We start from the raw sequence: 144,179 nt of genomic DNA on the forward strand, positions 1-144,179 counted from the left end.
CCCAAAAGGAAATAAAATAAACAAACAAAATGTTTGCTTTATTTTTAAAATATTTTTTTAAATACCAAAATTAAAATCAAGTGTTTATAATGTGAACCATGTACTAAAGTTTTTATTTTTGGCTGTTTATAGAGGCTTATAAAGTTTTTTTTTTCTTTTTAAGATAAAATAAACCAAAAGCAAGCAAGAAATACATGGCCATGGCAAAAAGCTATCTAAAATGTTAAATGTGATAAAATAGTCTTGAAAAATTGACAGATCATGTGGAGAGGCATCTTCTCTACTGGGATAGACAGCTTGGACTTGAAAATAGCTACCTATTAATTCTCTTGTATGAAGGATAATCTTTTACTCAAAACTTGACCTACTCCTAGAAACAGAGAATAAGCTCCTGGAATATGGTGACAGAAAATAATTATAAACAGCAACAAGAGAGGCAGACCTTTAAAACTCTTGTCTTTTTAAACATGTATATATACTTTATTAAATTCACATTCTTAAGATAGACACTAGGTCAACATTTCACAAAACTTTCTATTATTCCAAAAGCAGTTATCATAAAACAGTGGTTTATAAGTCGGTCAAGCAAAACCAGGATCTATAGGATTTTATTATGGTTTCATTTCTTGTACTAGTTTTCAAATAGAAGCTTAAAATATATGATATAATATGAGAATAGGAAGAAAGAAATTTAGTTTATAACAACAACTACATTTCAAATATTAGACTTTATATAAAAATAAATGGGTACTGTCAACAAAGCTGCTCTGTGGATTAGCATTTTACCTATCTTTTATTTCAAAACAATCCCTGCCCAAACTTAGCTTTCTAGTCCATTTAAACAATATGTGGGGCAACAATAACAAAAGGATAGTTTACAAAGGAAAAGACAATAATGTGGCAAAGAAAAAAAATCATAGGAAGAAGTGGGGATTGACAGAGGTGGGAGAGATATGTGAGAGGGTGAAGAATGAGAATAATCAGAATGAATTATATACATGTGTAAAATCTGCAAAAGAACAAATTTAAAACATTAAATTCGTTGATAAAAGTTGGCTTAAAACTGTAAAGTGAATCTTCCTGACCCTTTGATCTCATCACACCATTTCAATTTGCTGCTCTGGTTTTACACTGCCACTGAATTTTTAATATAACTTTAAATATCACATTTCAAAGGTTACTTCTTAAAAGCCCTAAATTTGGACACAAAATTTGAACTGAAAAGAGTTCCTTTAAGGCAAATAAGACAGAAGAATGAAGGCAAACCAGTTTCTTGAAAGACAAACTCATCTCTTATTATTTTGAAAGCAAAAGCTGTTGAATGTTTTTCATTAACAGAGTGGATATACCAAGTGCTATCAAAGAAATGTTTCTTTAAAACAGCACACAAGTGGGCGATTCTTATAACAGTACATTTACATTAGGTTTGAAGGATTATGAGCTTTTCACAGCTAAAGCAACATGGGAACTAAAGCCAGTAATAGCTGTTGTGACAGTGATTACAATGTTAACTTGAGAACAGGCCTAATTCTATAATCACTGCTGCAAGCTAAGTGATGCTCTCTAATGATTAGAAGAGAGGTTTTGCTTCAAGCTCACCAACTTCTAGCCTGAAGATTCCTTCAAACCACCTCCAAGGATTTTAGATTTCAAAAGACTTAAGTTTAATCATTTTCTGCTTGTTCCTTACATCCACTTAAATGTGAATATAAAAACAAATAGTCCATCTACCATGTTGAACATTAAAAGGAAGATAACAACACAGACAGTCTACGTAGTGTAATAAATAATAAATAATGTAACAATGCATCATTCTTGGATTTCTTAAATATCTTAGTCAGGAGTTTCCACTTGTAAAAATGACAGCATATTTTACGTCTCACTGCATATACACTGCATAGAGTTCAGAAGACTTCTGGAAGCAGAGGGCACAGTAGCATTGAACTTTTCAGCTCCTCAAAGCTTCCTTACGGATATTACACTGCCCTCTATAAGGCAACAAGAACAAGAACTGGGTTCTGACTCTAGCACAACACAATAATCAAAAATACCAGGTCACTACATGACAAAACAAACTCAATGACAAAAAGGAATCAGAAAAAAAATCCAACAAAATAGCACTCACATACAGAAAGCATCCACTTCCAAAAGACCCTATGATACATATCCCCTATAGGACAGCAATGTACGCCAAGGCATCTAAGGCCTCATAATACTATCCGAGACATTGACAGCTTCATGAACGCTTGCTTTTGTACAGTGGTTTGTGTAAATAAGTATTCGTTCATTTGCAGATGTTCCACATATCTGGTCAAGGCAAGAATTTCTTCTCCTTGATAACACCACCTAGAAATATCAACAATATTTTATATATTCCTTAGGGCACCAAGTTTGGGGAGGGAAACAGCAACTGTGGTAGCTAAGTCCTAAGAACCTGAGGTGATTAATGTAGGCATTCTCTAAGTCCATTGACATTCTCCACTCTAAAAGCAGTCTTCACTGCATACATCCCAACAGCAAAGAAGCAATAACAGTGGTGATGGAAGCGACTATGGGTTTCTTCCTATCTGTGAGAAATGGCAAGGAAGCAGCTCAAACAGGCAAGGGAAACAAAACAATGTACTTTAAAGCTGATGCAGGAAAAAAAAATGAAAATTTGATGTAATCAAAAGCAATTTGAATATTACTGTGAAATAAAGAGATGGGAAAGTATGTAGTCACCGAAAATTTTTATAAATCTCTCAAGCAACAGAATTTCTGATCAATTGTTATGTTACTGCTAGGGAAAAGAACAATCATAGAAAATATGCTTTAGTGCTCCCCTTAAGTGCGTGAAGATAGGTGCTCTTTGAGGCACTATGGAAAAAATCCACCAAACAATCAAAAATGTGTATTTGAGATTTAGACATTTAGTCATCAAACACAAAATGAGGTCAGCCCAAACAAATGTTAGTAAGGTAACTATGCTTGCAAAATTGAACTTTAGAGGCGAGGTGCCCAGAAATGAGCATCAGAACGGTTGCAATTTGCCAGACTTTAATCCCCATTATGGAACAAAGTTCTCCACATTCCTCACTGAATGGTTTGTGTGGGAAATAGTTAGAACACTGAATCAGAAATGGGTAAGTCACTTGGGTGAGAAATCATCCATCAAGATGAACGAAGAGCATGAAGTGGAGCATGCTACTGGAGACTCTGCGGGAACGCTGCCTGTGGCCAATGAGTCTGAGGACAAGCGACTGCTGACACTACTGCCATCCAAAATATCAGAACTGAGGACAAAGCAAAAACAATTATAAGCGAATGCATGTATTAGGATACACATAGCATGCAATGACGTGATTTCAAGGACGCACACATCAATACAGCATTGGTAAATACTAAGAAGCATAAAGGCCACAGCAATGAAATGCATAAGGTACTGTGCTGAGAAGCCTGTGAAATTCACAAAACCACAGAAACCCCAAAGTAAGACCTGCAATGTCCTGTATACTTCCATTATCCCTCTGGAGGTGCCTGACTATCTAACATCTGATATGTACTCCTCTTGACATGCCACGCTTATTGTATGTGTGTGGGAAGGGGAGGGGTTCCTGACCTTCCATCTTCATATTTATCTTCTTACCTGTGCAGAGACTTAAAGCAAGAATAACTGATGTTTACTAAGGTACCTATTCTCAAGCTAGCTGAAGTGTGCCTTCACACATATTACTTCTATTCTTTCCACTGCCCTAAAACTGACCATTTTGTTTGCCTACTCCCTAAAGGCTTCAATGCAAATATTTTTAATGATTTCCTCCCATTAATCTTTCCCATTCTTCTCATCTTAGGAATTTGTTATATTGTTTCCTTTCAGACCCAAAGATCTTCTTGCTATCTAAAAGAGACTCCTTTTCTTACCCTTCTCAGTTACTATACAGTTAAGCTTCTAAAATGCTCTCTCTCCTCATGGTCCTCATCACATCTCTTTAATCTAAACAACTGGCCTCTGTTCTCATCTTCCCTCCAAAACTGATTTGGACAGCAAGTGCCTCCATAAGCCATCCCAGGAATATGCTTCCCATCCAGCCCAGATGCTCAGTGTTCCCAGAAATCAACTTTGGCCTGCCTTGAAAACATGGCTTCTTTGCACTTTACGCAGAACCTAGAACTTTTGCTTGACGTCAAGTTGTCTTTCTTACTTCAATTCCCAGGGATCTTAGATCTGGGCCTTGTACTTGCCTTGACTTTACTCATTCACTTATTCTAATATTTACTAAGTGCCTGCCAAATGTAGAAGGTATATAGACACTTAAAGGACAATGGTGTGAAGGACAGACAAGGTCCCCAGGCACACTGAATTTACAGGAGAGTGGAGGAGACAGAGACTTAAATAATCAGGCTCATGCAAAAAATAATTACACTTTGTGATGTGAGTAAAAAAGGGCAGAAGGAACAGGGGGCTATGAGTTTGACCTATGGGGAACCTGATCTAACCTGGAGGAACTGTGAAAGGATGCTCAGAGATGAGACTTGCATTCTGGTGGAAAAGACGAGTAGGTATTACCTCTGGAAGGTGTAGGAAGAAGCAAAGATAGTTCTAGGAATTAAAAGCAGGTGAGTACAGAGGCAGTACAGAGTCAAGAGAACACAGTGAGAGCCAAACTGGAGGAGTCGTCCAGCAGTTTAAGTTTACACAGACACTCTTTTTATATTTTGAAATGGAAGAAAAACAGAATTATAGGAATTGTGACTCAAGGAAATACATGATCTAGTCTGTCACTAGCTCCGTGGCAAAACCCCTCTGTTCTAATACATGAAATAAAAATATTACACCTCTAATATTATTTTTGTAAGTTTCCAAGCTGATGTATTTTCATTATAAAGAAGCTCAGAGTACATTTGTAAGTCTCAGGCCTACGCCATCCTCCTAAAAGGCAACTTTTCCTTTCCCGCCTTTCTACTTGATACTTTTGAAATGTCATTTCTTTCTTTCATGATTTTACCTGCAGTGCTAAGGGTGGGACTCAGGCCCTCATGTATGCTAGGCAAGCACATTACCACTGAAGCTACACCACAGCCCCCTCTGCCATCTCTTTCTATTGTCTGTGGGTTGTTTTTAGGTGGAGACAGATTACAAATAGGTTTTGGAAAAGTAAAAATAAAAAATGGAAACAGTATACTCCACATTGCTCCTACACTATACACACTGCTATCAAATGCATCATTAATAATACCACTTTAAGTAAGATGTCTGGAAAAGTTAGTTGCCTCTGATATTTGTTCTACCACATAGCAAAATGGTCCAAAATATGAATTATTCAACAACTGAAAAAAAAGTTGCACAGATAATTCAAGACACTAGAAAATCAAAAGAACCTTTTTATTTGCCTTTCTATTTGGAACATATGTGAATTTTTCCCTGAAGCTTTTTGCCTAGACTAATATTAAAATCAATTTACTTTCCTAAGGCACATACTGGCTGAGCAGCACAAGGGCATGCTCTATTCCATTGGCAGGAAGAAAAAAACTTAGATTAAAATTTGCCACCATGCAGATAATCTGAAGATAAAGAAAGAATTCCTTATTGCAAACAGCAGAATGACAGTGAGCCCAGGATTAGAAGATTTCATTTGTAACAAGACCTGCTCGCTTAGGTGACTCTAGTATTCATTTCCAAAACACAAAATAAGAGTGTGCAGGAAATGTTTTTTTTAACATTATTGATTACTTACTAGAAAAAAAAACTAACAGAGACATTACCAATTATAAAAAACAAACAAACAAACAAAAATGAACTTTTCAAAATGTCTCTCTACCATTACACATAAAAGTCTCTAATTTTTCTCACTGTTGGAAAATGGCAAAGCTACATTTTTGTTTCTGCTGCAATTAACTTCAAAACTTAGTAGTGCTTAAAAAGTAGATATTGCCAGATCCAGATTCTGTTCTAGTTAGCGTGGCAGGACATGGAAGAAAAGGTCAGAGGCCATGTTACCCCATTAATTAGATCCATGTAGAGCAGGACTTGTGTAACCATGTACTCCACAGGAATCACTGTGTGCATATTACTTTTATTGATCACCATTACATCTTATACCAGAGCTTCTAAAAACAATAGAGTCTGGTCCAAATTGAGTTTCTTACTTTCTCACATGTCTAATCAGAGTGCTAATGATAATGAGCCTTACTTCGAAAAGCCAGACAATCATGAGAGAGCAAAGATAATTCAGACTAGACAGGACTATCTGAATGCAAAGTGAACTATCTGAATTCAAAGTGAACTAATTCACACCAGCCAGGACTGGTGTGGAAATATGGCTCAGTGGGTAAGGGTACTTCCTGCCAAGCCTGATGACCTGAGTTCAAAGGACAGAACCAACTCCTGAAAGTTTTCTTCTGATATTTCCACATTGTGCATACCCATACACAAATAAAGAATTGTAGAAAATCACCTAGGCATGGTGACACATGCCTGTAGTCCTAGCATTTTAGAGGTAGAAGTAGGAGCATCAGGAGTTCAAGGTCATCATCCTTGGCTACATAGTAAGTTTAAGGCTAGCTTTAGATAAAGAGTAAGAATTCTATCTAAAAAAAAAAAAAAAAAAAACATTAAAAATAATAGCATGATAGCACATGCCTGTAGACCCAGAACACTTGAGACTGAGGCAGGGGGATCTGAAGTTCAATACTCAACTGAGCTACATAATGACTAGACTATATAATGAGAAGACTCAAACTATAAATCTAACCCAAAATGTTAAAATTAACTATCACATTAACCACTGATGCACTAGGCAAGAAAACTCAAGAATTTTCTTTCTTACAGGCAAAAGATGGTACCACTTAATCTCACCACAGTGATAGAGACCCTGAAAATATGACACATACTGTCATATTCCCAGCTCAATGAGGAACAGAAGAGAAAATCCATTTAGAGGATAGCATTCTATTTTAAACATGAGTGCCCCTATGAGTTTTAAAAAGGATTCTGAGCTATAAAACCCAGGGAACAAAAAGTTCTAAAAGGTGTTACACAATTGTGTATAGAACATGAGTACCCAGCAAGTTGACTGGAATATCCTGAAAGACTTCAAAATATTACCTAGGAATTACTACTATGCTTTTCTCTTAGATATCTGTAGGCAACCAATTGCTCAACCTCAAAATAGGAAAAGAAGTCAATTCTCTCATAAAATTCTGGAAACCCTTACATTACAGGCCTAACCTAGAATAAGAAAGACTATCGACCTGGACTATAACTTAGTAATTGTTACTTTAAACCTTCACATTTAAGCTGAGGTTGATGGTACATGGCCATGGTCCCAGTACTCAGGAGACTAAAGCAGGAGGGGTGTGAATTCTGAGCCAGCCTTGATTACATAGTAAGCTTGAGGTGAGCCTGGACTATATAGTAAGATTCTGTTTCAAGATGCAAAGAGAAACTGCAGTCTTAATTAGCATTGTGACTGTTCACTATAAATTCTCTAAAAAGATTTTTATCACAATAGATCACATTACTTAGCAAATACCAGGGCATAATGTTTTGAATATGAAATGTACCCCCACAAGCTCATGTATTGAATGCTTGGTTACCTGGATAGTGGTACTATTTTGGGTGGCAGAAAATTTAGGAGGAGGAACCTGTCTGCAGCAAGGAAGCTACTGAGGGCATGAGCATAAAAGTCATACCTTGTCCCTAGTCCCTTCTTTTTTCTATGCTTCCTGGCATCCATGAGGGCAGCAAACCCTGGCAGATGTTCCTACTGCCATGATGACCTGCATCACCACAGGTCCAGAATCAAGAGAGCCCGAGAACTACACTGAAACCAAGATCTGAAATAAATCCTTTTTCCCTTGTTTATGCCAAGGACTTTGTCACAGTGGTCAAAAGCTCAACTAGTACACATAGTTAAGAGAATACAGCCATTTTTTAAAGTCAAAAGCATGAAACATAAAATACCAGCAGTGATAATCAATATCCATTTTCTCCACAGCAACCTAGGGGCTCTTTCTCACACCAGTCACTACATGACACTATTTTATGATGGTGATGACACTACATCACACTATCCTATCCACTGAGGCAGGCTGACCTACCAGAGGCTAGGAACAAAAGCAAAGGTGCAAAAAGGATACAAATACTTCCAAAGTAGTATAAGTGACTTTCAGAAGCCCTGGTCATTCAAAATCCCTTAGACCTCTGTGGAGAATCCTCCTCTGTCAACATGGATTATATTTTACATTATCTCAATATTCTTTCAATGTGTTTTTTTTAATGTGAATCATACCCTAAAAGTTTTTAATTTTATTTTTACCATGAACTGAGATCAGACAATTGGGCAGCATCTGTAGACAGCATGTTGGTGGAGCCTTGGAAGAGTCTCTTAGGCTGGCTTTCTGTCTCCATTTCCACTATAACAAAAGAAATGTAGCTACCATAAAACAATTTTAAAAACCCAGGACTGGTGCTAAAATGAGGGTGATATTTGCTTAACCAAAGCTCAGAATGGCTCAAAACTATTATGTAAAAGCTCCTGCATGTGCCAGGAGTCCAGAGTTCCGGAGCCTAAGGCAAGAAAATCAAGAGTTCAAGCCTAGGCTACATAGCTACTTCCCGGTCAGCCTATACTGTATAAGATCTTTTCTCAAAACACCTCCCCCTCAAAACAATGACTTTCCCACGTGCTTTAACATAAAAGAAATGTTTCTATATACCTTAGTAAAAGGGAATAGTTTTAATTTTTTTCATACATTATGCAATAGCATCTTTCTCTCTCTCTCTCTCCCTCCCTCTCTCTCTTTCTCACACACTCTTTTTAACTTGAATCACAGCTAACTGATGGGAGAAATAAAATAAGTATTCCCAAATGGTTAAAGCTCAGAGTAAATATTTTATGACTAGCAAAGAGCACTTATTTTAAATATTTTGATGTTTTAACATTTCTTCAGACAGCAAAAAAAACACATTTTCTGATAATGTGGAAATAGAAGGTTAAGTGAGATGATATACTAAAAATAAATACATAGTTGAAAGAACACCTGTGTGAAAGCAATAATAATAATTCAATTCACACATTTGGAACTAAACTGGTTTACTCAACCCTGTAGATTTTCACAGAACCTGTAATCATAAAACATGGTGTCAATGGAAATAGTGCTTAACATTTTACTGCTAACTATTAAGGGTAGGTTGCCTCATCTCCCTACCCCAACCTCTGTTTTCATTTCAAATGTGCATAGTCATTGGATTTGATGGTCTTTACCTGAGATTAAAAATAGAACAGAAGACGCCAAAACCATACAATGGAAAAAAGACAGCATATTCAACAAATTGTGCTGGTCAAACTGGATATCTACATGTAGAAAAATGTAAATAGATCCATATTTCTTACCCTGTACAAAACTAAAGTCCAAGTGGATCAAAGACCTCAACATAAAACCAGATACACTAAACCTGTTAGCAGAAAAATTGGGGAAGAGCCTCAAAATCATTGGTAAAAGATACAATTTCCTGACAGAACAACAGCACAGGCTCTAAGGTAAACAATCAATAAATGGGACCTCATTAAAATGGAAAACTTCTCTAAAGCAAAGGACACTGTCATCAGAAAAAAACGACAGCCTAGAGACTGGGAAAGGATCTTCACCAACCCTATATCTGACAAAGGGCTAATATCTAGAATATATAAAGAACTCAAGAAGTTAAACAGGAACAAATCAAGTAATCCAATTAAAAACTGGGGTACAGAGCTAAACAGAGAATTCTCAATAGAAGAATATCAAATGAGAAACACTTGAAGAAATGCTCAACATCCTTAGTCGTCAGAGAAATGCAAATCAAAACAACCCTGAGATTTCACCTTACACCCATCAGAATGGCTAAAATCAAAAATTCAAGTGACAACACATGCTAGAGAGGATGTAGAGAAAGGGGAACCCTCCTCCATTGCTGGTGAGAATGTAAATTTGTACAACCACTTTGGAAATTAATCTGGCACTTCCTCAAAAAATCAGGAATAGTGTTACCTCAAGATCCAGGTATACCACTCCTAGGCATATATCCAAAATATGCTCAAGTATAGAACAAAGACATTTGCTTAACCATGTTCTTAGCAGCTTTATTCATGATGGCCAGAATCTGGAAACAACCCAGATATCCCTCAACGGAGGAATGGCTGCAGAAATTGTTCACATATGCAATGGAATACTACTCAGCAATTAAAAACAAGGAAACAATGGAATTTGCAGGCAAATAGTTGGAACTAGAAAAGATCATCCTGAGTGAAGTACCCCAGAAGCATAAGGACACACATGGTATATGCTCACTTTTAAGTGGATATTAGAAATATAAGATAAACATACTAAACTCTAAAGAAGCTAAGCAAGAAGAAGGAACCTGAGTAAGTTGATCATTCCTCATTCAGAAAGGCAAAGAGGATGGACATCAGAAGAGGGAGAAAACAGGGAACAGGCAGAAGCCTACCACAGAGGGCCTTTCAAAGACTCTACCCAGCAGGGTATTAAAGCAGATACTGAGACTCATAGCTAAACTTTGGGCAGAGTACAGGGAATCTTATGAAAGAAGGGGGAGATGAAAGACTTGGAGGGGAGAGGAGCTCCACAAGGAGAGCAACAGAACCAAAAAATCTGGGCACAGAGGTCTTTTCTAAGACTGATATTCCAACTAAGGTCCATGCATAGAGATAACCTAGAACCCCTATACAGATGTAGCCAATGGCAGCTCAGTGTCCATGTGAGTTTCCTAGTAAGGGGCATAGGGGCTGTGTCTAACATGAACTCAGTGACTGGCTCTTTGATCACCTTCTCCTGAGGGGTGAGCAGCCTTACCAGGCTACAAAAGAAGACAGTAGAGCCAGTCCTGATGGAACGTGATAGCCCATGGTCAGATGGAAGGGGAGGACCTCCCCTATCAGTGGACTGAGGGAGGGGCATGGGAGGAGAAGAGGGAGGAAGGGTGGGATTGGGAGGGAAGGTGGAAGGGGGCTACAGCTGGGATACAAAATGAATAAATTTTAATTAATAAAAAATAATTAATTAAAAAATAGAACACAAAAGCCAATTTAAGATACATATGGGGAATATATCTGTAATCCCAGCATTTCTGAAGTAGAGGCAGGAACATAGCCACCAAGTCTGAGAGCAACTAGGCTACACAAGTGCCATAACAGTCTGTACTACAGAGGAAAACCATCTCTCAACACAATCAAGGAAGTAAGCAAAAACTAAACCTATTGGATTCTATACCTGTCTATTCCTCAGCAGGACCATGGAACTGAACTTAAAACTGTAGTATGAACTACTTATGGCAGAAAAAGACCAAACAAATATACCTGTAACCTTCATTTCCCCTATTATGAATTACATCATATTAATATTCTTCTGGAGCTTTTGTGAAAATAACTGAAATTAATAAAAGTTGTGTTTCTTATTTGCTTTGTTTGGTGCTTAAATTTGCAACTTTAAAACTATATGGTTTTTAATTCTGGCAAAGAATCCCTCCACCTACTGGTAGATATTGGAAGAGCTACTAAACAAAATAATTCCATAAACTTTCTGGGCAGATTTTACTTTAATAATAACAACAACAATAGCTTTCATTTAAAGTGTGCTTTCACGTAATACTCCTGAGAACATTCCTAAAGTTATAAAAAATTCTTAGCAAGATTAAATAAAGGAGCTTGGTTCACTAAGTACAAATATTATCACTATTAGGATCTACTCTCCAAAGCACATCATCTTTAATATTGTTTTGAGAATTTCACACATGTATAAAATTAAATGACCATATACCCCAAATTCCCGTCTCTTTCTCTCCATGTGTCCTCTCTTCATATCCCATTCCAATTTCATACTGTCCTATTTTTTAAAATAACCTTCTAAGTCCAATCAGTATTGTCCATGTGTGCATAAGTTTGAGGCCATCCACTAGAGTATGGGCACCATGCAAGTGGCTACAACTTTGTATAGTCCTTGGTAGTCTAGACCTTACTATGTAATCTAGCCTGGCTTCAAACTTACAGAGATCCTAATGCCTCTTACTTCTAACTACATGGAACAAAATGCTATGTATATCCCCCTTTGCTCAACATCTCTGTGCCTCTGTGTCTCTCCTCTCTTCTTTCTTTCGTAAACAAAGTTTCATGTATCCATCCTAGGCGGGTTTTAAACTTCTCAGGTAGCAGAAAATGACCTTGACCTTCTGACCAGCCCTATTTGATTTTTTTGAGACTGAGCCTCATGAAGCTGAGTTGACCTTGAATGTCACTATGTAGAAGAAGAATGATCTTGAACTCTTTTTGTTTTGTTTTTTGTTTCTTCTCTGTGTAGCCTTGGCTGTCCTGGACTCACTTTGTAGACCAGGCTGGCCTCAAACTTACAGCAATCCACCTGCCTCTGAGTCCCTTCATGCTGGGATTACAGATCTTGAACTTAGTCCTCTTGTCTCCACTACCCAAGTGCTGTGATTACACAGTTGTGTGCCACCATACCTAACTATCCTTAATTCTAAGTTGCCTCAAATACAATACTTCTTAATTTGTGTGTGAGTCTAGGACTAAAAAGATTTCACCAAAGCCATTTTCCTAGTATTAATTTATTTGTCCTAAAAGTGATCTGGATTGCTTATTTTTGAGGGTTTAAAAAAAAAACAATGTGTTTATTTTTATGTGTACGAGTGTTTTACCTCCACATGTGCATGTGTACCATGTGTGTCTGGTGCCTGCAGAGGCCAGAGGAGAGAAGGGACCAGATCTTGTGGAACTAGAATGGTGCTTGGAACTGAATCCAGTTCTTAAAGGAGCAGTATGTGGTCCCAACCATTGAGCCATCTTTTTAGCCTGCCCCACCATACTTTTTGGTTTCTGGAGGCAGTTTTACTCTATATCCCAAGCTGGCCTAGAACTGGCTATGGCCAGGATAGCCCCAAGCCCTGGCAATTCTATTGTCTTAGCTTTCCAGTAACTGGATTATAGGCATGAACTACCACACTAAGCTAAACTACTGTTTTAAATGTTTATAAATTTATTTTTATTATTTTAATAATGTATGTGTCCATATTCATGTTGACATGTGCATGAGGATCCTTTGGAGTACAGAGGTATCATATTCCCCCTGGAGTTACAGGTGTCTATAAGCCACCTAATGGAGATTCTGGGAACAGAACTCAGGTCCTTTATAAGAGCAGTATGCTCCCGTAACCACTGAACCATATGTCCAGGCCCTGAATTGTATTTTTTAAGGCAACTATTAAAACTCTTCTTTAAAATGGCATTTGCTAAAAAAAAAAAAAAAAAAAAAAAAAAAAAAAAAAAAAAAAAAAATGGCATTTGCTTATGCCTGGATCTTGAAGCATTTTCCTTTGGTAATTCTAGTATTTCAGGTTTTACATTAAGGTCTTTGATCAATTTTGAATTGGTTGTGTGTGTGTGTTGCATGTGCGTGTGCTGGATAAAAGATATGGATCTAGTTTCATTCTTCTAAATGTGGCCATCCAGTTTTCCCAGTATCACTTGCTAAAGAGGCTGTTATTTTTTACACCTTTCCAACATTAGGTAGATGGGTGCTGGAGATATGCTCTGCGATTAAGAGCATCTGCGGCACTAGCAAAGGACCCAGTTCAGTTCTCAGCATCCTATGGTGGCTCACGCAAACCCCATCTATCCACTCAAACCCCAGTTCCAGGGGATTCCATACTCTCTTTTGCTCTCTACAGGCACTGTATGTATGTGATGCATACATATGCAGGCAAAACACTCATCCACACAAAATAAAAACAAATCTTTTAAAAATTATGCATAAGTAACTCTGTAGGTCTATAAAATGTACAGATCCCAGATTAAATTTTTAAATGTACATTTATCTGGATGTGAGTGTGGGTGTGAGTATAGAACATAAAACTAGAAAGGGTATAAGGGAAAAAGAAGTCTCAAGTACACAGAAAAAAGGGAGGTTAAAAAAATACAAATAACAAAAGCATTGAAGGAGGGCAAAAGGAGAAGAAAGGGATGGAGTAGGATAGTAAAAGAGGATCAACATAAACTAAGCATGCATGTATAAAATGCCATAAAGAAACACATTACTTTTGATGCTGATCCAAAAAAGAAAACTATAGACAGGTGATAGCACCTACTTATAATCACAACACTTGGCTGGTAGAAGCAAAGTGACCAAGAGTTCAAGTCTAGTCTTGGCTAGGTAGTGAGTTTTTTGCCAGCCCATGTAACATAAGACTCTGTATCAAAAACAAAACAAAACACTAATAATAAAAAGCAAAATAAAATGGCACCTGCCACTTCTAATCATACAGTCAAATTGCCAGTAATAATGACTAAACCAGTATCAAATATCTTGGCCATGTTTAAACAAACACATGCTATCAAGGGCCTTACATAAACATCTACAACTACTACTGACTGAGAAAACTTTATTGCGTTGTGCTTCAAAATAAGCTATTGAGAGCACCAACACACATCAAAAACATTACAGACTTGACCATTTGACAACTTTACTTTGCTGAGGCATGATTTGCTGATGGGAAAGTGAATGCCACCTGAGCAAACTCCATTTTTACAGATCTATATTCTATGCCAGTATAGATTTCTGCACACAAGTCAGGTTGTACATCCCTTTTTTGTAAGAAGGGAATTAGTTTTTGGAATATATATCAGTAATATGAATATGATAATATAATTCACATATGAATTATAAATATATAGACAATAAAAAACAGTTAATGTATATAACTTAGAATCCATAGCGCATGCTGAAAATATTTAACATTTCTTCAGAAAAAAAAAAAAAAAAAGGAATTCTGTGAATTCACATCAGACAAGAATTCTAGTTTCTAATTCAAGCTTGGCTAAGTTCGATACCAGAAGTGTGATGAATCCTTTCTTCCAATATTACTAAAATGAATGTATACATATTAGTAAGGTATACAATGTCATGATCTGGCATATATACAAACACATCTATTACCACATCTACTTACCCTTTTTCATGGTGTGTGATAAGAACATTTAAAATCTATAGTCATAGCTGGTTTAGAGTAACACAATACCATCAATCATGTTGCCACATACCTTTTCTCTTAAGAGGACCAAGAACACTGGGCCTAATGCACTTGACTAGACTCTGACTCCTCCTGCTTTGACAAATAAACAAACATGATGATATGAAGTGCTTCCAAGATGAAAAAGACTAAAATACAGCATTTCATCCCACCAAGTAAGTAACATGGATAGTTATATAGACAGAAACAGAAAGTACTTGTATCGTAGGGTGATTTGAGTCAGCATATGATATGAACAAAACATGGCATTTTAGCCATTTTGAATATTCTTATATTAAGAATATTAAGTCATTTAAAAATACCCATAATTGCTCAAAGAAGAGTCTTACTATAAAGTTATTTGCATTTTTATCTATAATCTCTAAATAGTATTAGGGTATGCAAGAGTGGGTGTGTATTGGGGGGAGTAGCTTAATGGTGAAGTGTTCGCCTAGGACTCATGAGGCTCTTGGTTCAAGCCTCACAATCAATCCATCAGCATTAAGTCTCAAACACAGAATCTTGTAAAATGTTAATGCCTCAACACAATCAGTAAGCATATGGTTGTTCACTATGAAGTCCTAACAATTTTGATGTCTGAAAAATTCCATAACAAAATTAATTTGATGAAAAAAGTAATGAATGATACTCTAGCCACATTTAGCTCTGTGTGGTTTATGTGTGTGTGTGTGTGTGTGTGTGTGTTATACATGCATGTACACGTGCATGAGCAAGTTCATGTGCTTGTGTGGGAAAGCTCTTGCAGGCCAGAGAAGGATGGTCTGTCACTCTCTCTAGCTTATTCCTGTGAGATAAGGTCTCTCATTAAATCTGCAGCTAGGCTAAGCAGCTAGCATACCTGAGCTATCTTCCTAGACTCACCTCCCCAGGTGCTGGGGCTATAGAGGCAAATGGCCACAGTGAGCTTTTCATGTGGGCTCTGGGATCTAATTTCATCATGCTTACAGAGCAAGCAGTATTATCCACTGAATCATCTTTGCAGTTAAATTTGAATTTAACATTCAAATTCACTTACCTTGAAAAGTGTCTCGGATCCGGAACAGGACTTGATGGCATACCACTGCTACTCACAAACATTTGCAAAGAGGGCAAAAGGCACTGCTAAAGAAAGCACATGTACCATTAAAACAGTTAGAGCATTCCAGTTTTCCAAGGGTGCTTTTCTTTCATTCTGTTGTTTTTCAAAAGGTTCTTTTGAAATATGACAGCAACAGTATAGCTATCCAAGTGCTTTATACATATGACATTTTCCCAATTTACTACCATAGGTTTTCATTGCTTCTTCTAGTCTATGGAGACTTTGAAAGTGAGTTGGATTGTGCCTATATAAACAGCTTGCTGAGAAAAAGGACAGTTAATATCTTGTCGACATCCTACCTTTCCAAATCCTCTGGTTGGCGAAGGTGCTGGACAAACTGGAATGGAGCCAATCCTCTTTGGAGAATATAGTATCTCTGGCTTGTCAAAATCACTGTCACTCTGTAAATACAAAATGTTATCCTCACTCAGCATATCACAGCTCTTATTCACTACTACAATAACATCCCCACACTCTGAAGAGTACATATGGGTACATTCAAACGTTTTACTGATAGAGCAGAGATCAAAACTGAGAATCATTCTAGAAGCAAGAAGGACATTGGTCTATGAAAGAATCAACCAAGTCAGTTGAACAACACAAAGATTTCTGGAAAGTTACAGAACAAGCACACATCAGAATACTTTACCAGGCTTAAGCTTTCATCCCAAAACTGGCTTATCTGCATCCCTGATGGTGCTTCCCTAAAAAGAGAAAAGATCATCAGGACTTACAAACGAGGCACATTAGGGGCTAGGCCTGCCCTTGCTAACCACTAACCTTTCATCTGAAGTTTCTCTGTTCATCATATCCAGGCCTTCTTCCTATAAGGATAAGCATAGGTGCTAAATCATAATTTTCCTCTATGTGTCTATTTCAAATAAAACTGGAATAATCCCAGGTGATCAGAACTCTCATCCTCAGATTGTCAGCCATGCCAGTATTTTAAAGTACACTCAGAAGTGCAATGCTTCCAGCTAACTACAGATGCACCCTTGATAATTTGTAAGATTTTAGTTTTAAATTTCTGACCTGGGCTAGTAAGATAAAATGACCCTTTATATTTGGCATAGTCTGCTACTAGGAATAGGATTAGGTGAAGGTGACAGCAGCTAGGAAGAAAACATTTACTATTTTGTGCATCACAAAGCATCAGTCACTGTCAGTGTTACAACCTCTTCCTACAGAATTCTTCATATTCTTAGAAACTTAGCTCTGTAACCCCGTAAACATTAATACACTAGAGGCAATGCATGCATTTTCTTTAGAAAGCACACCAGGTGTCCAACCTCGAGGTACCATCTGCTGCTAGAGCAGCACTGACTTTAGCACGTTTCCCAAACGAATGGAAAGTTGTGCAAACTTAAGGGGAAAAGGACTGGGCCTTAGAAGTATTCATTATCCCACTAATCTGAAATAAGGAGCTATGTGAAATGGGAAAGAAAGACACCAGTGCGATCAATTTTTATTACTGATGCACTAATGAGTAAAGATAGGCCCAAAACCCAACACCACATTTTGTATATTATTAATGTTCTCGGAAGTACTTTAAAATGGCAACAAGGACATTTTGCTTCCAACTCTAAGGTTTGATTTCTAATCATCTCTAAGGTTTGATTTCTAATACCATCACCACAAGCCATAATAGTTAAAGGAAGATCAGCATTAGAGGGAGAGCGTTTGCTTCACATGCACAGTGCCCTAGGATCAATGAAAGAAGGCAAGGTTAAACTTCAAAAGAATTGCTGCTTTCCCTTACTTCATGTTTTTCTTCTCTTTCAGACATGATTTCATGCAGCCCAGGCTGGCTTTGAGCACGTTGTTTAGCTGAGGATGACCTTGCATTTCTGATCCTCCAGTCTCTACGTTTTGAATATCTGATGTATAGAGTACTGGGGATGAACTAGGGCTTCATACATGCCCGGTAAGGACTCTATCAATGGCCTCAAGCCCTCATTTTTTAACAACACAAAACTGAAATGATTTGGAGGCTAAATTATGTTCCTTCAAAATAATTACAATCCTATAACAAAATGTAAGATATAAATTCAAACCAGTGGATCTTTCAAGATTGTTACAGTTGTAATGTAAATAATTACTATTTTCTCCTAAGAAATACAAATGAACTTATAAGAGTATAAAATCAAACAAGACAATTATTCTGATTAAGATGCCTTATGCTATTACAACTTAGAAAAAACAATTATAATGTAGTGAGCTATTTAACAATGGGCTTTTTAGGCAAAAGCTAATTCAAGTAAAATTATCTACTAAGACATGATTTTACCTTAAAAGACATGTTCCCATTACCCATCCCTTTTAGTAAAATCTTTTACAAAGTCCTTTTCTTTGCATTATGAAAGCAACACATGCTTACCACTGAACTTTTAATGAGTTCACTGAAAAATAATACACTACCAGGTAAGGAAATAAGTCAGGGTTGCTCTAACAGGCTGATGACAGGCTTGGTGGTAAAGTACACATATGTGTGTCAGTTAGAAAAGGTAGTGAAATTATTAGCAAAGCCAAAGTGAGGAAGAAGTCAGAAATTTAAATGCAATATTGATAAAATATACAATTTCTCAACCTTAGACAAGACTACAAAGTGGCTCAGAAACAGGGAGAGATAGGAACAGAACTATGTCTAGAACCAGAAACAAGAATAATTTATCAGCTGAAAAAAGAATCTTCTAAGACCTTCAGGGAGATGATGGCTAATAGTGTTAAGGAAAGCAAAGAGCTCAAGTGGGATAAGAAACGAGGCCCCTGACACTGACAATTAAGTGGGCAGTAGTGACATTTTCAAGGACAGCCTTTGATGGAGCCTTTAAAGAAGCAGTAAGATTCCCAGCTAGCTGGAAATTAGGAGACAAGAAGCTAGAGGCTAGATTATTCTTTGAAAAAGATAAGGGAAAGGAAAGGAAGAACAAACCTAACATGAAAAGGGGCCATTATCCCTTTCAATATGTGAGAAAAGGAAGTGGGAGCCAAAGACTTAGAAAGGAAGACACTGAAGAGACTGAGACTCCTAGTTTAAGATAGAGACAATAGCTACACAAAGTGACAAGGGCATCAGGAAAATAGATTAACCACCAGGGAGACGTGCCAGATATGAAGAAGACAAGGCCTGTTTTAAGGAGAAAAAAAAAAAACTGGTATCATAAAAGACAGGTGTCAAGCCTGGAGAGCTGGCTCAGCGGTGAAGAGCTACTGCTCTTGCAGAGGGGCTAGGTTCAATTCTCAGAACTCATATGGCAGCTCACAACTGCCAGTAACTCCAATTCCAGGGCATCTGACACTGTCTTCCGTCCCCCTTGAGCTCCTGAATGCATATGGTACAAATATATTGATGCAGGCTCAAACACACATTAAAAAATATATGTATTTAACCAGACATGGTGGCACACACCTGTAATTCCAGCACTAAGAGAAGCAGAGATAGGCGGATAGATCACTGTGAGTTTGAAGCCAGCCTGGTCTACAAAGTGAGTCCAGAAAAGCCAAGGCTACACAGAGAAATGCTGTCTTAAAAAAACTAAATAATAATAATAAATAGTAATAATTTTAAAAACTAATAAATAGGTGTTTGCTTTATCTGTGAAATAAGAAGCATCTTTGGCTGCAAGTGAACAGTGATAAAACAGGAAGGTAGCAGAGACTAAACAACAACAAAAGACATAGAATATAGCTTTGGAGAACATGGAATCAGTGGTGCCTTAGCCCCTGGAAAGGATTAATCTTCCCTTTCAGACTACCCATCTTTTTAACTTCTCTCCTTGTACTCAAGGCAACACCACTCACTCTCCTGATCACAATGAAACACAATTTCAGTCAGTTGGAGTCCTCCTTCTCCCATAATTGTTATTTTAAAAAGTTGTAATAGTGAAAGGCTGTGTAAACAGAATAATTACCTTGTTTGGTAATTATACCATTACACATTCATTTGTATTTTCTTATAGAAAATAGTAATTATTTACTTTATGACCGTTACAATCCTGTAAAATCCACTGGTTTGAATCATATCTTACACTTTGTGACTGGACTATGATTATTTTGAAGGGATGTAATTTGGCCTCCAAATCAACTGCTAGCAACTATTTAGCAGACCTTTAACCCAAAACTACCCTTCTGATTTGCTGCCTCTTACACAACACTGAGTTGCAAGCTTAATATAATTGTATATAAATTTTTAGATGATTCACAAATATATAAGCAGTTGGCAAATTACAGAGATCCTAACTCTGCTTGTCTTTTTACCATCTCATCCTTTCCATTTCATCTACTAACATTTTACTCTTTGCTTGTTACTATGGGACAAGAATGAGCACATTAAGATTTCTACAGGATGCTGTAATATTAGTAGAGAGTGTCATTAATATGATGGTGTGGGAACATGTACAAAGGAGATATAAGGATTAAAGTAGGTTTCAACGAAGCAAAAAAAGCTAGAAAGGAGGAAGATGGGGTTGATGGGTAGCATAAGGATCAGGGAATTTCCGTGACCCTTTAGAAAATGAGACAGCCAGAGCAAAGGATGGCAAGGAATGACAGATGAGCCTAGACCAGAGCGGATAAGAATCTTCACCTCTTATAAAAGAAATAAGTGAAGTGTAGAGAGGCAAATTCGCTTTTCTTGTCTTTGCTATGCTTCTCTTATCAGGAGCACAGCTGTAAAACACATAAGAACATTTTCATAAACCCAACAAAAATAAATAGTTGTATTTTCAAGTATTGTCAGGGAAGTAGGTGAAACGAATCAAACCTCTAGATAGCTAACATCCCCAGTATTTTTAGCCAGTTCAATGCAAATCTTTCTAAAATGTGCTCTACTATCCCCCTTCTCAGACAGGTTATACCAAACAGAATGGCACTAGAGGATCTCTATTCTAGTGCCAGCTCTAACACTTACTACTGTGTGATCCTAAGCAAGTCACTTAAGTCATCTGAGTCGCTTGCTGCTGTTTCTAATTGGGAAAAGAAATACCTTTTGCCTCGTCTCTTTTCTGCTTCATGGAGACTGCTACATGAACTAAATAAGTGAAAGTACTTTGTAACATGTAAAATACCATCAAAGTGTAGATGTTAGTGGAAATTAAGAAAAGGTTAATGACCTGAGATGTTTAAGAATATTACCATATGCTTCTATACTAGTGACACTCTCGGGACTAGCAACAGGCTCTTAGCCCTTATGTCAAACCACAAACTTATTGGGAAGGGGGAAAAAAACTGTCTGCTTTTCTGCTTCTCCCTCTCCTCTCTTGCTAGCAAGTATAAGCAGACCTTTAACCCAAATGTACCCCTTCTGATTGGCTGCCCTAACACATCACTGAGTTGGAAGCTTATTATAATTGTGTATAAATGTTAAATGATTCAGAGGTCAGAGAAGCTGTCCTATAAATAAATGGGTAAACTTTTGTGCACAGACTATGGAAATCTAGTACAGCCATTTAGAGATCTGTGTGCTTACATCTCAGATGTCTAAAGCTGCCAGGTGAGTGAGCTCTGCATGTGAAATGCTACTATATAAAAACCTCTTCATAGGGCTGGAGAGATGGCTCAGCGGTTAAGAGCACTGTCTGCTCTTCCTAAAGAACCCAGGTTCAATTCCCAGCACCCACATGGCAGCTCACAACTGTCTATAACTCCTATTCTAGGGGATCTGATCCCCCTCACACATGCAGACAGAACTCCAGTGTACATAAAATAAAAATAAGTATTAAAATGTTTTTTTTTAAAAAAAAACCTCTTCATAATATTCCCCAATACAGCTATCTAATCTAGTGATTTCCAACAGCTCTGGCTACAGAGAAAAATATACACTCATCCACTCTTCTGGGAATATAAGTACATATTTCACAGAGGTCTTTGTTTTAGACAGCCAGTGTTATCTGACAGATGAGTGTTGTAAACACTCTGTCACTATTTGATTTTTTTATATCCTAGGAAAAATAAAGACCACTGTTCTCAGCTATATTTGAAGGTTATTACTGATTTACCTCACAACTGTGACGCAAGTAGAAATAAATAACAATGAATATTTTTTTTTTTTTTTACAAATACAGTTCTACAGCAATGAAAGCAATTTTAAGCCTCCCTCCAAATCACTCCTAAAAGCTGAATGGCCCTAGCAAAACTAGTAAGCAAGATGGGTAAAGAAAATCTTTTTCAAAAAACAAATTGTGCATCACACATAATTTCCCAGAAAGTGTTATATTTGAAAGTATTTTCTCCAATCTAAATCACTCCACACACTTACTTTGATACTTACCAAGCTATGATGGTTCATAAATGTTGTACTGTTCCAAGTTCTAAGTGGATATGGCTCAAAAACCTGTGAAAGGTCACTGAAAAGTAAATAAAATAAAATAAAATGGATTAGCATCTTCAAAAGAAAGCTGTCTTTCAACTGAACTCAACACCCTCCAATTTGTAGCTAATAATGGAATCTTCAATGGTTCCTCATTTCCTACTGACAAGGAAGTCCTTACTGTCCTCTTAGTAGGGCCAGGCTGGTGTATAACGATTCTGCTTTTGTTAGATACTTATCTCCTCAGTAGTTGGGGGACACCTCTGAGAGGTATTGGGTGGAGCTCCAGACTGATTCATTCCAGTTGCTTCGGGTCAGAAGTGCACCCCCAAACCAGTTCTTAGTAGATGTGAACAGCTCATCTCTTTACCCCAGAGAAACATGACAGTTACTTACTGTTCTGCCTGTGCTACCACCTGAGAAGAACTGGTGAGCCCCGTTCTTAAGACTGAAGTCTCACCAACATGAGAAATACTCTCCTGCCTCTGAATACCCATGTCCAACTGAATAGATATAAATGAAGAGGTTTGCAATTTTTTCTTTCTCCTCATGTTTGACTCACATGCCATCCCTGTCCTTCCACACTTACCCCAAAAGCCTTGCCTCCATGAAGGCATAGCACAAACCTCTCCTCATTCTGCAAATTAATGCAATAATTTCCCACTTTGAACTCAAAGAAACTAGGAGATGCCACGCTTCTTGAGACAGCTCCTTGCTTTTTAAAGACATGATTTTGCTATGTTGTCCAGGCTGGTTTTGAACTCCTGGGTTCAAGCATACACCATGACAGCTGGGTAAATATTCTTTTTATTTTTGATTGTAGAAATAGAGATAGAATCAAGAACCTTGCATATCCTCATCAAAAGCTGTACTCTGAGCTACATCACCATACCCATATGGTACAGATGTCTGTATGTTCCAGCTGATGAAGCCATGGCCTTCCACATGCTATGCAGAAAAGCACTACCACACAGCTACATACTGAGCTCACCTTCTATTTAAAAAAAAAAAAAAAGAGGGGCTCCCTAGCACCACAACAAAAGTAGAAAAAGGGAAAGAAATAAAAAAGTGTAAATATGTATTAAATCTCCAGAAAGGTGCTTTATTCATCTTTGTATAATATCCCTAAAGTGCCAAGCAGCCTGATCTGCCCATGAATTCAAGGAAGCCAATCATGGTGGCACACTCCTTTAATCCCTGAAGAGGCAGGTGGATCTCTATGAGTTGGAGGCCAGACTGGTGTACAAATCCAGTCCAGGACAGCCAAGGTTACACAGAGAAACCCTCTCTCTGAAAAAAAACAAGAAAAAAAAAAAAGAATTCAAGGATTTTCAAAACTGGGCTCTAAGAGACCAGTGACAATACCTGCTTCAGCTATCCTCACTTTAAAATGAGAAAACAGATTCGAAAAGCTTAAATAACTTACTCATGAGCACAGTTAAGTGATGACAACTGAAACCAAATGGTCTCTTCTCTCCTTTTCTGTCAATTCATGCTATCTTTCAAGTAATTACTTAAATTGTGGCTCACAAAAGTGTTTTTTTTCCCTTAATTGTCTAAATGCAGGTCAGTGGGACAGCCCAAGGCCTTAGCAGTTGCTTGCTTACCAGAATCTCATAAAACAAGAAAGGAGGTGAGGTATCAATGAGACAAAAATAGACAGTTTCCTCTTAATATCCAAAAATTACTTGGTGATGCCAAGAACCACACCAGAAATGCAACTGTCACTTCATCATTGCCTCAGTTTCAAAATCATATTTAAATCTAGAAAAAAAAAAGTACTTGCCCCCTCTGTAAAAAACTGATTTTATAATCAGTTCAATCGGTGGCAAAGCATTATCAAGCCTTCGACTGTGCTTGAAAAAAATGTTTGGTGCTAATATTACTCCCATCCTCTGCTCTGTACTAATGCCTTCTCTGGAGTCTCCAATTCTACCTCAGATGAATTGTCTACTTACAAAAGTGAAATGCGATAGTTTCACTAGGAGAGCAACCAGCCTTCACTATCACAAGCTTTTACTTAAAAACTCCTTGGTGTCTTGTTCACAAGAAAAGAGAACATCCGGTCACTAAAATTAAAGCAGTGATTTTTTTTCCCATTATTTTCTCAAACCTGTGTTTCACTGACCTAACTACAAACCATCTCTTTTTTTCTTTTTATTCACTGCAGCTTTAAAAACTGAAAGCACTGTAACTAATCCAAATCACTTAATAGGATATGCCCACACCATGTAATCCCAAGTTATTAGATAAACTGTGATTTATTAAATCAAATCTGTTAATACCAGGGTTCCTAAACTCAGCTTAGAAACAGCAATTCTTAGAGACAGGTATCAAGTTACAAGCCTAAATAAGGGGGTTCAGCTTGATTTACTATGACGGAAATTAGCCAGGGCAAGCAACCTGTCAGCAGAGCCAGAAGGTTTCTATATTCTCTTTTAGAACTGAACAACATGGGCCCCAGGTAGAGGAAGGACCCCTTTCCCGACATGGCCAGAGTGTGAGGTCAAACTTTCCCTTCATCTAGAGAACCAAGTCACTGTAAAGAAAATAAAACCTCAACCCCTCAGTTTGGAGTTCAAATGAACTCGAACTGGTACTTTTGGGAAGGAAGCCTTCTAACCCAGGACAAACCTCTGAATCCCACAGTCTTCCCCAATTCAACTCACCTGAACACATGGTCCAGGGGAGCACTGTTGGACCGTCTCAGGGTGCCCCCATCTGATGTTTCACCCTCAAAATCCAGTTCCATTTTTTCCTGAGCCATTTGGAGACCTGTTAGACCACACAGTTAGTAGTGCTCAGCTCTGAGTGCTTTTACTACGGACTCACTACAGGACTGAGCGGCTGAGGTCTGGCAGCTGGGGGCGGGGTCTAATGGCCAGAGGCTTGATTTCGAGGGTGGAGAAAAGTAGGAGAGGAGGACGCAGATGAGGAACGATGTGGCGGGGAAATTTGGGGGACAGAGTAGTATGCAGTTTGTGTTGGGTGGGTGACAGGATGAAAAAGATGATGGAGGAAAGACAAAGGCGAGAGAACGAAAATGAGTCACAATGGTTGATAAAGGATAGATGAAAATGCAGGGCATAGGATAAATGGAAGAGGACCGAAGTGGGAAAGGAAGACAAAGGTTAGCGGAAAGAGGAGCGCAGGGACGGGAAAAGAGGAGGACGGAGTTTGTGGAAGAGGAAGACAGAGTAGAAAAGGGAGTAAACTAGGCAGCCGCGGAACCCACGCTGTCATTTTTCCCGCCTAGGACCGCACGCGCGGCTCGGCTAGTTACTGTGGCTGCCTTTACAGCGCTAGTAATAACTTAACAGCGGGACAGGAGGCCTCAGCAGTTCCAACTCCACATACTCAGAGTCTCGGTCTCGTCCGCCATGCTCCAGGACCCCCCCCCACCCCTCGGGGCCCCTCAGCGGAGGGATGGCGGTTTTCGCTCCCTGGTCCCCGCCCTCCTTCAGAACTCGGAAAAGGGATTGACCCTCTACGCCACTGAGGCGCTGTTTCTTTCTCTTGTTGGCTCTAACGACAGGCTGAACCCGACGGAGCTCAAACTGAATTCTATAACCTGCTGCTTCTTTCGCCTCCCACGCTTCACAGACGGGAGCCTCCACAGGTCCGGTTCTTCCGCATCTTGTAGCCCTTTGGCCGTTGCGCATGCGCCTGGCAGCTGCTCCAATGGCCTGCGGGCACAGCGCATGCGTAAGAGCCTCGCTCATAAACCACCCTTCAAAGGGGCGGGGCGTTACCAGGGGGGCCCAAAATCTTCCTGCGTGGCATTGGTCCAGGAGCCCTGGCGCTTTATTTCGAAAAGAGCCAATAGTTTGGAGACTGAAGCATCACTTTTTAGTAGTTTGGACTATTATTCAAGTGAAAAGGATTTTCACATTGTTTCACTCCGAATTTGTACTTTTACCGCAGTCATTTCTTTACAAAAAAAATGTTATGTTCATTTGTATAGGGGATGGTATGTGCGTGTGTGCGTCACCTGTGTGGAGGTCAAAGAGGTCACTGGATCTCTTCGAGCTGCAGTTGAAGGCAGTTGTAAGCTGCCCAGCATAGGTGCTGGGACTGGAACTCGGGTCCCCGGCAACAGCAGCAAGCACCCTTAAACTCTGAGCCATGTCTTCAGCCTCCCTTACTCATTTATTAAATTCCTTGCTTGTGGTGGTTTTCTGTCTACCAAGGTCTGATTTATTTTCAGATTATCTGTTTTAGCTGCACTAGACAAAAATAAGAGTTTCAGTTTCTTCCCAAGGCTTATGGAGATTCTAACAACCATAGTTATGATGCATTGTAAAAGCTGGAATTGTTTTAAATAACCACATACATGGTGCTTACTACATGTGGGGCGGTATTATAACAACTGCAAAAATAACAATCATCTAATCTTTACCTCCTGAATATCCCTTCCAAGATATTACTACATCCTTTCAATCATCCAACTCTACAAAGTATGGGAAATATACTAGTTATGAAATTGGTTTGAAAATATAGCAAAACGAGGCTAGAGAGATGGCTGAATGGTTTAGAGCACTTGCGGCTCTTCCAGAATTCCTGAGTTGAGTTCTCAGCACCCACATCAAGCACCTTCACAACCTCCTGGAGCTCCAGCCCCAGCCAGAGAACTCCACACCTTCCTCTGGTCTCACTGGGCATCCACAGGCATGAAGCATAGTCTCACACACAATATAATATGTATACAATAAAAGTATAATATTATATATGCTAAGTATAGTTTATTATATATACTATAGTTTTATATACATATAATATACACATATATGGTGCACATACACACATGTACATATATAATGTATGTAATAATTTTAAGAAAAATAGAGGCTGAAGAAATTGCTCATTGGTTAAGAACATTTGCTGCTCTTGCAAAGAACAAGGGTTCAGTTTCCACTACCTACATCTGGTGGCTCACAACCACCAGTAACTTCAGCTCCAATGGGTCCAACGTTCTCTTTTTGCACACACACACACACACACACACACACAAATTAAATCATTTTTCTATTTAGCAAAAATCATTTTCTTATCTCCTCAATTCAGTTGTTCCAAATTAAAGTTACTCCACACAACTGTCATTTAACACCTCAGCATTTAGGCTTTCAAAGATTATAAAATGAGAGTTCATGTATATATTCATTTGTTTTGTATATATGTGTCTATAGCCCACATTTGAAGCTAAGAAGACAACTAGAGGGAGTCAGTCTAGTCTTTTCACCATGTGGGTCCCAAAGGTTAAACTCAAGTTGTCAGGCTTCACAGCAAGCTCCCTTACCCTCATGATATATTTTGTTGGTCCTATTATGAAGACTTGCAAATAACTTTTGGATAGTGTCTTTATTGTTTTTGTTGTTGTGGTTAAAAATCATTTAATAGTGTTTATTCTTTAGTCAAGCTTGTTGAAATTTTAAAGACATTAGACAAATTAAATTTAGAGGAATTTATTTAACCAAAGAAATGACTCATTGGTTGTTCAAAGCTCTTCAGAAAGCCCCCCCAGCCCAAACATTTCCTTTAATCTGCCAGCTACATTAAAAATATGACCGCAATGAAGACCAAGACAGGAGGGTTGTGAATTCAGGTCTGCTTGAGTTACATAGAAAAAAAAATCTGAAACTCTCTTAAATAAAACAAACAAAGATCAATAATATCTCCAACATTACATGGTATTGCCAATTCTCCTTTTTACTCTTTTTTACTCCTTGATGGTTTAGATGCCAGGTACTAGACTCAGACGCTGAAGATGCCAGGTACTAGAATCGTGGAACATGGAACAAATTTTGTATCTATATATTCAATTGTTATCTCAACATCTCAACACTGTCCATTCTTCTTGCTAACTATATAAACAGTTTTTCCCCAGTACCCACCAAGACATCTTTTGCTGTGTACATATACTATTTCTAGCTGTGACAAGTTAAACAGTTTAGTTGACTCTTGAACTGTTAAAATGGTCTCTGAAAGGATTGTCTTTTTTTTTTTGGCCATCAATAAGAAATTTACTTATTTAAAAAAAAATCCAAATGCTGGCATTATCCAGATCATTTTAACAGGTTTATTTATAATTGTTATAAAGTTGAACTGTTGAAATGTGTTCACTGAAACATTTTGCTTGCATTAATGCTTTACATCTTGCATTTATATTAAAAATTCACACACAAATGAAAATGGAAAAACTGCCAATTTCAGTCCCTTATTTTTCCACTCGCAATCATATACATAGGTACCTTTTGACCTCATGGAAAAAATATCTAACATTCAGAACTACTGATAACTGGAAGAAGAGGAAAAAAAAAAAAAAAAACCTTTTTTTTTTGAGAATGAAATGTTTCCCCTCATAGTGGACTCTTAAGCACGCTCTCCGCGTATGTGGCGTGCTAGCTGGATATCTTTTGGCATAACAGTTACACGTTTGGCATGGATAGCACACAGGTTGGTATCTTCAAAAAGGCCAGCCAGATAGGCCTCACTTGCCTCCTGCAAAGCTGCACTCTGGAAGCGCAGATCTTATTTTGAAGTCCTGAGCAATTTCTCGCACCAGACGCTGGAAGGGGAGCTTGCGAATGAGAAGTTCAGTGGACTTCTGATAGCGTCTGATTTCACGCAGTGCCACAGTACCAGGCCTGTAACGATGAGGTTTCTTCACCCCTCCAGTAGAGTGCGCACTCTTGCCAGAGGCTTTTGTAGCCAGTTTTTTTCCTGGGCCCTTTACCACCGGTGGATTTGCTGGCCGGCTGCTTTGTACGAGCCATGGTAAGGGCACCTCCTTACTTAGCCCCCTTCTCCTTCAGCTGGAGCAAGGCAAGCGAGAGGCGGCGCTGGCGTTAGAGAGAGAGCAGCCGCGGTGGCGCTGGCGCGGTGGCGCTGGCGTTAGAGAGAGAGCAGCCGCGGTGGCGCTGGCGCGGCTGCGCTGGCTGGCCGCGGCGCAGCGATAGCTGCAAACACAATTCAAGGATAGTCTTAATTTAGTTGAGTCTCTAACTTTTAAGAGCTTAACAATTTAAGAAAAGTTTAAGTATGTGTGAAAAAAAGAGTACTATGTTGGACATCATTTCCAGGTTTACTTTTTTTCGTTTTGTTTGTTTGTTTTACAATTATTTGTTTATTTGTTGTCTTTCTGTGACCATGCACGTGGTATAGAGCACATGTGAAGGTCAAAGAACAACTTGTGTGGTTTGGTACTCTCTTTTCACCATGTGTGTTCCAGGGATTGAACTCAGATTGTCAAGTTAGGCAGTGCCTTTACCCACTGAGCCACCCATTTCTAGATTTTATTTATTAATAAATAAGAATTTCATACATGCATGGGTAACCTGTCAGGACCCACACCCCTGAAGAAATATGATTCTCATTCTTCCAATAGCATCAATTGCCTCAGTTAAGGGAGGGACTTCCTGACCTCTTTCCCCTAGGGTTTTGTCTGCCTTGATCTTGTGCAGGTCTTGTTCATGAAGTCACTGCCAATGTCAGTTCACGTGGGCAATTACCATGTTGTGTCCAAAAAACATTTTTGCTTTAGTCATCCACAGCCTTGTGTCTTATAATATTTCCTCTTCCTCTTCTGAAATGATCCCTGAGCTTTGAGACACAGAAGTGTGGCATAACTGTCCCATTTAGGGATGACTATTCTGCAATCTCGAATTTTCTGTACATTGTCCACTTGTGGGTCTCTGGACACCATCCTTTACTACAAGAAAAAGCTTCTCTAATAAGGGTTCAGAGATGCACTTATCTCTATGGGTATAAAGTTTTAATAAGTTGGTTTAATACTATGCCCATTTGGCAGTAGATTCTCCACTAGGGCCTACTATGACCTAGATAGCCTCTATGTTCTTCTGTTAATGGTAGCAGACATGAATTTTGTCTTTTGGAGTAGGCTTTAACTAGAATCAGAAAGTTGTTGCTTACTGTCTTAGTTTTCTATGGCTGTGAAGAAACACTGTGACCTAACAACTTATTAAAAAATGGTTTAATTGTGATTACAGTTCCAAAGGGTTAGAATCCATGATGGTGGAACAAGGTCATGGCTAGCCCAATATTGACTCTGTCAAATGGTTATTAGTAATCACTTGTATGTAGGCCTACAATGAAAACGAGAGAAAGTCAGGAAAGGAGGATAAAAAAATGTGCAGCTTGAAGAGAAAAAGAGTACTGGGAAATCTGATATTGGATTCAAGGCTTGTGCAGAAAGAGATAAGGAGATCAAGGTGAGGCCTAGTCTGTATTGGGATGAAGTGAGAGGTGACCTCTGGGCAAGATCCAACCCAGATGATCCCACAATTTATGAAAAGAAAAGGCCTATGAAAATTTGTTTCTAAAAACAACAACAAATCAAAGCTGTTGCAAATATGGTTCAAGGAATTCAAGGGATTCAGGGTTCATCTTGGCAGTATTGTCACATGGTTCTGACCTTAGAGTCCTGAAGGATACATGAGTAAAGGATTTATGGAATCATCCTCAATGGTTAAGGAGAACTTCTGAGGATAGGCATGGGGCAGGTAATTCTTTGCATGGAGGCATCAGGCTCTTAAACTGAAGAGTGGATTATGTTGCAGACCCCAAAATGCTATAGATGCCCGAGCGTTGTAATAAGTAAAAAATAAGTGTTGGGCTATATAAAGTTTATTATTAGCCCTAAGATTATCATATTATTTAACCTGCTATCACAAATAATAAGACACAGACACCTGTTAGATTTATAATTGCCTTATTTACATTGGGCCAGGCAGATATTTCACCTACACTGTCTCAATATCCTCACCATCCATCTCCCAGCCCCTATCCAATGCCATCTACCTTAATCCTCCTCATCTGGTCTAACTTCCATACATAATCATATGGTACTTGCTTTTGTTCTTCATATTGGCCTTTCCACGACATTATTGGAGTCCTTTCTTTTGGCCCACGTGGTTTCTTCTCTACGCTAACCCATCGTGGTATCCTTCTTCCTCCTCTCTTCTGTTTCCTGTGATTTTCTCTTGAGCAAAGCTTGGGAAACCTAGTCATGCCTATCCCATTTTGTCCTGCCTAGGTATACACTGTTTAATCACCGGATCAGGTATGTTTTAGGCAGGTTTACAAAACAAGGATAGGTGTAACCAGATCTTGAGGGCCAGTAACACACATCAGACCAACCTTAAACACCTGAGCCATAGAATGTCTGCCAAGGAGAGCTCCACATGAGGAGCTGAACCAGCCCCAAGAAAGAAAACCATGTTGACTAGCAAAGCCAGAAGTGTGGAGCGTTTAAGGATTTAGAGTTTGCACTGCAGACTTCAATCTTGCTTTAGTCCAGTATTTCCTTACCATGCCCCCAATTCCTTGCATGGGGAATGGTAATGTATATTCTGTGCCACTGTATGTTGAAAGTTAAAGTATATAATCTGCTTTTTTATTGTACAGGGGTTACAATTAAGAGATTGCCTTGAGTTTCAGAGAGACTTTGAACTTTCTACTATTAAACAGTCTCGAGAGAGAAAGACTATTGGGACTTTTGAAGTTAGACTAAATGCATTTTGCATTAAGTTATGGCCAGGTGAGCCAGGCACAGTGGTACACGCTTATAATTCCAGCACTCGGGGAGGCAGAGGCAGGTGGATCTCTGTGAGTTCAAGGTCAGCCTGATCTACAAAGTGGGTCCAGAACAGCCAGGACTGTTACACAGAGAAACCCTGTCTTGAAAAACAAAAATAAATAAATAATAATTATGGCCATGAGCTTATGAAAGCAAGTGAGTGGAATGTGGTAATTTGATTGAGAATGCCTTTGTGTTTTCAAAATACCATAGTCATTCCCTGTGTGCCCTTTGTCTCTTCCTTGCAGATCAGTATGTGAGCTCTCAGCTGTTCCTTTTCCCACGTTTTTGTTCCACCATCACGGATTCTAACTGTCTGAAATTATAAGCTCAAGTATATGCTTTCTATTATACGTTGCCTTGATGATGGAGTTTTGTCCCAACAATAGTGTAGTAACTAAGACAGTGCAACTCTTTTGAAACCTCAAAGCCTTCCTACAGTGACACACCTCTTTCAGCAAGGCCATAGTGTGTAATCTTTCCCAAACACTTCCACCAACTGAAGACCAAGTATTCGACATATGCACCTGTGGAGGCCATTCTCATTCAAACCACCACAGTTACTCCTGTAATATTTTTGCTTCTATTGTACCAGTGGAATAAGCCTATCATTACTGTAGTTCACAGGGTACTACAGTACCCTTCTGGGTAGGAATGATGATTACATTCCTCCCTGGTAATATGCATAGTTCCTTCCAGCACTATGAAAGCTAGCCACTAAAGATGAAGTCAGTACCAGCTTGATTTTCCCATGTTCTGTGATTCTAGTATGTGCTATTTTCAACAATAGGATCTTTCCATCAAGTTCTGGATAATAACCAGGAGCCATGGCAATAGCTTGTAATGTTTGAGATTTATTTTATTTCTGTGTGTGTGTGTGTGTGTGTGTGTGTGTGTGTGTGTTTTCATGTGCATTAGCAGGCTAGAGATATCTGATCTGTCTCCTCAGGTCTGGAGTTACACATACCTGTGAGTTGCCTGATATGAGTGTTGGGAGCCGAACATGGAGCAGTACACACTTTTAACTACTAACACTTCTTCTAACCCGTACATCCAGTTTTAGCCATATCCTTTGTTGTCTACCTAGTTTTTGTTGCCTTTCATGGAATCTTTTAAATCTTTTATTTGTGGTTTATGGCCAGAGATTTAACTTTTCTTTGACTTGCTCTTGTGGGAGCTAAAGGTTGAAATGTAACTTTAAGGTTGTTGTGACTACCCACCAAATAAAGAGCTGATTGTAATATGTCTGTAGAACACCTTTAGCAGACTGGGACATACAAAGCAAAAATGATAGTGTAAGTTTTAAGCTAAAGGTCCAAGCAAACCATTGATCTAAGACGATGGCCTGTTGTGGAAGAGAAAACACTAATGGTAAGTATACTAACTAGCTTGTAGGTAGAGGTAAAAAGAAGTATTTGCCATTTGTAAGGTACAGAGTTCCTCTGGCTTTGTAGTACTTGGCACTTTTGATATTTTCACCTGTGGTTGTACTGAGACCTGTGTATGTCTTTACAAGGTTTCAGTTTCTGACATGTAAATCTTCTCTTGTGAAAGAGAATTTCTCCCAGTGAGTAATAGATTTAATGTCAGCTCATATAGTTAGTCATTTCATATTTCTCTGCCACCACTTTATTTTTCTATTTTTAAGTATATTTTTAATTGTTTGAGAATTTCATACATATATACATTGTATTTTTATTATACTCATACGCTACTCCTCCCCCTAACTCTTCCCAGGTCTGCCACATCTTTCAACCTCTTCCAACTTCACAACTTCTTATTCTTCATAACCAGCTGAGTCCAGTTTGTACTACCTCTATTCATATGGGTGTGGGGCCAAGCACTAAAGTATGGTCAATCTAACAGGGACCGCACTGCTAAAGAAAATGAACTCTCCTTCAATCGCTAGCCATCAACTGTCAGTAACTTTTCAGTTAGGGATAGGGGGTTGTGAGCCCCTCCCTCCTCCATGCTGGAATGTTGTCTGGCTGGATCTTACGTAGGCAACCACAGCTTCTGTGAGTTCATAAGTGCATCAATCCTGACATGTCCCAGAAAAACTTTCACTCAAGCCCTGCCCAGTCTCTGGCTCTCACAACCTTCCCCACACCTCTTTCACAATGGTCTCTGAGACTTGGGTTGAAGGGTGGGATATAGATGTCCCATTTATGACTTAAATCTCAGCATTTTGACCAGTGGCAAGTTTCTTCTTTAATCACTGTTCACTGTACAAGGAAGAGTCTCTAAGGAGAAAGGACAGCTGCAGTAATCACATACTAAAATATGTATCTAGAGGTTAGTTTGGTGCTGTGCTCGTTTCATAAAATATAGTAAGTTTACCCTACGGTCTATGAGCTCCACAGCCATAGGTTTTGGTCAGAATTGTAACCAGTAGGTGTACATTTCCTCTTGTGGAATGGGCCTTAAGCCCAACTAGGAAGTAGTTGGTTATGCCCACAACATTCATGCTACTATTGTACCCATGGTCATATCTGGACAGCTATTTAACAGTGCTCAAGACATTTTCTCCATAGCAAGCTATAGAGCACTTTCCAGTACTGTGAAAACTAACTAGTGGGAAGGAAGTTTCCAGTCAGGACCAGCTTGATTTGCCCATGTACTGTGAGCAAGGGGTGTGCTGTTTTCATCAATAGGGTCTTAACATCAATTCTGGTAGGACACCAGAAGCAATGTGTACTGCCCTTTTTCTAAAAAACGTAGTCCCTGATTCTGCTTCCTTGGCATTACATTATGCTTATTTCTTAGTGTTACTGCATTTAGATTTTTAAAAACTATCTGAAATACTCAGGTATATGAAACTTTGTCTATTTGTTCAAAATGCAGTCATTAAAACATATTACCTCTAAGAGTATTAATACACTACAAGAAAATCAAGATGGAGGCAAGAGCTTTTGTTCATGTGTATATGCCATAGTTTTTTCTTAGGTGGTTTTATCTTGACCCTCTCTTCAGTCTTTAAGCACTTCCCCTTTCGTGCACTCACTCATTACTCAGCTTTAAGAATTTTTTTACAAACTTTCTGAGTACCCAGGGAATTTTAGCAATGTCTTTCAGATTGTGAGTGGTAAACTGGATTTTACTGGTACCAAGTTATATATAATAACTCACATAATCTTCTGAGATCTGTATGAACTTAAAATGGTATGTAATGTATATATTTTACAAGACAACCATGAAGTACAGATTATTTAAATTTCCATGTATTCTTATTGCAATTTAATAAGTATGTATTGTGTGTTTACTATAGAAATAGAATATATTTCTATAGAATATATAGAATCTATATACGTATAGAATTACTGTTCAAACAAAAGCTCAGAGATGCTTCATCTATGTATTTACCTGACCAGAAAGGCCAGAGGAATCTTGTCTTTGCCACTTAGTTGTTAGATTTGAAGAACCTTTCTGGGCTTTGGCTTCCCCCTTCGAAATATGAGCATTGTGATAGTGCCTATCTCACAGAAGTATTGTAAGCTTTAAATGTGATCACATATTTAAAGTGATTAGGATAGTACCAGACACATAAGTGCCCAATAAATGGTAGCTATTATTAACCTGTCTTACATCAGGAATAGAGACTCCAGATCATCCTCATGTCTTGGATTCAGATAATTTAATTCTAACATAATCAAATTTTTCTTCTTCTATTCCCAGTATGAATGAAAAATAAGTGATTATGATCTTATATGTCATAACTTTTCACACACTATCTCAAAACAATTCCATTAGTTTAAGCTCACCACTGATTAGCTGAACAAGGTTGATAACTGAACCAAACTGATACATGTGAAAACATTTTGTAAACTCTAAAGTGATATTTGAATACTATGACCATTTTAATTTTTTTAAATCCCATTTCACTAGGTTCATTTACTTTTTTTCTGCCAAATGTGTCTGTTTCCTAAACTGTGTAGCTTTACAATATTATTAATATGCTGAAGTTATAGCTCAGCAGAGCAGCATTTCCCTACCATCCTGCTGTAGGTTCAGTCCCCAGTACTCCCTTGCCACCCACATACTCAAACACAAAATCAAATCTGGCCATGGCTGCTCATGCTGCTAAACACTCAAAAGTCTAAGGTAGGAGGACGGCTACAAGTTCAGGGCCAACCTGTGCTCCTTGGGCTATAGTGTGAGAGCATGTCTCAAAAAGCCAATACTAATAAACAAAACAAAACACCCTGATATTATTAACATGAAGTTAAGATTTTAGCACTGAGTAGGGTTCATTAAGTGGTGCTGAAAGATTCTAACTGAGAAGGTAAGTGTTGCAAGCTGCAGAAGCAATGTTAAAACTGTTGAAATGAGTACAGCATCAATACTACCTAAAATGAAAACACTGATTTGGATGTATTCTGAGATATTTGTTTTAAGAAAACACACTTCTCTATGTTATATCTGTAAATCAGCTGAGGACTTGGGCTAACAGCCAAATTTAATACACTGTACAAATTCATATCAGGTTATCATAAAAAATAGTTAAAAACGATTTATGTACACATTTGGTTCAGTCAGGAAAGCAATTTATCAAAGCTGTAAACACTTAGCATTTTGCTCTTTTTTTTTTTTTTCTTTTTGGACATTAGTTGTGTTTTTTAATTACAGAGCTGTAGTTTGTCTGCTGTTATAAGAAACATATATACCATTAAGCACGCTTGCTGATTTCAAGCATGAAAGATGACAGACCAGGCCTGGGAAAATGGAAACATAGGGCAGAAAGTAAAGTATTCTTATATAACTGACTCCTCTCAACTCTTTCTTGTATGCCATAGTCAGCATGGGGGCAGATAAATGACCTTTAGCACAGCAGCATGAAGAACACAGGGGAAAGGGGCCATGGAGAGGCTGTTCCTAGACTCTGCTGCTCCAAAATCTGTCTGGAGTCATAAAGGATGCTAATTGCTTGAGTAGTCTGAATGGACAAGAGATGCTGTGGGAGGCTTAACTGGCCTTGTTTCCTCAGGACAGTTAATCTGTAGAGTTTTGTTTCCTCCCCCCCCCCTTTTTTTCTTTCTTTCTTTCTTTCTTTCTTTCTTTCTTTCTTTCTTTCTTTCTTTCTTTCTTTCTGTCTGTCTGTCTGTCTGTCTTTCTTTCTTTCTTTCTTTCTTTCTTTCTTTCTTTCTTTCTTTCTTTTGACAGTTACTTGTTGTCATGGATTAGAAAATGGAGAAGAATTCACTTACTCATTTGTATTGGTGACTTAGACTTTTTCTGCAATCAGGTATCCAGGTCAGAACTAGAAGGTTTTAAGCTAGCTCTGCCCAGGCTTATGTCCACAAATATTAGGGACACTAGGGTTGCAAAGGTGAGTGCCCTTACTCACCTGAGGGCTCTGCCATGCTTTTATCCCCCTCTCCCATTTGCATTTCTCCTTACAGCATCTCCCCACCAAGACAACATATCTATAAATGAAGAAGAGCCGGATACCCTTCAAATTTTTCAACTAAGCAGATGGTTTGTCCTCAACACTGACAAAGCAAAGGAGAAAATGGAAGCAGCAAATTTAGGCCTGTCACCAGCTTCCACCTTGGTAGAACCCTTCCTCTTTAGAAGATCCATCAGCATCTGTTTGATCAATGGATTTGGGTGAGCAGAGTGGATGTACCTGAGGGCAAAGGGAAGGGGTGTTAGATAAAATGACATCTGATAGACTCTCCCTGTACTTATATATCAAGGTCTTATGAGCGTATTCCATATCCCTGTTTTCTAAAGATCCCACCTCAGCCTAGTAGCGGAGAGGGAGTGGATGGGCCAAACTGAGGGACTGCATTCACTCCACCCTCAGGTTAACACATCTTGAACATTCTCCTCTAAGGGATCTTCATGGATACCACTATAGCCACCAGTTGGTGTGGAACATGACATTTCACTTTATCTCTTAGCCACTCCATTGAAGAAGCTGAGCATCCCTCCACCCAGGCCTCCAGATTTGTTATGACTATTGCCTTTTCATTTTCTCAGCTGACTTTGTCACCTTTGCTTGACCTTCACCTCCTGCACACTCAAGATGGAAATGGTTGTCAAGCAAATAAAAGTGGACCTTTTTTTAATAACTAGTTTTTTTCTGAAAACAAAAATTTAGGTCCTGAAGAAAGTTGATCTCTTGAATCATGCACTCTCAGTGGGTTATATCCCCAGCCACAAAAAGAAGAAATAATTGGTTCAGAACTATATTTTACTCTTTTGTCCTGCAAAGTACAGATAGACATATGGTATATGATCAGTTAGGTGGTACATAGGTAGTTGTCTTCGTAATTTCTTATTGCTGTGATAAAGCACCACAACTACAGCAACTTAAAAAAGAAATATTTAATTTGGGGCTGGTGGTTTCAGAGGGTTAGAGTCCATGAGCATCCTGTCAGGGCATGGCAGCAGGCAGGCAAGCATGGCACTGGAGCAGAGCTGAGAGCTCACATCTTGAGAAACAACCACAAAGCAGAATGAAAGAGACATACTGGAGGTGGCTTCAGTCTTGAAACCTCAAAACTGTTCTCCAGTAACACCACCTTTCTGGTGTTCTAGTAACACCAGAAAGCTGCATTTCTTTTTTGTTTATGTTTTTGTTGTTGTTGTTGTTGTTCAAGGCAGGGTTTCCCTGTATATCTCTGGCTGTGCTGGACTCACTTTGTAGACCAGGCTGACCTAGAACTCACAAAGATCCACCTGTCTCTGCCACTCTGAGTGCTGGTATTAAAGTTGTGTGCCACCACCTCTCGGCAAAGCTTAATCCTCCCCAAACAATTCCACCAACTGGTACCAAGTATTAAAACATATGAGCCCATGGGGAGATGCTCATTCAAACCACCAGAGTTGCATTACATTTTGCTGCTGGGGCTAAAAAGATAATTAACTGGGTAAATCGCTTGATACACAAGCATGAAGATCTGAGTTCAGATCCCCAGAGGCTGCAATAAAAGCCAAGCATGGCAGTAAGGACCTGCAATGCTAGCACTTGGGGTCCATAGACAGATAGATTCCAAGGACTTGCTAGCCAGACAGACTAGCTTAAATGATGAGCTTTGTATCTTTAATGTCTACCAGATAAATTACTATTAACTCAGTTTTCTGTACAAATATTACTTTATGCAATAAGACCTAGAGCTATGGAATTTATCTGTAATTGCACGTTAATATTAAATAAAATTCTCTAGTCCTGAGCACAACAGAGAAGCCTACGGAAGAATAACATCTCTCTGTGTAATTCACTCTGTGTGTCAGTGTTGGAGATCTTCCTCTATTGTTCTCCGCCTTACTTTTTGAAACAGGGCCTCTCACTGAACCAGGAACTTACCATTTCATCTAGTCAAAGCTTTTGATATCATGGGTACTTTTACGAACAAATAACATGGAAAAAGCACAGCAGAATATTTGACCTGTTTGTTTTTGTTTTGAGAGTCCCAGGAATTGAACCTAGAGCCTCAAGCCTTCAAGGTAAGCTCAATACACTGAACGATATCCTCAGCCCAGGAACTTCTTATAAACAGTAGTACTGTCTTGCAAACTTCACATCTAGGAAATTCACTCTTCAGGAAAGACAGACATTTTTATATATGGAATTTGATATATAATTTAAAAATTGCTTGGAAAACTGACTGTTTAGCAAACTGCAGGTAGGATACATCTACTACTGCTAGACATAGTTGGGAGAGTAGTGAGACACTAAGACTTTGAGGCATGAGTAAGGGAGTATGTTGCATGTGCAACTGGATCTCCAGGAGGGGAAAAGGAATTTGACTAAGGCTCAGTACAATCCTGCTTTACCCAATTCTTCCTTCGGAGTAAGTCTGACCGCACCCTAACTCGGAAATATATTATAAACCACAAAAGCAGTTCTCACATAGGCAAGTCTCTAACTTCAGGCATGGAAGACACAACTCCCATGTTATGTCAAATGTTTTGACAGCTGAGTGTAGTGGCTCATACTTGTAATCCCAGCACCTGGAAGGCTGGGGCATAAGGGTCTTTATACTATCAATCTACGCTTAGCTTAACTGCTATGGTCAAAACTTTTGACAGAGTCTTACAGAACAGGCTGGTGATCTCTTGCCTCCACCTCTGAAGTTTTGGGATTAGAGAACACCACACCTGGATTCAATAATTTATATAAGATAGTTTTCCAATACTACATTTATGGTAATTTTTCAATCCTACATTTAAAAGTAAAGTTTTTTTAAGCCTTTTCTCTGCTCCTTATTTAAAAGATTAGAAGCTGAGATAGGGTTGTGACACTCTGACAGAGCCTACCATGTATGAGACCCTGGGATTGATTCCCAGCATCACACACAGGCAAACATATCTACAAACCTACTTGAGCTGAATGTGAGTTCAAACGAGCCTATGCAGCTCAGTGAGTAAAAGGAGGGCTGAGAGTATATCTCAAAAGTAGAGCCTTGGCTACCATGTTTAATCTTCACTATCAAAGTAAAATAATAAATAAAATATTAATAATGGTGGTCAGTGGTATTTAAAAGAATTAATTACTATTAATTGTGCATATTTGTGGGTACAGTAAGATTATTCAGCACATGTGTATGATATGTAATAATCAAATCAAGGGAGTTGCTATTCCTATTTCCTTAAAAACTTTTAGTTCAGATTAACACAAAAAATTGCACTTTCAGATTATGTATGGTCCAATATATATACATTAATGTGTGCTGGTCAAAGAAGAGTAACTAACATTTCTCACTCTTAGCTCCTTTGTGTCTGTCATCACTAAGTTTCTCTCTAGTGGTTAGCTCTAAACTACAGATGAGGTTGCGGTGAACTCTGCTCACTTGACTGTGTCATACTTGGCAAAAGAAAACATAGAAACTATGTTTGGGTCAAGACCTTGATCTGAAATTTTCCTTGTCCCTGAAGCCCAAAAGCATGTAGCCAGACTGTGGAGGGCTTTGAAAGTCTTAATAAAGACCTGGGTGTGACAGATCAAAGCCACTTAAATTTGTGAGCTAGAGAGCAAACTGTTCTTCAGGAAGGCGACCCTGGCAGTCCGCTGCATAGCTTGGAATAGGGAAAGAACAGAGGTGAGGAGGCCAGAGAGACTATTGTGTAGTTTGTGTGTAAGGAAAAATGCTTTGAAGTGTTTTTTGGCAAAGATCCTAAAAACGAATAAGATGGACAGAAAATAGAGTTTAGGGGTACAGTCTAAAAGACTGGCACTTGATTGGATATCAGCAGAAAGAAGAAAGTGTTCAAGTTTTGTTTTGTTTTGTTTTGTTTTGAGAGAGAGAGAGAGAGAGAGACATTCAAATAGCCCAGGTTGGCTTCAGACTCACCATGTAGCTGGCATTGAATTCCTGATTCTCCTGCCTTTACCTCCCAAGTGCTGGGATTATAGGCATGTACTACCAGTCCTGGCTAAATATGTTTTTTATAGTCAATGGAGAAACCGGGATAAACAGTACACAGGAAGCATCTGTATTCTTCTGTGACTTCTTTGGAGTTAAGCCAAAAAGCTATGACAAAAAGGAACAAAAGGCAAAGGACTTCTTCGACCATAAAACAAATTCCATGTAGGAAATTCTGGAGACAAAAGAAATGTCAATAACAGCCAGTTTCCATCTATTGTGTACTTTATATTGTGTCCCATATGTATGCTCACACAAATCCATGTGTAATCCTTTAATTCCCGGTTCTGGTCATGTACTGTTAATGTGCTCATTTTACTATTTATTTGTTCATTCGTTCTTTTTGTGGTATAAAAGATTGAACCTAGAGCCTCCCGAATACAATACTGCTGCATTATATTCCTGCCCACATATAATACTGCTGCATTATATTCCTGGATCTTTTATCTTTTCAAACATTAGTGAGTTAGTTGTTTTTGAGTCAGGGTCTCACTTTGTAACCCAGGCTTGCCTGGAATTCACAATTACAGCTCTCCTACCTCGGCCTCTGTGACACAGTATGTGTCACCACACCTGGCTAAAATTCAACATGGAAGAAATGACATCTTACTTGGCAACACACGAATACCAGCATTTCTTTCCTTTGTGTGTGTGTGTGTGTGTGTGTGTGTGTGTGTGTGCCGCCATCATGTGCAGGTGCTTGAGGAGTTCAGAGGTTGATGGCAAGAGGGCTTTCTCAATCCCTATTTCACCTTATCAAATTTTATTTTGAAGCAAGACCTTATTAAACTTCCCGGGTAGGTCAAATATGCATGCAGTCCTCCTTTCTTAGTAGCTGTGCATTTAAGCTTCGTCACCATTGCCGGCTTAAAGTGTTCATTTTATGTAAATGGAAAAAGCAGTTTGGGGTCTAATTTTCTTTTCGAGACAGGGTGTCTCTGTGTAGCCTTGGGTGTCTTGGACCTGATTTGTAGACCAGGCTGGCCTCGAACACACGAAGATCCTCCTGCCTCAGCCTCCCTGAGTGCTCGGATTGCAGGCGTACACTACTTTAGCCAGCTTGGGATCTATTTTCATAAGGTTACCAGTCATTTTATTTTCCTCTTGGATTCGTACCCAGATCTGGCTGTTAGAGGGCTATAGATCTCAATTCTTACAACTAAGTAAGGATTTTTGAAATAACTGGGCCTAAATCAAGAAAATGGAAACCAGCTACCATGTAGGCATAGGGAAGGGGAAGGTAATGAATGGAAGCTGCAAGAGCTGATGACCAGTTTAGAGTCATGAGGAGGGGGAAAAATGCGGAATGAGGTAAGTTCGATTATTTGGGGGTCCTCTGGGATGCTACAAGGGCTGGAGGCTGCAGTATGGCCAGAACAAGGTTCTTCTAGAAGAAAATTCCCACGGCCACCTGGCCAGTGGAGGCGCACAGGAGAACCGCCAGCGGCGCCGCTGGGCGGGCCGAGGGGCGGGGCCTGGCCGGCGTTTTCCCTGAGCGCTTGCCCAGGTGACAACGCGGAATGTTAGGGCTTTATCTGACGGCTTTCCTGGAGGTGTTGCACCTTCTCTGCCGCCTTCCCCCTCAGGTCGCCTTTTCTCCCGCCAGTTCACGGATTCCGTCACGGCGACCCGCAGTTCCAGTATTGTGGTGAGCAAGCGGACTTCATAACGGAGGCGGAGAGGCGGGTCCAAGGGGCGGGCCGAAGGAAGGGAGGGAGGGTGGTGGGCGCGGGGGGGGGTGGTGGGCGCGGGGGGGTGGGCGCGGGGGGTGGGCGCGAGGGGGGGCGCGGGGGAGTGGGCGCGGGGGCGGTGGGAAAGCCCGGGGGCCGGGGGCGGTCACGGAGTCCTGGAGTCTCCCTGGTGGTCCCCACGTGGGCGGCGGGCGGGAAGGAAGGGCGGGCTTGGGGGGGGGGGCGGTGAGCAGTCCATCCGAGGAGGGCGGGAGAGAGAGTGGGAGAGAGCGCTGGCTCCGTGTAGCCCGGGAAGATGGAAACGGCACTAGGCTTGACCTCTGTGGCCGGCAGCCGCGCTGTGGGAACAGATGGAGGGCAGCTTAGGGAATGATCCGGCGCGGGGAAGGCGGGGGGTGGGTTTTCTCCAGAGTCGCCCAGCTCTGGAAGTTTTGGGGCTTGCTGGCCTCCAAGCGCCTCTAAAAAGGATCTTAAGCACCCAAGACGACGGCACGGGAGGGCATGTTCAGGCCTGGGCTTTGCCACTAATTCTGCAGATGCCATCATTGATATTTGTGGGAATGTGCAGTTTCTGCGTAGAATCCTCTTGCGGCCCAGGTAGGGAAAATCACGCCTATTTTCCACCTGAAAAGTGGAAAGGCGCCTCATTTCCCCCGTGGCTTTGGATTCAGATACACTTGATTCGGTAATCCATGCCCTTGGATGCTACAGGTAATTTTATTAAAACAGGGATTTGGTTTTTATGCTAAAGGACAGTTTTTTCCAAGGCAGCATCTGATTATCTTGCCTCTTCCCCAGTTGGCGTTCTTTTTTGTAATCTGCCAAACTGCAGTTCCCCCACTCCCTTCCCACAACCTTGCTGATGATGCTTGATAAAATCGCCCAAAGCTCCTGCCTCCCATTACTTTAGCTTGCTTTATTCTGATTATTGCCCCTGCTACTACTCAGGTGTTATATTATGTTTTATGTAATATCAATGTCGTAACATTTAGCAGCTACCGGGTTACTTGTTGATTGTCCCACTCACACAAACTTTATTTTGATGTTTTCAGGCAGGGTCTTACTATGTAGCTCTGGCTGATCTGGAATAGGTGATGCAGACCACCAGGCTAACCTTGAGCTTGTAACATTCCCCTTGACTCTTGCCTCCCAAGTGTTGCACCACCATTTCCTGCTGTTTTTTTTTGTTGTTGTTGTTTTGTTTTGTTTTTAATCCATGCTTGGGGTTGAACCCAAGGCCTTGTTCCTACTAGGTAAGCTCTTTACCAATGTGCCAAAAACCTCAGCCTTGTAAACAAGTTTTATAGGGGCAGGACTCAACCACTGTAGCTTTAGCATATAGCACAATGTATGGTTTGTAGGAAGTTTTCACTAAGGTTGTTGGGTGAATTAATAGCCATTTGATCCCTAAAAAAAAATGTTGTCTCATGTTATATTAGACATTGTGGCTTAAGGCAAAAACACTGTGGTTTTGTTTTGGTTTTGTTTTTGTTTTTTTTGAGACAGGGTTCCGTGTAGCCCTGGCTGTCCTGGACTCTCTTTGTACAGCACGTTGGCCTTACAGAAATACCTCTGCCTCCCAAGTGCTAGCTCGAAACCATGCCCAGCTTAACACTGTTCTTAATGACCTGGAGTCCTGCTTGTTTGGAATATGTTCTGTGTTGCTCTCAATATCTTCACTTAGGATCAAGCTTTCATTTTAGACGATTTCTTACTGTAGCCCTTGATACCCTACATAGATCAGGCCTTTAACTTGCAGCCGTCTTCTTGCAGCTGTCTTCTTGCAGCTGTCTTCTTCTACATCTGTGAGAATTACAAGCAAGTGTGTGCCACCATCAGGTTTTAAGTTTTCTTAAGTCTGAGGTGCTGGCTGCTGGTGGTGTTGAAAGGACTGTAAGATAAGTTATGCAAATAAATCCTAATTAGTCTTCAAAATAACCCCGCAACAGTGCTATGTTTGTATGACTGGTGAGGTGCACAACAGATTTTATATGAAAGGTGTATTAGAAGGAGATGAAGAGAAAAAGGAGAGAGATAGCAGGACATGATGGGGGAAAGACAGAGGGGCACTCTGACAGAGAAAGGAGAGAGGGCTGGGATCCAAGAGGGCAAGAGGCAGGAGGGGCCAAGAGAGGGACTACATGGTGGGTTGGTCTCTTTAAGGAGCAAGGTAACCACCCCTGCCAGATGTGGCCACCCAGCCAATGACACATGATGACATCATAGGTTGCTAGGCAACCCAGAAGCATGTGCCTTAACACTAACAATGTTCACGTTATCAGATACACATAAGTTATTAAGTGGGGAGAGCCCCCCCTCCTCCAATTTTGTGCTAAGCCCTGGTTTGGATGACCAGCACCAGAAGCAGGAATAACTTTCAGAAAGTGGAGCTCTGTCTCAAACCTAGGGTCTGTCTGTCTAGTCTCTGCAAGGAAATACTGTGCCAACATGCAGTAGGTACTGAACACATGGTAATGGCTGTTATTTTTATTCTGTTACTGAGGGAGTTAATACAGATACTTTTAAGCTTTGAGATATGGTACTTGGGCAGTGTAGAGTTAATTAGTTCTTACTGCTAGAAGTGGCTTGGCTACTCTTAGTTTTGTTTGAGCATCAAGAAATTCACTGTATTTTTAGTTAGTAAATTCCAGTTCCTTGTTTAAAAAAAAATGGTAAGTTTCCTTCCCCTAAATTGTTTGCATGTTAGGAATAATAAACACTTAAATAGTGCTTACTATGTTCTGATTGCTATTCTTTCTTTCTCTCTCTCTCTGTCTCTTTCTTTCTCTCTTTCACTCTCTTTCCTGTTTCTTTCTTTCTCTCTCTTTTTCAATCTTTTTCTTTCTGTCTGTCTTAATTTTTCTCGTTTCCTCTTTCTTTCTCTTTTTCTTTCTTTCTGTTTCTCTTTTTCTTTCTCTCTTAATTTTTCTCTTTCCCTCTTTCTTTTTCATTCTCTTTCTTTCTCTCCCTTTCTCTGTTTCGCTCTTTTCTTTCTTTCTCTCTTAATTTCTCTCTTTCTCTCCTCTCTTTTTCTTTCTTTCTTTTTCCCTTTCTCTCTTTCTTTTTCTTTCTCTCTTTCTTTCTCTTTTTCTCTTTCTCTCTCCTTTCTTCTTTCTTTCTCTCTTTTTCTCTCTCTTTTTTCTTTCTCTGTTTCTCTTTCCTCTCTCTTTCTCTTTCACTCTCTTTCTCTTTCTTTCTCTGTTTCTCCTTTCTCTTTCGCTCTTTCTCTCTTTTTCATTCTCTTTCTCTTCCTTTCTCTTCTCTCTTTCTCTTTTTCTTTCTCTTCCTCTTTCTTTCTCTCTCCTCTCTTTCTCTCTTTCTTTCTCTCCCTTTCTCTCTTTCTCCTTTCTTCTTTCTCTCTTTTTCTCTTTCTCTCCCTCTCTTTTTCTCTTTCTTTCAATCTTTTTCTCTTTGTTCATTTCGTTTTCTTTCTTTCTCTCATTAAATTTCCCTCTTTCTCTCTCTCTCTTTCTTCTAGTTCTCTTTCTGTTTCTCTCTTTTTCTTTCTCGCTCCTTTTTTCTTTCTCTCTCTTTCCTCTCTTTCTCTTTCTTTCTCTTTTTCTTTTTCTTTCTCTTTTACTCTCTCTCCACTCTCTCTTTTCTTTCTCTCTCCTTTCTTTCTCTCCCTTTCTTCCTCTCTTTTTCTCTTTCTCTTTCAATCTTTTTCTCTTCCTTTATTTTGTTTTCTTTCTTTCTCTTTCTCTCCTCTCTTTCTCCTTTCTCCTCTCTTTCTCTGTCTCTCTCTTTTTCTCTCTCTTTCTCTCTGTTTCTTTCTTTCTCTCTCTTTCCCTTCCTTTCTCTCTTTCTTTCCCTATTTCTTTTTCTTTCTCTTCTCTCTCTCTTTCTTTATCTCTCCTTTCTCTCTCCTCTCTTTCTCTGTCTCTTTTTCTCTCTTTCTCTTTCTTTCTCTCTCTCTCCTTTCTCTTCCTTCATTTCCTTTCTTTTTGTCTTTCTTTCTCTCTCTCCTCTTTCTCTTCCTTCATTTCCTTTCTTTTTGTCTTTCTTTCTTTTTCTTTCTTTCTCTTCCTTCCTTTTCTTCCTTCCTTCCTTTTCTCTTTCTTTCTTTCTCTTTCTCTTTCTTTCTTTCTTTCTTTCTTTCTTCTTTCCTTCTTTCTTCCTTCCTCCCTCCCTCCTTCTCCTCCTTCCTTTCTTCCTCCCTCCCTCCCTGCCTCCCTCCCTGCCTCCCTCCCTCCCTCTGACTTCAGTGGCATCTACCACCTCTGTCCATCTCCAGCTGCTATTCTAAGCCCTTTAACTGACTTTCTTTTTTATTTGTAATTTTTTCTTTATGTGGCTGTTTTGCCTGTATGTATATGTGTACTAGATGCCTGCCTTGTTTCTGTAGAGTCCAGAAGAGGTCATTGGATCCTCAAGAACTGGTAATAATGATGATTGTGAGCTACTATAGAGGTACTGGGAATTAAACCTGGGTCCTCTGGAAAGAACAGTAATACTCTTAACTGCTGAACCATGCTCCAACCCCTACCTGACTTGATCTTTAAAGAAATTACACAGAGGAGTTAGTAACTTGCCTAAATCATTTGAACCTATTATCTGGCCCCAGATTCTACCCTTAACCAGTAAACGTAATTTAAGGAGCTACAGTAGATTAAATACCTGCTCTGTCTTAGGCATTGACAAATGTTTTGCAAAATTTATCTAACGTCCATATGATAGTTACATAATATGTGCACCATTGTGTAGATAACATGACTGTGATGACAGAAATTAGATGAAGTAACTACATGAGATCACTTTTATGAAATTGGCTTATGAATGTGCCTGATTTAAAACATGCTGCTAGTAACCATCAGTCTAGAAAAAGCTTCTGGCTTTTTGCAAACATCATGTTTCACAGGGCTTATCCTTGAATTTGAGAATGGCCCATCCTTCAATTTCAGAATGGCTCAGATAAACTATAATATCCTAAACCAAACTTAAAGCTTGTTAAATGATTTTTTTATATTTATAATGTTTTTTGAGACAAAGACTCACTCAGTAGGTTAAAGTGGCCTGAAATTCACTATGTTGTCCAGGCTGGCCTTAAACTAACATTGTTCTCCTGCCTTAGTCTTCCACATACTAGGATTACAACCATGAAGTACCACACTTGACTTAAAAGATTTTTTTTTTTAAGATACAGACTTTCTATGTAGTTCTAGGCTGATCTCCCAACTCACTTTATTCTCTAGTGTGGGAAATAGAGATAGACAAATTCTCCCATGCCTGAAATGCTAATGAGAGAGAGAGAGAGAGAGAGAGAGAGAGAGAGAGAGAGTTGGTGATCTAACATGTACATGTCTTATATGTACTAAGCATATATTTTACCACTGAGTTTTACCTTTATTCACCTGCTAATTTTTTTTCACTTCTTAAGATTTAATCTTATGGGATGGAGAGATGGCTCAGAGGTTAAGAGCTCTGGCTTCCCGTCTGGAAGTTCTGAGTTCAATTCCCAGCAACCACATGGTGGTTCCCAACCATTCATAATGAGATCTAGTTCCCTCTTCTGGTGTTCAGGCACACATGCAGACAGAACATTGTATATACAGTAAATAAATCTTTTAAAATAGATTTTTTTTATTTCATGTATATGAGTGTTTTACTTGTATGTATGTATGTGTACCAGTAGCATACCTGTGGAGGTCAGATGAGGGCCACAAGTACACTTAACCACTGAGCCCTCTTTCCAGCTCATGTTTTTTTTCCCCCAGAATTGGTTAAAATATTGCAATTTTTTCCTATCACTTTTATTGTTATCAACAATATTTAAAATAACATACATGTATAAATAAGATCAAAATGGAATATTTTGATCACCAAAAAATGGGATCAATTCCTCTTAGGTTTCTTTATGTAAATTTTATACTGTTATCTATTCATCTTAATTATTTAGTATCTAGATTATTGTAGCATGTATGAAAAGCATAGTTTTACTGTTGTTTTGGGTGGGGTTCTTTTTGTGAGGGATTGGTTTACTTTAGTTAGGGACAGATTTTTTTTATATTGGCCAGTTTGGTCTCAAACTTTGAACTCTTAGTCTCTTTTTTAAATTTAATTTAATTTTATATGCATTGATGTGAAGGTGTCAAACAACCTGGAACCGGAGATGTAAGCTGCCATGTAGGTGCTGGGAGTTGAACCTGTGTCCTTTGGAAGAGCAGACAGTGCTCTTAACCATTGAGCCATCTCTCAGTCCTTAGTCTCTTAAGTATTGGTATTAGAAATATGTACTGCCATGACCAGCTCTTGTGGTTTTATTTTTTCATTTTGTACTTTTTTAGATGAAAGCGGAAAAACCCAACTGATTTGTTTTATTATTACAATGACTGACTATCATGAATTGAATTTTTATTTTCTGTTTTTTGTTCATAGTTCAGAGATCTTTACATGTTCTTTTTTTAAATTCTATCCATTTTCTTTTTTAATGTTCACTTTTTATTTTATTTTAGTTTTTTGTTGTTTTGAGACAGGATCTCTTTCTCTATATAGTCCATGTTGTTGTGGAACTCTGGCCTTGAATTCACAGAGATCTGCCTCCTGAGTGCTGGGATTAAAGTTGTGTTGTGAGTCACCACACTTGACAAATTTCCACTTTTGAAAAATTGAAATAGAATTATATTACTTTCCCCTTCCCTTTCTTTTCTAGCCCTTTCCATTTTCCCTCTTTCAAGTCTCTCCAATGTTCCTACTCTCAATTTGATAGCCACTTTTTCTTTGTTACTGTTACATATATCTATACATATATACATACATTTATGTATACATGCATGTATGTGAACATATATATTCTTGCTTATGTATAAATGGTTTCAAGGTTGATATCTCTGGAATGGATATCCAATAAGGAGGCTTTTCTCTGGGAGTGGCTAATTTTTCTCCCAGCTGTCATTAGTTGCCTGTAGTTCTTTGTCTAGGGGTGGGGACAGAGAAGTTTCTCAAACTTGGAATCCCCCTGCCTTAGTCTCTTGAGAGCTGGGGTTATAGGCATGTACCACGATGCTCAACTTTTGTAGTATGTATGTATGTATGTATTTTTTGAGACGGCATTACATAGCACTGGCTATCCAGGAACTCTCTATGTTGACCAGGCCTCAAACTCAATGGAGATTCACCTCCATCTGCCAAGTGTTGGGATTAAAGACATGCACCACCATACCAAGTCTTGTAGGTGTGGTGTTTTTTTTGTTTTTATTTTTGTTTTTGTTTTGGAGACAGGTTTTCTCTGTGTAGCCTTGGCTATTCTGGACTCACTTTGTATACCAGGCTGGCCTGGAACTCAGAGATCTGTCTGCCTTCCAAGCACTGGATTAAAGGAGTGTACCGTCACCCAGTTTTATTTGTTTTTGTTTTGAGACAGGGTTTTTCTCTGTGGCCTTGGATGTCCTGGACTCCCTTTGTAGACAAGGCTGGTCTCGAACTCACAGAGATCCATCTGCCTCTTCCTCCCAAAGTACTGGGAATGCAGTCTTGTACCACTGTGCCCAGCTCTCTTGTAGTTTTTAAATTTTAAATTTATTTGTGTAGGTGTGTGGGTGCGTGTGTGCGTATGCTTGCAGTTGTACTTGTGCTTTTGCTACTATGTGGTTTTTTGCTACTGTGTGTATGGAGGTCAGAGGACAACTTGCCCTAGTTGCTTTTTACCTCCACTATGTGAATCCTGAGAATTCAAACTCAGATCAAGTTTGGCAGCAAGTGCTTTTACCCACCGTGCCATCTCAGCAACCTTAGATGGGATCTGTGTTGCCCAGGTTAGCCCTCTCTTAACTTTTCAAGTAGTTAGGACTGTAGGCACATTATCCCATACCCAGTGGAAATTTTTTTATTCTTCCATAATTAATTAGATAGACAATGGTCTGTATCATTTTTCTCTCCTATAGTAAAGGGGTACTGAAAATGTGTTTGTTCAGTCTTTCTGTAATATGTTACGTGGATTCACTAACATTGATAGAGTACATAAAAGTGTTAGTTACTACCAATGATAGTAATATTCAGTCTCACTTGTTATTTTCCTGTTGAGGACTGCCAAAATAATTAACATTTAAATAATCTACGCTGATAGGAATTTAAACACTTCAAATTGCTTTGAAACTACCTTTAGTTTTGTTGTTGTTATATAGCACAAACATACCTATTATTTTACTATGCATATTACTAAAAGGAATATCCTTACAAATATTACCATGCCTAGAGTGGTTATAATTTATTCCTGGGCTCAATAGTTCACTAACTTATATATATTTATTTTTTTTACAGCTTTAACCCTTGAAAGGGAAGCAAGCACTATATCCAACTTATTTGTAGGATTGACTGAAAAAAAAAACTGGAAGAAGAACATAGTGCTAGTTTATGTTTTCACATTTAGGACTTGTTTGGATCCATAAGCAGGCATTTCTACAGCCAGCCCCGAGGGACCTGACAAACTAGTTATTGGGCATCTGTAAGGCCACCTACGGACCACCTATGGACCATTTCAAATCACCTATGCATGCTCTGTGTCGCCTTATAAGAGAACTTGAAGCCCACCCCTCCTCTCTCTCTTTCTCTCCTGCCCTGCCCAGACATCGTCTCTGTAACCCCTTCCCCCCACATGAAACCAGTTGTGTGGCATGATTTGTGAACCCACTGTGTAACTCTTTTGCAAATTCTAATATTGGTGCACTTGTCTGGGAATAGGTGCCTCCAGCATCCACGCCGCATGGTGGTTTCCGGCAACTAGATCGCTATCTGCTGCATTCAACACTGCTGGATTGGTGAGTTTCCCTCATTGGTCGACTTAAACATTTCTCTGGGTAAGGGAAAATTGACCTTCCAGTGTCCGGCAACTTCCCACTACACTTTGAGGCAGAGGTACCCCCAACCATGGTCTTCATTGGCTACAGTTAACCCTTTTTGCTGACCTCCATTTAGGGCTTACTCTTTCCCTTGGAAGAGATTTTTTTTCCTCTACATGCATAGTTTCTCCCCCTCACACTCGCCTACGAAAATCCTAGCACTAGGTAAACTCTGTCTCCTATGGCAGCTGTGACCTTGGTCTCTGGCCAAAGCTGATGAGCTGTTGGATCAGGTAGGACCATCTCTACATCACTGACTCCTACCCTCCCAAAGGGAACTGCCCATTCTTCTGTTCCTCCACCATCCCCACTTGGATGTCTTCTGGAGAATTTTAAAACCCTGCACATGGAGCCTGAGTTAAAGGCCTCTTAGCTCATATGTCTCCGTAATAAAACTTGGCCTACATATTCCTTAGATAATAGTTCAAATTGGCTGATTAAAGATACATTAAATCCCAGTATTTTACGGGATCTTTTTAATTACTGTCAGCGATCTGGTAAATGGAAGGAGATATTTTATGTTCAAGCTTTCTCTCTTCTCCGCTCTAAACCTTCTCTCTGTTGTTCCTGTTTTCCTACCTAACTTCTTCTAGCTATAAAGTCTCAACCTCGAGTTCTCTACCTTTGACCCTGCAGATGAACCTCCACTTTGTTGTTCTCAACCCCCAGCTTCTTCCCAGACTCTGGTGTCTTTCCCTTCCTCTATTTCCTCCTCTTCCTCTTTGGCTTCTCCAGAACCCTAACTCCCCTCCCCAGCAACAGGCTGTCCTAGTTGTCCCACCTTGGCACCCACTTTCACCCCACCAACAGCTATTAGCCGCCCTGCTACCCACTCTCACTCTATAGTGGTGAAAGAGTCACTGGTCCCTGTTTTGTGCCAACTCCCTCAAGGCATCGAGGCCACGTCCTGAATGCCACCAAGAGGGACATTAGGGTATTGCCTGCAGGTACTTCTCCCATGATATGGGGGCATCACTCCCAGATAGCCTTCCAGCCTATATCCTAAGCCTGGCTATGGATGACTGAAGGTGCCCAGGTTCCCTTGACCCAACCACTGTCATCACTAGCAGGGAGCCATGGGTATTGGAGCTGCCCATCTCCTTCTTTGTGGACACCGGAGCCACTTACTTATTCCTAATGGAGTACTGGAGACCAACCTCTCCTAGTTCCCCTATTGTCGGGGTAGGGGGACAGCCTTGCCAGCCTTGCCAGACTCCACCACTTAATTATATTTTCAGGTGTGTTCCCTTGTCTCATTCCTTTTTAGTGATGCTAACCTGTCCAGTTCCCTTAATGGGAAGGACTTTTTAGCCAAAGTGGGTGCCTCTATCTCCTTTACTCCACCCATTCGCCTTACCCCAAGCTCACTAGCATCCTCTCTCCTCCTCCTAGCTACCCTACCTATCAATTATGACAAAATCCTTCTGTTGCTAGGCACCATTACTCTGTGGTCATTCAGCTACAGGATCCTATCTGGCATATTAAACACTCCTCTAAGTGTGGAGAGCTGCTTGTTTGTTTGTTAAGCTGCTTTGTTATTTATCGAAAACTAGTTTTCACCCTGGCCTTTACCTTGAGACAGAAAAAAGAGTAAGTTTGGACAAGTTCCTTAAAACTTTTTTGTGTGACCTTGGACCATATCTGCTATAGGGCAGTAGTTTTAGAAAACAAGTTTGACACTTGGAACTTCTTTCATATATTGATGTGACTTGCTTTAATTATTTCAATCTTCATTCCCTACTCAGGAACTGTTCAACTCTGCCAGCAGGCTGCTTTAATTACTTCAATCCTCACTCCCCACTCGGGAGCTCTTCAACTCTGCCAGCATGCTCCAGCATCTAAGGTTATTACCTCTCTGACATCCCCCCTCCTAAATAATACAAACCTATCATTTTGTCTCCTACTACAGACTCTGACCTCAGCCTATAAGCTCCTTAATGTGACCCAACTAGGCTGCTTGAAAGCTTGCTGGCTGTGTGTCCCACCTGGGACCAACTCAGTACTACCACTGACAGCTTCTCTGGTGACTCTGTCAAGTAACCTTACTTTACCATTTACTAACTGCCCCAACTCTGATGTTGCAACAGCCCTCTACCTTTTTCATATCACCCTCTTTGGCATGGCAAGCTGTTTCAAGCTATCCAGGACATACTCTGTAGGAATGCTAAATTCCTTAGAGTGTAATAAAACTATAATCCTTGATACCTCATTTCAACCCCAATGCCCTACTGCTAATAATACCTTGATTCTTTGTGGCACTCAAGTCTACCATCGTCTGCCTGCTGGTTGGTTAGGAGTTTGCACGCTTGTGCTCTTCTTCCCCAAGTTGAGGGTGATAATGAAGAGTTTAAGTTAGCCTGGGTGACTCTATTTTGAAATGAGGAGCCATCTTGACTGGGAACTGAACTCAGGTACCAGGAAATATCACAGAATGTGCACTTGACAGAAAACAAAGTCAACTCTTCTAGCAACAGCCTCCAAGAAATATCACAGAATAAATACTTAGTGAGAAATAGAAACAACCTCCCTGGCAACAATCAATGAGAATAGGTTGGGAAAATTATTCCCAACGTTCTAGATATAGTTTAAAAGAATAGCAATTTTGATTATATGCCTTAGGCAATTATGATTATGTGCCTCAGAGAAGGTCACCTCGAACCAGTGACTTTTATCCAATCCTGTAACGCCAAGGCATGTACCCCCTGCTTTTGGTTTTTCCCTTTAAAAACCTGCTCACCCAGAGCTCGCTCGGGGTCCCACTTCTCTACTGCTACGTCAGTGAGACTGTTGTGCCCAATTCGAGAGACCCCAAAAGACCACTAGGAGTAGAGTCTGTTGCAAATCATACAAGGATCTTTATTCATGCTTAAGCTCAGGCTGCCAATCTTCCCTGATGTAGCAGGTTAGAAAGTGAGGCCCCGAGTCTCAGGGAGGCAGAGGTTTTAAAGGGAAAAATGGCAGGCGGGGATTTCCAAGCCTTGGCATTACAGGGAAGGGTGTTTTTTTTGGGGGGGGGGAGGTTCAGCAATCGAGATGACCTTTAGGCTAATTGTTCCAAGCCACCTAGCCAAACTGACAGATATCTAAGATATCTGTATGATAGCCTGCTGGGTGGAATGGAGGACCCACTAACACATTCTATGACATTTATGACAACCTGACAACCTGTGGGATGGAGGCCTGATTATAGTTATCTGTTTACCCATTCTGTGGTATCCATGACAACCTTCAGGGTGAAGGGCCAGGTGGCCCTTCTTGAAACCCAAAGGTAGGGGTCAAGTCACTCCAAGGTCAGTCAACTTAAGATAAAGTTTAAGAAACAAAATGGAGCCACCTCTGCCATCCTCAGTTACTTCATTCCCCACCTCTGACAGGTTTATCAAAGGACCAGACCTCTCCTATTTTGTAACATAACTTCTGCCAGTGAAGTCAAAGACTCCTGCAAGTGAGAGATGGGTTTTTCCAAATTCTGAATATCTGTGTCTATAGCTCTTCTGAGGCTATTGTAGCTATGGCTCTGAGTCACCAATGCGGAGATTCCAGTCCCTGCACCTGCTAGTCCTAATCCCAATAGCATTGTCAAAGTGACAGCATGAATGGCTCTCTCTTCTTCCTCCTCATTCCTGTTATTGTCGCCTCAAGAAGAGTTTTATTCATCTCCTCATCTGTAGGATAAGTAATTCTAGGGATGAGCTGTACCAATATGCAGTATCCCACAGTCTGATTTAGCACTTTGGGATGTATGCAGGGTATTAGTCCCGTGGAACATGTCTACCATCCTTGCTCAGAGGGAATCAGGTGAGAATCATTTGAGGGGACTTGTAGGGTTCTGTTACATAAGACCCTGAGGCTGGTATCGGGCCTATGCACTACTGGTACCTGAGACAGCCTGTAAAGTTAAACCCGCCTGATTGGCTCATACCCGCTACAGTCTGGTGGGCTTTGAGAGTAAGAGATCTGCCCATCAAATGCAATGCCCTCATAGTATGAGAGCTGAGGGGAGTAACAGAGCCAACATGATTCTGGTAGATCTGGCCTGAACTCATTCATCAACCAATAGGTCTGCTGCATTAAGGGTCCAGATCTGCTCCTTGTCAAGGTAGGGGCCTGCCGACATTGCAAGTGCCGTAGTCTTGCTTATTATGGCCCTGGTGTAGTCAAACTCGCTTGTTGACCTGGTGAAGACCCTGGGGCTTGTGGTAGGGGTGTGAGGGCTTTGGGTTTTAGGCCTCAAACCTGGATTGGGGCCTATTGCCTGTTGATCTGGTTCTTTGATATGATTTATGAAAAGCTAGATGGTGAAAAGTAACCCTGGATCATAGGCGGTGGAGCCTGCCCTCTATGTCTTTAATCCCCATGTTTTTCTTGGTTCCCATGTGACTTGTTTCCCAGATTCAGTAAAGGTGACAGATACTTGATTACATCTGCCTCCGGGCGTTCCTCCTATAGCTGGAGACTATGACATGTGCCACCTATTCCATTGTTTGTTTGTTTTGTTTTGTTTTGTTTTTGTTTTCTTTTATCCATATCGTTCCTGACCCTGGAAAGAGAGCAGCATAGTTGACATTATTACTAGTATAATGGTATATATACCAGTTATACTGGTATAACCGGGTCCATAGTTGCCTCCCCTATGTACTGTGATTCTATCCTTCCAATTAGCTTCCCACCAAATGTGTCCTGTGCTCTCGAATCCCCAGCTGCCCAGAAGTATTGTTCTGCCCCCCCCCCCCCCGCACTTATCTCTCCATGATTTAGTCTTTTCGTGGCCAGGACATACATAGAAACGATGGTTCCGGAGGCTAGCCCCGTACCCAGGGTATTCACAGCCATATCCTTCTTCAGGGTTGTCGTGGTCCCAGGTGCCTGACATATGTGCCAGGTCACAGAGATCAAATTCTAGTTGGGGCCATGAGGTAATTCTGGGGGCTAGTCTGAAGGTTGAGTTAATGATTTCCCCAGTGGCTTTAACTATTATTTCCCAGGTGAGGTTGAGGGGCTGGTATGGATTTGCAGGAGCAGAAGCAGTTATTAAGGGAAGCAGAGTACATACAATTAGCAGTCTCACGATCGGGCAGGTTTGAGCTTGAGTGGGTTCTTGGGGTCCTTTGATGCCTTCCATGTTGTCTGATGATTGGTGTAGTCCTTCTTAGTCTCTAAGTGGCTAGCTGCTCTGGCGTGGGTGTAGTGGATCCAGGTGGCAACACCCGTCAACCTTCAAGGCAGTTGGTGTCGTCAACAGTACCACCGATGGCCCCTACCAGGCTTCACTTCTGTGAAGTCTATTTCCCAGTAAGCTCCTGGTTTCTTACCTCTCAGTTTTACCTGCATTTTTACCGTTGGGCACAGCATTTGTCGATTTGCATGCCTTGCAGTTGGAAAGAATGACCTCAATCTTGGAGTTAGTATTTTTAATAGTAACTCCTGATTGTCTAATTAAATCTTACATCCTCCGGATACCCATATGGAAAGAGTGATGGCTTTTCTTAACGTTTTCTCTCCCAGCCTTTCAGGGAGTATTAAGTTCCCTTTAGTTGATCTCCACCATCCATCTAAGTATTGAGACATGGGAAATCCTTTGGCCCATTCAATGTCCTTTGGAGAATAGTCATGTTCCTTAAGGAGGACTGGGTCTCCAGGGTCTACCAGAGCAAGAATGGACTCCATCTCTAATGCAACTGCCTTTGCCATTTGGTCCGCCTATGTTGCCTCTGGAGACTGGAATATACCCCCTCTAATGTCCTGGACACTATGTGATAGCCAGTCTTTTGGTGAGCCAGAGAGCTTCTAATAATGCCAGTATTTCTTCTTTGTTTTTAATAGTTTTCCCTTCAGCTGTCAATAGGCCTCGCTCCCGGTAAGTGGCGCAATGCACATGTGCAGTCGCAAAGGTATATCGACTGTCAGTATACACGTTAAGGTTTAGATCTTTTCCCAGAGTCAATGCCTTAGTTAATGCTATCCGTTCAGCCTTCTGAGCCGAAGTCCCAGGATGGAGGGTCTCTGCCCATATAGTCTCAGTCAATGATACCACAGCAGCCCCTGCATCCTTTTTCCATCCCTGACGAAGCTGCTTCCATCTGTGAACCAAGCCTTGTCCAAGTTGGTCAGGGGGCATCTTGGAGATCGGCTCGGATACCATGCACATGGGCTAAGATCCCAGCGCAGTCATGCAGGGTGGCGTCCAGATCTGGGTCTGGCAGCAGAGTGGCTGGATCCAAGGAAGTCTGCACCTGAAAAGTGACTCTAGGAAGATTCAGCAACAGTATTTGGTAATGGGTCAGGCAAGTGTTGCTCAGCCATCAATCTGGGGGTTGTTTCAGCACTCCCTCAATGGCGTGAGGGGTTGTTATAACCAAGTCCTTCCCTAGAGTCAATTTGTTAGCATCCTTGACCAGTAATGCTACCACAGCAATTATGCAGAGACATGGGGGCCATTATCCGGTTGCCACTGAGTCTAGCTTGTATAAGTAGGCTATTGGTCTCCTCCATGGTCCGAGCATCTAAATGAGGACCCCCTTTGCTATTCCTTTTTATTTATTTTTTTTTCATCTATAAACAGTTGGAATGGTTTGGTAACATCAGGCAACCCGAGGGCTGAGGCTGACAGCAATGCCCCTTTTATGGCTTCAAAGGCCTGCTGATACTCAGCCATCCATGAGAAGTCATCTGACTGCTCTTTGGGGGCCTCATAAAGTGGCTTAGCAAGTTCCGCAAAATTCGGTATCCAGAGCCTACAGAATCCAGCTGACCCCAGGAATTCCCACACTTGTCTCTGATTTGTGGGGTTCAGAATCTTGAGGACTGTTTCCTTCTGGGCATCTGACAACCATCTTTCACCTTCTTTTAAGACTTGGCTGAGGTGCTGTACTTCTGACCTGCATATTTGGGCTTTTTTAGCAGAGGCTCGATAGCCAAGCTCCCCCAGACTGTTGAGTACCTCCTTTGTTCCTTGTAGGCAAGTCTCCTCATCAGACGCAGCTATCAGCAGATCATCCACATACTGCAAGAGAATAACAATCCTGGTCATGGACTCAACAGCTGCCTAGTAGCTTGCCCCTCTTGTCTGTTGCAGGAATCACAGCAGCTGTCAGGACTGGGACAGCAGGACTAGCCACTTCACTAACTTTGTATTATCAGCTTTCTTCCCAGTTTATCCAGTACCTCCAGCAAGTGTCTCAGACAATGCTAACCCTCCAAGGACAGATCGACTCGCTGGCAACAGTAGTAAGTACTTCAAAACCTACATGAATTGGATCTCCTCACAGCTAAAGAAGGTGGGCTTTGCATCTTCCTTCAGGAGGAATGCTGTTTTATGTCAACCAGTCGGGTATAGTAAATGACAAAATCTAACAACTCCAGACAGATCTACAAAAGCGAAGGGAAAAGCTCGAGGTCTCTAGGCTTTGGGGCCTTCGAGAACACCATATGGAAATGGATTCTGCCCTTCCTCACACCTCTCTGCTTGTCTTTCTGCTTTTGTTTTTTGCACCCTGCTTAATTAACTTCCTCTCTACATTCCTCTAATAACAAATGTAAAAATTCTCTAACCAAACCCTTAATCAATTACTCTTACAGGATTATCAACCTCTGCCCACAGACCGAGATGACAATGACCCTTCAATTGACCCTGATGGTGGGGACCAGCTATACCCTGAGAATGACGATGTCCCTTATCAGCAGGAAATAGCTAGAAGAGCAGAAGTCGCCCCTATGCCCTCCCCTAGTTCTGGGATTACAGGCTTGCACCAGCACGCCTGGCTAAAACATTTATTCTTAAAATAACAAAATAAAGTATCAATATTTTGAAAGAACAAAAAAATTCTTAGACATAAACCTGTTTTAATTAGAAATTTTGCATTGGAAAACAGTTTGGTGTGTTGAGAAAAATAGAATTCCTATTTTGGGGTAATTCCTGCTAATCTGTTGTATTCTTAGGATACATGACTATAATTGGGTGTACACCATAATCTCAGCACTCAAGAAACACAGTGAGGAGGATCATAACAAGTTTGAAGCCAGCCTGGTCTATATATCTAGGACAGATAGAGTTACATAGTAAGACCCTATCTCGAAAACACATAAAAAGACTGGGATGAACTGGGCAGAGTTCACACTGAATTTGTCTTTTGACAGAAACAATCCTAGAAGTTCTTAGGTTACCTGAGGTACTGAGCCATTTTAGTAGGTAGAGACAGTAGTCTGAAACTTGGGTGTGATATGGTTTGAACTCATGCCAGAAGTGGAGTGAGTGGGTGGAGGACATGAGTGTGCCTCAGGAAAGACATTGTGGTATTCTAATCTCGAGTCTAAGGTACTTTGAAATGATTGAACTTCATTTTTGTCAGGTTATAGTACATATATTCTAAGGATACTGACATGAATATTTATTATTATGTTATAAAATTGAGTAGTCTGTCATCTTTTCCCAAAACATAAACTAAATTTTGCTTTATAAAACTTATAAAAATGCTTTCTTGTAAAATACTCTAAAGCGAATTTTGAGCAGATACATTCATTCCTCCTTTTTTTTTTTTAGAAATTGCCATAATGAGCCGAGAGAGAGAGAGAGAGAGCCCTGAGGTCCCTGAGAACGATGCATGACCAAGGGCAATGCATGGAGAGGACCTAAAACCCCTGTCAGACGTAGCCCATAGACTCAGTCTCCAAGTGGGGTCCCTTGTAAGGGGAACAGGGCCTTTCTCTGGCATGAACTCAGTGGCAGTCTCTCTGATCACCTCCCCCTGGGTGGGTGCAGCCTTGCCAGGCCACAGAGGAAAGCAATGCAACCAGTACTGATGAGACCTGACAGGCTAGGGTCAGATAGAAGGGGAGGAGGACCTCCCTTATCAGTGGACTAGGGAAGGGTCATAGAGGGAGAAGAGCAAGGGAGGGTGGGACTGGGAGGAAATGAGGGAGGGGAACAAAGCTGGGATAAAAATTGAATAAATTGTAATAAATGATAATTAAAAAGCATAAAAAACTTAAAAAGATACAACAAAAAAACTGCCATAATGTTTCCCAAACATTTTTTCTGGTTATGAAAAAAAAATACATGTATATTTAAGAATAAATCAATGTTGTAGGGTCTTGTGAACAGACCTGAAAATAAATAAAAGTCTATCAGAGGCTGAACTCAAAATAGACGTTTGGGACTTAGAGAGAGAGAGACTACACAACCCTCATTTTTTGTCCTCTGGGTGAAACCTCAAAATATATTCTGAGCTGGGTGTTCCCAGTTCCAGGACTTAGGAAGGAGAAGGGTTATGAGTTTGAAAGTTATATGAGCTATATAATGTGATTCTGTCTCAAAAACAAATAGCAAGTGAAGTCTGCAAAGAATGTAAATTTATGTATTTTTCATTTTGTTCAAAGCACCCAATGTAATATTAACTGAAAGAAGAAGAAGAAAAAGAAGAAAAAAACTCAGTAGGAGCCAGGTGAGGTGGCACATGCCTGTAACCGCAGGACTCGGGGAGTCAGAGGAAGGTAGATCTCTGCGAGTTTGAGGTCAACCTGGTCTACAAAGCGAGCCAGGACAGCCAAGGCTACACAGAGAAACCCTGTCAAAAAAAAAAAGGTAGCTGGAGAGATGGCTCAGAGATTAAGAGCACTTGCTGTTCTTCCAGAGGTCCTGAGTTCAATTCCCAGCAACCACATGGTGACTAGCCTTTGTCACCTGGGAGCTGGCATTAGAGGTATGTGGCACCGTGTGTAGCTTGATGCTCTAGTTCCTATGACACTTTTCCAGGCACTGCCAGCTTCTTAGATAGGATTTGAAGGTCTTGAAGAACAGTATATAAAAGATTGACTATTAGAATTCTTCCTGGCTTATTTCTTTCAGTAAGTTTTGATTGATAGATTAATGATCTTATGATCTTTTAAAGTTTTCTTTTTTTTTTTTTTTTTTTTTTTTAGTGGAAAGAGGGCTGGGACATAGCTCAGTTGGTAGAGTGCTTGCCTGGTATGCATAAAGCCCTGAGTTTGACACCTAACCCCATAAACTGGCTATGATAGCTCACTGGCCAGGGAGAAGCACATGGTTCAGAAGTCGATGGTCAGCTGCGTAATGAGTTTGGGGCCAGCCTAGGATACATGAGACCCTCCCCCCAATCTCATTATAACACTCAAAGATAGTGGCTTTTATGATTTTGAAGTTTGGGGATATTTTTAAAGACAGAGTCTTGCTTCGTAGCCCCTAGCTGGCCTAGAATTCGCTTGGTAACCCATGCTGGACTCAAACTCAGAAACTTCTACATCAGCTTCCCAAGTACTGGGTTAGCAGGTGTGTCCAGCAGATTTATCCAGCTTTTACAATTTTGCTGCACTGTTTTTTTCTGTGTGTATAGGTACATGCGTATTTATAAAATGATCACAATATATTTTGCCAACCAAGTACCATATCACTAATGTCATTAAATGTTCTGTATGCTGGGCTCTGGGCACACTAATATAACCAATGTGATACAACTCAAAACAATTTTGGAATATCTTCTGTGAAATTGCCTTATTCATGGAGTTTAACCATCCTAAGACTTTTGAGAGTTTGGCTTTTTAAAAGATAAGTTGTTTTGCTTTGTTTTGGTCACACACACAGACACTAAGGAGATTCTTAGAATTTAGATGGTTAACACTTTCATTTTTATTCTGTACGATATTTTATTTTAACTTACTAGAATATACTGTGTTAAGTTAAAAACTATTTTTGGGGTTTGGGAAGGTGGCTCAGTCTATAAAGTGCCTGCAATGTCATTTTCATTCAGGACCTGAGTTTGGTATACCAGTACCTGGATAAAAAGCACCTTCCTATAACCCCAGCACAGGGGAGGCAGAGATAGGGCCTTTCTGGGACTCCCTGACCAGCTAGACTAGGCAAATTGGTTAGCCAGGCTCAAGGAGAGATCTTTTTTAAAATTCTTTATTAATTACACTTTATTCCCTTTGTATCCCCCCTGTGGTTCCCTCCCTCCTCCTGTCCAGATCCCTCCCTTCTTCCACCCTCTGCGTGCATGCCCCTCCCCAAGAACACTGATAGGGGAGGTCTTCTTTTCCTTCCTTCTGATCCTAGTCAATTAGGTCTCATCAGGACTGGCTGCATTGTCCTCCTCTGTGGCCTGGTAATGCTGCTTCCCCCTCAGGGGGAGGAAATTAAAGAGCAGGCCAATCAGTACATGTCAGAGACAGTCCCTGTTCCTATTATAATGGAACCCACTTGGATACTGAACTACCATGGGCTGCATAGTCCTTGGTTGGAGTATCAGTCTCAGGAAAGACCCCTGTGCTCAGATTTTTTGGTTCTGTTCCTCTCCTTGTGGAGTTCTCAAGGAGAGATCTTGTCTCAAAACATAAGAAGTAATTTTTTTTCATATTTTTATTTTTTTAATTTTATTTTTTCTTATCAGTTACATTTTATTAACTCTGTATCCCAGCTGTATCCCGCTCCCTCATTCCCTCCCAATCCCACCCTCCCTCCCTCATCTCCACCATGCCCCTTTCCAAGTCCACTGATGGGGGGGACCTCCTCCCCATTCATCTGATCCTGTTTTATCAGGTATCTTCAGAACTGGCTGCAAAGTCCTCCTCTGTAGGCTAACAGGACTGCTCTTCCCTTGTGGGGTGGGGAGGTCAAAGAGCCAGCCATTGAGTTCCTGTTAGAAATAGTCCTTGTTCCCCTTACTATGGGAAACCAATTGGATCCTGAGCTACCATGGGCTACATCCAAGCAGAGGTTCTAGGTTATATCCATACATGGTCCTTGGTTGAATGTCAGTCTCAGAAAAGACCCTGTGCCCAGATATATTTGGTCCTTGTGGAGCTCCTATCCTTTCCCCATCATACTAACTCCTCTTCTTTCATATGATTCCCTGTACTCTGTCGAAGGTTTGGTTGTGAGTCTTTGTATCTGCTTTGAACACTGCTAGTTAGAGTCTTTCGGATGCCTTCAGTAGACTCCTGTCATACGTTCAATGCACATCCCATCTGTCTTTCTAAACGAGGATTGATCATCTTACCCCATGTCTGCTCTCTTGATTATCTTTTTTTAGGTGTATAGATTTCATTATGTTTATCATATGTTATAGGTCTATATAAGTGAGTATATACCATGTTTGTCTTTCTCCTTGTGGGATATTTCACTCAGAATGATCTTTTCTAGATCCCACCATTTGCCTGCAAATTTCATGATTTGCTCCTTTTTGATTGCTGAGTAGTATTCCATTGTGCAAAAATACCACAATTTCTGTATTCATTCCTCCGTTGATGGACATCTGGGTTGTTTCCAGTTACTGGCTATTACAAATAAAGCTACTATAAACATGGTTGAGCAAGTATCCCTTTTGTGTACTTGAGCAAAGTTTGGGTATATACCTAGCAGTGGTATAGCTGGGTCTTGAGGAAGCACTATTCCTAATTGTCTGAGAAAGCGCCAGATAGATTTCCCAAGTGGTTGTACCAGTTTACATTCCCACCAGCAGTGGAGGAGGGTTCCCCTTTCTCCACAACCTCTCCAGCATGTGTTGTCACTGGAGTTTTTCATCTTGGCCATTCTGATGGGTGTGAGGTGAAATCTCAGGGTCATTTTGATTTGCATTTCCCTGATGGCTAATAAGGTTGAGCATTTCTTTAAGTGTTTCTCTGCCATTCGATATTCCTCTGTCGAGAATTCTCTGTTTAGCTCTGTTCCCCATTTTTTAACTGGATTACTTGGTTTGCTGCTTTTCAGCTTCTTTAGTTCTTTGTATATACTGGATATTAGTCCTCTGTCAGATAAAGGGTTAGTGAAGATTCTTTCCCAATCTGTAGGCAGTCGATTTGTTTTGATGACGGTGTCCTTTGCTTTACAGAAGCTTTTCAGTTTCATGAGGTCCCATTTATTTATTGTTGCTCTTAGAGCCTGTGCTGTTGGTGTTCTGTTCGGGAAGTTGTCTCCTGTGCCAATGAATTCTAGGCTGTTCCCCACTTTTTCTTCTAACAGATTTAGAGTATCTGGTTTTATGTTGAGGTCTTTGATCCACACTAGCTGCTCTTCCAGAGGTCCTGAGTTCAGTTCCCAGCAACCACATGGCGGCTCACAACCATCTGTAATGGGATCTGATCCCTTCTTCTAGGTGTGTGAAAACAGATCACTCACACATAAAAATAAATAAATAAATATTTGGGGGCTGGAGAGATGGCTCAGCGGTTACGAGCACTGAGTGTTCTTCCAAAGGACTCAGGTTCAAACCCCAGCACCCACATGACAGCTCACAACTGTCTATAACTCCAAGATCGAACACCTTCACACAGATATAGATGCAGGCAAAACACCACAATAAATACATACGTACATAATAAATAAAAAATACAGACATATATACATAATAAATAAAAAATATTTTTATTTTTTAATTATATATATATATTTAAATGTCGGAGTGCTCTGTCTGCATATACATCTGCATGCCTGAAGAGGGCGTCAGATCCCTTTATAGATGGTCTTGAGTTGCCATGTGGTTGCTGAGAATTGAACTCAGGACCTTTGGAAGAACAGAGAGTGAATAAGTAAAATTTTAGAGCCAGTTGCAATCTCTGGATTCCATACATGTGCACATGCACTGCACATAAATATGAACACGCACAAACATGTCCACAAAAATGTTCAAAGGTACTCAGAGTGTATAGAGTAGAAACTGCGTATACTAGTCTTTCAAGCTTAAAAGATTTTTGCCACATTTGTCATACTTCTAAATTCTTCTTTTTCTCTTTGTGACCCAAAAGAAATTTTATGTCGTTTTACTTCTCATTCTTGACCCTATTCAGCAGTAAGACACCTGGCTTTCTTAGAGATGTATAGCTTATTACAAAAACTATAAAATTAACTTCCCTTCATACCCACTCATACCTAAATTCCTCTGGTGAATTAAGACTTATTATATAAATTTTATTAAACGTGAATATTTTGTAATACTCTGCTTTGAAATACCTATCTTTCTTTTTCAGATTGCGATGACGAACCAGGCTGTGTCCTGGATTTATTTTGTGTATCTAATCATTATGCTGAGGTGTTTATTCTTCGTAGACTGATTATGGACAGGTTAGTAAGAACTCAGTTGAAGGTTAATATTTTTAGGTATGTGTGTGTGATAGGTGTGCATGTGACATGTGTATGTGTGATGTATGTGTATGTGATATATGTGTGTAGTGTATGCATGTATGTGGAAACTAGAGAAGTACACTGGGTCTTCTGTTGCTCTCCGTCTTATTCCCTTAGTCAGTGTCTCTCACTGAACCTGGAGCATGTTGCTTTGGCTAGTCTGCCTGGCTAGCAAGACCCAGGGAGCTGTCTTTCTCTGCCCCACAAGTGTTGAGGTTGTAAGCAAGTGCAGCCACACCTGGTTTTCATAGGAATACTGTGGGAATCTGAATTTTGGTTTTCTGCTTTTATTCGGTTTTTACGAGACAGGGTTTCTCTGTGTAGCCCTGGTTGTCCTGGGCTCACTTTGTAGACCGGGCTGGTCTCAAACTCACAGAGATCTGCCTGCCTTTGCCTCCCAGAGTGCTGGGATTACAGGTGTGTGCCACTGCATCGGTTAGGTTTTGTTTTTTTTTTTTTTTTTTTTAATCAATGCTATTTTATTTGTATGTGTGAGTACTTCTATGTATGTGCAGCATATGCATTCCAGGACACCAGTAAAGTGTAAAGGTTTCCCTGGAACTGGAGTTATAAACCATTGTAAACCACTGTATAGGTTCTGAACTTAGGTCCTCTGCAAAAACAGCAAGTGCTCTTAATTACCTAACTCTCTAGCCCCTATGTTTTCTATTTAAAGTCCCTCTCCCTCTCCCCCGCCTCACTCTCGCGCACACACACACCAGCAGTAATTCTTACCCAGTTTGAGGCATAAATAGTGGGAATCCATAGTAAGTCCATTGAAGAGAGGCTACAAAGAATTGCCAATAGTCTGTCTAAGGAGGCTATAAATGAGATTATAATTCTGTTCTCTCAGCTTCCTAGACACATTTCCTACCTAGATACTGCCTGTGCTCATACACGGTATGTAAAGTGTACACACACATACACACAATACATACATACATGCTCTCATATAGTATTAAAATTTTTGGAGTTTTAAATATTAGTACATATAGACCTATTCACATTTTTTTGTCTTTTAAACATTATTTTATAATTGAGTGTGTGTGTGTGTGAGAGAGAGAGAGAGAGAGAAAGAGAGAAAGAGAGAGAGAGAAAGAGCATGTGTGAAATATTTGCTCTTTAACTCAGTCTGGTTTGAAAGTTTGTGTATACCCCAGATTGGCCTCAACTCAGCAGTCCTCCCCAACAGCCTCCCCTGTGTGGAGATCACAGGTATATGCCCCAGTGCCCAGCCGTACATGTTAGTTTGTTTTTGAAATGGGATCTCAAATTGCTTAGACTGGCTTCAAAATCACTGTAGTTGAAGATGGCCTGACTTTCTGTTCCTACTGCTTCAACTCCTAGTGTCCATCATGCTCAGTTTACAGAGTTCTGAGGATAGAACCCAGGACCTCCTGTGAATACTAGGCATGGACTCTACCAGCTGATCTCCATTCCCAGCTCCCCGACATTTATTTTAAAGATTATATGCTATTCATGGACGTACCATAACTGAGTTAACCAGTTGTTGTAGAATATTAATATTTACTATTGATATATCTTTTAGTTAAGCAGTGGTAAAACCTAAACAGCTGTACACCCAAATCACCACACAGAGACTGATTTATTTAATTAACCTAGAGCACAATGCTGGGAAATAGTTACTCCATCCTAAATCTCCAAGCCCACAAAGTTTCCTACTATGCAGATTCACCCATTAAACATGCTTTTAATGATATCTTAGGTCTGGCTCATTTCTCCACGTGGTTCCAAGACCTCTCCTGTGGATTATCCTCCTCCCTCTCTCCTCCTGCTTCCTTCCTCTTTCTCTCTCCCACTTGCTTCCTTCTCCCCCACCCCATCTGGGCCAGGATTCCCACCCTGTATTGTCCATTGTACAGCATTGACTGGTTGGTTGCTTAATTGACAAATAGAGAACAAATGGTGGCATGTTTACACAAAGCTGAGACAGGTGACGCAATGCAAGGTCTGGATTGAAACCAGATAGGCAGGTAGAGAAATCAGCATTCGAGTGAACAAGGCTAAATTGTATACATTCCAAAAGAACATTATACCAACAACCTGTGTACTGTTGATGGAAACTTAAGATCTCCATTATTTTGCACTTACAAGAGTATATTAGAGGGAATATCTTATACACATTTTGACACTTGCTCAGTTTTAGGGAAGTAAAAGTTATGGCTCGAGATATTATACTACCAGATTATCCTCTAAAAAGTTACATAATTTTATACTTTCAGTGGTATGTGAGAGTTCATTTTTTTTCTCACAGTCTCTTGTAATATTTTATATTAGAGAAATACAATTTAATCATAATTTGACAGTCTAGTAAGCTTTGAAAGTTGTATTTTGTGGTTATTTACATTTTTAAATTTTATGATAGATGTTATAGTGTACCTGTCTTTTCGACAGGGTCTTGATTTGTAGCCCTAAGTGACTTAATACTTACTCTGCAGTCCAGGCTGTCCTTCAACTCAGCAATTGTTAGGTCTCAGCCTATAGAATATTAGAATTATAGGAATATACCATCATGCCTAGCATGTACCTTGTTTTTTACCCCCAAGACAGTTTCTCTGTGTGCAGCCCTGGCTGTCCTGGAACTCTTTTGTACAGCAGGCTGGCCTTTGAAATCACAGAGATCCACCTGCCTCTGCCTCCCAAGTGCTAGGATAAGGCATGTGTCACCACACCCTGCTGTGTACCTTGTTTTTAAAGATATCAAGTTTTAATTTTGGTTGAGCTGGGTGTATTGGTGTATATCTCAGCATAAAGTGAAGTAGAGGCAAAGATTATGACTTATAGTCCAGTGTGGGCTATATAGAGGGATTCTGTGTTACCTTCCCCTACCCCCCCAATTTTACCTTTGACATATAGAAAATAAAGTCCCCCACTTTATAAAAAAATGCTTTATAAATCAATAATCCCCTTCATGCCGACAAAGTAGAAGTTTAATGCTTAAGAGATATTTGTTATAAAACATATTCAGAATCATCTTCTTAATTTTTTATTGTATTTCTGTAGGACTGAAAGACTTGCTCAAGATGTCATTGAAAGAGATGGGAGGCCATCACATTGTGGCCCTCTGTGTGCTCAAGAGAGAGGGGTGCTATAAATTCTTTGCTGACTTGCTGGATTTCATTAAATCACTGAATAGAAATAGTGATAGATCCATTCCTATGACTGTAGATTTTGTAAGACTGAAGAGCTACTGTAAGTATAATTGTATATTTTTTTTTAAAATAGGGCAATTTTAGTTTTATCTGTATTTTCTTTGAAATTCTGCAAACTGTACTAAATAATCCTCTCACCTGGTTATAGTGGAATTACTATGATTACTGTATTTATTTTTCTGTTCTGGGGTTGGAACCCAGGATCTGACTGAGTACTCCAAAACTGAGTTTCATCCCATTTTTTTTTTTTAATTTTAGTTTGAGATCCTTTAACTAACTTTCTCAGACTATCCTGAACTCATAAGACATAGGCTGGTCTATAAATTTCAGTCATCTTGCCTCAGCTTCTGAAGAAGCTGGGATTACAGGCAGGTGACCATGATCCTTGTGGTTACTATTATTAATTCATTGGTACTTTACATCACAACACACAGTAGTAACCACTGCAGTTCATGACCAACATAAAATTGAATTATATTCACTTTGTTATGGTTTCTCTGTTGTCTTATTTTGATAGGGATTTTTATTTGTTTCATGATACTGCTAGTCTCAAACTACATGGCTCAAACAGTCCTTCTGTTGTGGCCTCCCAAGTTCTGGGAGTGCAGGCAAGCATCACCATAGCTGCCTATGTTTTGGAATTTTTCAAAAAATTCCTAAGAAATGCATCAGATCCCTTTTACTGGTCTGGAGTTTGACCATTATGAGCCACCATGTGGGTGCTAGGTGAACCTGAGTTCTCTGGAAGAGCAGCCAGTGCTTTTGATTACTGAACCATCTCACCAGTCCCATAATCCTCTTAAGATTGATATAGTTTTATTTTACATATATACTTCGCCTGCATGTACACCTAGAACTGCAGCTACAGAGAGTTGTAAGCCATCTTTCGGGTGCTAGAAACAAAACCCCAGTCTTCTACAAGTGCTCATGACTGCTAAGCTATCTCTCCAGCTACAGTAAATAGCAATTTTCTCCCTTTTTCTTTCTCCCTCTTTCTGTCTGTCTGTCTTCTGTCTGTCTGTCTTTCTTTATTTCGTATTTATTTAACTACCTTGGTGGGAAAGAAACTTGGGGTCCCAAATATTTATTTTATTAAATGAAAGAGCCCACTAATTAAAACCACTGTATTTTTTGTGCTTCCAAGAAAGAAAATACTTCCAGTTATAGTTGTATGATGCCATGAGTTATGATGTTCTCTCAGAAGTAGTAAAGTATAAATGTGCATCTTAAAACGGTAAAATACAGTGTTATATATTTGACATATTTCTGCTCTAAGTACCGTAACCTTCAGAAAAATGGAAATTTGATAAGTGCGCAAATGTGCTTCTTTTTTTTATTTCAATTTTATAAAATTCTACTGAAATCATTGAAGAAAAAAATGAGACCTAAGAAGAAAGGGTTGTTAGTAACCAACCTTTGAGTTTTACCTTGAAATTTGTAATTATTTTACTTGGAGTGTTTGATGACTCCAAGGCCTCAAGTATGCTAAGCAAATATGCTCTAAAGCTAGAGCTCTGGTGACTTTCAGAAATCCTAGGGATGGGAAAATAGGAAGAAACCTTTCCTGTCACCCCCATTTTCCCATCTGCACTCTAAGAGGTAGGCAAAGTAGAAACAAACACTAAACCTGTATTCATAGACCCCAGAGCTTCTTTTTGATGAGTAAATGATAATAGTGAATATCCTTGAATGTTCCTTTGCATGCTTGTGAATGTTTTTGGGACACTGATTCTTGGAAATGGGATTGTTAGACCAAAATGGTTTTTATTTTTACAATTTTAATAGACATTACTATTTTTTTTCAAAACTGGTCATATTGCTTTCTCTACTTGAACCAGTAACTTGAGTATTTGTTTCACCTCAGTGTATTGCCAGGTGTAAGTTCTGTAAATGGGGATGGATGACCAGTAGAATCACATTTAGTATTTGTCAGGTAGCCATCACTTTATGTTAGGGGCTTCTATAAATTATCTATTTCTGTTCTCTATGTTCGAGTAGTTTATATATTTGCTTATCTTTGTGTGTTTGCGCACCATGTGCATGCCTGATGCATTTGAGGCCAGGAGAGGAGATTAGATCACCGGAAACTGGAATTACAGGCAATTGTGAGCTACCATGTGAGTGTTGGGAATTGAACCCAGGTCCTTTGCAAAAATCAACAAGTGCTCTTAACTGCTAAGCTAGCTCTCCAGTTCTATCTGGTAGGTTCTTATTTTGAAGAGTAATGTGCATTAGGGATTTTGGTTACAGATCTTTTCAGTTTTCATGACTACCTTCTTGCCCTTTCTAAGAATGGAGGTAAATAATATATTCCTACATTTTCTTCAATCCACTTGTAGTTTTATTTTTTACGTATATATTTTAATCCATCTGGAATTTATTTTTGTGAATGGTGTAAGGTAGGGACCATGCTTTATTTTTTTCCCAAGTGGATAAGTAATTTACCAAACACCACTTGTTGAATAACTCATCTTTTAATTACTGACTCAAAATACCATCTTTGTCATATACTAAACTAACATATGTTTTTTGGTCTGTTTCTGCGTTTTACTTGGTTCCTTGAACATTTTGTCAGTCATTGTGCTGGTACCATACCAAGTTAATTGCTGTAGTTTATATGCTTTGCTATTCCAGTAGAGCAAGTCCAAGGTCTTTTACTCACCTGTTTTTAATTCAGCTTTGTGTTAATTCCAGCACCTCCAAATTACAGTTATTCCTACCAACTATAGTGAGTATTAATCACTCTCCTTTGAAACCCCTGTAAAGGTTTCTGCTGATTTCTCTGAGAGCAGAAAGTGAGAACCGTGCTTACAGACTAGTAATCAGATCTGGTTTCTCTGACAGTTCAGAAGATGACCTGGATATGGGCATATCTAGGATATGGGCTTATTTTAGGGGGCCATATTCTCTGGATTAGATGTGACAGGCACTAGCTCCTACAACTTAAGTGACTCACAGGAATACTACAGGGCCAGAAGCAGACATCTGCCATGATAATAAATTGTCCTTTGTGGTTGGTAAGTATTTGATGAGTAGCTATAATATACCCACTCAGAAATTAATATACTCGGTTTTTAGGACTCTTCGGAGCATTAAATACTAGGAATGGCCATTTAGGATTTTTTATTTTTTTATCTATTTTTATTATTAATTACATTTTATTAACTCTGTATCCCGGCTGTATCCTGCTTTCTCATTCCCTCCCAATCCTACCCTCCCTCCCTCATCTCCTCCCTGCCCCTTTCCAAGTCCACTGATAGGGAAGGACCTCCTCCTCTTTCATCTGATCCTGTTTTATCAGGTATCTTCAGGACTGGCTGAAAAGTCCTCCTCTGTGGCCCAGCAGGGCTGCTCCTTCCTTGTGGGGTGGGGAGTTCAAAGAGCCCACCATTGAGTTCATGTCAAAAATAGTCCCTGTTCCCCTTACTACTTGCTTACTGAGTTACCATGTGCTATATCTGAGCAGAGGTTTCAGGTTATATCCATACAAGAAAGAAGACCTGGGGTAAGATGATCAATCCTCACTTAGAAAGACAAATGGGATGGACATTGGATGTAGGAAAAAACAAGTAACAGGACAAGAGCCTACCACAGTGGGCCTCTGAAAGACTCCACCTAGCAGTGTATCAAAGCAGATACTGAGACTCACAACCAAACCTTCAACAAAGTACATGGAATCATATGAAAGAAGGGGGAGTTAATATGACCTGGAGAGGATAGGAGCTCCACAAGGACAAAATGTATCTGGTCACAGGGGTTTTATATGAGAATGTTTCTCCATCCAAGGACCATGTTTGGATATAACCTGGAACCACTTAGGGTTTTTAATTTTTACTAATCTCTATGTGAAATTTATCTAGTCATTCATTTCTAGAAACCCAATTCTTATAATTTAAGAATATGCTAATGTTGTAGCCATTAGATAGCTAGCTTCTTAAATTTTATAGCTTACATCAAATAATTTAGGAAGTTTGTATGTACACAGCAATATGCATATAATTTTCTAAACTAGAATGATCAATCAACAGGAGACATAAAAGTTACTGATGGAGATGATCTCTCAACTTTAACTGGAAAGGTATGTATCTTGAAGGGGAAGGAAAGAAAATTTTTCTGCCAGGAATTAATTTGTAACTGTACTTTCAATCACTTACTCAGAAGTACTTTATTAGAAGAAATAAGCAAGCATTGTTCTTAATATGATATAGTTTGATATTATCTCCTGGACTGTAATAGCCAAATGACAGAAGACTCTAATATTACCCCTATAAGTCAATATTGCTAATTACTGCTTCCTATAACACCTCTTTGAAAATATAATTTGAAATCCTTCAGAAAATACAAATGGGCAGTATTTTTTAAAATAGATTTTGATGTGGTTTCATTTTAAGATGTGTGCATTGTGTGTCTGTGTGAGATGCAGGAGTATGTGGAGGTCAGAGGACAGCTTAGAGGAGTCAGTTCTTTCCTTCTGTCATAGATTCAGGCTTGGCACCAAGTGCCTTTATCCATGAGCCATCTCACTAGCACTTGTTTTGTTTTTCTGAGACATGGTCTCACTTTGTAGTCCACATCATCCTTAAACATCTCATATGTAAGCCAGTTGGCCTTGAACTCATGGTGGTCCTCCTGTTGCAGCCTTCCAAATTCTAGGATCACAAGAATGTACTAATAGACTATATATGTTTTCTAAGCTGCTAGCTATTGTTTACTTGCAGAGACTATCATATGTAAATATAATAATCTGGTAAATGTCAGTAATCTGGTACAGGAAGTTATATTTCCATTTTGCAGATCACAATTAAGCAATACACTTACAATTTCAAAAATTACACGGGATTATGAGATGAAAACTGTCTCACAATCTCAAAGTCACACAACACAAGTAGAAGAGCTTGAATACAAACACCAAAGCTCTTTCTTTCCTCTGGCTTTTAGATTTTAGTGCTCACTAGTCACTTCACTGAACATCTGTAGGGGAACCTTAACCTAAAACACTTGTAAAATCCTATAGTTCTGTATCAGGGTCATGCCAAACTAATGTTGCCATCAGCAGTGTTTAGAAACTACAGAGGAGAACTTGTCATCTGTTGGTCCTTTCTCTCTCTCTGGTCCATTTCGTGTACACCTGCCAGACCTCCTTTCCTTTCAGAATTCTTTTTCCTGGAACACCAACCAAGGACCATGCATGGACTGGACCTAGGTCCCCCTATACAGATGTAACTGATGGGCAGCTCAGTTTTCATGTGGGTCTCTTAGTAAGGGGGGGGGGCAGTGCACTGCTGTTTCTGATATGGACCACTCCCCCCTGCTGCAGCTGTCTCACCAGGCCACGGGGAAGGAGGATTCAATCAGTCCTGATACAATGTGATGTGCTAGGGTGGGTTGGTGTGAGTGGGCTCCCTTTTACTGAGGAGTAGGGAAGGGAGGATAGGGGAATACAAAGGGAGGAATGGGAAGAGAGGAGGGAGGGGGCTACGATAGAAATGTAGAGTGAATTAATTAGGTTAATTAATTTAAAAAACAGAATTTAAAAGGAAAGAGGGGAAGAGAGGTCAGAAAGGATAATGGAGAGCAAATGCAATCACAATAAGTTGTACATAATGTGACCCCAAAATTTCAAATAAATACTTAATAAAAAAAAAAGAATTCTTTTTCCATATTTAGAAGCTATTTGAAACCTGAAATTCTATAATCAGTTTTCAGTGCTGGAAGATGCCTAGCTGTGGAGAGCCACTTGTTTGTCAGGATGCTTTATTATTGAGATCTCAGTGAAAAACATGTTATCACCCTGGCCTTCACCTGGAGACAGGGATAAACATGATGTTTTTGCTAAGTTCATTTTTTGTTGTTGTTGTTGTTGTTTGTGTGAGGATCGTATAGACAGGTGGTTGAGGTAAGTAAGTTTGACTTCTTGATGAACTTAATTGTACCAAAGTGCTTTGCTCTGACTATAAAAGGGGACTGTGGCATAAACTGAATGCCTAGTTTTTACTAGAAGCCCTTTCGAACAGATCTCATGTGTAGTGTCGGTTTTTTAAATTTTCTTTCAATACTCACTCCCCGCTCAAGAACTGTTTGACTCTGCCAGCAGGCTCAGGCACCTAGCCTTCAAGGCCTGTGATTTAGTTTGAACTTGTCTTTTTCATCTAATGGCTCAGTCCCATTACACAGCTCTGTGATCTTAAACAGATCTCTGCTTCTAAAATAGATTTATGACAGTCACAGTAGATTACATTTATTGTGGAAAAAAATCAAGGAATAAAAATTGAGCAGAGTTAAATCTTGGTGATGAGATTATGGACTGTTGGCAATGTTTTTATTTTTTCTTTTGTAGAAATGTATCTTAAGTGTGTGCAAGTACAGATATATATATATATATACCAACATTTTCCCATTAATGCTCGAGAATATAGGCTCAGGATCCAAAGTCCACTTCAAATCCTTCTTCTTGCCCTTTTCTATGTTTACTACTTTTAGGCCTCATTGTTTTCATTATGAAGTAGCCATGTAGCTACTTGACATAAATTCTCAGCAGTAGCATTTCTCATTCTCTGTATTAGAATAATAGTCTAGTACAGTTTTGTACTGTTCAAACATTTAATCTTTCTGGGCTTTATTGATTTAAATAAGGTGTCTTATACTAATAAAATCTAGTGATGGGCCAACAAGATGGCTTGATGTGGGAAGACACTTGCTACTAACCCTGATGACTTCTACATGTGAGTTGTGTTAGAACCTCCCAAATGAAATGTAAAATAAGTGTAAAGAATTAAAATGCATAATTAGATCTCAACCAAGGTCATTTAGTGTTAGACACAAGTAATTCAGTCTCTGTTCCAGAAGCCCATGCTGCTTACCAATCTATAATTTTATAATATTGCATCAGCTATCACTGCTACTGTGAGCCACTTTTAGATGTTCAAGGTAGGGAACAAAATGTTGAGAAAACTGCATAGTGGCTAGGAAACAATTACTGATTCATGAGTTAACTATATATTCAGTTTGCTAAAGATTTATATTGTAGTATCTTATGTTTATTATTTTATGCAGTTCTCACAGTGGCCCTGTAAGGAGTCATTTTCCCCTTTCTATATAGAATAACATTGAAATTAAGTCATACAACTATTAGGTAACAGAACCACAGTTTGAACATACGATATCTTAGTCCAGTGTCTGTATTTCTTACAGTATATACTAGGTGTCATTTGAAGAGCTAAATTTCTTTTTTTCTCAGTATATTAATGTATTTTCCTTTTGCTTAGAATTAATAAATGACATCATAATAAAAAACGTAGTTATGTTATCCATTTGCTCTGTACTCTGTATCTTAAGATTGTCCAAAATTTATTTTCTATGTATATCCTGAGCTTTACGTTAAAGTGGCCTTTTTCTGGTCTATAGAACAGGCTGCAGTTGTGGGTTGCCTGCCAGAAGTTCTGGGCTAACCTTGCTTAGACCCATGTAGGACTATGAGATGCTGCTTTGAAAGATGGCCAAGTTAGAGGTTTTTCTTGATTATACTTTACTTTCAATGCATAAGCTGTGATCCTCCAAACTTTGATTTACATGCCCAGGCACTGAAGAGTTTTTCAAAGATTTACCATAGCATATGTTTTTATAAATTATGTATGAGTTTTGGTAGTAATTTATCTCCTAATGTACTTGAAACTATAGGTTAAACAAGATGAAATATGTCTTTAGTTACTTTTCTATTACTATGACTCCATCATGACCAAGGTAACTTATAAAGGAATGCATTTAATTGGGAGTTTGCTTACAGTTTCATAGAGTGAGCCCATTACCATCTGGAGGGGAGCCTGGTGGCAGGCAGGCAGGCATCATGGTACTCGAATAGTAGCTGAAAGCTTACATTTTATCTACATGTTAGATGCAGAGAGTACTAGAGACTGGGCCTATTTTGAGCTTTTGAAACTGCAGAGCCCACTCCCAGTGACAGACCCCTTCAAATAAGACCCACACCTACTAATCCTTCCCAAAACAGTTCCACCAACTAAGGACCAAGCATTCCTATGTAAAAGCCTATGAGGGGCATTCTCAAATTACCACAAGGTAAAAAAAAAAAGTTTTAAATTTTCTTGAAACTCAAATGGATTCTGTGTACTCTATTTTGATAATCACTAACTTAGAACAAGAGAGTTCTGGTGTTGTTGTTTGACAGAGTGCATTGAGAGCTATAGAGATAAACAGTATAGAAATCTGTGCAGTGAATATTGTGGGCATGTGAAATTCTGCCTGGTTTCTCTTAACTGACATAAACACAAGTGGGTGAGTGAGGAACAAGGCATGGTAAATCACAGCTGTAATGTTAGCACTCAGTAGATTGAGACAGAAATGTTACTGCCAGTTTAAGAACAGTTATGGCTACATAATGAGTTCTGGGTTAGCCTGGGCTACAGACTAAAAGAAAAGAGTGGGTTGAAATGTGTTTCAGGTTTATGGTGGAAGGAAGTATTGGTATATTTACTTAGTGCAATTTCCCAAATATGTGCACAACCATACTAGTTTTAGCTTATGGGAAAGTAAACTTTAATTGCATTCTTTGTGATGTTAAATACATGATTTTTAGAAGCATTTTTACTGATTACATTTCATGGAATATTAGCGTCAAGATACATAAAGGGCCAGCTGGTTCAAGTTTATTGTTTTACATATGAGACACTGAGACCCAAAGAAATTTCAACAAGTTGCCTAAGGTCCTGCAGAAAGAATTAAAAGCTTTTTTATTAAAAAAAATGAATATATAATCAGATATTCCTTATGAAAGACTTAATATTAAGAACTTGTGAGTTCTAATAGCTCACTTTTTCAAGCATGATTCAGTATAATAAAGTACTTCTAAGTAAGAGTTTGGATAATTTCTAAGAGTTTTTTATATGATTTTACTGATAATTGGAATACCATCTCACTTCATGTACTAATATTCTTTTTTTCTTTTTTTCTTCTACAATGTCTTGATTGTTGAAGTAAGCTCTTCATCACCTTTTAATATACTGTTTACAATTTTTTTATTTTTTTCTTTTAAATTTTTATTTTTTATATTAATTATAGTTTATTTACTTTATATCCCAGCTATAGTCCCCTCCTCCATTCCCTCCCAATCCCACCCTCTCTCCCTCATCTCCTCCCTCTTCCTCTCTAAGTCCACTGATAGGGGAGGTCTTCCTCCCCTTCCATCTGACCATGGCCTATCAGGTTCCATCAAGATTGGCTCTACTGTCTTCTTCTGTAGCCTGGTAAGGCTGCTCACCCCTCAGGAGGAGGTGATCAAAGAGCCAGTCACTGAGTTCATGTCAGAGACAGTCCCTGTTCCCCTTACTAGGGATGCGGAACTTCCATGGGCTGCATCCGAGCAGGGGTTCTAGGTTATATCCATGCATGGTCCTTGGTTGGAGAATCAGTCTCAGAAACGACACCTGTGCCCAGATATATTTAGTCCTTGTGGCGCTCCTGTCCTCTCCAGGTCTTACTAACTCCCCCTTCTTTCATATGATTCCCTGCACTGTGCCCAAGGTTTGGTTATGAGTCTTAGCATCTGCTTTCATACACTGCTAGGTAGAGTATTTCAGAGGTCGTCTATGGTAGGCTCCTGTCCTGTTTCTTGTTTTCTCCTTCTTCCAATGTCCATCCCATTTGTCTTTCTAAGTGAAGATTGATCATCTTACCCGGGGTCCTCCTTCTTGTTTAGTTTCTTTAGGTGTATATATTTTAGTATGTTTATCCTATCTTATAGGTCTAGTATCCACTTATAAGTGAGTACATACCGTGTGTGTCTTTCTGCTCCTGTGATACCTCACTCAGGATGATCTTTTCTAGATCCCACCATTTGCCTGCAAATTTCATGATTTCTTTGTTTTTAATTGCGAGTAGTATTCCACTGTGTAAATGTACCCCAGCTTCTATATCCCTTCCTCCACTGAGGGACATTTGGGTTGTTTCCAGGTTCTGGCTATTAGGGATAAAACTGCTACAAATATGGTTGAACAAATGTCCTTTTATACTTGAGCATATTTTGGATATATGCCTAGGAGTGGTATAGCTGGATCTTGAGGAATTAGTGTGTATTATAATAAAGGTAAGCCAGAGGGATTTGTGTTTTCTAACACTAAGAGAAGCCAAGTACAGTAGGGCATGCCTGGAATCCCAAACACAGGAGGCTCATGAATTCCATCTAGGTTAGCCTGGGTTACATAGTGAGTTCAAAGCCAGAGAGAGTCCTTTTTTAAAAACAAAAAAACACAAACAAAAATGTTTTTTTCTAAGTGCTATATTTTACTGCTCATGAAAAAATGTCATACACTTTCTCTTTGTTTTGTTTCTTTTAAAACTATCTGTGACTTTGGAAGGGTATGTTTGTGTGATTTATTTAGTGTCTTAAATTTTAAGGAATGTCATAAGGTTCTTAACATTTCATCTAAATAATATGAATATCAAACATTCTTATAAAGGAAAGAAAAAAATACAGTCCTTTTGTTATCACATCCTTGAGTACTTTGTATGTAATAACAGTAATGTTAATCCAGTGCTCTCTTTGTCAGCTACAACTCTAAATTATGGAGAATCAAGCACAGGGAAGGCAAACAGACTCCCAAGGTTACCAGGCAGTGAGTGGAGAAAAAACTCAAACCTTCACTATCTGTAGCTCATTGCTTTTCAGTGGGATCGCTTAAATCCAAAAGCATCAGCCAAGAGCCTACTGACTCAGAATCTTTGTGACGAAAACGAGCAAACCTTGAGCTGATTCTGATGCATTGTAAGCTTGAAGAACCATTGTTTATTTAGAAGTCACTTTTTCATTACGGCCTTCTTTGGCTATCCTGCATAAAATCTTACATTTCCATGTCTCCAACTTCCTGTTCCTTTCAGTACTTTTTCATTTACCATTGGTTAACAGCACATGCATACACACGTGCCCACACTTATTTTTTTTGTCTGTAGTCTTCCTATTTCATATCTGTCTGCCTTACTGAACTCTATATTTATAAAACATATATTATGATCATCTTCCTAGGCTGACTCTATTCTTCAATTCTTGACTCTATTCTTCAATTCTTCAGTATACATTTTCCAGTATGGCTTCAGAATACATATCAGCCTCGTTCTCCATCATCTTTCATTCTCTCTATATTTTGCACATTTCCCAGAGCATCATTTTTCTATCATCATTTTCTGCCCTTAGTTGCTTATTTATCTTTCATTTCCTCTCTGCTTTTTGTAATATTTGCTTTTGTACATTGTTTTGTGTGTCTGAGGTATGAATGCCTGTGCACAAGAACAGAGGCCAGGAGAGGGTGTATGCCTTCCTCTTGTGCTGTCTATTCATTTGAGGCAGAGTCTCTTCCAGAACCTGTGGCTCACATTTTCTTCTATAGGCTGGAAGCCAGTAAACTCCAGCAATTCTCCTGCCTTTTGTCTCCTCAGACCTGGGTTGCAGGTCAGAACAAGATGCCTGGTTTTTGTCAGTGCTGAGATACAAAGTCCAACTAGTATATTTAACCACTGAGTTACCTCTCCAACCCTTATTTTTTTTTTAAGAAAATAAATTTTATTTCTTTGTTTGTATGTGTGCTGCTAGGAATCAAACCCAGATCATGCTAAACAAGTATCCTACCACTAGGCTTCACCCTCAGTACTTTGTTTTGGTTTTTGTTTGTGTGTGTGTGTGTGTGTTTTGAGAAAGAGATAAATAAATAGCCCAGGCTAGACTCTTGTTTGTTTGTTTGTTTGTGTGTTTGTTTTTGAGACAGGGTTTCTCTGTGTAGCCTTGGCTGTCCTGGAACTCTGTAGACCAGGCTGTCCTTGAACTCACAGATATCCACCTGCCTGTGCCTCCAGAGTACTAGGATTAATGGTATGCCCCACCACCGCCCACCCCAGGCTAGATTATTTTTTTAATTTATTTTTATATTAATTGCAGTTTATTTACTTTGTATCCCAGCTGTAGCCCCCTCCCTTATTCTCTCCCAATCCCATCCTCCCTTCCTCATCTCCTCCCAAACCCCTCTAACAGTCTACTGATAGGGAAGGTCCTCCTCACCTTCCCTCTGACCCTAGCTTATCAGGTCTCATCAGGACTGGCTTCATTGTCTTCCTCTGTGGCCTGGCAAGGCTGCTCCCCCAATCGGGGGAGGTGGTCAAAGAGCCAGTCACTGAGTTCAAGTCAGAGACAGTCCCTGTTCCTATTACTAGGGAACCCACTTGGATACTGAGCTGCCATGGTCTACATCTGAGCAGGGGTTCTAAGGTTATATCCATGAATGGTCCTTGGCTGGAGTATCAGTCTCTGAAAAGACCCCTGTGCCCGGATATTTTGGTTTTGTTGCTCTCCTTGTGGAGCTCCTGTCCTCTGCAGGTCTTACTTTCTCCCCTTCTTTCTTAAGATTCTCTGCACTCTGCCCAAAGTTTGGTTATGAGTCTCAGCATCTTCTTTGATACACTGCTGGATAGAATCTTTCAGAGTCCCTCTGTGGTAGGCTCCTGTCCTGTTTCCTGTTTTCTCCTTCTTCCAATGTCCATCCTGGTTGTCTTTCTGAGTGAGGATTGATCGTTTTACCCAGGGTCCTCCTTCTGCCTTGGTTTCTTTAGGTGTACAGATTTTTGTAGTTTTATCCTATATTATATGTCTAGTATCCACTTATGAGTATATATCCAAAATGTGCCCAAGTACACAATAAGGACATTTGTTCAACCATGTTCATAGCAGCTTTATTCTTAATAGCCAGAACCTAGAAAACAATCCAGATGTCCCTCAGTGGAGGAATGGATACAGAATGGAATACTACTCAGCAATGAAAAACAAGGAAATCATGAAATTTGCAGGCAAATGGTGGGATCTATAAAAAATCATCCTGAGTGAGGTATCCCAAGAGCAGAAAGATAGACTAGACTCTTAACTCTATTCACCTTCCTATACCTCCTAAGTTAAGTGTTGGGATTACAGGCATCTACCATCGTCTGCCTCTTTTCCCTCCCTTTCTTTTTCTTATTCCATCCCTGCTACCTGCCCTCCCTCCTTTCTTTTTTCCTTCATCAAGATCCTGTTCAGCTCAAGATGGCGCATTTTTTTCTGGTCTTTCTGTAGCTTCATCTGGCCTAGGTCTGATGATGTGAATAACTTGAATTTGCATGGCAGAGGCATATCTGGCTACTATTTTTTCTTTAAGCAACAGTATAAAAACATTGTTTCTGGGCTGAAGAGATGGCTCAGAGGTTAAGAGCACTGGCTGCACTTGGAGAGGTCCTGAGTTCAATTCCCAGAAACCACATGGTGGTTCATAACCATCTCTAATGATATCTGGTGCCCTCTTCTGGCCTGCTGGTTTACATGCAGGCAGAACACTGTATACACAATAAATAAATCTTTTAAAAAAACGAACAAGAAAACAAAATGTTCTTTCCCTACAGAGAAATCCAGTTCCCTTAGCCATCATTTCTTCTTTCTTCTTCTCCACTTTCTAAGATTTACTTTTTGAGAACATACATAAGTAGAATTACATAGTAATTGCCCTTTGTATCTGGCTTCTTTCACTTATTAATATTTTTTTTGAAGATACAATCTCACTATATAGCCCTGGCTGTCCTGGAACTTACTGTGTGGACAAGGCTGGTCTTGAATCATGGCAGGTTTTGTGTACACACACCCCACAAATAAATAAATGCAATTTTTTAAAAAAGTGCACTCAGGATGATAGCACCTTATAGTTCTTTGTTTAATTATCCAAATGAGGGACAGTTTTCTTCCTGACTGGCCTGGGGTGGCTATGAGCTACAAAGATTATCACGCATGGCCTGCTACGCAGCCCTGTCACAGGATGACAGCTGCCTTCTTCAAAACCAGCAGTATAGTTCTCTCTTTAGCCTACTGAAATCATTCTATATAAGGTGTGTTCACAGTTCCCGATCACCTCCTTGGGGTAGAAGTTCTTCCAGTGTGCACTCTAGATGGCAGTAATTTTGGTGCCTATCAACATTCTTCCCTGTCACACCCTAGAATCTGCATTTTTCACAAGTTTCTATTCCTGATACTCCTTATGTTCTCCACTGCTTTATGGATTTTTGTTTCCTAATTTTTTTTTGGAGAGTACTGGTGATCTTGATCACAATGGATCTTATGAGGGTGTTTTGTTTTTTTTTAACCACTGATAAAGTAATTTTATACAGTAAAACTTAGCAATTTGGATGTCTTTAAAGGTAAAATGAAGAAGCTGGGCACCGTGGCACACACTTGTCATCCCAGCACTCTGGGAAACAGAAGCAGACTGATCTCTGTGAGTTCCAGGTCAGCCTCATCTACAAAGTGAGTCCAAGAGAGCAAAGGCTACAAAGATAAACTCTGTCTCAAAAATCAAATTAAGTAAATAAATAAAATGAAGCAGCATTTCTTAGAGTATCAAGAGTTTGCGATGGAAGAATCCTTATATTTAATTTACAAAGAAAAATCTAGTATACCTTTTACAGACTTAAACATGGTAGTTTATTCCTGCAATCCCAACTGCTGTTAGGAGTCTAAAGCAGGAGGATCTTGAGTTTAAAGCTACCAGCCTGAGCTACATAACTAGATCCTGTGTGAAAACAAAAAAGATTTGCATATATATATATATATATATATATATATATATATATATATATATATACAATGCTTACATGGACACATTTCTTTGGGGGGGGATTTTTTGAACCAATTTTTCTAATTTTTCTTTGTTTATCCCTGGTTGTTCTGGAACTCACTCTGTATACCAGGCTTTCCTCACAGAGATCTACCTGCCTCTGCCTCCCAAGTGCTGGGATTATAGGCATGTATCCTTACTGCCTGGGCATGTACACATTTTAATTCACTGTTTTTGACCTTGACACACCTATGCAATCTAGTTCTGGGGACTGACATTCCTACTGCTTGCTTACAGTCAGATAGGTTACAAGTTCCAGCCTATCTCTGTGTTAATTGTAGTGGAATTCTGTGTATGTGCTGAAAAAATAATGATGTTGTACCATGAAATTATTGGGTTCTGGTCCTTTGTGTTTGTATAGTAACTCTGATTTTAAAATTATGCTGGGTTTGTTCACCATTAAATGTCTCTCTCTCTCTCTCTCTCTCTATATATATATATATATATATATATATATATATATATATATTTGACACCAGTGAAATAATGCAAACTTTGTTTTCCTTAGTCAAGCAGTACAGCCCCAAAGTGGTTAAAGTTGCAAAGTATGTATGACATTTTAAAGAGGAATGTTTTCTTCATTTTGAGCATTAAGTAATTGCTTTTTTGTAAGGAGAAATGCTTTCCGCTCTCACTTCATCTTTAAAGGGTAATGTAATATTAAATATTAATCCTTTATAATGTTATTGTATGTTAATAAAGTCCTTTATTATAATAAACTCCTCATCTAATACAGTATGTACTGAGCCTTGGAGTCAGAACCACCTCAGACACTAAGCTCACTAGATGCTCAAGTCCTTCATAAAGAATGCTAGAGGGGCTGGTGAGATGTCTCAGTGGATGAAGTCACCTGCTGCCAAGCCTGACAACCTGAGTTCAATTTTTGGGATCCATGTGGTAAAAGGAGAGAACTGACTATATCTGACCTCCATGTGTGCACCATGACACATGCTATCACTCCACACACAAAGTAAATGGAATTAATTTTTTAATGTCAAGAGTGTTTGCATAGAACCTATGCATATTCTCCCATATACTTTAATAACTATTACGGCATTAATGCTGTGATTCTGCTAAATCGTTTAGGGAAATATGTATATTTGTGGTATAGTTTCTTAGAATTTTTTATTTATGTGTGTAGTATGCGAGTTATGTGCAGGTGCATAGGAACTCAAGTGCACACATGCAAAGGTCAGAGCAGGATTGAATATCTTCCTCTATTTTCCTTTACTCTGTTGTCTGATACAGGGTCTCTGAGAACTGATCTATAAGCTCAAAGTCTTAGCCATGTTGGTGGGTTGGTGGGTTTTTAGAATCTATCTCCAACCCCAATTCTGGGGTCACAAGCACATATAGCCATGCCCAGCTTTTTCATATGAATACTGGGAGTTTTTTTCTCTCTCTCAAGATGGTTTCTCTGTGTAGCCTCGGCTGTCCTGGACTTGCTTTGTACACCACACTGGCCTTTAACTCCTGCCTCTGCCTCCCCAAGTGCTGGGATCACAGGCGTTCGTCACCGCACCAGGCTCCCAATAATGAGAGTGTATATCAAACTTGTCTTTAGTAGCATGGCAGAGGATCTAAGGTCCCCGTGTGAAATTGAAACCAAAGGTGGTAGCAAGTGGTGGGCCCTGAACATTTGCATCTCCTGGATTTGAGTAGTGAATAAGGCATCCTGTTTTGTGTTGTCATTGAAATTTTACAATGCTTTCTTCTTTTTTCTGAAGCAGTCTCACATCTTGCAATACTTGGCTGTTTGGCTTTTGCTTTCTTTCTGTTTTTATCTTTAGTTTTATAGTTTGATCCTACAACAGTTGTTATCTCTACCTTATAGATGAGGATGCTGAAGCCTAGGGAATTGCCCATAGATACAGAACTAATAAACTATAGAGAGAAGATTTGAACATGGGGAACCTGGTTCAGTTGATGCTCCTGCAATTTTAAATTGGGTTTTATTGTTAAAAGCAATATCTTTTTTGTTTCATTGTTGCTTTTGCTTTGTTTTTAGTTTTATAATTTCACTTTTATTTTTTATTTCTTTTTTTTTTTTTTTTTTTTTTTTTTTTTGAGACAGGGTTTCTCTCTGTAGACTTGGCTGTCCTGTATTTGCTTTGTAGACCAGCCTGGCTTCAAATTCACAGAGATCTTCCTGCCTCCTGAGTGCTGGGGTTACAGATGTGCGTTACTGTGTCTGCCTCATTTTTATTTTTAAAATCTTTGACTAATTTGTGATTTTTTTTGTGTGTGTGCATGTATACACAAAAGTTCAGCTCTTTTTTTTTTCCTGAATGATTAGCTGGATCTCATTTTTAATTACACTTATTTTTTGTGCCCCGAATATGGGCATGTGGCACATGCACTTGTGTAGGTCAGAAGACAGCCTGGGGGGAGATGGTTCTTTCTACATTTTTTGTCCTGGGTCAGATGGAACACAGTTTGGCAGTCTTGGCAGCAGCCTTACACACTGAGCTATCTCTGCTGACCAATAAACTGGCTTTTATAAATTCTTTTTTAAAAGATCAAACTGTAAAGTCTTTGAATCTCTATAATTTTAATAAAATACTTCAGCAGTTCATCCTCATGGACTTTTCTGATAGATGGTACAAATATACCTCAGTGAATTTCTGTTTTGCTGGAGGAGAGATGTGCTCAGAGAATACTTGAGTAAATTGTGATGATGTACTTGTCCTACATAAGTGTGTTTGGTCTTTCCCAAATTAAACATTAAAAAGCTCTTATTTCATAGGAATATAAGATAGTATGGCCACTCAAGAAAGCAGTTTCATTCTTTTTTTGTTTTTTATTTTGTTTTGTTTTTGTTTGTGAGACAGGATATCTCTGTGTAGACCTGGTTTTAAAACAGACTGGTCTCAGAGTGAAAGAGATCCGCCTGCTCTGCCTCCCTGAGTTCTGGGATTACAGGTGTATGCCACCACGCCCAGCTTACAAAGCAGTTTCTTTAAAAACTACACACTTAACTACCAGAAGGCCTCAGAAACTGTACTGAGTGCTTTATCCCTTAGAAGTGAAAATATATGTTGATGCACAAATCTGTATAAGTTGACAGCCAGGTATGGTAGTTCACCCCTGTGATCTCAGCATTTGGAAAGTGGAGGCAGGAGGATCACATTCATTGAATTTGAAACAAGCAGCCTGAGCTATATATAGTGAGGACCTGTCTTATACCTCCCTACTCAAATCTGTATATGAATGTTCAGATAATTTATGGCAGACCAGAATTAAAAGCAACGAAATTTGAACACAACTGTAGTACACCTGTACCATCAAATCAGCAATAAGTAGGAACAGCTGTCAATACGTAGCAGTTGAGATAAGTATTACAGGATCTATACCAATTATGACACTTTCAGCAGTGTATAAAGCAGGTGTTTTGCTTTTTCTGTTTAAACTGCTTACCTGCCCCTGTTTTTTTATACCTAAAAATTCCCCATTTTTATTCAAAGCTAGTAGGACACTGTACCCAAGGGCAAAGTAATGAAACTATGATTTTACTTATATAGACCACTTTGAAATGACAAAATTATACAGATGAGAACATATTAGGGGTTGCCAGGGCTTAAGGGAATACAGGAGGGAGCCTTGTATGATTAAAAGTATCCTGATTGTGATAGTGATTATCTATATGTGATTAAATTGTCTGACCTGGACAGAGAGATGCAAATTTGGTGAAGTCTACATAAAGTCACTTAGTTCACCAATGCCCATGTTCTGGTTGTGACAGTCTGCTGAAAAAGGACACAAGAGACCTCCTTTGTATAAGATTTTTTTTTTTCTTTTGTGACTTACTGTGAAAATAAAAATTTTGAAAGCCATTAACTTTTTGGGGGATGGTACTAGGGATTCAACTCAGGTTGTATGCAGACATGACAAGCATTCAAATAATTAACATTTAACTATACATAGTTGTATAATTATGTAATTAAACTACATTCGTGAAGTCATGATTTCTATAACTGCTCAATAAAAGCAGTATAACTTTAAAAAAACTGCTCAAAACTTCGCAAGAGTCAAATAGTTGAAAATGTAATTAACTAAAAAATGAAGTGGGTAATTCAGTGCTAGAGTTCTTTTTTTCCTTCCTCTCACCCTCCCATTCACAACCCCCCCCTTCTTTCTCTCTTTTTCTTTCTGTCTTTTCAAGACAGGGTTTCTCTGTATAGCTCTGACCATCCTGGAACTCTAGACCAGGCTGACCTTGAATTCATAGAGAATTCCCCTGCCTCTGCCTCTCAAATGCTGTCGTTAAGACATGTGCCACCACTGCCCAGCTTATTCCCTCGCCCCAGACAGGGTTTCTCTGTGTACCCTTGGCCAAACTCACAGAGATCCACCTGCCTCTGCCTCCCTGCGTGCTGGGATTTACAGAGTGTGCCACCGTTCCTGGCTACCAGAGTATATTTTTAACATGAACAAGGCTCTGGACCACAAAAAAAAAAAAAAGGTTCTTTTAACACACTACTCTTTTTGTAGCTTGAAGTTCCCATTTGTGAGCCAGTTATTAAAAGTCTTGATGAAAGAGCATTTGTTACCCACTTTCTTTACAAGTTTAAGGGTTGTATTTCAAGGATTCTGGATCTAAATCCTTTATCTTTTCATCTTTGCTTATTGGTACTCCCCAACCTTTCATCCCCCTCAGTAGCAGAGCTTCAATAGACATATGAGTAGTTAAAATTCTGCTCTCAGAAGCATCTTATGAGGTTCCAGGTGCTGATCAGTCAGTGGCCATGACCTTCATGTGAACTCTGATTTAGCTCTCCATTTCAGTCTCCCTATGGGTATGCTAAGCTGACCATATTCTAAATGCAGATGATACTACTTAAGAACACTGATGTTTTCTTTTGTAATGCTCTGTTGTCTTTCCGTATGTCACATGTAAATTTTTGTAATTAACAGCTTGCTGGTGAGAAGGACCCCTCGAAGTGTTGGATACAGGCCAGACTGTAAGTAGATGCCCTTTAGTCAATCATTTATCCATCTTATAACTGAAAAAGTTAAATATGGAATGGCCTAGAGTTACTTTACAGAACATTTGTAAAGAAGGCACATTTGCAAGTATTAAATTTGAAAGTACTAGTTTCCTACCTAAAGAATAAACTATTTACAGTTGTTGGATTTGAAATTCCAGACAAGTTAGTTGTTGGATATGCCCTTGACTATAATGAGTACTTCAGGGATTTGAATGTAAGTAATGTTTCTTCTTCTTTTTTTCTCACTCTTATTTTTCAAAAAACCACAAAACAATTTAGGAAAGGGAAGAATTGTTTTCTCCTTCCAGCACCTCGTAATTTGACCAGACTGATGTTTCCTATTAGTCACATAAAGCTGTAGTCAAATACAGAATGGAACTTGGCCAGGCTATGGTGACACTTCTTGCTGGCTGAAATAGTAGAACAGCTGTAATATACAGTAACTGTCTCGTTATTTCACATGACAAATATGGTCATAAGTAAGAAATAAATGATTTTGTTTAATTCTTATAATCGACTCTGCTTCGGGTACTTGCCTCCCACTCTGGAAGCAGGAGTCCCTCGGGTGAGTTTATGAACATGGTCCAGGAGCAGTTAGGAACACTACATAGCACAGTTTTTAGTTCATCTTTTTTAATCACTTACTTTGGCCACTATTTTGATATGACTTTAATTCCCAGCTTTGTTTTTCTAAGTTACTTAGGAAGACAAAGACAAAGCAAACTAATGGAGCATAATCCTGATTTCTTTTCCAAATGTATTCTCCTCAAGTGACTGGTCCAAAGTGCCTTGTTTGGTAGAAACCCGGACAACATAGTAGTACTCTCTAATGCTGTGCTTGCCTCTTTGGAACACATTTTTCTAATGTGTTTCTTTTCTTTTATAGCATGTTTGTGTCATGAGCAAAACTGGAAAAGCCAAGGACAAAGCCAAAGAGTGCAAGTTGAATCTTTGAACAAAAGGAGTCCCGTTGATGTTGCCAGTAAATTAGCGAGCTTTCTACTTCTGTGGCCATCTGCTTAGTAAAGCTTTTTGCATAAACCTTCTAAGACTTTTACGTTTGTTTAGTTTTAGAAATGGAAGTTGCTGCATTCCTGGACTTTTGATTTCCACTACGAGCCTATAGGCAGACTATCAGTTCCCTTTGGTAGGTTGTCACTTACCTTGTGAGTAAAACAGATCTCTTAAATTTTCACTATTTACTAAAATAGTTCTGAGATTGTTATCTGTAAGAAGCATTTAAAGAGAAGATATATTAATATTTAACTGGTATTTTAATTTTTATATATTCAAGAGAAAAAAACGTGAATGAATCTTGTTAATTATACCACCTGTTTAGAACAGTCTGAAGCACTCAGTTTCATGTCAGTAACAGCATCTAAGATGTTTTGATCAGTGAAATAAACATGTTTTAGCAATGTTGGCTGTATTTTCCCACTTAGATTATTTCAGTGAATCTTTATCAATAGTTTCTTTTAAATGCCAATAAATAAATTCTAAAAATTTACCACTTTTTAAAGTCTTTAGTGTAAAAGTTCTTAAAACTAAGAACTGTCTCTTAAGGGAATGCTACCTGCCTATAATTTCTCTACAAATTAATTTAGTACAATTTTCCATTGATTACCTTTTCCTTAAGTTTTAGTACCTAATTTAATTGTAATCCTCACCAAATATTGCAAGTAATGGTTATCTGGTAGAACGGTGTGGTAGAGCTAGAAAAGCACCTACCTGCTTGAGACTATAAAATACAGATATTCAGTACTATTTACTATACTTTCTTTTGTTAAAAAAAAATGGGTCTCTCTTGGGTTTCTGTGAGGTTGTTGAGGCTACAGTCTGACCTACAGTTTTCAGACATGTCCTATTACCTTTTTCATGTAGATAAAACTTTGTTGACCAAAGAACAATAACAATAAAACGTTTTGTTTTTTGGGAATAAGAGAACTATTTTAAACCAAAAGTCCTATTTCTTTGCTCTCCTGTTGTGGTGAAGTATGAAATAGCAACCTTGGGTCACAGTGCGTATTTTTAGTCTTTTCAAATTTTGTTCTTATATCCAGCAGTGAGATAGGGGGCTTTAAATAATACCTAGAACTTGCTGTAGTCAAGCTGGTGAAATGGATCAGCTGCCATCCCTAGGACCACCCTTATGGTAAAAGGAGAGGACCCCGACAAGTTGTCTCTCACCTTCACACACAGACACACGAGTACACAAACTTACTAAGCTGACAAAATGAATGTAATTAAATTAAAAAATGCCACAGTCCTAGAACTTTTTAGTCAGGTTTACAAAACATTTCCCTTTTGTTTTTCATTTGTTCTTCATAGCCTGGTGTTGCTATGTGTGAATGCAGTGTTTAGGAATAACTGAGTCCTCTCCTCTCCTAAAATGTCACCTACTGAGGTCCACCTGGCTACTCTAGTTAACACGTCTCTCAACTCCCCCTGCTGAGCCTTCTTACTCTTTTAGTTGCATTATAACCTCTATTTTGTTGAGTCAAGTGAGATGACCAGTTTTTGTAGGTAAAACAACAACCCCCTACTTGGCACTACTGGCAGTTTGAAAGTGATGTGAATGCCATGTAATTTTCATTTTTAATATATATATATATATATATATATATATATATATATATATATATACACACACACACTATTTCCCAACCCACAGATAGAATGCAAGTTCCATAGCAGGTAAACTTTGTTTGTTTGTTTGTTTGTGACAAGGTATCTCTCTTACTTAGTTCAAGCTGTCCTACAACTATGTAGACCAGGCTGCCTTCTGAATTCAGAGATCCATATGCCCCTACCTCCCTAGTGCTTGGATCAAAGGGGTATGCCATCATGTCAAGCTGGCAAAAACCGCTTAGATCTTTTTGACTTGTCTGTACCGAGGCAGGGCCTTCTTAACCCAGGCTGGCTCCAATTTTACTAAACTTCTGCCTCTGCCTCCCAAGGATGTGGAGGATGTGGATTATAGCTGACTTGCCATCTGTCTCATTAGTTGGTGTGCATTAGGTGAGTTGATCAGTGCCTAGAGAATAGGAGCTCACATGATGGTTGTTGAATGAATAGGTAGCTAAGAGCTTCTGGCGCTACTCTGGGCTAGATTGTCTGCTTACTTAATAGTGATTGGGCATCCAATTAATTATCTTTAGAATCTGGGAGTGGGGGTGGTGCTGTCTCTCTTTTTACATCTTTTGGAGGGGTGCACTCATGCCATAGAAGGTGTGTGGAGGTCAGAGAACAACTTTTTTGAATAAGTTCTGTTCCTCCACTTTGTCAGTGTCAGGACTTGAACTCAGGTCATCAGGTGTGGCAGCAAGTACCTTTACCACCTGAACTATCTCACCAGCCCAGTCCTGTCTTCTCCGTGGGCTATAGTAATAGTGCAGGTGAAACAGGACCATAAGCCCACACGTAGCAAATGCTCCAGCAGCATTAGTTATTACTGGAAAACAAATGAATTTTTCAAGTTCTCGCTAAACCAGGACACAGCCCAGATTTAACCCAGATCTGCCTGACATTTGCTGCAGTTTATCCCCAAGAACGTTTTGTCTTTCATATAATGTATTATCTGATTGCTTAACCCAACCAGAAGTGTAGCTAACAGCCACACCCAGTTACTCTGAGCACTGTGTGCATGTTAGACACTACTGCCTGAGCTACTTCCGCCTCCCTAATTACGTCATTTTTGCAAACCATTTTTTTTTGAGACAGTATTTCTCTGTGTAGCCCTGGCTGTCCTTAACTTTGTAGACCAGGCTGGCCTTGAACTCAGAGATCTGCCTTGCCTCTGCCCCCCTGAGTACTGGGATTACAGGCATGTGCCACTGCGCCTGACTTAAAAACCAACTCTCAACAGATCAAAAGTAATCAGTTTGTAGGACAGGGAATGGGAGTTATTAAGAGGGAGCAGACATTTTAGGGGTAATAGTCTAAGACAGAGGAAGAATAAAATTTGAAAGAAGGTGTACTTTCCTGTGGCTATTTAGTATAGGAGTGAATGGCCCTAACCTGCCTCCGTCCTCCAGGGTTTCATTTTCATTACAGTCCTGCAAAATGGATGCTAATAAAGACAGAAAACAAACTGGTATTAAACTTGTTTAGAGAGCTAGGAAAGCATATATACATTTTAGGAATTGTAACTGGAGGGTTTTGGTGGGGGGAGGCAGAAGCCTGGGCCCAAGCAACCTTAACAAGCTAGACTCAGCCACCCATCCCCAATATGCACTTAAAAGACAAATCATTGTGAAAAGGAGATTTATTTAATGTTATTTAATGTTCCAGTGTTGAGAAGGATAAATAAAGGGTTTCAGTGACTCCAAGATAATCCTTCCAGAATGTAAGAGAGGCATAATTAAGTAGTCCTGGTCAAGGTATGATCTGGTTGATAGTTGTCTCCGTTTTGGTTTTGCAAGATGAGTCCAAGAAGCCCTTATCCCTCTTATCTTTTCTCCCTTGAGGGAGTCATCTAGATTCCTCCAGTTATCACTCTGCTGCAGGGTATGTCCTCATGGATAATTACTTCCACCTGTCCTGCAAGATTCTGCTGTCCCATGATTCCTAGGTAATTGGAAGAAAGGTTAAGGATGACTTAACTCTGCCCTTTCAGCCAAAGTCAACAAGACAGACAGAAAATGCAGGTAGAGACACCAGGCTTCTATACTGTTTTTAGTTATCTTGGTTACGTCCAAGTGAGGAGTCAATGTGTTTTACAGAAAAATATAAGTGCTTGTTTCAGTAATATCGATGCCCAAGAAAGTGTTGGTGGTTACATAAAAGATTTTGCAGTTCTCCTTTACAGATGCTAATAATCATATCTGTAAATATTGATAGGCCTTTATTCAATTCCCTATGTAGAAGATTTATACATGTTAATTGTGCTACCATTAGGCTTATAAGGTTAATCAATTGGTGTCCTTCCTGGCATCTGAGATTCTAGAAACAGTATTATCTGTCCTATGTGTTGGAGAACACAAGCTAGATTCATTCTAGTTAGAGGAACAGTAAACAAGACATTTTTTATTTCATTTATATTATTTCATTTTATTTTTGCACGGTGTCTCTTCTAGGCCAGACTGAGATTAAAGGTGTGTACCTGCTACCACACCAGGCTTAAAAATTAGACTGAGAAATGAACCCAAGGCCTCATGTATGCTAGCCAGGTTTTCTAATGCTGAGCTACACCAGCAGTAAGATAATTGTGAACAAACTAAATTTGGTGTGCTGGCCATGAGAGGCAGGCCCTGTGATTAGGAAAGGTGATAATTGAGCTGAAATGGAATAAATCTACCACAGGGAAAATGTAGAAGAGAGAACAGAAGAAACTGAGATGGTGACAAGCCATCAGAGTTGCTTAATGGAAGAGTTATAGAACCTAAGACTGAAAAAAACAAAAGGCCAGACCAAAACACCTGGGCCCAGGGGGACCTGCAGAAACTGATACTCCTACCAAGGACCATGCATGGAGAGGACCTAGACTCCCTGTTCAGTTTAAGTGGGTTCCCTAGTAAGGGAGGCAGGGGTTTTCTCTTTGATCTCCTCCCCCTAGGGTTGGCTCTTTTATCACCTCCCCCTGGGGGTGCAGCCTTGCCAGGCCACAGAGGAAGATGATGCAGACAGCTCTGATAAGACCTGATAGGCTAGGCACCGATAGAAGGGGAGGAGGACCAACCCTATCAGTAGACTGGGGAAGGGGCATAGGGAGAGAAGAGGGAGGGTGGATGAGACCGAGAGGAGATTGAGGAGACTAGAGCTGGGATACAAATTGAATAAACTGTAATACATACATACATACATACATACATACATACATATATAAGAAAAAAAGGCCGGAGCCAGACCTTGAAAGTTAGGGTAAGAAATATGAATTTTCTGAATTCCACAATAGAAAGGTCCTTGAGGCTTTTAAGCCAGAAATGAAATTTCATTTGCATTAAGAGCACAGGCACCTCTAAGAGCCTTCTGAAAAGTAGGCTCCTGGGCTTCAGGATTGATAGTGGCAATCGCAGCTAACTACTGTTTACTCTATATAGTCAGATCCTATGCTAAGTGCTTTGTACACATTATTTTCATTCATAGCACATTTCACAGAGCAAAGGTCATCTCAGGTATTATGTAGCAAAATTTGGCAAGTCTGCCATGGGAAACTGGCCATGTGCTTGTCTGACTGTTGTACTAGCTTACATCCTAATCTGCTTCCATCTTGGCCCAACTTCCCATATGACCCCCCTCCTTCCCTCCCCTTCTCTCTCTTACTCTCTATCTATCTATCTATCTATCTATCTATCTCTCATAAAGCCCAAATTAGGAATAGCACATTCCAAGATAAATAAATCTTAAAAAAAAAAAAAAAAATGGGGCTCAGCAGTCAAGAGCACTTGTTGCAGTGCCAAGGACCTGGGTTCAATTCCCATCAGTAACATGGTGGTTTTCAACCATCCATGATTCCAGTTTCAGGAGATCAGTGCACTCTTCTATCCTGTGTGGGCACCAGGCATGCATGTGGCCCACAGACATATATGCAGGCAAAACACAAAGATGTCTGAAAATAAAAACAAAAGAATATACTCTTGTCATTAATCCCAGCATTGGAAAGGTAGAGACTGGAGGACAAGAAATTCAAAGTTATCCTCAGCTACATAGGGAGTCCCAGATTAGTCCCTGGCCTATGTGAGACCCTGTATTGCAGAGACTGGAGAGATGGCTCAGTGGTTAAGAGCACTGTCTGCTTTTCCAAAATACCCAGGTTCAATTCCCAGCACCCACATGGCAGCCCACAACTGTCTGTAACCCGATTTTAAGGGATCTAATACTAATGAACATAAAATAAAATAAAATATTAAAAAAAGAAACCATGTAAACAAAATCCTTAAGTTAGAGCTAGAAGTGATGGTGAGTACTATTCATTTCAGCTACTCACAAGGCAAAGACAGGAACATCATAGCCCCAAATTTGAAGCCAGCCTAGGCAATATAGCAAGATTCTATCTGAAGGATAATTAAAAGAAAGAGGGAAAAAAAGTTGAGTTTCTATTCTGCTGGAATCCTTCGTGGAACTCAGTTTAACAGAAAAAGCCAAGTCCTTTTAGTGGTAGAGAATCTATCCCCTCTCATGACAACCTGGTTACTGCCTAGCAGGCTCTGTCATCTTTGAGCTGGCCTCTGACTTAGTTCAAGTACTGGGATTGCCATAAATGCCTCCCAACTGGCCTGTATCTCCTCTTCTCATCTCATTGAGTCTTCGCCAGCACTTGACGTGATCTCTCTGGTTTATTTCATATTTAGAGTCTGTATGTGTACCTTGCTATTCATGTACAGAGGACAGCCTGTACAAGTTTGTTCTTTTCTTCCATGGAAGGCCTGGAATGGAACCCAGATTTTTAGGCTTGGCAGCAAGTGTCTTTGCCCACTGAGCCAGCTTGCCAGCCCTGTTTTTGTTTATTTTTACAGTTTTTAAAACTTAATTTGTTTTACTTTTGGAGGAAGATGATCATTTCAAAACATAAATTAGATGACATCACTTTCTTAGCACCTCAGAAAATTTACTGCTCTGCGGCCTACAAACCTGTGTTTAAATTGGCCCCTGCTTACCCTTGTTACTCCTTCACTTCCACCATACCACCATTCTACCACTCCTCAAACCTGTCTCCCCCTTGCCCAGCATCACTATAAGTCCTTCCCCTTTCCCCTAACACTCTTCTCTGCCACTCAGCTTCATGGGTCACCTTGGTGAACCCTACCCTAACCACTGTGACTACCTCAATATCACTTTCCATTAATTACTTCAGTTATTTTACCCATAATTCTCAGCATTAACAGAGCCAAGCAGGCCTTACGTAGCAACAGCAACAAAGGCTGGCTTGGACTCATCACTCTGGCCTAGTTTTGGCTAAGAGGGAAACAAACCAAAGTGCGCGTCGAGATTTTTTGCTTAGACCCTGGAAACCAGCATGGTGTCAGCCTCCCAGGTCCCTGATCTCACAGGATTACCCGAAACAGTGGGTTGCTCTGTCATAGGAAGTCAGTTCTAGATTCCAGTTTAATCATTTTATGGTAGGCATATGGCAAGGCAAGGTCAAAAGTTCTGTGCCTTTCCAGAACCTGGGAGGCAGCCTCCACAAGATAGGGAGGTGGGTAGAAAAATGGCCTCTGGATAGCTCACAAGAATGTGATCTCAGGGTATTCTTTCAAGGCAGGGCAGGCTGCGGTTGACCTTGTCAGTAAGTCTGGATAAATTTATAACACCACCTCTGGTATACTTAAAATCATCTTTAGATTACCAGGAATATATAGCACTATATAAAAGCTACGTAAATAGTTGTTATACTGTATTGTTGAGGGAATGAGACACAAAATCCTGTTCAATGCACACGTGATTCTGTTTTTCAAAAATTTATAATCTGAGTCTGGTTGAATCCAAATAAATGGAATCCACAGGTACAGAGGGAAAACATGTTTTTCGATTGAGGGTAAAAGAAACCTTACTGTTGGTCATTATGAAATAGCTAACTTTTTAAAACCATTATTATGTGTCTGTTAGGCAATAGAACTGCTCTGAGCACTTTTGGGATCTGATGATAAGAAAGTTGGGTTTACTTTTTATTTCATCCCAACTTTACAGATACAGAAATGCGGGTCCAGAGAGGGTTGCATGATTTTCCCAGGTCATGTAGGAAGTAAGTATCAGATAAGGAATTTAAGCAGGCAGTTTTATTCCAGAATCTTCCTGAGTAATGCACTGCACTTAAGCCAGCTTTTCTGTAGAAACTAATATGCCAGCAACAGAGGAAATGTCTTAAATTGGTTGCAGGTAATAATCAGAAATGATGTGGACATCACACATGGCTTTTAGAGGTCTCAGCTGAACTTTAAGCATGCCACTTGACTTCCCATGGCATTAGGCAGCAATTTCAAAGGTTTGTAGACCTTCTCACCAACGTGCTCTTCACATTTTTATTCTGGCTTATTTTACAATCTTGTGAGCAGCTTCAGACAAAATAACTTTGTAATATGAAGGATTATGGGTGCTCTTTGCCATTTGTAAATGTGAATTTTATAAACACTCACAGCCACTTAAAAGAGTAATGCTTTCTAATTTTTTATAGTTATTTGTAACCTCAAGTATTACTGATAAACTGTCAAATTAAATTTTAAGTTTTTTTCTCCATAACCTACTTAAATTTGTCTTTTGCCTATATAGGCAAAAGACAAATGTATGTATGTATGTGTATATATATATATATATATATATATATACATATATGTACATATATATATGTAGACACACACACACATACACACACACATTCCAGTGTCCTGCCAGACCCAGCTGTTTCGTACATCTACAACAGCACCAAAACAGCTACCACAGGTGTTCCAGTCTCACCTCATAGGCTTTTGTCAAGCTGGACCTCCACTTTTCCTCCCAGCCACAGATGTTCTCACAGACCCTGGACAGCTTCAAAGGAGCCTGTTCTTCCAGACTTGGCCAGCATTTTAGCCTTCTGACCTCCCTACAGTGCCCCCAGTGTCAGCAGGAAGTAGCCAGAAGAGAATCTATGCCCATTATTCACTTATTATTAACAAAAGGCTGGAATGGTATGCTTCAGGCCCAGGACAAGTAGCTACATGTTCCCCCAGCATTCCTCAGTCCCTACCTGCTGCCTTGCATGGCTGGAAACTCTCTACAAGCAACCCTCTACCCTGAACTTTCTAGGGCAGTGGCTTCCCCTCCTCCTCTTGAACATGTAATCTGGACATTTTGTTACCATTAATTTTTTTCTCTCTCTCTCTTACCCCCTTGCATGGCAAACAAGAGCTGCGTCCAATGAACCTACATTTATGTACTTTAACTTGCCTTACATAAGAAGCAGCCTAATCTCGTTTTTTTAATTAAACAAAAAGGGAGGAATGTTGTGTTGTGCAGACAATTCAACTGGCCTTTCCTTAGGCATCTTTACAGTCCTGACAATGTCCCGTGACATTGACCTGCATCCTATGACATCATCTGGGCCAGGTACATAGTGACCTGTTGGCCACTGCCCTTCTCTTGCTCTCTTGCTCTTCCCCTCTCTCTGTTGGGGTGCCCTCTCCCCCACCATCTCTCTTTCTCCATCTCCATCCAATAAACATCTTTCATATATTACCTGTTGTGTGTGTGGCATCATTTTTAGATAAATACTAACACACACACACACACAAACACACTACACTATACACACCATTTCTAGATAAAAAGTAAAAGTTCTAAGCAGAGGAAGTCTTGTGTGCTACAAAGGATCCCTCAATAGGGGAGGGGGGGTGATGTCAGGAAAGGTAGTTCTGCTGAAAAGCTACCAACTTTGAAAGTCACTTCAACCATGAATCAGAATGAGGAAGCTTATTACAAAGCACATTCCTACAGCAGAAAGCAAAAACTTGCCAATTCAGCTACACTAGCTCTACCTACCTTGCCCTTGAACCCATCTCCCCTCCATGGTTAGTACTGGGATTACATTTGGGCCACCATGCTACCAGGTTTTCTTTCTTTTTCAAATGTAGGATCTAGGGATCCAAATGCTAGTCTTGACATTTGTTCTTTATCCATTGAGCTATCTACCAAGCCATACTTAGAACTTATCCCTTTACATTTTCCCATTACCTCTTGCATTCTCTTGTCACTTTCTCTCAGCCTTTTTGGGGCACAAGGCATTACAGACTCACCTGTATTTTCCCTTCCCTGGTTTAGACTCGGGCATTCTCTCTCTTTTTTTTATTTTTATTTATTTCTTATTTATTACAATTTATTAACTTTGTATCCCAACTATAGCCCCCTCCCTCATCTCCTCCCATACTCCTCCCCTATTCCACTGATAGGGGAGGTCCTCCTGCCCTTCCATCTGACCTTAGCCTATCAAGTCTCATCAGGGCTGGCTGCATCCTCTTCCTCTGTGGCCTGGCATTTTCTTATGAGCTCTGGTTCCTTTAATGGGAAACGGAATTAGAATTGAGGATCTGGATACTGGGGATGCTCTTTGCTGTTGAGAAGCCACTGATTCTCAGGGGACAGTGCCAGGTTAAAAAATAGCAGTCATATTAATCCATGCTGACCTATGTCAAAATCTGTTTCCGTGTCTTATACACATGTTAAAGTAAATACATATCTACACTGATATCTGTATTCTGGTTCACACTACAGGTTTCATTCTAGCCTTCCCACTTTCCAAAAAATTATATTTGTCTTTAAAATTTTTTATTTATGTTTTTGATGTATGGAGGATATATATGTGCAACATCATGAATGTGGGAGTCAGAGAACCACTGTAGAGCTGATCCTCTCCTACTGTTATGTGGTTACCAAGGACTGAACTCAGGTCGTCAGGCTTGCCTTTTTCCCACTGAGTAATCTTGCGAGCCCCTCATTTCTTATTGTCAATTTGTTTCTTCAACAGTGAGAAATATGGTTCTTGTTAAATACTCTCTTCCCTTAGTATACTTAGCATTCTCTATTCTGCCTTAGGATCATGAAATTACACATACTGGTAGGAAGCTGACTAGACAGGCTGTTATATATGTATAGATCTTTTAATCCTAAATCTTTTGGTACCCAATCAAAACTAAGCCTTCCAAAGCCACCCAATTATTTTCTTCCTCCCCAATTTGAATATTGCTGTGTTATTTGTAACAGTTTGCTTGGTTGGAATTTATATGCTGATTGGGCCCTAATTTCCCATCGTGTAGTTTTAATTCATGTCGCAATCAAACAAAACAAGTCAGAACTACACAGAAAGGTCTGTTCAAAGGAGCTTTGTTCCTTCCTTTTCCTTCCTGTCTTCTTCAACTGCTAGTTTCCATCTCTCACCATTTATCACCATTTGAACAATAGCATCCCTGTTTTGACTGAGCATTACTGCAAGTAGGCATTCTGTATGTATTGCTTCATTTAGAGTCCATTTTAACCCTGCATAGTAGCCACAAATCTTCTAGATGAAGCCACTGAGTGTCAGAGAGTATAAACATCTCATACACAACTCAAACCGGGATCTTTGTGCTGTTGGTACCAGTGTATAAGCCATGCTGTTCTTCCTTCCTTCCTTCCTTCCTTCCTTCCTTCCTTCCTTCCTTCCTTCCTTCTGTTTTTTTCTTCTTTTCCTTTTTTCCTGTCTTTCTTCTCTTTTCCTTTCCTCTCTTCCCTCTCCCTGTCCATCCCCATCCTCTTTCTCTCTCTTTCTTTGTTAAGGATGGGGCCTAGGTCCTTATGCATACTAAATTCACATTGCCAGTTGACCACACCTCTAGATACCTGTATTTTTTTTTCCAAGTTTTTGTGTCTTTCCAAACCTCAGCACTTCTAAAGTTGGCTTTCTCAAAGCATGGTGAAAACTCACTTGGCTAGTGATATAGTCTTTGGTTGGTCCTTGGGAATATTCTCTTCAATTGACCCCTTCCTCCATTTCTTTTTTTTAAATTTTTTTTATTAATTACAATTTATTCACTTTGTATCCCAGCTATAGCCCCCTCCTTCATCCCCTCCAATCCCACCCTCCCTCCCTCATCTCCTGCTGTGCCCCTACCCAAGTCCACTAATATGGGAGGTCCTCCTCCCCTTCCATCTGACCCTAGCCTATCAGGTCTCATCAGGACTGGCTTCATTGTCTTCCTCTGTGGCCTGGCAAGGCTGCTCCCCCCTCAGGGAGAAGTGATCAAAGAGCTAGCCATTGAGTTCATGTCAGAGACAGTTCCTGTTCCCCTTACTAGGAAACCCACTTGGACACTGAGCTACCATGGACTACATCTGTGCAGGGGTTCTAGGTTATCTCCATGTCTGGTCCTTGGTTGGAGTATCAGTCAGTCTCAGAAAAGACCCCTGTGCCCAGATTTTTTGGTTGTGTTGCTCTCCTTGTGGAGCTCCTGTCTCCCCAAGGTCTTTCATCTCCCCCTTCTTTCATAAGATTCCCTGCACTCTACCCAAAGTTTAAGTGTGGAGTCACTAAACCTTCAGAGAGAGCACTTGTCTACGGCTACATAAGCAAAAGAGCAACTAAATTCAGTAGATAATTCTAGGCCTTCCTGGGTCTCATCTTGGCTCTTTAAAGATGTGGGGATATATTCTCCCTGCCCTTGAGAGACTTAAGATCATGGTGACATATGTATTATTACTACCAGCCTTCTAGAGGTAGAGGCAGGTATTTCTGTGATTTCTGAGGCCAGCTCTGCCTACATAGTGTGCTCCAGACCAGTCAGAGCTACAAAGATCTTGTCTCAAAGAAAATGGGTGCTATTCAAAGGAAGAGATAGAGTTGGGGGGATTTAAGTCGTTAGGAAGAAGCAATGTTAAGGAGACTTGGAGAAAGATTTGACCAGATAGGAGGAAAGCAGACAGAAGGCTTTTGCCATAGGACCTGCCTTAGCAAAAGGTTAGGTTAAAAAAAAATCACAGGGTAGTTTGAGAAAATGTTGATTTCTTGGAGTTGGTTGACAATAAAGGGGAGGGTAAAAATGAATGGGAAGAGGAAGCTCCGCATGATAGGTAGTCAGGTCAGAGCAACCTCTATACTAGTTGGAATGTTTGAGGCTTTCTAGTCAGACTGCCCAGCTCAAACCTACTTTCCTAACAGAATCTTATTGACTACCTAAATTGGAACTCCACAGATGTTTGGTGCACTGCTCCATGGTGATGCCAAGTGCTAGGAATTGTTGAAAAGATGTAGAGGTTACAGAGGTTACACGCGGGTCCACAGATCACACCACGAGATTGGTTCCACGTGGGAGGTTTATTAGGTAGAGGGGGGTTACAGAGAGGGAGGTAGATAGAGATAGAGAGAGAGAGACAGACAGAGAGAAAAGGAGGGAGAGAGAGAGAAGAAGTGAGAAGGGGAGGGGCCCCAGTTCTCTTATAGGATGGTCCAGAGCATGCGCAGGTGGTTCCAGGTGGTCAGCAGGTGGTCTGGGTGTCTTTCCAAATGCCTGATACCTGCCCAGTTGCCAGGCCCCAGGGGCTGCCTGTAGAAATGCCTGTTTGCTGATCCCAACATTCCCCCCTTTTTCTATAATTAAAAATAGGGAGCTTGGGCTGCCTTTTATAAGGTAAGTTAAAGTATATAAATTTAGGCTCATTGGAAGCAGCTCTTGGTTGTCATGTAAGAGGTTGAGAGGGGAATAGCAACAAATGGTCAGGTTGTAAGGTTAAGTAGAGGACAATACAGCCACTTTTGATGTGAACTGACAGACTAAGATCAGAAAGGAGAGGAGAACCTCCCCTATTAGTGGACTTGGGGAGTGGCATGCAAGCAGAGGGAGGAGGGAGGGTGGGATTGGGAGGGGAGGAGGGAGGGGCTTATGGGGGGATGCAGAATGAATAAAGTGTAATTGATAAAAAAAAAAAGAATAAGAGAAGTCTCTGCCCTGGAAAATTTAGGGCAGAGGGTTTAGGGTAGAGGGTTTCTAACAGAGAGAGTTGCCAGCCATGCAAGGCAGCGGGTAGGGACTGGGGAACACTGGGAGAACCTGGAGCTGCTTGTCCTGGTCCTGAAGCACACCACTTCAGCCTTTTGTTAACAACAGGTGGATAACGGGCGTAGATTCTCTTCTGGCTACTTCCTGCTGACACTGGGGGCGACGTAGGGAGGTCAAAAGGCTGAAGTGTTGACCAAGTCCAGGAAGAATAGGCTGCCTTGATGCTTTTCCAGGTCTGTGAGAACACCCATGGCTGGGAGGGAAGGTGTAGGTCCAGCTTGTTGGTATGGTCAGAGCCGAACACCTGTATCTTGTTGGAAGTCCGTGAGGTCAGAGCTGAACACCTGTAGCTGCTTTGGCGCTGTTGCGGCTGTAGGAGACACCTGTGTCTGGCAGGACACTGAAACAGAGAAAATCCTGTAGGTAGGCATTGAAAGGTTTGGATCGATGAGGTTTGTACATGGGAACCTCTGTCTACCTGGGCGGGACTTTATTTACCCCGTCACTGGCAATATTAAAGAAGGCTTTGTTTTTGATCTGTCATTGAGGTAAGGTTTAGTTACAGAAGCGTGTAAACTTAGAGGCCCTGGTGCCAGCTGGCACTAGGGATAGAAACCTGAAATTCTCCAGCTTGTCTGGAGGGACGGGCATCTGGGCATCTCCCATAGGGGGCAGAGAAGTCTATGTAGGGATGTGGTGATGGGTGTTGTCCATTGGGAGCCGGGAGAGACGGAGGCCTTCTATTGGCGTCCCAGGAGAAGGCGAGTCTCTGTAGAAAGCGATCCGATCTGGTCCATTATCTCGTCAGATATTGGCCAGCAATCGAGGGCCAGTTGCCCCATGGCACGGCCCAAGAGAACACGCTTCTTGCCTAGCTAGGACGAGTGCAGGAGCACGTAGAGAGAAGCGCGTGTAGAAGGCTCCCAAGGGAAAAAGAAGAGAAGAGCCATATGGGAGAGAGGGGACCTTTCCATGAGCAAGCGAGCCAGCGCGTGCACGAGCGAGCGGGGGGGGGGGGGGAAGAAACCCGTAAAGGGGGTGTACCGCCCAAGGGAGAGTGTGACCCTAAAATGAAAGTCAGCATAGAGGGTCAAACCTAGACAATTAAGGCTACAGCTGAGGGGGGGGTGTCCCCCGTCTCAAAAGATAGTAGGAAGCTGCCAGAGCTCTATGGTCAAGCTTCCCCTACCAAGAGAGGCATGCATGCTGAGAAAATGGAGTGAACTCACCAATCCAGCCAGTGGTTGTATGTAGTAAATGGCAGTCTGGTAGCCAGGAAAGGAAATTCCAAACCAGGAATTACTTTTAAGTTTTAAGAGAGAGATAAAACCTTAAACATGTTAGTATCATAATCGTACTGTGTATTGGAGAAAAAGGCAGTAGACATACATATGTGTTAACGGCATAAGTACTTTTTAAGGTGAACTCTGAAAAGGCAAAAGCCTTTTATGAAATAAAAGGGAAACTTACTTAAAGCAACTAGAAGGAATAGGTTTAAGATATTCCCGTATTAAAATCTACCCCAGAAATGGCAGATATCAAGAATACCATACTAAAAGCTATGACTTTTGGGTCAGATATACACATTAAACAGATGTTTTTAACATAACGAGAAGCACCTTTAAGTCTATCTCTAGAAGCCAACAAAGGAAATTAAAATCTCAACCTGGTGACTGAATAATAAGCAGTTATTGCTCCATCAACTTATCAGAACTCTATTGATCAATGTCAAAACTCTGAACTTTTAAAATCTTATAAGCACAACAGTAGCAAAGGGGGGGAGATCTAAAGTATCTCCCATTTTTAATCTGCTTTAAAACATTTTTATATTTTTATAACTCATATACCTTTAAACACCTATTTAGACTCTCTAATCTTTTGCATTTATCAACCCTGAAACATTTTCTCAGACCAAATAACAACACTCTAGATTTTTACCACCTAAACTCCTGTATCCTCAGACCCTATATGAGCTCCATTTATTTATCTTAAGACACAGGCAACTAACATGAGTCCTGTGAGCAAGGCAAACCTTTCTTTTCTTTTTAAATAAGAGATCTAGTACCCTGTGGTTTTAGCTAATAAACTGATCAATGAGCTAACAGTGGATCTAATCGTCTTCTCTCTAGCTGCAAAGCTACCGTAAGCTTAGCATAGCCGTCAAGGTGTTCAGAGACCTGAGAAGGATAAATTATGAGCTAAATAAATACCAATCCATGTGCCAATCAAAATGACAGGGATGACTGGTTAGTCCATCATCTAGGCAGTGTCCCTTGCTCCTGTGTCTCACGGCATCCTGAACAGAGGCAGTTCTGCCAGGCACATAAGATGAGAGACTGTTTCTGTGGAGAAAGAAACAAGAGAATGGCCTCACCTCGCCCTTAGCAATGTGAAACATTGACTCCAGGTGTCCACAGTTTTGTCCACGGTTTAGGCTGGGCCCTAGCAGTGGGCCAGTTGAGGCAGTATTGCCCAGTGGTTAGCATACCACAATCCAGAGTTGCAGTCATCTGTCGTTGTGCCCAAATCTTCTCGGAGACCTTGGGGGAGCTACTGTCAGGATTTGGGGACTTCCTATCACAATAAGCTTATACATGTTAAAATGCCATATTCATCAGATCTCTGATAAGCTTGAGGGTCAGCATATCTGAATTACTCTTTGTGTATCTTTATAATCTGCTCTAAACTGTGTCCTATGAAACAGAATGCCATCATCTCTAATTTTAGCATGTCCTAGAAGTATATATTTTAAGACAAATAGGCAAACCTCATAGTTACCCATCCTAGGCTTAACCTTAAAAAAAACTTAAACAAGGAGACTAGGTAAGGCTCAACTGCAGCATTTAGCATGACTTCAAATCTGCTCTTTTTGAACTAAAATCAAAGCAAACCTTTTAATTAGATATAATTTATAGAGAGGCTAGCAAATCTTGTTGCTCCTCCTACCACTTGCATTAAAATTGAACAGTAAAAAGCTTTGCATTTAAACTGTAAGAATTATTTTAGCCGTACCAAACCTATCAGTTGGAATTTTTTCCTTAAAAGAGCATAAAAAAACATTTTGTAATGAGCAATCACCAGCCCTTCCCATGCACCAATGTTAGGAATTGTTGAAAAGATGTAGAGGTTACAGAGGTTACACGTGGGTCCACAGATCACACCACGAGATTGGTTCCACGCGGGAAGTTTATTAGGTAGAGGGGGGTTACAGAGAGGGAGGTAGATAGAGATAGAGAGAGAGACAGACAGACAGACAGAGAGAAAAGAAGGAGGGAGAGAGAGAGAAGAAGAAGAAGCGAGAAGGAGAGAGAAGGGGAGGGGCCCCAGTTCTCTTATAGGATGGTCCAGAGCATGCGCAGGTGGTTCCAGGTGGTCAGCAGGTGGTCTGGGTGTCTTTCCAAATGTCTGATACCCGCCCAGTTGCCAGGCCCCAGGGGCTGCCTGTAGAAATGCCTGCTTGCTGATCCCAACACCAAGTACCCACATGATTTCCATTCCTCACACTGCTTTTCAGAGGCTGGTCCTGGGCTGAGACTGTAACTCAGTTATAGAGCATGTGCTAGCTCAAGATCCTCAGAGTCTAAGGAAGGAAAGTGAGGAGAAGGGGAAAGAAAAAGGAAAGGAAAGGAAAAAGGAAAGGAAAGGGGAAAGGAAAAAGGAAAGGAAAGGAGAAAAAAAAAGAAAAAACTCGGAGAAAAAGGAGAAAAAGGAGGGAAAGAAGGGGAAAGGAAAAGAGAAAAAATCACCAACAATTGTCCTTTGAACAAGTTTCCTCAAAATAAACTTTTGTGTCAACTGTCTTCAAAGGACTCAAGACTCTGCTCAGGTCTCACCTTCCAAAATGGATTTTCATGTCTATAATTTAAAAATATATATTAATCAGGGCAATGTTGATGCATGCCTTTAAACCTAGCATTCAGGGAGGCAGAGGCAGGTGGATCTTTGTGAGTTCGAGGTCGGCCTGGTCTACAGAGAGAGTTCTAGGACAGCTAAACTTACACAGAAAAACCCTGTCTTGAACCAAAAAAAGAAAAGCACCATAATTTTGAATGTTTGTTTGTTTATTTTGAGACAGAGAGTCTCACTCTAGTCCTTGCTATCCTGGAACTTGTAGCTTGGAATTGGCTTTGTAGACCAGGCTGGTCAAATGCCTAGAGATCCACCTTCCTCTGCCTCCTAAGTTATGGGATTAAAGGTATATTCTGCCATGCCCAGCCTTAAAATTAATTTTTATTGTTGGACAGATCCATATGTGTTTGTGTAGTGAATTTTAGAACTTTTCACCCCCCAGTGCTCTATTTTTGCCTCTTTCCCCTGGCAGCCTTCTTGTTGGTCTGATGAGGTGGTTCAGCTAGTAGAGGCACTTGCTGCCATGGGTAGTATACCTGAATTCATACCCTTTGACTGGCATAGTGGAAGGAAAGATAGTGGATTCTCAAAATTTGGTTTCTAACCTCCACATGGGTGCTGTGGCATGGGTGCACTCATACACTCACTCACTTCAAACAATGAATGAATAAATAAAATAAAAAAAGACTCCTCTTGTTTTACCAAATCATCTTCCTAATTCTTATATCTCTTTTTGAAGAACTAGTTGGCAATTGTGTGTCCAGGAAAGCTCATTCTTGGAACAAAGATGGGGGTTCATCTCCTTCAGAAAGAATTTAACTTTTCATGATTTGATATAAGATAGAAGAAGTGGAGAATTGTGTGTGAGAAACAGCTAGTAATAACTAGTGTGGTCTCTGGTAGAGTTCTGTGCTTCTTGAGACAAAAATAGGGATCATGAAAAAATTTTAGGTAGGTTTTTGGCTTTCTGATTTTGAGGGGCTAGTGTAACCCAGGATTGTCTCAAACTCTACATACCTGAGTGTGGCCTTGAAATTCTGATCCTCTACCCTCCAAAGCACTGAGTAGGACTGGAGGGGTAGCTCAACTAGGACATTCAATCACCAGGCCCCACACAGTGGAAGAGAAAACTGACAGCTGCAAGTTGTCCTCTGACCTCCATACACTCACGATTAAATGTGCACTGACTTCAAACCCAGTAAATAAATGTAAAAATACTCTGTTTTCCATATAATAGATTCATAATTGAACCCTAAGTGAAAAGTTAACAATCTAACTTGCATTAGGAAAAACAGAACTCTGATGAGTCAGAGCCCTGGAAACTGTGACATGTGTGTTACTGTCACCTGCTTTTCCAGGGTGGCTTCTGCCCCAGAGCCAGTTGCCCCTGGCCACATCCATCTAATGGCACTTGAAAACAGCTATTATCACATTGTTTTTATGCCAGATAACATTTTCTCCAATTTTAAATATTTTGCATTTTGAGCTGCGCATGCTGAATTTGAGTTCACCGTGGGCTATATAGAGATAGTCTTTCTCCAAAAAACAAGTTATGAATCTTTATACAGGGAGTCTGGATAAATAAAAGAACTTTTAAAATTAGAGAAATGCAAACTAAAGATAAGCTTCAATAAGCAAGTCTTTGTGTGTTTAAACATTGTATTAGGATACAGAGTAAACTTTTTTGTTTGGTTGGTTTTGGATTTTTTGGTTTTTCAAGACAGGGTTTCTCTGTGTAGCCACCTGGCTGTCCTGAAACTCATTTCTGTAGACCAGGATGACCTCAAACTCATAGAGATCTGATTATCTCTGCCTCCTGAGTATACAGTATACCTTTTTCTTTCTTGGTGTCTCCTCACAAATCTTGCTGTGTTCCCCACACAGTTTCTGTTCTTGACAGCTCCCCTCTCTCTAAGTTTCCACCTTCCTCTCTGTTTATTGTTCTTCCCAGGTACAAGAGAGTGGGAAAGAGGAAGTCCATTAATCTAATATAAAAGGATCATAGTTTGTGGATAGACTGATTTGAAAATAAAATGTTTATACTAAAAAAGAAAATCAAGTTTTCTAAGTAAAATACAGCTGCCAAAAAGCATATTCATGTTGGGCAGTGGCAGCACATGCCTTTAATCCCAACACTCAGGAGGCAGAGGTTTGTGCCTCTCTGTGAAATCATTAGTCTCTTAGTAACGGGTGTACCCTGGAGGCCAAGTTCCCAAGGATTAAGAGATCTTTGGAGATAAGCAAAGAATAGACCACCAGACCTGCTGAGCTAACTGTACCTCACAGCAATCCAAACATAAGATTTCTATGTTGCTAATGGCACTCTGAGGAACAGGTTAGATGAAAAAGTAAGTAAATTAGATGGTAATAAAGAATCAGGAACAGTTTTGGATTATACCTCCATGTACATGAGAGTTACTTGTTTAGCAGAAATGACTCTTTTCCATTTCATTTACATAAAGGACATTTCTTCTTGCAAACTGGCTTCCTACAACAACCTTCCCAGCTCTTAGATTGTTTTCTTTTTTGGCTTTTTAATTTTCATTTTATGTACATGGGTGTTTTACGTGCATGTGTGTCTGTCTACCACATGTGTGTTGTGCCCAAGACCAAAAGAGCACATCAGATCCCCTGGAATTGGAGTCCCAGATGGTGTATGTGATGTAAGCCACCATATGTCTGCTCAAAATTGAACTTGGATCCTGTGGAAGAGCATCCACCTCTCTTAACCACTGAGTCATCTCTCTCCAGCCCCAGAATGTTTTCATGTGTATTTATTCTTTTGAGGAAGTGTCCCATGTAGCACAGGCTGACTCCAAATTTGCTATGTAGCTGAGGAATGGCCTTGATTTCTGGAGCTTCCTGCTTCTCTGCTCTCCGAGTGCTTGGTGTTATAGGCATGCATCACCACACCCCATATATGTGGTACTGTGTTGGGAGCTGCTGGTCTGCCAGCTTGCTTTGTTATTTAGATTTCATTGGAAAGACTGCTTTCACCATGGCCTTCACTGGAGTCAGTGACAAATTTCCAAGTCTATCTCCTTTTGTTTGAGACAGCAGGTGAGATGTCTTGTCAAAGTAACACCTTTTGCTTGACTTCCTTGTGAGTTTACTCATTGTACTAAGGTGCTTTTGCTCAGGCTTAAAAGGAGTCTGGAATAAAGCAAGGTATCTAGCTTCCACTAGAGCCTCTCGGAAAGGTCCCATGTGTTGTGTGTTGGTTTTTTAATTTCAATCCTCACTCTCGACTCAAGAACCATTCGACTCTGCTGGCGGGCTCTGGCAGTACTGGGGATTGAACCCAAGCCTTCAAGCATGCTAGATGAGCATTCTACCAACTGAACTATATTCCTGGCCCTACCAACCCTCAGAATAAACCCAATGTGTTTGCAGTGTTCAGAACCCTAACTTTCCCTTCACCTTACCTCTTTGACCTTACCTCCTACAGTTTCCCTCTTCTGTCTTTTCTGTCGCAGCCAACAGCAGCCTCAAGGTTCCTCAACACCCCAGGGCCATGCTTACTACAGGTTCTTTGTTGAGGTTGTAGCAGTGTCTCTTTCTGAAGTGTTCTCAGAAATGGCACACCCTGTTCCCAAACCTCCCCAAGCCCTTCTAGGCCCCAACTATTGTCTCATATACCTTCTCAACTGAGTTATCCAAAATAGTAGCCCCTGCCATTTCACACACTTCCCACGTTTGACCTGACAATATATGCTTAACATCAATGTTGACTTCCTTTGTGTTTGTCTTCCTGCCAATCCCCCAACCTCAGTGTTTGCTTCTTGAGGGCATGAAGGACTGTTTCCAGTTCATTGCTATTCATTTTCTGGTTTAGGCCTAGCCTACTGCCCGCTACAGAGGAGGGGCTCACTGCCTACAGAAGGCATGAATGAATGAACCAGATATAGATAGTGCTGAGGAAAAGAGAGAGGGAAGGTACTTGGAAAAGAGCAAGATTCATCATTGTAGCAGTCTGACTTAGTGGCACATACTCAAAACCAGGACTCACCAGCACTCAGGGGATGGAAGCAGGAGGATCCAAAGTTAAGTCTGGGAATCACAACCAAAAGATTCTTCCTAAGGATATGGTCTAGTTGGCAGAGTGGTTTTGCCTAGCCCTTGATTCATTCCCATGCCATATGAATTGGGCATGGTATGACATACCCATAATCCTAGTGCTTGGGAGATGGAGTCAGGAGGGTCACAAGTTCAAAGCCACCCTCAGCAAAGCAGTGAATTTTGGGGCCAGTCTTGCATCCTTGACAAGTGTCTTCCAACTAAACTATATCCCTTTCTCAGTTATTAAACATTTCTATGGCCCTTTTGTATTATATAAGAATTTTAGATGTCAATATAATAGAATTTTGATCAAATCTAGTAAATTGTCCTTAAACATTTTTATTTACATTTTTATTTGTGTCTTTTTCAAGATAGGGTTTTTCTTTGTAGGCCTGGTGTCTTGGAATCTCTCTGAAGACTAGCTTGGCCTCAAACTCACAGAGATCCACCTGCTTCTGCCTTCCAAGTGCTGGGATTAAAGGCATGTGCCACCACACCCAGCCCCTTAACATATTTTAAGGTGATTGTGGTTCCCTCTTAAGAAGTGTTTTAAAGATGGTGCATGCATTCAATCCCAACACTCAGTAAGCAGAGACAAGCAGATCTCTGAGTCCAAGGCCAGCCTGGTCTACAGAGTTAGTTCCAGGACAGCCAAGGCTAGACAGAAAAAAAAAAGTGTTTTGGCTTCATTTCTGTTGCTATGGTAAAATACCCTGTCAAAACACAATTTAGAGGAGAAAAGCATTATTTTACCTATAGTACATCATAGCAGGGAAGTCATATAGCACCAGGAGCTTGAGAAATGTTTTCATGTCACATTCACAGACAAGAGCAGAGATAAATGAATACACACATGTTTAGTGTTCAGCTAACTTTCTCTACTCTTCTTGTTTGGTTTTACTCCAGCCTCCCAGAGTGCTGGAGTAACCTGCATGAGCCACTGTGTCTGGCTGTTTTTTTATTATTTGTAAATGTGTATAGGTGTGTACATCTTCTTGTGGGTATGTGGACATTAGTGCAGGTGCCTGCACAGGCCCGAGACGTTGATTTCCCTGAAGCTAGACTACAGTGATGTCGGTGCTGGGAACTGAACTTGGGTTCTTCAGAAGGACAGCAAGCACTCTTAACTTCTCAGTCATCTCTCAGCTCTGTAGTTTTCTCTACTTTTACACATCTAAGACTCCCAACCAGGCAGTGGTGTCAAGTACTTTGGAGACTGGGACTTCCCATATCAATCAAAATAAGCAATACAATCTCCTACAGACACGCCCACAGGCCAATCACGCTTTGGAACTCTCTCAGTGGGTGACTCTAGGTTGTGTCAAGTTGACTAACCATCAAAAGAGGCTGTTTAGCAGGTTTTCTCTCCTTGTTCCTGATTAAATGTAAAAATATTTACAAAAGACCGTTAAAAAAATGAAGAAAGAATACTGTGTGCTAGGAAGCCCAAATCTAGTGGTCTAGAGGTGAAGGAGACAGAAAAGGCCCCAAACCACATGTTTCTAGCAGAGCAGCTTTTCCATGGTGGCTGGAGGGTAGTAGCTGGGTCAGAAGGGCTCTGTCCCCATGAATAACTTGGACACATCAAAATGACGTGTTTTACTATGTATGCTCTTTGCTAGTTTTTCTAAGAAAATTCCTTTGGATGCATATTTTCATTCTTTGTATATTAAAAAATCTTGTCTATAAAATATTTCATCTTTCTTCTAGTTTTTATTTTCCAATTAGTTTCTTTTTAGTTTTATTTATACTTGTAGAAATCTTTCTCTTGGGTCATTTTTAAGGTTTATTTATTTTATAGGTATGAGTGTTGTGCCTACATGTGTGCACAAGTACCATGGGTTCCTGGTGCCCATGGAGGCCAGAAAAGGGTGTCATACTCCTTAGAACTGGCGATACAGACAGATGTAAACCACCATGTAGGTGCTTGGAACTGAAACTGAGTCTGTTGTAAGAGCAGCCAATGCTCTTAACTGCTGAGCCATCACTCCAGCCCTATATTTGTTGTTTGTTTGTTTTTTATTCACTTAACACAGTTTTTTATTGTATGGCCAACTATTTTAGTGCTTTGCTCTTGTTTCTACCATGGATAGCATGTTTAGAAAGTTACCCCCTAAGACTGGGGATGTAGCTAAGTTGATAAAGAGCTGGCCTAGCATGCATGAAGTCCTGGGATTTTTTTCCCCCAGCTCTGCATAGTGAGTGTAGCACATGCCTATAATCCCAGCACTTGGGAAGTAGTCAAGAGGACCAGAAATTCAGGATCATTTCCACTTTGTAGCAATTTTGAGGCCAGCCTGTAAGACATGAGACCCTATCTCGAAATAACAACAAAAAAGTCTTACCTAATCCAGAATAATAGAAATTGTTCACCAAATTTTATTTTGGTGCTGTCATGAGTTGATGTTACTTTGTCATTCTGGAATTTTCAGAGCACCCAGTTTTCTCATGAAACTAAACGTTTACTGTGTACTTATACTAGGCCCTGTCCCAGTGAAAAGTAGAGCATGCTGTGCCATCTTAATAGGGTTTTTCTGCATGAAGACTGATAAAATATATGCTTGCTTTCACTGTTGGAACCCTGAGTTGCCATACACAGTCACTAGCAGATGAGTGTAAGTGGCCAACAGACATATGAGCTCCAAACCTTGAGATACCAAGCAGGTTTCCCTGGGCAGACATGGAGTCCACCCATGTCTGCAGTTTGCTGCTATAAAGAAAATGTGTGTGCTTTCACCTCACATGAAGGACAGTGGAAACCTGGGCTTGGTTCCTGAGTCACCTGACATGTGCCTGTAATAATCCTGCTGTAATAATTTATAGCTGTTTGTATGAACTGCTATCAAACTGAGTAAATCTGCTGACTCACTGTTATGGCATGAATTACATTGCCTTAATTCCCTATGTTGGCATCCTGACTCACAGTACCTCACTGGCTGTGTATGAACAGAGAGTCTTATTTTTATACTCTTACTCTTTCTTTGATTTCTTTTATCTGTGTGTATGTGATTGTTTGAGTGCAAACATGTGGAGATTAGAAGTGTCAGTCCCTGACTTCCTCAGGTGTCAGTCCCTGACTTCCACTTTGTCCCCATTTTCATTTCTGATTTTGCTGATCTGGATAGTTTCTCTCTGCTTTTTAGTTAATTTGGCTAAGGGTCTGTCTATCTTGTTGATTTTCTCAAAGAACCAGCTTTTTGTTTCATTGATTCTTTGGATAGTTTTATTTGTTTCTAGTTGATTGATTTCAGCCCTTAGTTTGATTATTTACAGCCGTCTGCTCCTCTTGGGTGTATCTGCTTTTTTTTCTAGGGTTTTCAGGTGGGCCATTAAGTTGTTTGTATGTGATGTTACGGATTTCTTCTTGCAGGCACTTAGTTAGTGCTATAAATTTTCCTCTGAGCACTGCTTTCAATGTGTCCCATAAATTTGGGTATGTTGTGCCTTCCTTTTCATTGAATTCTAGGAAGTCTTTAATTTCTTTCTTTATTTCTCCCTTAACCCAGCTGTCATTGAGTAGTAAGTTGTTCAGTTTCCATGTGCGTGTCGGCTTTTTGTTGTTTCTGTTGTTGTTGATGTCTAGCTTTAGTCCATGGTGGTCAGATAGTATACAAGGGATTATTTCAATCCTTTTGTATCTGTTGAGGCTTGCTTTGTGACCCACTATATGGTCTGACTTCCACTTTGTTTGAGACAAGGTCTCTCATTTGCATACTCCAAGCTACCTGGCCTGAGAGCGTCCACGGATTCTCCTATCCTAGACAGCAATTTCTAGACCAAGCTGTGTTCAGATTCACAAACAACCACTTGCTTCTGCCTCCTGAGTGCTAGAATTAAAAGTCATGTCCACCCACTATTTGTTAGCTTGTTTATTCATTCATTCATTCATTCATTCATCTATTTCCTTCCTTCGTTCCTTCCTTCCTTCCTTCCTTCCTTCCTTCCTTCCTTCCTTCCTTCCTTCCTTCCTGTCTTTCTTTCTCTCTTTCTTTCTTCAAGATAGGGTCTCAGGTATCTCAGGTTGTCTTCAAACTTGCTATGTTGAGTAGGATGGCCTTGAACTTCTGAACCTCCTGCCTCCCCCTCACAAGCATATGGATTACAGGAGTGTAGCACTACATCTGCTTTGCACTAAGGATAGAACCTGGGCCTCTGTGAACACTAGGCAAATATTTGACCAGCTGAGCTCCAGCCCCTATGTCTCACACATGGTGTAAATACATATGACATATAGATGACTTTTTGCAGTATTTTTAGGGCACCTTGGTTTTGACTATGAAACATGACACAAAATAAGATGTGTCATTCTCACTTGTAACATTATGTCAGGATTCAGAAACTTTCAGATTCTATCTCGTACTTTGGTCTTAGGCTTTTCAGATTAGGGATACAACCAGAAGTGGTTATGACATAACTAATATATTCACTGAATGAACAAGATGATCAAAAGTTCTTTGTATCACTTTTGTAAATTTTCTATGAATGAACAAGATGATCAAAAGTTCTTTGTATCACTTTTGTAAATTTTCTATGAAGTTTGAGCTCACATCTGAGTTAAAAGTTTATAAGTGAACACTGTTAAAATTGTAGAGGGGTTCTGGAGAGATGGATCAGAAGATAAGAGCACTTCAAAGTCTACCTCCACACTCCCAAACCCCACAGAAGACCTCATTTTATTATGGTAGTTACCATTGGCATCTGTGAGCTTAAATGTGTTCAGCGATTGAACTCCATCTCCCGAATATCAGGGATCGGCCAGCCGCTGTTCTAGGGAGTGGAGATAACGTCAGTGAGCAGGAACAGCAACAAAACCACGTTAGTTCTTCAGTCTTGTGGCTCTGGTAATGCACAATAAGGAGAACTTGCATTTAGCCAGTATAGCAGGAGAAGAGAGGGCAATGGAAAAACAAAGCAGGAGAGAGGAGATTGTGAGGCAGAAAGAAAAGCAAGCTTGGGGCTGGAAATATGATATGCAAGGTCTGCATTGTGACCCTGAAACATTCTTTCCCTCTGCCAGCCACAGGGCTCCTTGGATAAATGGCTAATTCAAGGTCGGGGTCAAGAAGCATGCAAGAAGAACCAGGAACAATTTGTTGCACCAGAAGGATAAGCTAAAAACAACACTCAGCTCCTTAGTCGTCGTTGGAGGTTAGAAGAGCAATTTACATCTTGGCATAGCCATATAGGCCTGTAATTCCAGGACGGAGGAGCTTGAGGCAAGAGGATTGTGAACTTGAGGCCAGCCTAGGCTAAGGAGCAAAAGCCTCTTTAAAAGAAAGAAAAAGAGAAAGAGAGGGGAATAACTTAGTGATGGAGCATTTGCTTATCATGTGAAAGTCTCTGGGCTTTTTAACAATAAAAGGTACTGAATTCAGGGCCTCATGTGTGCTGTGCAAATTCTGTACACTAAAAAGGTTTTGAAAAATATTAACAATTTAAATTATTATTATTTTATTACTATTGTGTTGTTGTGTGTATAAGCATGGGTCTGTGTGTGGAGGGGTGTACAGATGTGCACATGACATGGAAAGAATGTGGATATGAGAGGACAACTTGAAGAAGTAAGTTCTCTCCTTTCAATTTGTGGGTCCCAGGGAGATCAAATTCAGGTCATCAGGCTTGGCAGCCAATGACTTAACACACTGAGTCATCTTACTAACTCCTCAAACATTTTTTTGAGATTGAGTCTTGCTGTATAAACCAAGAAGGTCTGGAACTCACAATGTAGCCCAGGCTTTTCTGGAACTTACGAAAATCCCCATGTCTCAGCCCCACAAATCCTAGGATTACAGGTGTGAGCCTCCACAGAGTGGCTCCCCACTGGCTAAACTTTAACGATTATTATCTCTGGAATATTTTGAATTTTAAAATTATAGTAATAGGCACATAGCATAACATTTACCGTTCTAAACATTTAAAATATACAGTTCAACACATTTGATTGTTGTACTACCAACATCCACTATACAGTTTCAGAAGGTCTTCATCCTCCTCCAACTAAACTCTGTACTTATTAGTCGTTAATTCCCTTCTTTCTATTGCTCAACTTGCAATGCAAGCACCATTCTCTGTCTCACTGTGTGTGTGTGTGTGTGTGTGTGTGTGTGTGTGTGTGTGTGTGTTTCCTTTCATTTTGACAGGGACTAATTACATAGTTTAAATTGGCTTTGAGCTCACAGCCTTGGCCTCCCGAATGCACACTTCTGGTTTAAATCATAGCTGTCTGGCCTGGGGAGGGGCTGATACAAGTGTACGTGTTCATGTTAGTACCACATGTGTGTGAAGGCAGAGGCCGGCATAAGATGTTGTGTTCCTGGCATCTGCATAGAGTGGCTCACAACTGCTTGTAACTCCAGCTCCTGGGGGATCTGCTGCCTCTAGCCTCTGCAGACGCCCACATTCATGTGTACACACCCACACCAAGACATACACAAATACATAACTGAAAATACAAATCAATCTCAAAACAAAAACAAAATATTGAGCAAATCCAAGTATTCCCAAACTCCAGCCTTTTATGGTCAGTGGGTAAAGGCACCTACCTGCTACCAAGCCTGAGGAGTGGAGTTCAACTTCCTAAGCTCAAGTGATGGGGGGAATGGAACACCCCAAAATTTCTTCTCTGACCGTCTCAAGAGCCATATGCATGCACAGTCTTGCACTTGCAGTCCCTCCCCGTGGGCACACACAAAATAAACAAAACGTAGTAAAAAGTGTAAATTTTAAAAAAGGAAAACAGTGGGTTGGTGAGGTGGCTCAACAGTTAGGAGCACTTGCTGCTCTTCCAGAGGACCTGGGTTTTGTTCCCAACTCCCACGTGATGACTCACAATCATCTGTTACTCCAATTCCGAAGGACCCAACCCCCTCTTTTGACCTCAGCAGGAACCGGGCACATACATGGTACACATACATACATATGGGCAAAAACGGCCATAAAATGAAATGATTCGTTAAAAAACATATGAAAGGCCCAAATTTCCCAAACAGAACTCTTCGGCGTTTTGATTATTAGTGACAGTGAACAGGGATGGTTTTAAATCCGGACATTTATAAGGAATGTGTGATTTCTCTGAACACTCTTCAGCCAGAGATTGATTTTAGTAGTCCCTTATGGTAGTAAATCTTCCATAATTTGGCAGGCAGCCCTATTCCTTCTAGCCTCTATGCAGAAGGAGAACAGGTCTGCAAAGAACTCCTTGGTTTCCTTCTGTATTTAGACACAGAATGGAGCCTGTCTCTCAGAAAATGCTTGATGCTCTGCAATACAGATGGATATCCCTCCTGGACTTTGGTGACATCAGAAACAAAGCAGGACCAACCTGCTTAGTCCTTGGTTGGGAGACCATGGTGATTATGTTTGTTGAATGGATAAGTAAGGTAGTTTTATTTTTATTTAATTTATTTTTTATTAATTGTAATTTATTCATTTTATATCCCAGCTGTAGGCCCTTCCCTTATCCCCTCCCAATCCCACCCTTCAACTGTCTTCTCCTCCCATGCAATAGGGGAGGTCCTCCTGCCCTTCCATCTGAACCTAGCCCATCAGGACTGGCTTCATTGTCTTCCTGTGGCCTGGTAAGGCTGCTTCCCCCCCCCGTCCCCGCCCCAGGAGCAGGTGATCAAAGAGCTAGCCAGTGCATTCATATCAGAGACAGAAGGGATTATTTCATTCTTCTTTTATCTGTCGAGGCTTACTTTGTGCCCAACTATATGGTCAGTTTTTGAGAAGGTTCTGTGAGGTGCTGAAAAGAAGGTATACCCTTTGGAGTTCGGGTAGAAAGTTCTGTAGACATCTATTAGGTCCATTTGATTTAGGACCTTTGTAAGTGTCATTATTTCCCTATTTATCTTCTGTCTAGATGATCTTTCCCTTGGTAAGAGTGGAGTGTTGAAGTCTCCCCCTACTAAGGTGTTGGGGTCTATGTGTGATTTAAGCTTTAATAATTTTTCATTTACAAATGCAGGTGCTCTTGTATTTGGGGCGTAGATGTTCAGGATTGTGATGTTTTCTTGGTGGATTTTTCCTTAGATGAGAATGAAGTGCCCTTCCTCAACTTTTTGGATTAATTTTGGTTGAAAGTATATTTTATTAGATATTAGAATGGCTACTCCTGCTTTCTTTCTGGGTCCATTTTCTTAAAAAACATTTTTCCAGTCCTTTACTTTCCCTTTTATTGTGGAGTTGGTGGTGTGTCTACGCTTGTTTTCTTTTAATTTTTTGTTGTGAAGTTATCTACATCCTGTGTTTTCTTGGGTGAAGTTGATTTTGTTGGATTGGAATTTTCTTTATAGGATCTTCTGTAGGGCTAGGTAGCTGTGTAGATATTGTTTAAGTTTAGTTTTGTCATGGAATATTTTGTTTCCTCCATCTATGTTGATTGACAGCTCTGCTGGATATAGTAGTCTGGGTTGGCATCTGTGGTCTCTTAGAGTCTGCATGTCATCTGCCCAGGCCCTTCTGGCTTTCATAGTTTCTGATGAGAAGCCTGGTGTGATTCTCACAGGTCTACTTTTATATGTTATTCGACCTTTATCCCTTGCTGCTTTTACTACTTTTTTCTTTGTTCTGTAGATTTAGTGTTTTGCCTATTATATTATATGAGGAGTTTCTTTTCTGGTCTAGTCTATTTGGTGTTCTGTAGGCCTCTTGTATATTTATGGACATCTCTTTCTTTAAGTTGGAAAATTTTCTTCTATGATTTTCTTGAAAAAAAATTTCTGTTCCTTGGAGCCTGGAATTCTCTTTTTCATCTATTCCTATTATTCTTAGATTTCGTCTTTTCATGGGGTCCTTGATTTCTTGTATGTTTTGTGTTTGGAACTTTTCCAATTTTACTTTTTCTTTGAGAGATGTATCAATTTCTGCAAGTATTCAGTGCCTGATATTATTTCTTCTATTTCTTGTATTTTGTTGGTGGTGCTTACCTTTGTAGTTCCTGATCTTTTCTCCTAGTTCTCCAGCTCCAGGGTTTTCTCTGTTTGTGTTTTCTTTATTGATTCTAGTTAGTTATCCTGCAGCATTACCTTCATCTGTTTAAATGTGTATTCATGTCTTTCCATGAAAACCTCTCTTTTTTGTTGTTTATTTCCTCTCTATATGCCTCTATTTGTGCCCCTACTTGTGCCTCTATTTGTTTGGCTTTATTTGCCTGTATTTCTTTGAGAGCTTTGTTAGTTTCTTCTCTATATGCTTCTACTTGTGTCTCTATTTGTTTTGTTCATTTTTTCTTTATGTGCCTCTAATAACTGGATAACCATAGATTTGTGATCTTTGTCCTGTGTTTCCAATGAATTAAAATATCCATTGGCTTGGGGGTTTGCTGGTGAAGCCATGATGTCTTGTTTTTTGTTGGACCTGTTCTTATTCTGACCTCTAGTCATCTGCTGATCTGTAACCTTCCCTGTTTATTCCTGGAATCTGTACTTCAGACTGGGTCTGTCTGTCTCTGGTGTATGGAGTATTCTTCAGGAAGATGAGAGAGGTCCACTGGTTCGAGAGTGGATGTTGGTGTTTCAGCTTTAGCTAAGGGAGGAAGGACACAGGCACATGTGCATAAGCATGGGATTGTGGGTAGAAGTGTGCATTGAAGGACAGGGTGCTAGAGAGTGTAGATGCCTGGAAGGGTGGAGCATAAGAGCAGGTGGGGGTGCTGGCACCATTCACAGGTGAATGCCTGTGCACAGGTTCCCTGAATGCCTCAGGGGCCCACAGGCCTTGTAGTACTGTCCTCCAGGTATTTAGGTCTGTCTTGGTTGCACCATCTTTGCTCCAGGAATTGTTTGCCTGGACTCCACTGGGAGACCCACAGAATAGGGGCTTCAATGTTGAGAACGCTGTCCCAAGGATCCCTATGTTGTCCACAGTAGGGGTGTGGGTGGGAGGGATATGGTGTCTAGCCGCTGCTGTAGAGGGACCCTGGATCTGGGGCTCTGCATGCACTCACTTGAAGGTGCACTCACTTGCTTGCAGGCCTAATGGAAAAGCGCAGGGGTTCCCTGTTCTCTACTCTCAGATTTGTCTGCCAGGTAGGGAAACCCATACTTGGAGCAGCTACCTCTACTGTCTCAGTCACCAAGCAAGGGGGCTCCTGCTTTGGGGAGAGGCTGCTTGCCACAGCCACAGATTTGGGAAGCCAGTACAGCAGCCACCTCTGTAGTCTTGGTCACCGAGCAGGGACGCTTATGCTTGGGGCAACAGTGCAGCCTCTGCTGAGCAGGGAGGCCCATGCTTGGAGCAAGGGGAAGCCCAGGGTGGGGGTCGAATGTTTGCCAGTCTCAGGGCCCAGAGATGTCCACAGGTGACCTGGATACAAACTGGCCCAGCTCACGGGTTGTCCCCTCTCCCCCAGGAAGCTTCGGCTGTCCCCCTACTCACCAATTTCAGAGTTTCGGATCCTGTGCATCTCAGATATGGTGTGCGCTGTTTGCTGCCATCTTGGACTTGATAAGAGTTTTAAAAAGAAGTCTAACACACATTGTGGCAACTGACAGAGTGGAGTTGACCACAGAACACCTTTGGTCTAGGAGCTCAAATTTTTTCCCTTTCTTTCCCCACTCTTCCCCAGCTCTTTTCTCCTAGTTCTCTCCCTCCCTCTCTTTCTTTACCCTCTCTTGCTCCTCTGTCCTCTGTATCATTTCTCTCTCTGGGTATAGTCTGGTGGTAAAATAGAGATAACACTTTGTCCAGTCCTCAGTCTACCAAAGAGGAAACTGAGGAAAGAATTCACAGAGATGTGAGGAAGAACTCCACTACATGCAGTTTTACAGTTAAGAATTGTCAAAGAAAGAGAGACCCTCTGGATTGGTATTTAATTAAAAGATGCAAATCCAAGGACAGGCATGTGATTCATACCTTTAATCCCAGCACTGAGAGGTAAAGGTTGCAAGTTCAAGACCAGCTAGAGCTACATTGTGACATCCTGTTTCAAAATCCCCCAAACATCACCACCACTCACCACCACCAATCCCTACCAAGTACTAGGCTAGGGTCACAAGAGCTGGTTCCAGGACAATCAATAGACAAAGGAAAAGGTGTTAGAATTCTCTGCACCAGGGAGGAGTCCTGTGGGAGATGCTTGACAGTTTACTATAACTGACAGCTCTTCCAGAGTCTTATGATTATGGTGGGGGAGGGGCAGCTCACCAAAGCAAAGAAAGAGTCCCCAGACTGTTAAAAGACCCGGAGGCTAGTGTTTTGGCAATAGTAACAGATGGAAAGTCAAATATCTGGAGTCAGGTGCATGAATTCTCTCCTTGGGATGAGGCTGGTCTGAGAGGAGCTCAGAGGAGCCCAAGACAAATAGGAAAGTTGGAAATAGCCTTTGAGATCTTTGCTTGTTTTCTTTTTAATCTGTTCTTTGAACTGAAAAACTGCTGTAAATTTCTCACTACTGAATCAAGTCTGCACCCTGGGAATTTGTGTCATCCGTTTTCTGGGGGCATTTTGTATCCCTCGCTCTCCAAGATACTGTTCCACCCTCAGGGTATAGCCCTGCCCAAGTTTGGAAGCTGGATTTGTCCTTGACAGGTTTCTCTAGATGCTCCTGACTGTTCAGTGACAGAAGCCATCTGTTCCTGCCTCTTCCTGTGCCCCTGTCATTTTTGCCTGCTTGAATTTCGCTCCCTCATTCTCTCTGCCCCTTCCTGCCCCACCCACCTTTGGAGGTGTTCCTCAAATCCTACATGCTTCCTAGTGTCTTCTAAAGCCACCCTCTTTGTCCTTTAGGCCCAGTGTATTACAGTAGAAAGAGGCCTGAAGATCAAGGCATGATCTTGCTGGGAGTTATTTCCTCTCTGCAACTGCGTTTCCTCTTCTGTGCAAGGAGGGAGGACTACTTTGTTAGAAAGGGAAGCCCTCCCTCCTTCTGCACCACCCCCATCCCAGAGGCTTTTGGCATCCTCCCAACTAGGAGGCTTGCTGTCTGCATTAGCCTAATTCTGCGATATTCTGATTCAGAAATGTGAGTCTTCACTTTACCCCACTGCTCAATGAGAGGGCTTGGAGCTCAGTGCTTAAATTGATGGAGTTCTCTCTTCCTCTTGTCTAGAACTTCCATTTCAGGGTCTCACCCTGGCTCTTTCCCTTTTATATAATCCTTGCCTAGCAAGGACCAGAGTGAGGCCTAAGGGGAAGGAGGTCAATTTGATCATTCAGGGTATGGAGGAAGTTCTCTGTGAGATTGGGCCTGGCCATTTCTGCTTCATACTTTATAGAGCAATGGATTTGTGCATACAAGGTCTCCCTGGTTCAGCTTCACCTTAACTCTTGTTTCTCTCCCATGCCCCCTCATCTCACTGTTCCCTGTGCAGATGAAGGGGCCCAGTAAAGGTGCTCGAACAAAATGTGACGGAGTAAAGTGTTTATGAAAACTCATTGCCAAGGATATGCCTGACTGTGTGCTTGTTCCAAAGCAGAAGGGCAGGGTGAGAGGCCCTGGGATGAATGATCTCTCAGTACCTTCTTGAATGGTTGCTTCTCCTTGACAGCAGTAGCTCCATTTTAATGACTATATGGATTTTGCTCTTGGAGGAGAGTTTTTCTGGAGTGCTTATAAATGACCCACAATGAGACTCTAACTCCATTTCTAATGTGTGGAATTTGAGGAACACTAATAAAACCCTGTCTTGGGAGGGAGTAGCAAGATGGCTCAAGCTGGTAATAGAGCTTGCAGTCAAGCCTGAGGACCTGAGTTCAATCCCAGGAATCCACATGGTGGAAGGAGAGAACTGACTCCCACATGTTGTTCTCTGCTCTCCACAAGTGGGACAGAGCGTAGATATACCCTCTACCAGATATCCACAAACATAATCAAAAAGCATAAAACAGCAATAAAGTCCTAAGAAACTAAAAACACCCTGAGAGGAACCTTGCCAGACTATGGGTCTACTAAGTTACCAGGGAGTTCCGTCCTCTTTCCACTAGGAAAGAAAGGGAAAGCTGAACGGGAAGTTCTCATGTGCTCAGAATCCAGGGATTTAGATAGAAGTGGGCAGTAGATGGAGAACTGTAGCCAGTTGCTGGCATCTGTATGCCCATGAAAGTGGGCTGTCTGGAAGGGTATTCCCTGGCTCAGGCATTTCCAATATTAGCCAGTATGTCTTGAGGACAGGAGCAATCATGCAAGTGCCAACTTCTTGAATTGCTCCCAGAGGGAAATGATCCTTTTCAAAGCCCTGTTTAGGGTGTTTGACTAGATAACAACCAGCTTTCCGGTTAGCAGTCACTAGCATTACTCTGTGTATGCGTGTTTTGAGAGATGGTCTCACTCGGTAGCCTAGACACAGCACAAAATTTCCAGCCAACCTTCTCACTCACTCTCCCCAGTGCTGCTGGGATTACAGGCTCAAGCTACCACATCTAGCCATTATGGTTGTATTTTTATTTCATTTATTTCTCAAGAGCTCTCCATCTTTTTTTTTTTTTTTTAACGGACTGTCACTAGGACCTAGGGCTTACCAGTTTGGTTAGAGCCCAAAGATCTACCTCCACAGGACTCAAATACAAATTATTTTAAAAAATGGATTTGAGTCTTTTGTTCACATGTATGTATGCACACTACATGTGTAGAATGCTCTTGAAGATAGAAGAGGGCTTCTGATCCCCTGGAGTTGGAGTTACAGGTAGTTATGCTGGGAACCCAACTAGAGTGCTCTGCAAGGGCAGCAAGAGCTCTTAACTGCGCAGTCGCCTCTCCAAGCCCTCTTTAAACAGCAACAACAAAACAGCAGTTCTGACAGCTGAATGGAGTAAAGAAGCTATAGTCAGAAACTATCCCCCAACTTCTGTATTTTTTTAAGGTAGACTTTGTTTTACTTTTGTCCCGATAAAAGAAAACATGCATCTGCAGTGCAGACCCTATGGAAGTCCTGTAGGGTTTTCCTAGACAGGCTGAAAAAATGTGTTCTAGGCCAACCACTGCCTTCACAGAAATCTTTCCCCCTACACGGGCCAGGGTTTCATGGTTTAAAAAAATTAATCAGTGTAAAACCAGGTGTAGTAGTGGCACATGCCTTTAATTACAGCACTCTGGGAGGCAGAGGCAGGCAGATCTCTGTGAGTTTGAGGGCAGCCTGGTCTATATAGTGAGGCTATAGCCATGGCTACATTGGGAGACCTTGTTTCAACTCCGACCCCCCATAAAAATCAATGTAGACTCTAATATTAAAATGAGTTTAATTATTGTTATAAAAGAAAAACAGTCTGTTTGTACAATAATTGGAAAAACAATAAAAATATAAAGAGAAAAACAAATATCACCTGTAATACCAAAGACCTAAGTGCTGTTAAAGTTTTGTCATGTTTCTTCCTAGTCTTTTTCATGTATATTGATACAAAATTATGTATACAAAATGTTCCCAATACGCTTATGTTATGTATTCAGTAACATACTGCAAAAACAATTCTGTATCTGAGTCAATGTGTGGCTTCTTTCTTCCAGTCTTTTGCCTGTACATTGATACAAAACTACTTATGCAAAATGTTCCTAATATAATTGTAGTGCATATTAGGAACACATCGCAAAAACAGTTCAATATCTTTTTTTTTTAATCACTGTTGGTACCACAGGTTGGAGGTAACTGACTTCATCCCATATGATTGATGCAGAACCATGACTGCAAGATGTCCCCAATATACTCATAATACATATTAGGAACACATCGCAAAAATGGTTCCGCATCTTGGTTTCCTTTATCATTCAAACGTACCCCCAGGTCCCCAGCATATTTATTCAATAACATTACAGCACGACTCAGAGATAACCATAATATTCCTCTTAGCCTTATATCCATATATTGATCCCATGCATGTAAAGTTAAAATACAGAAAAGAAAAATATTTTCCATGTTTATCACTAAGTACTTTATCAGTGTGCGATATCCTTATGTTACTAAAATAATTTTCAGAAATATCCATTTCAATTCTAGCATCCTATCCCATTGTCTTAGAAAAGCATATTTTATTTAGACAACACTTTATTGTTAGTCATTCAGGATGTTCCTAATTTTATCTCAAAATTAATGAAGTGAAGGGAGGCCTATAATCACAGTGACATAGAAGACCGAGGCAAATGAGCTACAGATTCAAATTCTGTCTAGCCTACAACAGAGTGAGTTTAAAACCAGCATGAGCAAATTAGTAAGATCTTGTCTCAAAAATAAAAATTTCAGGCTGGATATGATGGCATACACCTATAAACCCAGCACTTAGGAGATGGAATCAGGAAGGTAATGAAATTCAAGGTGAGCCTTTGCTACACAAGTTTGAGCTCAGCCTGGGTTACATAAAATCTTGTCTCAATAATACATAAAAAAAATAAATAATAATAAACATACTGAAGAGATTTTTTTCATTTTCAGTGACTTTCAGGTTCTGTGATGTGTATTTCTACATGCTCACTTATATGTTTCTCATGCTTACAGCTAATGCTTTCCTTGTTTGAAAAAAAAAGTTTTAATATTTTAGCCTATATGAAAATTATATACCCTGTCTAGGCTTCAATGGACTGAACAGAAATGTGAATTAATAAAACCCCTCTTATTATATTTCTATGAAAATACAACTCATGCCCTCCCCCACTTCATGGCAACCCCTCTCCTCCTTGCTTAAGGCCCACCTACCTCCTGACCTCTCTTCTCTTGTAATACTCACCCATCTGTTCCTAGGAAGATGAGTGGATCCCAGACCTTTCAGTTATCAATCTGTCACAAGGGCACAGTGGTATCTCGTGACATGATGATCCCCGAGATGTCTAAGATCCTTGCATGTGGAACCTCAAGTTTCTGTATCTCCCAGGACCCTTCCTTAAATACTTTTTAGAGAGTAACATTTTGCAATGCAACATAAACCAAAGCACAACAAAACAGAGAAACAACAAAGAGCGTGAAGAAGGAAAAACAAACAAGCGAATAAATAAATAAATAAATACCTTTGGGTTTAATCCTCCTGTTAAACTAATCTTTTTTGTTTCGCAGTTTCCCATCAGTTTCTGCTCTACTTTCAGCCACCAGAGTTCATGTAAGTCTGTGGCCTTGATTTTTCAAAACTTGTTATCTTAAGCATTTTTCTAAGTTTCCGGGTAGTTTTTATGATTATTTGCAATGGCTCAAAAGGTCTCGTGTGGACACCACCAAAAATCCATGTTTGCTCCCTTAATTTAAAGTTGTTCAGATTAAATTGTGCATGCGTAGATAATTTATAGTCATTTTTTTTAATCGTGGGGCCAGTCTTGGATCTCAATTAGGAAGTGTTTAGCAGCTGTAGACTCTTAGGAGGCAGTTTCACTAGACCTTTTCTAACCAAACATACTAGTTCTCAGCTCCATTCTCTGTTGTAGTCACTATGGTATAGACTTCTGATAACCAGGTAGGGCCATAACCTGGCACAGCATATAGTCTGGATGATGAGGCCTCAGTGGCTAGGCTCCTATATGTACATCCTTCATCTTCAGAATCCCCAGGTTTCCTGAAACTGTCTGCCTTACTTATCTCTCACAGTTGTTGCAAACAACAAATCTACTAAGGCAGTTGGGAAAGCAAGTGAACAAAGGAAATAAACACAAGTGCTGAGATGAGGATTGTAAAGATTTTGTTTCTAGGGCACAAAAATCTGGCTTTCCCTCGGAGATGTGGAGGTGGGGGAGGGGTAGCAAAAACCTGGCAAGGGCACTGTCTCAGGAGATTCAGGCTGCAAAGCAAGCAGTATTCCCAGATCTCCACCCCCAGCTTGGGGCCAGGGCTCCCCTTCAATTTCTAGCAGTTGCTCTGATGATGGAGCTCAAGAGCTTAAGGGGAGTGCTCCAACTCTGAGGAGTCACAGGAAGTGGAAGTCTAGGGGGCTCCTCCCTAATGACGCAGTTTAGGGCCCCCACAAGGCTCAAAGCTCTTTTGAACTTAAAGAGATCAATTGTGGAGCCAGGAAGGAAAGCAGAAGGGGGAAATATTAGGGCAGAGCCAGGAGATCCTAGCTCAGTGAATAAGTACTAATGGGTGGCCATAGGCAGGCTGTACTGGGCCAGAGAGTTACATATTTGGTACAGTTGGTGTATATGCACTGTGTTTCCTTTAAGAGTTATGAAATAACTCCAAATAAAGATGAAAATACAAACTCCAGGAATTTCGTGAGATGCTTCTGGACAATGGGAAAATAGATCTCTGGAAATTAATGGCAACTTGGTATAGGCCCCGTCTCTGGTCTTTCAGTCTTTATCAAAACTTATTCATTAATCTTTCTCAAGCATACTTTTTGAACCTATTTGTATTTTTCACCCTGAACTCTACTCAGAAAAGCTGCCTGTCAATTAACTTCTGTCTTGTACAGTCATGTTTTCTCCAGGATTTGAGGAACACACCCTTTCCCTTGCTATTCCCTCCTCCTCAGTGGTTTGATAGGTATGGTGCTTTAGAGTTTTCAGCAAAATAATGTGCACTGCAGAGTCCTTATTTGGTTTCTGTTTAATTGGACAGTTGCCCATGTTAATGGAAATCAAAAGCAACATACAATTATTTAGTCTCCCAGCATTGGAGTATATCCAAATGTATTCCTGTTTAGGATTCTACTTTTGTCCTTGTCTGTGTGCTTTATAAAGTTACAATCATTGACTTTTTCTGTAGTCCTGCTTATTGGCATCTAGTTTTTCCCAAGTAAACATTGACACACATCTGTTCAAATCAATTGAGGATCCTATCATGACTGACTCATTTGGTGGGAAAAACAAGTTTACATGCCAAGTGGAACAAAGGAGCCTGGATTTGGGGGAACAGTGGGAAGAATGGAATAGTGGGACCAGATTCTTTGATTTACAGACCATAAAACACTTTCCAGTAACATTTTAAAAAGACATATGATATTATACACATTGATTATGTTGTAACACCCCCAGTTGGTGGCTTTCAATCTCTAGTGTGGTAAAATGCATATCAATTAAGGCTTTTGAAAAGATGATTGTATTTTCTTGAAACAGGAGTCTTCCGTGTCCACATCCCCAAGATTGTTGATGCAGTGTTCCCTTCTTGGAAAAAAAGAAAACAAAACAAAACCAGTACTGCTAACTGAAGATGCCTTCAAAAGTGTTCTTGTTATGAAAATTGTTACAAAATCATGTTCCAGTCTAGTGTCTCATAATAACCTGAATATCTTGTCCTACAACTTATAGAAATGTTGGAGCTTAGATGTAGAGGCAGGTTAAGCTTTTCATGGCTTTAAGAGCCATGTCTAATAAACATTATACACTGCCACGTGCACACAGCCTTCTCACTAACAAATAACATATGCTGGGGGGAAATGAAGAAAAGAATGGAGGGGTGCCTCTTTGAATGTGGTAATGAAGAATCAATTAATCAGCCAACTATAAATTGAATCACCTTACAAAAATCTCCCACACATTATGATGCACATTTAGCAATGTTTGAAAACATTATTTAAAGGAATACCTTAGGGAGTTGTTAAAGAGAATTTATAGTCTGGCATGAATTGCCATCTTCTAAATTGACATAGACATGTTTGGCTAAAATATTGCTTTATTCACATTTTTGCCCTTGGAAGAAAATCTACGCATACCATAACTTCGACTGGGCAGATAAAGGTTTGAAGAACATTTTAAATTAGAAAAGGTCACCATGCAGCCAAGTGCTGTGTGGATGAGCTCAATTTTGGCACCCCTGGGCACCTTTGGCTAATGGTGGATTCTGGAAAGCAATTGTCCTAAACCTGGATCATTTGCTCCTCTGCTCTATGCTCTAAAGTCCCCAACCCGCCTGAATCTCACCTGAGTCCTGCAGGTACCCACTGGAAGGAGCCAGATGGCAGGGGCCCGATTCTTATGGATGGGTAGGCAGCTTCGGTGCACCCCAGCGCCTAAAGGGAGAAGGGAAGCTGGTGAGGGAGAGCCAAACTGCCCCTCCAACAGTGTGCATTGCACCGCAAATGCCTGAACCTGTTAGCCATTTGCTCAGGGGCTTCTGGGCCAGAGAGGCCCTGCCAAGGGTCGGGGTGTGGCAGGAGCAGGGGGTATGGCTTCAACCATTGAAAGAGGAGATGGGGACCAAGACCTTGGTGTTCCTGGGAGTCTGAGGGTCCTTGAGGGACCAAAGGGCTCCAAACCACCTCCCCCACATTGTTCTAAGGCAAGGGACTCTGGGAGAAAGGCATTTGGTGGCTAGAGCTAGACTCCCAGGCTCATAAGGCCTCCTCTAACTGTAATTTCCATGGGGGGGGGGGGGGTCTGTGCCCAGTCTCTGGGGATAATCACTACAAGGCAGCTCATACAGACCAGAAGGGTGTGTGTATGTGTATTTATTTTTTTTAATATGACAAAGCAGGAAGATTTCACCATTTTCCAATAGTGCTTTACATGCCCATACTCCAGAACATATAAAGTGATTTTCACAGGAAAATCAAGGCCTTGCTCAGACAATTAACACTCCAGTTCCCAGTCGACTCTTGACCCATTTTCCTCACTGCAGGCTCAAAGGGCTCCTCAAGGGAATGGAGGTGGCATAAGACTACCGAGGTGCCATGATCATCAGTCACAGCACAGTTTGGGGTGTCACAAAGGGACCCTAAGTCTACAGCTTCCTGCCATTTTCTCAGAGGTTGTCAATACTAAGCTTCTAGGCAGTGACAAGGGTGTCCTTGAGTACCTGCTGCCACGGTAGAATTGTGTGGTGACTTTGAGAAAGGGGGATGAAGGAGGTCTAGAAACAAAGAGCCACACTCTGAAGCTTCTGTTAGGTCACTGCTTTTCACTGTGCCTCCTGGGGTTCGCCACCAGCAAAGCCATGTGCCTAGCTAAGCCCTTCTTTTGTATGCCTGAGATCCAGGGACCCCAGGATCCTACTGTGGGACCCCATAATCATTCCTGACCTTTAAAGTCTTTTACACACAACACGTAAGCTGTTTCAGTAGGAACTGCAGAAAGAAATGGGGATTGCTTCCAGTCACCCCTTCTGTCCATCTTCTGATCCCTTCTTATTCAGCTCCCCCCCCCTTGTTGTTTAGGACTGAAGACAAACTCTTCATTGCTGTTCCTGTAAGTATTATTCTACTAGGTGATCAGGAAGTGTGTTTTTTTTTCCCCCAGTTGGTTCAGTTTTACCTGAGCAGTGAATGAGGTGCTAACAACAAGGTTTCTGTCACACCCAGTCACATATTCACAGATCAGTAAATGTTTCACAGAAGCTTTAGTTCAGTTTGGAGCTGTTCTAGAGTCTCACTCCCATGGCCTATGCTGCAGACAATGGACAGAAACTTACCTGGTCAGTGTGCCCATGTGGAAGTCCCAGACTTACCCAGGCAGCGGAAACAATACTCCAGGGCACCAAACACTAACTGAAGTACTGTTCCACGCTGCTAGGGCACGACTGAGTGTGGTGGGCTGAGGGCAGGATACCTTGTCCTTCCTGCAAGTGAATGGCCAGCTTGCTTGGCAATCACCCCCACTTCCTACAACCCACCCCCATCCCTCCCCAGGCCTTTGAAAAATATAGAGTGGCTCTCCCTAGACTAAGGTCTTGCCAGGATGAAGATGGACTGAAGAGACAAACAAGCCCCTTCCCTCCTACCTACCTGCTTTGGGGGTTTTAGGAGAACCCACACAGGTCTGTTCTGCAGGCTCCCACCTTCTACTTTCCCCGTGAAGGGGTGTGGCAGCGCTTCATGTTTTGAACCTTTACAATACTCCAAAATATGAATTGCTGCTGCATCCCTTCAGAGTCAACGAGGGTGGGGGCCGCTCTGAGGGTACCTGTGAATGAAGAAAGTCTCTGTGAGTAGAAGGGTGCCCCTCCTTGCTCTGCCCCCTGGTGAGAATTAAGTACAATGCTTCCTTCTCAGGGCACATTACTCCAAGTTGATGGGCTTTTTATAAGTTCTTACTAAGTCTTAGAACTTTGCTTGATTTTCCAGGATCTGCTGGTGGGCCAAAGGGTGTGGTTTTCACTCATTCACACACACACACACAAACACACACACACACACACTATGAATACTGGGAAAGTGTATTTGTGAAAATCAGAGCTATGGAAGATAGTGGGGTGGGGGAAGACTCTTACCTCAGAAAGTAGGTAAAAAGTGAGATTAAATAAACTGAAACAATTTAGTACCATCTGGATCACACTGGCCAGCTCCAAAGTCTTGCTGAAACTTCCTGCTGCATTGTATAAGTCTCATTTATTGTCCCCAGCTTTTGGTCATTTATTGGAAATCAATGCAAGGAACTTTTGATAATAAAAAACAAAACCCTCTGGGTAGATCCAGTTGGTTGTACTGATTACTATAGGTATGGCATATAGACTCCTTTGTGCAGGCAGCAGACATCTTCTTTAACTCATGCCTAGTAGTCTCTCCATTCTTACACTAAACACCTTATCATTAGATATTTTTGAGGACAAAGCATGAAAACGTTCTATAGATGGAATCCCTGGATGTTCTCATACATTGCTGGGTAACTCAAATTTAATTTACATTTATCAACATCATTACAAATCAAGAACTTTAAACACTTCATGTCAAATCACTCCTTCTCAAGCAACTCCACAGAAACTGATGTCTTGAAGTGGCCTACACTGCATACTCCTTAGTGATTAACTCATTAGCTCCTACTCTTACTTTTCAAAATGGACACACATGAGCAGTAAGTTACATTCATTCATTCCATTTTGTTTAAACAAAGCATTCAAGAAAGCATGAAATTTCAGTCCTTAACCACAAACCTAATAACTGAAACAATAAAACTATAGTGCCTTTGAAACTAAAAATACATTCAGTGCACATAAACAGAGATTCAATGACACTAAATTTCCTGTATTCGTTTAAAATTATCTCAGTTTTTCAAAATTAGTAGAATGAATGCTAGGTCCAATTAATTAACTAAGAAATTAATTATACAGAGTATATAATTTAAGTACAAAATTCTTAACATAACACATTGTGATCCAGCGTTAACAAATGCTTTCCTTAGGTCATGATAAAGCCATTAATAATAATAGCCCCACTCCTTAAGTTGGAATAAGTCTCTAAATTCCTTCTTTTCTTGACTATATTACAAGTCATTTTCACATAGACTGGGAATAATGAAGAAAAACATCGGATGATCTCCCTTAAAAAGAGAGAGAGTGAGAAAAAACATGTTTAGTAAAGGTACAATTAAACTTTAAAGATGCATAACTTTCTCCCAATTTAATTTTACATCCCCCACAAATTATGTGAGCTATCACATCAGAGATTAAAGTGCCTCCTAATTTAACATTTCTTTAGTTGACTACTTATAAAAACAAAAGTTAATTCGAAGTAACATCAGCGTCAAAGATGAAGGTCCTTCTAGATCATTTTGTTAAGGAATACGCCGGAACCAAATTCATCTATGTATTTTACTTTATCCATTTCTTTTCTTCTTGTGTCACACTACAACGACTTCTATCCTTAGAAAGCCGTATCACTACCCTGGTATACACATTTCCCCTTGGGCTGAACTTTACTTACGAAAGGAGGGCACAAAGAGGGGTTCGGTCACTTCTGGAGAGGGTCATTCGCTGATACAATAGACAAAGAATCAATACTGTGGAGTTGCCATAGCTCCACCCCTTCAGAACTGCGATGTGTTTGGCCAAATGATTTAAGAGTCCCTTCCTCTCTTCACAGTTGAAAACGTCTCGTCTTTTAACGTTGAAGATGCCATGTTCCCCCACACCCAAAACACTTGATGTACAAGTCCTCTGCACCTTCTAGCCATACTTTTCCAACGTCCAGTTTCATGCTGGAAAAAACAACAACAAAAAACAAACAAACTTGAAAAGTGTTAATTAGCGAGAGACAATGTAAAACGAATTTTACATTTCTTTCCGGGACATTCTTTACTGCTTACAAATGAGAGTCACCCAAAGTCCATTTACAGACCTACCCTCCCTACCCCGCCAAAGCTGACAGCTTGCCACTGCCCCTCACTCACTTTTCTCTCCTCGCTTCTCCTGGTTCACTCTTCTCACCGGTTTTCTGAGAAGTTCCCGGGCCACACTCGCTTGCTAGACATTTTAAAGGTCTGCCCTCTCCCCACTCCGACCCCCAAACACGCTTTCTGCCCACAACCCCCACCCAGCGTGACACAGAACTTTTGTTTCCAGAATTATCCCCACATCTGTTACAGTCTGCAATGACCAGCATCATGGTTGGGGGTAAAAGGCGAGCCAAAAATTCCCCTCCCCACCCCCTCTTTTCGATCCCAAGTCACCTCTCACTCCACTCGAAAATGGCGCCGAAATCGCAGAACTTCTTAAATTTCATTGTAAGCTTTTTGCAAAGGTTTCTGGGATTTTCCTGCGAAGCCGCTCCGCTGCGTCGACCTAGCAAACAAGTCCGAGAAGCGGGACAGAGGAAGGAAAAGGCGGGTGGGGAGGAGGACAGACAGATCGACTGTCAGACGGAGGGCGAGAAAGGGAGGAAGGCTGTGGCAGGGCTGTGAAAGTTTGAAGAGCAGTCACCTGGACTTCGGAGGGCGCGAGGTTGCAGTGGTGCGGGACTCCAGGCGACGGAGGAGCCGAAAGCCAGGAGCCGGAGGTCGCGGTGCGGGAGCTCGAAGGCGTGGCGGAGCAGAGCCGGAGCAGGGCTGGAGCTGAGCGCAGGGCGAGAGGCGAGCGGGAGCAGCCAGCGCCCAGTGGCCCGCAGCAGCCCTAGAAAAAGCCGGCCCGGGGGGTGTGGCCGGGCGCTGCTCCGCGCCCGCCCAGCCAGTCGCCAGCCCAGCTCGGAGGCCCGGGGGCGGAAGGGAGTGGGGAGGGGGAGGCCGTGCAGGCTCTCAGGGCCACAGCCTTGGCCTGAAGCCAGGAAAGGCCGGGAAGGACACGGAGAGCCTGTAGTGACCACGTACAGAGCCTCATCGCCGAGGGTGCTAGGAGACGAAAAACAGGGAGAAAGGGGAAAGGGGAAGGAGGTGGAGGAAGCAAAACCAAGAGGACAAGGTAGCTCAGCTCCAGCTCAAAGACCCATGCCACAAAAGTCACTAGTCTTCTGACCCAGTCCTCTGGGCTGACAGTAGGGTACAGGGCGGCTAAGCAAAGCTGCTTGGGACTGTTTTTCTTGGGAGTGTCTGAAACAGGATGAGGAAACAAGGGACCCTCAGACTGCAGGAGGGAGTGTGAATCAGGATGAGGAAACAAGGGACCCTCAGACTGCAGGAGGGAGTGCTCTGCGCGCTTTTGTGCCCTGGCTCTGCTGGGCCTTCTGCGCTCTGGAAAAGTTTGCCAAACTCTCCTTCAGGTGGAGGACTACCTTAGGTCCTGGCGGTCCACTTTGGGGGTGGGAATGACTCCGAGGGAGGGAGCAACAGTTTCTACGTAAGAAAAGTCTTTATGACTTAAGTTTTGAGTGGGGGAAAGAAAGGGAGGAGTTTTGCTTCTGTATGCTAGATATCCTTAGCTTCGTTGATTAACTAGGGAGATGTGAGGGTGGTGTGGAAGTTAATAGCAGAATATCCACATTCTTACAAGATCTGTGCCTAGGAGTAAAGAGATGAAGTGTAAGTGTGGCCTTGGTTTTCGAATGATGCCTCTGATGTATACACACAGGTTACAGGAACGGGTTTCACAGAGCTCCCAGATGTTGTTGCATCTGGAGGGAGCCTTCCATTGTACTATATTCGCAACTTTCCCGTGGATTTGCAAAATGTCACAAAAACACAAATCTGGTAAAACCAGACATGGTGGCGCATCCCTGAGACCCCAGCACTTGGAGGAAGCAGGAGAAACAAAAGCTTAAGGGCGTCCTTCGCTACATAGCAAGTTAGAGGACAGTCTGAGTTCCGTGAGAGACTCTCTCAAAAAAAAAAAAAAAAAAAGAAAAGAAAAGAAAATGTGGGAGAAATATCCCTTATAAAATAGCGCCCGGATGCTAAAGATAAACTCGGCTTCTTTCTTTCCCCCTTTCCCGGGTTGGACAAATCTTTGAACGGGGATATAAACTAAGCTAGAGTTGGATAGGCAGGGCAATGGGTATTGCTGCTCTGCAGCACTGTCACACTGGGGCACCAAAAGATGACCAGAAGGGGCCACGGGGTGGGGGGGGGGAGGTGGAATGCTGGGCACAAGGCGCTACACAGGAGCTACATGGCACATTCGCTTTGGGACTCAGAGGGAGAGGCACTCCAGCTACGTCTCTTGCCTGGTCTGGGACTTAGTGGGTTCGGTGGCGCCTTTGAATAGTAAGGTCATCTGGACGTCCGCGAATCGCCAGCAGTTGAGTGGCACGCTGGTAGCTGCGGTACGGCCCTCGGGGTCCTCCATGCTCCCAGAGTCAAGCCTAAGCTTTATTACAGAGGATAGAATGCGTGCGGGATAGTTTGGAACCGTTTGAGAAAGCTGGAACAAGTAAAGGAAAACCCATCAGGTGCCAAGAGAGATAGAAAGAGAGAGAGAAAGAGAGAGCAGGAGAGAAGCAATCATTAAACTGGTAAACACAGGCACACAAGCTCAAAAACCGCACTCAGATACTAAAACCACGGACTCGGACTTTCCTGGTGCTCAGCGCTGCAGTTTCTTGAGCTGCTCAACTCTCGCTGTGTTTCTGTATTTTACTGTGATACTTCTTCGAGGCTGATGTAATGATTACTTTGAATTTTGAGAGAAAGATCTCAAAGTTTCAAGGCTAGAATCTCCTGGCTGAGAGCTTGGGCTTAGTCTCGTTTTTTTGTTTTTTTTTTTTCTCGCCCCCCCTCCGCCCGGGGGGCGGGGAGATGACGGGAAGGTAGAGTTTTCCAGGGTCTGCAAAACTGTGTGTGTTTGTGGAGGGGGATTAGCCAAAAAGTTTTTACAGAACGAGATTTTCTATTCTGGAAGGTTCTCTCTCTCTCTCTCTCTCTCTCTCTTTCTCTGTGTGTGTGTGTGTGTGTGTGTGTGTGTGTGTGTGTGTGTGTGTGTGTATGTGTGTAACACCGCGGATGATGTGGACAGTTTCGGTGAGTATTTAAAAGCATTATTAGGAACTACAATTTTTCTATTAATTCACAACTCTCCGTGGACAAGACTGAAGTCAGCTTGTCAGGCCTAAGTCTTAAATCCTTAGATTGGCCCCTCATAAAGCTCTCATGTCCTTGGGTTGAGAGACTTTCTTTGGGTCTTTAAGGTTAGTCCTGGTGGGTCAGTTTGTTTGGATTGCTGCACAGAAACATTCGTTTTTCTTACATAAATACCAGAAGATCCCGGCACTGGAAGATGAATGTGTGACAGGCCCTCAGAGGAAAAATGGCAACAGCTTTCCTTATTAGACTCCTTTTGCTCCATCAGCATACTAAGAGAGCCAGTTGAATATTGATGGATTCTTGGAGGCTGAGTCATGTGGCTACCGGCCCAAGAAAGCAGGGGAGGGCAGGCCTGAGTATTTACTCAAGGGAACAATCTTCAAATATGTTTTCAAAGATGGTGTCTCAAGGATTTTTCTTAAGACACCGGTAGCAAGCCCTGCTCTGGAAATGGCTTCTCATGTATTAGGCCCTTCCTGACTTACTGAGGTAAAAATCACCCTAAAAAGTGGCCTGCCAGGTCATCTTGGGATTAAAAGGGGAAGACAGCTAAGAAGTTTCCAATAGGGGAGTCAGGCATTTATTATGGGCCAAGTAGGAAACAGAAAGAAAATGTACTCCACCCCCCACACACTTCTAAAATACTGTTTTAAAGCAGTTATTTTCTGGAAAATAACATTATTTTTTCTTTCAAATTTTTCCCAACTAACAGTCAGAAATTACCTTGTTAAAATATTGTAGCAAAACGGAGGCAAGGTTGTAGCAGTAGCTTGAAGGGTCTTGGGTGCAGTTGAGAAAAATAAATCAGTCTTAGACTTAAGACATTCAACTCTTGACATTCAACAAGGCATTTGGAATAATTTGGGGAAAAATATCTTTAGGAAACAAATATTGAGTGGGTCTTTGGAAATAGATATTAGGGAATCAAGTTGAATTGAAACTTTTTTATTACAAGAAAATTTCTAGATATTTTTAAGAAAAATTCTAGATATTTTTAATTTTAAATAGGAATACATTTTTATGATATGTGTGACTCTGTGTGTATGTAAAGGCCTTGAGTTAGATAAACAGGACTTTCCTTAGGTTGTAAATTTTCAGAAGTCTTCAGAGAGCTAAAACCAGGATACAGTTACAGATTTAACAGAAAGGAAACAAGGAAGTGTCTCCTGTGTTATTGGCAAAGACCCCCACCCCCAAAGTTCAAGCAAAGGCTAAAAGGGACAGTAACTACATAACTATCCGATTAAGCAAAAACCATAGCATTTTTTATAAACTCAGTTCTGAATGATTTAAATAAACAGTTCCTTGAAAACCTTAGAACTTGAGGGGAATTTTTGAATCTGCAGTTTTTCCTACCACCGTGATCTCACCAGAGAAACAAATGCCAAGGGGAGCTTAGGAAGTCGTTGATGGTTGTTTTCTTTTGATCTCAAGATTTCTTTTCCCTCCCCAAAGATGCACACAACTTGCTGCCTTGAATGGGTGGACACTCTTATTGTCTTAATTAGTCCTGGATTTCTGCCTATTAAATTGAAAATTGATTTCAGATTCCAGAATGTACTGATTGACCTTTGTGTGACAAAAGAGGCCCACAGTGGAGGGAACACCTTAGAGTTTCCTGTGACTGTCTGCCTTATCAGTGGCTGGGATTTGCTCTCTGGTCAGTGTGAACTGACAAAGTGTAACAAGAAGCACTTGGAGGCAGAAAACCTGTGTACAGACAAGTTAGAGGCAGTTAGTTTCTAAACTGACACTTCTACCACTTTCCTGGAATCTCATCTAATTAGGAAAAAGAGAAGGAAGAAGAAATAAAAAAAAAAAACACCTAATATCTATCAATGTCATCCTGCCAAATGTGTTCAGAGAGGCAGAAGCACATTTGGACAGTTGACTCCATTTCATTTTTTTTAAAGCCAAAGAGAGAAAAAAAAAAAAACAAATCCCAAGTAACAAAACTACTATCTCAAATGAACAAGCCCACAGAAAGACTGACCCAAGGAAGTCCAGAAATCCTGTTAAAACTGGAGTGCTCTGGCAAGTCTGAATGACATCACTTCCTGAGTCTGGCTCTGGAGGGATCAGACTCCTGGGGGCAAATTTTATCTTACTAAGTAGAGGGAGCAGGAAGTGGAAGGCTCCCTGAGGATGTTATCTCTGTTTAAAAGAAGACACAGATAAGTGTTTTTCAAACCCTGGCTTACTTTGATGCAACAGAAGAGGGGGAAATATTTCCCTGTGCTGATAGTACAGAATTATCCAGAACTGACTCAAAGTTCTTGTTCTGTCTCCATAACATAAAATGTTTGCATTTAAAAAGATGGGGGTTTGCTGGCTGTTGCCTGTAATGTTAGCACTACAGAAAGTGAGGCATAGATCAGGGGAAGCCTGGATTATATGAAATCCTGTCTACAATAAAATAATAAAATGAAATAAAATGATGTAGATAGTTTCTAGGTCCAGTGAAATATGTCATTTCTTTTACTTGTGGCTAAAAATAATTCTTTTTCATTTATTTTTATTTTTTTATTTATTACAATTCATTCACTTTGTATCCCAGTCCCCTCCCTCATTCTCTAACAATCCCACCCTCCCTCCCTCTTCTCCTCCCATACCCCTCCCACAGAGCCTAGTAAGGCTGTCCCCAACTCAGGGGGAAGGTTTTTTTTTTTTTTTAAAGAAGTAGTGAAGATCAAACATAGGGCCTTGTGCTTAGTCAAGCATTCTGTCGCAGAGCTGTAGTTATGGCTCTTACAATAATTTCTGAGCTTACAATTGAGGTTGGACTGGGCAGTTGTCCATGGCTAGAGTAAAGCCCATCTATTGGTATGAGAAAAGAAGTAGAGAGCTGGAATAAATTTTTTGGTTTTAGACAAGGTCTCATGTAGCCCAGGCTAGCCTCAAATCCTTGATTATCCTGCCTCATCTTCCCAAGTGCTGGGATTGTAGGCATTCACCTCTACACCCAGCTTAGAACATGTGTTTGCCCTAAACCCAGAACTCAGCATCTTCTTTTGCCCTTTGTCTTCTTTGTCAGGAAGACAAAGGGCAATGCCAAAAGAGTGAATGGGAGGAAAGGGGGTCATGCCAAGAGAAATAAATAAGGTGAGAGGATGAAAATGATGATTTTCCTCTCCTTGCTAATGTTTGTTCTCAAATATAGCCCGGCAGTGTGCCACTAGCTTCTTACAATGTCTGTAAGAACATGTAAGAACTATCTCAGCATGTTTCACCTGAATTCTGCCCCTCTCTCAGCAGTCCTAAGTGTTTCTTGGAAAACTCAGTTTTGCACAAAAATCTTGTAGCCATAAAGCTTCACCCTGGAATGTGGCTCTCAAGGCCCTCCCTCATCAGCTACAACCCATTCCTATGGGTGCACTTCCTCCCCTTCAGCAGTACCTTATGGATACCTTCTTGCTGGGACACCTGGCCCTCACAGTTTCTCATCCTTCAGTGCCCACCAGCAATGCCACTTCCATCTGGATACTTTCTTGGGTGTCCTGTAGCCTCTTTTCATGGCATTGGATCAAGCTATACTGGACTGGCTTTTCTAGCAGAAGGTCAGGACCTGTTCCGCTACTCCACTCTGAGACAAGGCAGTAGCTTGTCTCAGCTGATGTTCAGTACTTATTTGTTGAATGAGTGCATATCTGAGAAGGGCAAAGAGGAATGGACAGAGTGAAACCATGGTAGTGGGTTGATGCTAAAGATGATAGGTAGTAGCCCTAGCGCTTTGGGTAGAAACTGATAGGTGTTTAAACCAGGTCTATCACATTGGCATAACAGAAATCCATCTGGGACTGGTATTTGGAGCACATTCACCAAAAACAATGTGGAATTAATTTGTGTTTAGATTAGCTGCTCTGAACTCTAAACTTTCTCCTAAAAAGCCATCTCCGTGTTTTGTACTTGTAAGTTTGAAGCTGAACCTGGTAGGGAAATGGAGATTTGGGTGGAATGGGGGAAACAGCTTTCAGAGACTCAGTAGTGGAAGAGAGGATCGATGCTGATGAAGGAGCTGGGGAAAGATCTACATGTGGGGAGGCTACACTGGGAGGAGGAGGCAGAGGAATCTTTTTTCTCTTTTGAGGCAGAGCCTCACATAGCCCAGGCTGGCACTGGCCTCAATTTTTGCTTTGTAGGTGAGGATGATCTTGAACTTTTGATCCTCCTGCCTCAGTTTTCCAGAGTGCTGGGCCTATAAGGGTGCACCACCACCACCATGTTATGCAGAGCTGAGGAGCAATCCCAGAGTATGCCATGCCAGTACTCCCTAGCCAGAAGTACGTTACATTCCTAGCTTTGAAACAGGAGTTGTGGCTTTAGTCATAGACAGTGTAGAGCTTTAAAGGGCTTTGTGGAAGGATGGCCATGACTTCACGAAACAGTGTTTTAACAGATTCACCCAACTTAAACGGTAATCCTGCGACATACAAATTTTGCAAAAGCCACGCCCGTCTTACATAGAATATTCCAGTCTCCATTGTACACAAGTGAAATTGTTGTTTGGGAAGAGAAAACAGAGCAAATGATATGCTGTGGTGACTATATGTTAGGCGGCATGGCAAGTTCCTCCATCTCATGCCTTATAGTATTTGTCAGCTTGACAGGATCTTCAATCACCTACTATACAAGTCCAGAAGCATGCCCGTGAGGAATTTATCTACAGTAGGTCAGCCTCTGATTATATGAATTGAAGTGGGAAGATGCATCTTAACTTGTGTGAAGAAACACACTATGGGCTGGGGTCTTAGACTGAAGAAAAAGGAGAAAGTGAGCTGACCATTGAGCATTCATCCCCTCCCTGACTGTGGATCTGATGAGAATAGCAGCCTGAAGCCATGACTTGCTTCCTTGAAATGATAAACTGTACTCTTGAGCTGTGAGCTAAAATAAACCCTTTCTGCTTTAGATTTTATTTTGATTGACATGCATGTGTATTGGAGACCATACCTGTATAGGTGCCCTCAGAAACCAGTTCCAGGTGGTTGTGAGCCATCCAACATGGGTACAGGGTACCAAAGCTGGGTTCTCCGGAAGAGCAGTCTCTGCTCTTAACCACTTAGTTATCTCTCCAACCTACTCCTGCTTTGAGCTGCTTTCCTTGGGGCACTGGATCATAGCAGCAAAAAAGTAACCAAGACAACCTCCCCCGAGCCTCTTCCTTTATCTTCTTTCCAATCCTTCCCCCTCCCCTACATGTGATCGCTAGAAGTCCTGACTAGGATTAGTTTTCATTGACTTTTAAAGATAACAGGCAAACTTATTAATTTACAACGACAGTAAATATAAGTCAAAAGAAAAAAAAAAAAAAAGAAAGAAGGAAAAGAGAACAAAAAGTCATGGCTCCAGCAACTTAGCATGCAGTGCTGATTTGAGAGAATGTAAGAAGAAAAGACACACTTTCTGGCTGCGCAGCTTCCAAATGGAGAGTGTTCTTTTTGACAGGCAGTTTGAAAATATCATTATCGAATATTTTCATGAAATTAAAACAACACTGAAAGGAACTTGGGCAGCCTGGACCTTCCACACACTTTCTATACAACCTGAATAATCTCTGGTCTTCAGTGTGTAAGAGCATCTTTTCTCTTTGGAGGGTGCTTTCTCACAAGTTCTCTGCCACTGAGCTAAATCCCCAGTCCCAAAGATTACTTTATTTTGATTGTAGACTATAAATTATTCCAAGGAGTTGGCTTACAAATGACATGGAAGCCTACTTTTAAGTCAGTTTGTTCATAAACTACTGATCCTCTTTTGCTGGTGAGGAGGACCAGAAATGTATTTGTTCTTTACCCTGAATTTCCTTGTGTTCTGCCATGCAAATGAAGCTTAAAAACCAGGTGGCTGAGAGGGTGAAGGCACTTGCCACCAACCAGAGGCCCTTTGTTTGATCTCTTTAATCTACCAGCCTTGACAGAAAGAACTGACTTTGGAGAGCTGCCCCATAACCTCTGCACATGCACTGAGCCTCCTAGACAAATAATTTAAAAACAAATAAATGCAATTTTTAATGTGTGCCTACCTGCAATGTGCAGGGTTCAAACTTCTCCACATCTTCAGCAATATTTACAGTGCTTTCTTTTCTGATTTTTGTTTGTTTGTTTGTTTGTTTGTTTTTGAGGCAGGGTTTCTTTGTGTTGCTTTGGATGTCCTAGACTCACTTTGTAGATCAGGCTGGCCTTGCTTGAACTCACAGAGACCTGCCTGCCTCTGCCTCCCTGATGCCACTGTACCTAACTAAATGAATTTTTTTTTAATTTAAAAAGAAAAATAGAATGACTATCTGATGGACATCACTTGGAAACAATCTTTTTTTTATTTTTTGAGACTGGGACAGGCTGGTCTGAACTCACTATGTTGTCCAGGCTTGATCTGAGCTTGCAACAACCACCTTCCTCAGCCTTGGAATGTTTTTATAATGATGCATGTGTGTTGACATCATATAAAGAACTTGAAATATTTTGTCATTTCATTTGTTGTTAAACAAGATCTTCCTATGGCTGACCTTGAATTCATAATTCTTCTGCCTCAGCCTCCTAAGTACTGGATTCGTAAGCACTCACTGCAAAACACAACTTTTCCAAGAGTTAGTGATACACATAAATAGGTGTTTTGCTAAAAGTTAAAAAATGTTAAAGTACTTTGAAAAGTGAATTATTTATATTAGTACCATATCTATGACAAAGTTAAAACAGCACTGACCATATCTCCCAGGAACTTGTAAGACATCGGTGCATCTGAATGGCTGCATTTCTATGTCAAGGAAACTTTTTATGCACCTTTTGCATCAAAAAAATTAGCATTTGATTCTATCACTCGAAGCTATTCTTCTTTGCCCGTCACAGAAAGGCTATGAATAAACGCTGACAGAGTGCAAGGCAATGGGCAAGCCTGTCACTTCTCTTT

At 40.6% G+C, this 144,179-nt stretch overlaps 3 protein-coding genes and 1 pseudogene across 12 annotated transcripts; 1 reads left to right on the forward strand and 3 right to left on the reverse strand.

Moving 5' to 3' along the window:
• Positions 1-453: 453 nt before the first annotated feature.
• On the reverse strand, positions 454-26,124 carry LOC110540450 (PABIR family member 2). 10 transcript variants are annotated; one of them, XM_060374435.1, is made up of 10 exons: positions 26,030-26,124; positions 25,128-25,233; positions 22,420-22,495; positions 16,932-16,975; positions 16,801-16,855; positions 16,451-16,552; positions 16,089-16,171; positions 15,084-15,145; positions 8,298-8,394; positions 454-2,346 (listed from the first exon to the last, which is right to left on the reverse strand). In XM_060374435.1, the coding sequence occupies exons 1-10, from the start codon at positions 26,118-26,120 to the stop codon at positions 2,208-2,210; spliced, it is 855 nt and encodes a 284-aa protein (XP_060230418.1). In that variant the 5' UTR covers positions 26,121-26,124; the 3' UTR covers positions 454-2,207. The 10 variants fall into 10 exon arrangements, with proteins under 10 accessions (XP_060230418.1, XP_060230417.1, XP_060230416.1 ...); XM_060374434.1 differs by having other exon boundaries at positions 15,084-15,148; XM_060374433.1 differs by having other exon boundaries at positions 16,089-16,174.
• A 2,667-nt stretch (positions 26,125-28,791) lies between these two features.
• On the reverse strand, positions 28,792-29,231 carry LOC110540451 (histone H3.3A-like; annotated as a pseudogene).
• Positions 29,232-42,905: 13,674 nt separating this feature from the next.
• Positions 42,906-89,883, forward strand: LOC110541481 (hypoxanthine-guanine phosphoribosyltransferase-like). The gene is made up of 4 exons (XM_060374671.1): positions 42,906-43,072; positions 88,855-88,901; positions 89,066-89,142; positions 89,815-89,883. The coding sequence occupies exons 1-4, from the start codon at positions 42,945-42,947 to the stop codon at positions 89,881-89,883; spliced, it is 321 nt and encodes a 106-aa protein (XP_060230654.1). The 5' UTR covers positions 42,906-42,944.
• A 43,514-nt stretch (positions 89,884-133,397) lies between these two features.
• LOC132649892 (uncharacterized) lies at positions 133,398-136,542 on the reverse strand. Its single transcript, XM_060374672.1, has 4 exons — positions 136,421-136,542; positions 134,749-135,152; positions 134,499-134,610; positions 133,398-134,027 (listed from the first exon to the last, which is right to left on the reverse strand). The coding sequence occupies exons 1-4, from the start codon at positions 136,540-136,542 to the stop codon at positions 133,931-133,933; spliced, it is 735 nt and encodes a 244-aa protein (XP_060230655.1). The 3' UTR covers positions 133,398-133,930.
• Between the last annotated feature and the right edge of the window lie 7,637 nt (positions 136,543-144,179).

This window comes from Meriones unguiculatus, chromosome X (genome assembly GCF_030254825.1).
Source record: "Meriones unguiculatus strain TT.TT164.6M chromosome X, Bangor_MerUng_6.1, whole genome shotgun sequence".
Classification (NCBI taxonomy): domain Eukaryota; kingdom Metazoa; phylum Chordata; class Mammalia; order Rodentia; family Muridae; genus Meriones; species Meriones unguiculatus.

Bases quoted from the DNA above. Each gene is read 5' to 3' on its own strand.
- LOC110540450 (XM_021627223.2), bottom strand. From the start codon at position 26,120: ATGCGCAACGGCCAAAGGGCTACAAGATGCGGAAGAACCGGACCTGTG. The intron at 16,553-16,800 runs GTAAAGTATTCT...TTGTATTTACAG, and splicing joins GGGATGAAAGCTTAAGCCTG to AGTGACAGTGATTTTGACAA. The intron at 3,273-8,297 runs GTAAAAATAAAA...CTTTGTCCTCAG, and splicing joins TTGTCTGATCTCAGTTCATG to TTCTGATATTTTGGATGGCA.
- LOC110541481 (XM_060374671.1), top strand. From the start codon at position 42,945: ATGTTAGGGCTTTATCTGACGGCTTTCCTGGAGGTGTTGCACCTTCTC. The intron at 88,902-89,065 runs GTAAGTAGATGC...AACTATTTACAG, and splicing joins TGTTGGATACAGGCCAGACT to TTGTTGGATTTGAAATTCCA. The intron at 89,143-89,814 runs GTAAGTAATGTT...TTTCTTTTATAG, and splicing joins AGTACTTCAGGGATTTGAAT to CATGTTTGTGTCATGAGCAA.
- LOC132649892 (XM_060374672.1), bottom strand. From the start codon at position 136,542: ATGGAGGACCCCGAGGGCCGTACCGCAGCTACCAGCGTGCCACTCAAC. The intron at 135,153-136,420 runs GCAAGAGACGTA...TTCGTCTCCTAG, and splicing joins CCCACTAAGTCCCAGACCAG to CACCCTCGGCGATGAGGCTC. The intron at 134,611-134,748 runs GTGACTGCTCTT...CTTGTTTGCTAG, and splicing joins TCGCGCCCTCCGAAGTCCAG to GTCGACGCAGCGGAGCGGCT.